Source organism: Prinia subflava, chromosome 1 (assembly GCF_021018805.1).
Source record: "Prinia subflava isolate CZ2003 ecotype Zambia chromosome 1, Cam_Psub_1.2, whole genome shotgun sequence".
Classification (NCBI taxonomy): Eukaryota; Metazoa; Chordata; class Aves; order Passeriformes; family Cisticolidae; genus Prinia; species Prinia subflava.
In genome coordinates, this window is record NC_086247.1 from 38628672 (window position 1) to 38772850 (window position 144179).

Sequence of the window (144179 nt, forward strand, 5' to 3'; positions counted from 1 at the left end):
TGGATATAGAAATTACTCAGCCTACAGCTGTGCACCTCCTGTTACTAGAAAGATCCTGATGAATAATTCAGAATCAGGTCCTGCTGACCTCATATGTAATAGAAATATGGTCAGATTCAAGCAGGAAAGATAATTTTTTGTCACTCATTTAATTTGCCTCAACAGTAATTTTCACTGAAAATTAACTACACTGCTCCTCATGCTAATTTTAAAGTTAGCTGTATTTTACACAGAAGCAGGCTTGAAAAGCATCAGCAGCAATGAGGAACTTCACTTATTCTGTCTCCTCAGTAGTGGTAGGGGCCATATAACAATCTGATTGTGTTATCATCAAAGGTATGTGCAAGTCCTCACTGCATCTCAGGGTTGCTGTTCCCTGAGATTCTCCTTGGGGTTGCTGTTCCCCGAGGTAATAAGGTTTTCGGGCTTCTCTTGCCCTAAAGGTTCCACGCCGGAGCCAGAGACGACAGGCTGAGTCCGCCAGTGCATGTTTCCAAGATTGTTTATTCTTCATTATCTCTCAGTTCTTTCTCAGCTCTGCAAGGTGTCCCCAGCAGAGCAGGACACGTGGCGGACTGGCTGGATCAGAGGGTCCCAGACTTTATGTACCATCCCTTTGACCCAACCACCATCCAAAACGTACTTTTTATTTACAAAATTTTGCCAATACTTACTACCTATGTTAACATGTCATTTCTACTCTAAACCAGTCCTTGAAATCCAACTCAGCAAAAGATGGGAGATGAGAACAAGAACAAGGAGGACAGGACCACTCCCCAATTCCTCCATCTTGTCTCTTCAAACCCATATGCTAAAAATCCTAGCTTCTACATTTACACTCTGTGATAAACTAAATACTACTTATTTTGAATTCTTTCAGCTTGTGATTCTTCATACAATGTGGGCATTCACTCCCATGGCCAGGGATCAGAGGCAGTGTCCTCTTGGGATCTGTGTGAGGCTGGCTGACCCCCTTGTACAGATCCCAAATCCCCCTGTCCGGTCTCCAAACCCTCCAGGGTGGCCAGAGGGATGTCCTGGACTCTGACACTGCACAAACTTCACAGCCTCACTGGCACCAAAACAGTGGCACAAGGTAAGGACATGGAGGGCATGTATGGCAGTGGAGAAGTCCTGGTGTGTCAGCATCAGAAAGTCATAAAGTACAACCCTGCAAGAGAGTCGGGATCCAGTGCAGGACAAAATGTGGGAACTTTCTATTTCACTTATTATTTTACTAGGAACATGGATGGGTCTAAAGCAAAGTGGCAACCTACTCCTTGTTAAGACTAACCCTTACATCAGTTTTGATGAGACTTTCTCAGCTAAGACCACATAATAAAGTCAGTGGTAGTCAATTTACCACCATTACCAAGTAGTTAAGAGAGTTTAAATGTAACTCCCCAGTTTTTAACTTCTTCAGCCACAACCTGCTTATTGGTTGAAACTTTCTACAAGTTTGAGCTTTTTGGGTTCAGATTTTTTTAATAGACTGATTTGAAATATATGTTATAAGCTGCAAATTTTTCTCATTTGTTGAATTAGGCAGGTTTTGTTTAAAAACGTTTGCTTGGATGGAAGGTGGAATTACTCAAACCCATTCTGGCCAATGAATCTATACTTGCTCAATACCCTGTTAGCTGTTTATCATTTTCTATGAAAAATGATGTGTTAGTCCAGCTTGTACTGCATAATAGCAAGTCCCCTTTGACTCTCTTTGAAGCTCATAAACATTCATCCTCTGTCAGGCATCTTAATAGAAGACTAAAAAGGCTGCTGGTTAAAACAATAACAATTTTTAAAATTGCTCCCTTCATTAGCAGACAAATTGGGGTGCCAGGTAGGAATGTCAAGTCTTGGTTTAGAGGCACAGAAAGGAGATGTTACTGCATTCAGCTTGTTGTGAACCAGCTGGATAGCTTGGGGCTATTCTGAGCAGGAAATATTTGAAGCTGTTGGAGGAATCCATGGAGGAGAAAGAGAAGGCTGACCTGGTGGGCTGGAGGCTGGAGCTGAGGGACATAAATGGCTCTGAATGAGAAAAGGGGATGTCACAGGGAAGAGTCAAGAAAAAATGTGGTGATAAGAGTCAGAGGAAAGTGGGCTGAGTGGCTGAAAGTGAAGCCAGAGCTAGGCTTGGATGCTGGAAAAAGTGTGAAAAACAGTAGTGAGGAACAAATAGCTCTCTATCAAGTGCTTTGCACGAGATATTCTCAGTTTTACCCTCTAAAAGGCAGAATGGAAAAAGACGAGATTATAAAGAGGAATTCGATTCATCTTTGCCTCCAAATTCACCTTTGCTCCTTCATTCACCAAATCTTTCCCCAACATATTTCATTTTTCCCACCCTGCCCACTGGTACTTCTCTGTTAAAAAAAAAATAAAAGGAAAAAAAGAGAAAGTTTATCATGAAAAGGCTTATTAAATCCACAGAGACTGTATTATTTTCTCTGCTTATTTTGACTACGGGGTACTGCCAGGGTGCAACACACCTCCCAACACTAACCAGCTCTGTTTAGATCCAACCTCCTTTTGGCTGGGAGAAGAGAGAGGCATCCTGAGGTCTGATATCAACTTCTGTGCCAGGACACAAGGAAAGTGGGAAAACAGGTACTGCCAACCTCTCTGAAGCAAAGGTTGGCTTTGATTATTTCTAGCTCTGCCTTCACTTCTTCTTTGTTTCTTTAAAACCTGAGCCACTGCCACATCATTATTGAAATCAGCAAAAATTCAGTTAAAAAATAGATTGGTAATGGACTCAGCACAAGTCTGCAGTTTTCCAAAGTCATATAAATGTCCTGTGAGAGGAGGGCTGACTAATTTTCAGTGGAAACTCTGCACCCTCACAAATACCACACGAAAACCTTTAAACCTACATTATTTGTTTTCCTCTGCAATGGAGTCCTCATGAGCAGTGTCACGCCCAGATCACACTCTGTAGACTGTGATACTCCTTCTGTCATATGTGATTAACCAAGCCATGTAATAGATGACAACTCAGGTCTGTGAAAGCACATGCCCCTTGTGTACACTTATGAGAATCTTAGGGTTTCTGGCAGACCCTATTTGCAAGGACAAAGGTGTGTGACTGTGTGTATATATTTGTGCATGTGTGAGTGACAGGGATAATTGCATGCTATTGAGTATTCATGTCTGACAATGAATGTGTTTTGTTCTGTACAGAAGAGTGCTTGGAGTCTGCTGAATTGTGAAAAGTGGGCAGGATATGAAATGGCATTACCCTGTCTGATTTTAGTTTATGGACTGGGTAGAAACTTAGAAATAAAATCGTTTCAGTATGCTTGGATTGGTTCTTAGCTAAAAATGAGAGGCCTCAGTTTTGTCTCATTTTGAGTAACTCATACTGAGTTACAGAAAGAGTAGAAGGGCAGAAGTAGATGCTGTAACAACTGCTATGAGCTGAAGGCTGCAGGCTGTGGAAAGGTTTGACAAATCAAGGTCCTGGATTTTTTTTTTTTTTTACTTCCTTAACTGAGCCTCCTTTAATACTTCAAAACATTTTTTGGCTATATCTTTTCTTCTCTGGGTTACTTCTGTATAACATATTGTCTTAATTTATATTTATATTTTTTATGTTTGGTTGCTGCATTCCAGGATTGCTTATAGGCTAAATTTACCAATCTTAATGCTCAAATTAAAATGCTAAAATATAGATCATCAATGAGCATAGCCTGGCTTTGAGAAGTACAGTCAATGCCTCCAGTGGAATCATTTCTTGTCCTTGCTATAGTCTCTGAAGCCATTGCAAACTTAATGATGTTTTATCCTGTATCTGCCATTCTAATCTTATCCCCAGGGATACAGACTTTAAGGTGACTCAGATCAACAAACTATAGAGACACAAACCCAGAGCAAATTATATTAGAAACAGACAAGGTTTTTAAAAGGTTTTCTATACCCCTTTCAGCTACGACAATGTTTTTGCTCTGCTTTCCTGTTTTGTTAAAACCTTAAGCACACTCCATTGGTAAATTCATTGCAATTTTTTTCCATTTTCCTTCTCTGGCTAATATAGTGGAATGCATCCTTCCTCCTGGCTATGCTGATTCAACCAAGCATGTTCTTATTTTTATTCTCGTGTTGAGGAGGATTTGATAACCCAGTTATCAAAAGGTTATGAGAGACTATGTACACAGAGAATACTATATTTTTGTAGAAAACCTGGAGAATCAAGAAAACCAAATTATCCCAGTACCTCTTTCTAAATCTGAACAAAAACCAGCGAAGTTTAATATAATTACTGTTTGGAAACACTTGTTCTGGCTTTAATTATATTTAGCTTAATTAGTTCTGACTTTAATTTAATTATGTTTAGCTTAATTATGTTTAACAATTAGATAAAATGCATGGTAAGTCCTGTTAGCAAATCCTCCCTTGCTCACTGTTAGCAAGGGAGAAGCAGTAAGTTATTCAGTTCTTCAGGAGTTGGCAAATCATTATTGCTTGTAGTACTAGATTGTCATTTCAGAGGAAAGTTACTTTTGATAAGACTCGGTGAAAAGGTTTATATGTTATCAAAGAGGTATCTGCACTGAGACTGAGCTTTTTTCCAGCATTGATATTATTAACCCAGACCTCATTTCCCAGGCCTCCTTCTACTTGATTCATAAACTCTGCAGGTTCCATCTTCACAGCCTAATTGTCTTCTTAGTCCTTATCCATGTCCAGGACTTTTGCCAGTAGATTTTTGGTGCAAAGATGCACTGATTCTTATTGGTTTGCTGTTCTGAGATTTTTTTAAGTTCCAGTCCTGGTCTACTTAGCATATACTGGAGAGGGAACCAGGACATGTAGCAAAAATTCTGGATTCCCCATCCCCGGAAGTATTTAAAGCCAGATTGGATGCAGCTTTGAGACACCTGGTCTAGTTTCTGTGTTGTGTTGGATAAATTTGCTCATAATACCTCATGGCATCTTTAATTAATCTATTTTGTAGAGGAATGTCATCATTTGATTAAATTTGTCTTTTTAACTGATAAGGTGAACATTGTAAAGAAAGCTCCTTTGTTGTCATAAGGTTTTTTTTCTAGGACTTGATTGTTTCACAGCTTTTGAGTGTGCTATGAATGCAGTGAGATGTGAAGAATAAGATCCATTGGGGTTTGAATTTTCACCATACACTAATGCCATTTTTATGTTTATTCTGGCATCTGGATGGTCAAGTATTGGACTATTTTAGATGTGGTTTGGATGATGGTGAAAGTGATCTTACAGATTAAATCAGGCACAGTGTTAAAGATGTCACTTAAGATGACATCTAAACGATGTACCTAGGAACAGCAGGGAATTTTCTGGGCTTTTAGGTATTAATTCCTGCCATCTTTTCTTCTGAATATTCATTTGGTTAGTAGGTGGCAAATCAACAGTAGTCTGGAATAAATCGTATTTATGTAACTTACTCCTGTCCTGATAAAGTCCTTGTCAGAAAGGTAAGCTAATATGTTGTAAATAAATACTACATAGTCTTACAGCATATGGTTGTGGCTAATTTTTAACTTCCAGACTACTTTTAAAATTATATAAGAAAATAGTAAAATATAAACATAATTGTAGTTTTTGCACTGATGATTATATACCAAAAGCAGAGCCTTGCACAAACCTCATCTAATAAATCAGAAGGGGAAAAAAATGTCTCCATTGCTGATTCTCATTAAACAGAGATAAAAATAAAATATAATTCAAATGTGTCCTCTAATAGCATCTACTACACAGCCTGCCTTAACCTACAACATCACTTTTTTCCTCTAACCTATTACTAACTCATCAGCATAAGCAAAAGAATTAGATATCCTCCCAGTATTTGCAATTATAATGAATACCAGTGATTGCATGACTCCTTACTGTAATTGTCCTTGAGATGATTATGTGCATGGGTTTCTAAAGGACCAACAACCCCTCTGCAAATACTTAAAACTCTGGTTTGGACTTTAATCTATAACTAAGATTCCTTTCCTCCCTCTAATGCAATGATATATTTTCTCCATGAAATTTTTCCACTAAAAACTTTTTCACTAGTTTTGGCATTTTTTTAGTCTTCTCTGTAGGTTGTCTTGGTGACAAGCAATAACTTCGTGGGGACTTTTCACTCCACAGTCATCCCTCAACAGCCCACAGAGAAAAAACACCACTGATGCTCATTCAAGGATCAATTCTCATGAGCATGTACCAGAATTATCTGCATTAATCTCAGTGCACTCACAGATCTAAAGGAAATTTCCCTCTAAAACCTCTTTCCTTTTTCTGAGTATCACTTGGAGAAAGAAATTATAATGATAAGGTAGGTAACTATCTTCACCTGGCTATGACTGTGAAGCTCTGGAAATTGAGTTAATTAGGAATAGCAGGCATACATGTTGAAAGACACAATGCAGTCCCTCATGCTTATTCAATCCTAGACAGGTATTCACAACAGCTGTCAGAAAAGGCCTCCAGCCAAACTCCGTTTCTGATCCTTGATGGTTTTCCTTCTAAAGGCTCTGCAGGGCAACATTAATGAGGCTCATAACTCTTCTCTCCAGTTCCTGCCATTCGCTTTCCTCTGACTCCACCACCCATTTTCCAGGTTTTCCCTTCTGTCAACTTGCACTAAATTATCATAATGAAAACACATCCAAACCTGAGAGCTTAGGCCCCCCAAGGGATCCCAGTGCTGCCAAGCAGACATCCCCAGTTGTGGGCTGCAGTGGCAGTGGATATGCTAGAGGAACCAGGAGCATGTCCTAAATGTTCTACAGCAAAACACTCAACATATCTTCAGCTCTTCCTCACTTTTTTGCTTTGGACTTCTAAAAAGGTCATATCAGGACAAGTGCACATGTTTTTCAAGGGCAAGGTAATAGATCTGGGGATGATAGATGTAGTGGAAATTTCAGATCAAACAACAGTCTGTGCTCATTACTTTTACTGCTTTCATTAGAAAGAGCTTTTATTCTGAGAGGGAGATATTTTTCCCCACTGAACTATGCTTTTCAAATAGCTCCTATAATACTCTCCAATCATCACTTGTAATTGGACTATAGAGCTGGGTAGGAGTGTGTCAATCTGCTGGAGTGTAGGGAGGCTCTACAGAGGGATCTGTACAAGCTGGAACATTGGGCTGAGGACAATTATATGAGGCTCAAAAAGGTAGAGTGCTGGGTCCTGTACTTGGGTCACAACAACCCCAGCACTACATGCTTGAAGAGGCAGGGCTGGAAAGCTCTCCAGAGGAAAGGACCTGGGACAGCCAGCTGAACTTGAGCCAGCGTGTGCCCAGGTGCCCAACAGCAGCCTGGCTTGTGGCAGAAATATTGTCTCCAGCAGGGCAGGGCTTGTACCCCTGTACTCAGCACTGCTGAAGCCACAGCTCAAAGCCTGTGTCCAGTTCTGGGCCCCTCACTGCAAGGAAGACATTGAGGTGCTGATATATCCAGGAAAGGGCAACAGAGCTGGTGAAGGGTCTGGAGCACAGGTCTTATGAGGAGTGGTAAGGGTTGGTCTCTTCTCCCAGGTAAAAAGCAATGGGACAGGAGGGAATGGCCATGAGTTGCACCAGGGGAGGTTTAGTTCGGCTACTAGGAAACATTTGTTCCACAATAAGGTTGTCAAGCATTAGAACAGGCTGCCCAGGGAAAATGCTGTAGCTACCACCCCTGCAAAGGTTGTTTTCTTTCTCCAAGGACTGTTTGAATCCCTCCTCATAGTTTCTCAAGCCACTTTCTCAGGCCTGTGTGGGAATTCTATGTGACTTGGTTTCACACAGACACTGCTGCTGCCTGATTGCTCACATTCAGCTTCCACACTCAGTGACATGGTTTAGAGGAGGTTTTGGCAGTGATAGCTTAATGGCTGGACTTGAAAATCTAACATTTTTTTTCCAAGCTAAATAATTTTATAAGTCTATGAGTTATAAGCTTTACACAGCCTCATAAGGAAGAAAATTAAAAAGCCAAAGTATAATATTTTTAGATTCATTTAATTGAATTTGCCAGCAGGATAAGGAGATGGGCAACTAGAGGGAGACTTTAAGGGTTTTATTTTGAGAGAGAAAAAAATCCTTTGGGACTGAAGTAGAAAAAAGATATACAATATGTTTGACTTCCTCTATGCCCTGCCCTCCCCCCCCCCAGAAAAAAAAAAAAAAAAAAAAGACCTTAAAAATAATCCCAATGTTTAATATGCCTTGTTACAGATAACTCAATATCTCACCACCTTCCAGGATGTTTTTCCTTCCTTTGTAATGTAGTTTCCATTTTCACTGTAACATCAGCTAGAAAGCCTTCTTCTGCACATTTGTTTCTTCTGTTCCTCTCAGAAATGTATGCGGGAGACAAGCCTATTAATGCCAGCAAAAAAAATGTACTCAATGTGCAAGTAATTCCACACAGTACAAGCTGCAAGTGCTTGTTCATATGAAGCTATTGCCCCAGCTCGAGTAATTACTGAAAGGCAAAATAAGAAAGATGTTATCCACTTAATAAGCAAGACTACAGCCTTTAGGGTGCATTCTATTTTCTTTACACAACTGTTAATCTTTGCAATGTTACAGCATCTGTGATTAAAGTTATAGGTGCTAATGAAGCGTGGCCTTATTTAATACTTTCCATGTGACAAGCAGAGGCTCCTGATGGATGCTGCTATTGCACTTGGAGTGGGTAAATCTGCCATCAGATATGTAGCACCTAGATTACCTGAGTGCATGGAGTCACTGCAAAAGGATGCTTGACTCATTTTCCTGCTGACAGCACCACTGAGAAGTGTGACAGCTCCCAGAGGAAAAGATCAAGAATGAGGAGAGATGAAGGAATAGGACCATTTGACATTAACACAGTATTAAAGGTTCTAGAAATTCTGACAGCTGGTGCCAGATATAAAAGGCACTAACTAAAAAGAAATTAAAATCTGCAGACATTGTTATGTGTTTCCTGCACTTTCACTTTGGTCTGGGGGCTTGAGAGATATTGGTATTTTGTCCTAGAGCACGGCCACAAAATCCCACTGAAACTTCAGTATGGTGACATAGATTGCAGAAACAGCCAGACTGCGGAGTTACACAATGTTTGCAGGTGTATACATAATTGCACTTCCATTATATCTTATTAGAAGTGATTCCACATCTGTCAATAGGAGTCATATTTTCCCAGCTACAGTCAAAACTGTAGGTCATAAAAACATACCAGAGTGGATAATTAATACCATTGATTTTGGGTAGTGAGTTCATCCAAATGGACTAAATATTCCATATCTGCTTAGGAAGGGAAACATCTGCGAGCATAGACCTTCCTACAAGTACCTAAGGAATTATTTGCCTTTATGTTTATAGGCTCTAATGTGCTTTCTTAGTTGTCCTAAGTATTTTCTCCCTGTAACAGTCAGAAATTGTAAGTCTGATTAAAAAAAAAAGTGTACAGAACCTGCATTCATCAAAAATGGAATAGTCAGAGTTTTAGTGGTTAGTCTCTCTCCTGTATATGTGTTCAGTAAAATCCTGAATGTATGTGACAAAACAAAATGCAGGAGCTTTGGAAAAGTTCCTGTGGAATGTGAGAAAAGCTTATGTGGCATGATTTCAAAGCAAAAATACATAAATATTAATTGCTTTAAATCAGTATAGTCTACAGCCCATCTAGAAACATCACTTGAAAGAATTTATGAAAACCCAGAAACTCTGCTTCTCCTGAGCTCTTCTCTGCAATGTCTGTCATCCTCTTTAAGACTTAGGAGCAATCAGACACAATGAAATATCTTTATTTCCTTAGAGCCCTACACCTGATTGTGGTCACTGTGTTGTATTTGATCAAAGGATTTTCATTACTGATTGTCTTTAAGAAACTTCTGACACTGGATTTCTCTTTCCTATTGTTTTCACAATCTGATCTTCATTGCTGAAAACCAGAAAGTCAATAGCCTTTTGAAATAATTTGCCTTTGATACAGGAAGCTTTATGAATTTTTAAACTTTACTGCCTACCATACATGTGAGGATCTCATTCTATCTAATTACGTGGGTCTGAATTAATACATCAATGTCTTACATGACTGATTCTAACCTGAAAGGCTGATTGCATCTGTGAGAGCACTGTCACATATTACAGGAACTAATTAAAGACTGCACAACTTCATTAGTTCTTTCACAAATCTCTGGTTTGATTAAATATGCTGCAATTATATCAGTGTTAGAGGGTGGATTTGGAAAGAAAGATATAATTTACATAGGTAAAGCATAGGTAGAGATTCTACATTTATTGTAACACTTGAATGAAAACATTGCAGCTAAATTGCTCTCCTAAATAATTTTTTAAAAAATCACAGGCATTAAGAAAAGAAAGCTTTGGTGGATTTGATGTAATTTTTTGCTAAACAACTGATTGATAAAATACACTTCCATTCTTGGATACAAAACTCTCAAGAACTTTTTTCTTCTTTCCCTTTTCTTGTCCTGTTTACAGTTAAATTTTATTTTGAGACAAGCATATGTGTACAAATAAAAGGTAACACACATTAGGTACACGTGTTACAGTGACATCAAAGATTACAGAATTAACTCAGGAGTTGGATTCAATGGTCCTTGTGGGTTCCAACTCAAGATATTCCAAGATTCTATAAACTCTGCTCAAAAACTAAGGAAGCTCCCAGCATGGAAAAATACCTGTAATTCCTAATGTTCCACAAAAATTATTTTTAGCTTTCTATAAGTTCTGATAATTTCTCTGTTATAAGATACTGTCTTCAAAATCCTCAGTTTCCAGAGCACTTCTATAGCCAAGCAGGGTAAGATATTTTAAGGGTCTTTGACTTCTTGAAGCGTTTGGTGGGAAAGTCAGCAACTGGGGCAGGCAAAGTGATTATTAGACCTCTTCATAACCCACAGTGACCTCCAGAAAGCAACCAGCAGAGCTCATGAGCTTGGGTTTGAAAGAGGAAGATTAGCAAAAGATACAGATTATCTCTGCCAACCTGCTGATGTAGAATTGGAGAGCCAGCAAAGCGAAAGGGCAGGGGAGAACCTGTAACTGAGTAACTGTGATGATCCAAAAAAGTCTGGGAGGACATTAAAAATCTATTACACAGATCAACTTGACAAAAGCATGCAATTAAGCCCATTGCATGTATCTGGAAGGTTGTGTAACTGCCCAGGCTGTTCCATGCCTGCCCACACCTACTGACCCAGCAGGCCAAGAGTTTTAGGGGGAGACAGGTATGTTCATTTTCACAGCCTCCGTTTGCTCCTGCAGCTGTTGCTGCTTTTATTCTCTTGGATTTTCAATGTCTCCCCTTAACAGGAGCTATGGTACTTTAAAATTGCTGATTATTCCTCTCCATAGGTCCTCAGCATGCTCCAAAATCTTCCATTATTCTGTACACAGTGGGGTGGCACAGGAGGCTCCCCTCACATTACACTGCCCTTCTCCCTCTATGGCCATATAGATGGAGATCCCTGCTCCTACCTCCCTGTTTGGTAATGTTCAAAGGGGAAAATTACACTCAATTTCTATGTCTAGACAGAAAGATTTGCTTTCAAAACTGCAATTATATTTTTAAAGTTTGAAATGACTAGCTAATGAACTGATCTAGCTATACAAATGAAAATTAAGAAGCAGTTATTCAACAGCATCGGCACACATACCAAAAGCTGCTCCTTTAGAACAGAAAATGTAGGTATCTGCTCTTCTGTCAATTCACTGTTTTGATTTTCCTCAACACTTCTGAATCCAATGGAAACTATGTAAATACTTTTAAATTACTAGGAGGATAACAAGTTTTTGTCTTTATATAGGTTGCCAGAATTTCCACAAGAAGCTTGAACTGGAAAGATTGTTTCAAAAAAGAATATTTTTCAATGTATTATAGAAGGTCACTCAATTGGATTTCACATACAGTGGAATTACTAGAATGGCTATTTCTGAGTTAAGTGAAGATGTAATTCTTAAGCACAATCATCAGTGCAGTATGTAACTTTACTTTGACTTAGGTGTTTTGCCTTTGAAGTTAAACTGCTTACCACAATTATACTTCAAGGGTCTTACAATGATTATTCATGGATCTTTGCTATTATGTCAGTCAATCATCAAAGGAAAAAAGTTTAGATTGATTTCTGTAAAAGATGAGGCTTTGTCAATGACGATTTTCAGAATAAAAGGAAAAGTGCAGTTTTTAGTTTGTAATGAAGCGAAGGTATTAAAAAACACACAGATAATTACATTCTAACATAAGGCTTCTTTTGTGCGTGAAGAACAACTTTTTAAAAGCAATGCATAGGGAACTAAATACATTAATCACATAATTCTTTTTGATAGGATTTTTCCAGATTTCTTCTTGTGTACAGCAATGAAAGTTCACTCTCACAGGACCCAGCTCAAAGGCTTTTTGAGAAAGACAGTACTGCACCAGGTGGAAAATGCAAAATGAAGAAATAGGCTTCAGCTGCATCAAAGAGAACATGAATTTTGCTGTCTTTAATAGATGAAAGGGAAAAGCATTATTGCAGTACAACATCCTGCTCTTCCTAATTATTGTCATTGCATGAGAAGTGCACTATACTGTGCAACCCCTCTTAATGTGGAAAGATCTCTTAGCTATTCTCTACATAATTATACAATAATTAAAATGCAACAAGGACTATCAAATTCTGCAAAAGAGTTTTTCAACAATTTCTGTGAATCCCATTAAAATGAGTTCTGAGTGAGAAGCAGAGAGCATCTGTTTTGTGCTTTCTAATCATATGTTCTTTCTGAAAAATCAAGAATTATCAAATCAACTTATTTGGCTAGGTTGAAACCAGGGTAGAATTGAAACTTCTGATGTTACAAAGTCATTTAGACTCAAACTCTTGTTTGGTACCAAAGCAAGACTTAAAGCTACATTGGGGACTGTATCACTCTGTCCAAAAGATGTGTAGAAATAGGTGTTGGGATTACAATATTGACCCCTTTGTAAATATTGTGAAATCTAAAGAATCTTACACTGCCAAATGTGTCTTAATTAACTGAACCTATCAATTTCCCACTGAATACACAGAAGTATGTGAGTTCCTGTATTTTTACCAGGAAGGACACTGTTACACCAGAAGCAAATTTTCCTTGTCCAGAGAGTTCTCTCTTTTACACCTCTGTGTGCTTTTTTCACTGTTTAAAAGTCACAGAGAAGATTTAAAAGTGCTCCTGATTTAGCTGAGCAATCCTTGAGATATTCCACATGAGATATCCATATTGCATGAAGTGTCAGGGGACCTCCCAGGCACTCAGTCTTGAAGACTTTGGAAAAAAAAAATAGACCAAAAAAACCTAAATAAAACAAAAGGCCCTTTGGAGATAATGTCAGCAGGAACAGTTTGTAGAAGAAGGGCACTGGCCATCGCACTAGAAGTACTTATATAATTTTAATTTGCCAGGTAAAATGTTCTGGGAATATAGAATATTCCATCAGGAAATGGTGAGGGCTTTGTGGGAAGCTTTTTGAAGGCACCACAAGAATGAGGACATTGTCCTGCCATTGACCATGCAAATAAAGATTTTTGGAAGCTGCTTGGAAAGTTAGAACTGTCTGCTGTCATTCAAAGAGAGCAAGATGCACAAACACCTTTGATGTATTTAATCTCAGCCATCAGATCTTAATCCAACTATAAAAAAAAAGAAGAATACGGTAGCAGAAACTGAGAATCCTAGCTAATGAAAGCTGGGGAAAAGCAGATTAAAGGGATAGTAGAAGATTTCAAGGCCCATTTACAGCACAAAGAGTTTCTAAAATCTTCTGTGCAACCAAAAGAGGCATTGTGCTTTCTGATTTCTTCTCCTTCCCATAATGAGAAATTTGGTAGGGGAATCTATGAGCAGGTGTGGCCTTTTTCACTTTGCATAGTTGGTTGTGTAATCTCTGAAGACCAACAAACTTTATTCTTGATTCCCCTTCTGTTGCTGACAGTCATTTGAGATAAATAAGACAAACAGTAAAGGAAATGTCAATGATGTGGTATTTTGTTATCTAAATCACTTATATTTCCATACTCTGACTCATATAAATTTTTCCCGGTATCTTCGGAAAAAAACTTTTTTCATGAGTGTCAGCCTCCCCAAACTAGTGATATTTCCACAAGTGAAAGGCCATGTCACATGTCAAAAAAATAGGTCCTAGTCTACTTAGTATTTAAAGAGCAAAGAAGAGTTATGCTGTCTGCAACTTCCCAGTGACAATTGCTCTATGGTCCAGTCATCATTATATGGCTTACAGGTGTTATTTAAGCTGCTACAAGAGGAACCACTTGATGGACTAAGAAGGTCCAGTTCTCGTTTCTGAGGACAAAAACATTTTTCTGGCTATGACTGCACACAGGTAGCTTACTGGGGAACTTTTCAAATATTTCTTATTCTAACAGGGAAGAGATTGCATTCACCACTTAAACTTGCTTCATTTCCTTAGATCATATCTCAAAACTCATTTTCTCAACTATGGGTCCATTTTCAGAAGGTAAATTTCCATATTTAGGTTACTTCACCTATTTATTCTAGGTTCCCTGATGAAAACTGTTGTGTCTCAATTCACTTATCTTGTAAAGTGCATTGAAGTTCACAATTAATCTGACAGATTCATAATTAATACTTCCTATGAATTAACTTACCTTCAAAGACCAACTTCAATGAGTGTAAGAAATTGATTTCATAATAGCAAAAATAGCAAATAGCAAAAAAAAAAAAATCACCGCAAAAATTCCTAATCATGGGCAGTCACCAATCTGAGAAAGAAACAAGCTAATTCAGACTTTGGTACTTTTTAAAGACTTTTTAATAACTAAAGCGTTATGATCTATGCATTGGCTAAGGAAATTTTATCTGGAAAGCATTACATAGGAGCCTTACATAATGTTATTCATCTAAAATGCTTTCCTAGAACTTCCTGAGTGAATTTTGCAGATTGCATTTGAATACAATACTGCTCTTCATTTCTTTTTCTTAGGTTATTGTCACAAATCCAAAAAAATTGTGAATGTTCATCACAGAACATTGTTTCTGTGTGTCCTTTTCTAGCCTAAACAGTTTGCAATGACTTCTTTTTGAATTCAGTGCCATATTCAAATGAGAAAATAAAGTTTGAGCATAGATTTATTTTATATTCATTTTAATTCCCATCCCATGTGTTTTTCACAGCTGCTCATTTTATTGAGTTGCTTTTCCAAATGAAAACTCCAGCTGCTCCGGCCTCACAAACCATATAATACATGTTGTATAAGCCTGTTCCAGTAGACTGTTCCAGAGACTCAACGGTTGTTGTTTTCCTCATTTTCCACCTCTAGCCAGAAAATCTAGTGTTTAGGTTTAAGTTGCAAATGCAATCTTGGAAAGTTCCAGCAGTTTCTTACTTGTATTCCCTAGAAAATGGGAGAGAATCACAAAATCACAGAAAATTCTCAATTGGAAGGTAGTCACAAGGATCACCAAGTTGAACTCCTGGCCCTGCGCTGCCCCAAGAGTCACACCATGTGAAAGGTTTCTTGAGTTCTGTCAGGCTTGGGTTTGTGACCACTTCCCTGGGAAACCTGTTCCAGTACCAACCTTCCTCTAAGTGAAGAACCTTTTCTTACTATACAACAAACCTCCCCTGACACAACTTCAGGCCACTCCCTTGGGTATTGTAACTGACCACCACAGAGAAGAGATCAATGCCTGCCCTTCCCCTTCCCTCCAAGAGGAAGTTGCAGACTGTGATGAGGTCTCCCTTCAATCTCCTCTTCTCCAGGCTGAGCAGACCAAGTGACCTCAGCTGCTCCTCACACAGTTTCCCCTCAAAGCCCTTCCCATCTTTGGTGCCCTCCTTTGGACTCTCTCTAACAGTTTAATATCATCCTTATGCTGTGGTGCCCCAAACTGCCCCCAGCACTGGAGGTGAGGCTGCCCCAGTGCAGAGCAGAGCAGGACAATCCCCTCCTTACCCAGCTGGTGATGCTGTCCCTGATGCCCCCCAGGGCACACTTGGCCCTCCTGGCTGCCAGGGCACTGCTGACTCATGTTCAACTTGCCCTCAACCAAGACCCCCAGGGCCCTTTCCACGATGCAGTTTCCAGCATCTCAGAGCTTGCTTTCTCAGTGATTTCTAGATTATGGGACAACTTTAAAAAAAATTCTGCATGTTTCTAGCTGAGCCAGTTTCATATGCCTAATGCACATAGGTGTACAGGCTGAGAAGACAAACCCTTCAGCCACACCATTAATTCAACCCTCTTCAGACGTCAAAGAATCCATGTTCATGCACAGCCTTGAGACACAGTCCTTTAGGATGAGTTATTGATCTGATGCTGAAGTACTTTTACATATAAATAACTCTGTAACTCAATGAATTTTCTTTTCAGTTAAATACTTCTGGCCACTGCCAGTCAGTGTGACATGGGCAAATGTGCCTGTGTTTGCAGGAAACCTGACATTTTACATCCCCATGTAAACTACTGCCTAGTTCATAATGCAAGAGGTCTCCATTTACCCTAGTCTCAGCTCCAGAGTCTAGCTACAGTTTTCCATGGAATAGCTTTGGGACACTCAGAAATCAATACTTATTAATAACACAAGTGGGTCAGGCTCTGAATTGAGTTAATTCCTATACCAGAAGTAGCAGATTATCTGCATGAAAACTGACTCCTACTACATTTCTACTTTGTATGCACACTTTTCCTTCTTAGGAAGCTCATCATGGAAGTCAAGTGGGTTTTGTTTGTCTTTTGACAGCAGCATCTCCTGGGATATTGAGGGGAAGTCTGTGTACCTATCTCACATGCAGTGTTCCTGCTCATTACCACAGACCTCACCAACTGTGTGCCAGTATTTTATTTCTCACGGCAGGCCAAACATCTCAAGATACTCGCCAAAGGATGCAGCAAAGTGTGTTTAGTACTGCCAGTTACTTGAATCTTCTCATATTGTCATGACCCAGGACCATACAGCACAGATAAATCTAGTGACACCAACAGAAAAACATCTTTTGGAGCCCATGGGGAAGATTTTGAAACACTCCTGGTATAAAATTCCAGCAATAGAGCAGTAAGACTTTCTCTGCAACATCAGCTTCAAAACAGCACCACTATTCAGCTCCCTGATGGCTGGATGAAGAAAAGAAACTGCAAAAGCAGCTGTCTGGAGTGGTACTATCAAGCAGCTATGCAAATACTCCAAAAAGGGTAAATTTCCAAATCTAATCCTTTAGGGGATGGATCTGCACCTAACTCCTGCTAAAAGAAGTATCTGGATTCATTGCAAATTTTGGTAGTAAGAAGTCAGTTGCAAACTGCAAGTGAGTCCTTTCTATTCTTCTCTTTGCCTCCTAGAACCTCCAAACTCTAAGCAATGATTTGCTGTCTAATCCTTAGTATCCTGCACGAGTTTTCCAGTGGAGTCTGCTCTTTTATTACAGCACAGGCGATGGGATGAAGGAAAAAAAAAAAGCCTCCTCTTTTTTTCCAAAATTTATAATTTATCTTTTTGAATGCTAGGATGGTAGCTAAGGACACAGAAACCAAGAATTAAATTATGTTGTTCCTCATTCTCTTTTTTTTTTTTTTTTTTTATTTTTAGCTTTTTTTTAATGTGTAATTCAACAGATTTTAACTTCGGCTTTCATTTTCACTAAACAAAACCACATATTTCAGATTCAGCTATTTTTACTTACTTTTACATACAAAGAATGTTGTCGTTCAGAAGCAATGTTTTACTGTGAAATTATTCTTCTGTTTAAAAAAGTGTGCAATTAAATCAATTCTGCTATGTTTTCAAATAATAAAAAACTTTAAAATCTTGTTTTCATATGGGAAAAAGTTCCTTCAGGCTCACTGCAAAACATGGACACAATTATTTATCTAATACATTAACACAGCTGCTGAACACAGAATTAATTTATTAGATCAAGTAAATATATAAAATTTTTTCCAGTTTTTGAGGGTTTTTTTTAATGATGAGAAAGACTGTCTCCAAGGGTTTACACTTATTTTTCCACCCCCAGTTCTGTCTCACTGTTATTCACCATGATTTTCTACAAAAGACCCAGTCCAGTAAGATCTTGGAGCTTTCAAATTCTGCTGTTTCAGTAAACATCTGCAATCCTTCAAAAGTGATCAGCTCCTTCTTGAGACAGAACTACAGTATAGACATGTGAATTATTTAATGAGTTATAATGCAGTAATTTTATCTGAAATGTTCTTCAATTCCCTCCAGGCTACCCCCTTTCTATTGCAATATGATAACTAATCCTATATTTATTGCTTGTGAGCTCACACAAGTTCAAAGCTCAGAGGCTGGGCAATTTCTCATAAGAAAAAAATCACGAAAGAAAAAGCAGATGCCTACTAACAGCCACTATCAGAGCTATGAGTGTGAGACTCCCCTCTTCTTTATAACTTTTCATAATAAACTACTTCAATTTGGTTGGGTGTTTATCGTTTTCTATCCATAGTAGATCAATTTTTGCCCTTAGCCTTCCAGATTCTTGTGCAAACTGTTAATATTTACAATTAAAACCTTAACGTAATTCTTTCCAGAAGCGACAGCACACAAAAAAGAAAATAAATTTATTCCAAATGTGATGTCAAGGGTCTGTCTACTAAATTGCAAAGCCCAGAAGGTGCTGCTACAATACAGCTCCAACACCCACCTGCTGAGCTGGGTGAGCATTCTGTTGTGCTCTTTGCTTATGATTTTGTCTATAACCTGTCATCATTGATGTCTTGATGCAACTTTCCAAAGAAAAAGAGAGAAATCATTATGCTATTCATTATGAATAATTACCTGTTTGTAAGAAACATTCATTTGTGACAGACATAGATTTTTTCTCCACATGCTCAAACTTCAATACAATTCTGCTTCCCTCCATTGGTCATCTGCATTGCTGTGGTGGTGATTAAATGTGATTATATACTTGATGTGTCTTTCCTCCTTAAGAAACTAAATTTCAAAATGCAGAGTCTAAGTACTTCTACAACAGATATTTTGTCAATCTATAATACCAACTGTACAGTAAATTAGATAGCGCTCCATGATTCAGTATTATGTATGAGACTCAGGTGGTACTGATGGGCTGGTTTTGTGCTCATTTGAAATAAGCAGGAACTGAAATGTTGAATATTGTACTGTATTATACACAATAAAACCAATCCACACAAGTGGCTGAAAATGCAAAGGGAATTTTTAGTGGAGAAGGTGAAGTAACGTTTTGTCTTCCTGAGGGAAAAGATTTTTTCTGTGAGAGCTATTAAAAAAAAAAACCAAAAAACAAAAAAAAAAAAACCCTACCCAAAAACCAAACAAACGAAAACACACACACACAAAAAAAAAAAAAAAAAAAAAAAAAAAAAAAAAAAAAAAAAAAAAAATCCACCACCACACACCCTTTGATTTTTGCTCTTCTCTCTCATAAAGCTTGGCTCTATATTTCTATACCAGCACTTTCCCAAGGATCACCTTACCAACTTCCAACCAAGACCAAAAGCTGGGACATCCCCAGACCATCCTAGGCACACCCAATTTACCCTCTATGAGTACCTTTAGGAACAACCACAATCCTACAAGATCTAGCCCATTTCAGGACCTGCTTTACTTCTAGTTCCCCTCTCCTGGGTGCCTGGTGACTTTTTCTCTGCAAAGCTGAGAGTTAGGCCACATCCAGTTTCTTTTTGAATCCTTGGATTAAAACTCCCTTGGATTAAATTTATCTATACACCTCTTTACACCAAGTCTGGGACAGATTTTCATTCAAATAAACACAAAAATTAAATGCAGGCTGGTCCTAGAGTGATTCTCACTCAGAGAGATTAATATGACAGATGAAACCAGTATCTGAAAATGAGAGCACCAGTACTTAATAGTAATAATAGTCCCACTAGTTCAGGCCACAGCTCACACAGTCTGCTCAAGTACTTTCTGGAAGTCTGCATCATCACAATCAAAAACCAAAACTCAAAAGCAGAATGTGAGAAAGAGAAAAAGCCCTTGGACCTTGAGAGAAGCTCACAGCTGACCTATTTTCCACCTAGCTCCTTTGTCTCTCGCTGGTGAATGAACCAACTCAACAATGACTTTACAGGTTCCTCTGGGTCCATCCATTTCCCTGAGTCAGTGCTCTTCCTTCCAAAGCTGCTGCATCTTACAGGTTCTGGAGAGCCAGGGAAGCTGCTTTCTGGTGCTCATAGACAGCACAGGAGCATCCGGGACAGTAGCAAACTAATCATGGGGAGGGAAATAACAGCCTGTGGTTTTCTTACCAGATCCTGAGATCACAAAATTTGTTTTGCCCATATTGCTGGAAACTCATGATGTTTCTGGTCTCCTTACTTATTCTCTTGAAGATTCTTCAGTATAGAAAACTATATCTTGTTTCCATTCCTAGCCATGGCACTTCATTCTTCCATCCTTCTTTCAGGACTTGCCCTTCACTACCATCTGAAGTGATCCTGATCCATCTTGGCATGCAGAGCAGGCATGCCTTAACCCTGTGATGCATTTGGCAAATTCACAACAGACCCCAGCCTCCATCTCCATAGTTGGCTTGGATAAGCCAGGTGACTCATCTCCCATTGACTGATGCACTTGGAAGGCAACATTCTGCTTAGTGATTGCAAAAATGGCCTTCCTTCCACTATAAGCAATAAATAGCATGGGGGCCTTCTTCAAGATTCAGGCTGTCCCTCCAACAGGATGGTGTCAACTTTTCACAAATGAACTGTGACACCCCCCTTAGTGCAAAGGCAGAAACAGGCATAGGAGGAGTGTCCTTCCATGGAGTAAATGAAGCATTGCCTCTAGCACTTCAGTGCTGGAGGCAGAAGACCCTGCAGGGCACAGGTACATTGTGGGCAGGGTCAGTGCTGCCCTGGCTCTTCTAGGATGCCCACGAGGCCAGGAGGCTCAGAGGTTGCTGTAGCAGCATTGACACAGCTGGGAAGGTACAGAGAGATTCACGAGTAAAGCATGGTAGAAATGTTCAAAACATCTGTGTCTATATATTCGTATTCCACTTTTGGTGTTTATCTAGCCCAAACACTTTAAAACACGTAGGATGGCAACAAAGTTGTTTTTACATTCAATTCATACCTGAACGAATCTTTGCCAGATGTGATGGTAGTATGTAGTACCAAGAAGCAGGCAAGGGAACAGCTGGAAAATCTCATGTCTACTGTCCTCCAGAATTCTGCCTCTCCACCCTAGATAAAGTCAAAGTGCTGCAAGCATGAAGGCACTTCCTCTTTTTTTTTTTTTTTAATGCACCACTCCAAATCAAATACATTTCACTCTGAAAAGGAAACATATAACAGACTGGAAAGAAAAATGCTGAAGTCTTCCAGGCCTTTTTGGCATAACTAGGCTTACTATAAAATGCAGGAGCCTAGGAGTACTGACTGGAGCGTGGCCAGCTGTTGAACTCATGTGCTTTGAATATCTGTCAGTGACTCTGTCATTACAGTTCAAATACCATGACTCTTTTGAGAAAGGTCCATTCATCCCAACCTCTACTTTTCAGAGACTTGCCTCTGACATATTAAATACCTCAAAACCAGATGTCCATACCTAAAATTTTAATTATGGTTCGGATATCGGAAGTACGGATTCTTCAGCAATTCATGGTTTTTTACTTACTGTGGGGTATAAGTTCACAACTCCTCATCTTCTTTAAAGTGATATAAAGCTATTTTGAAACCCACACACAACACCAGGTTCTAATATGAAATGATATCATGCATCTATCATAAGGGTGCCTTTAACTCAGAATTGCACATAAAATTAATTTTAAAAACCCCATCCAACAAAGTAAGGAGCTTGACATCTCTTGCTTACACTGATTTTTATGTCTTAGAGTAGAACAGGTATTTGTCTGGGATTTTCAGATTCCTGACATCCTGGCCAAAGTAGTCGTTTTATATATATACTCTGTATATATATTTTAGTCCTCAATTTCTAATAGCACAAAATTTCTAGGAGACAAAACAGTGGGCATCTGAAGAAAGGCAAACAATGTAACAGACACAAAGCTTGATGCTCTATTGTTCTGCTTATGCTATGATGTACTTCTCTGACAGTTTGGCTTTTACTTTTCATAAGTCTGGAAGAACTCAGAGTTATATGTGTATATACGTGAAAAAAATAGTACTACATGGTTTAAAAATGGAGTTTGTGCAACTTATTTTCTGGAGAAAATTGAATGCCATGATAGATAAAATACCTGCCATAATTTTGGAAATAACTTTTCATGTGACTTCTCCTAATTTTTCTGTTTACTCTTTCAGAATAGAATCCATGATCCTCACACAATATAAATGCATTTTATGATCAAAATTCCCCTATTCTTTTGCAAATAAAGAAATATTAATGCTTGGAGAATATGGTGAGAGCAACAGTGACACGGTAAGAAATAAATGGTTTGTGGGGGAAGGCTGCATATTTAAATTACGAAGTCCTTTCATTCTACAAGGACATCATGTTCTTCTTGGGCTGGTGTGGTGAAAGAGAAAGAAGCAAGAAAATTTCTTCTTATATTTAGTTAGAGGCTAGTTTCTATGGAGACAAGTTTCTCCAGTCATTTTTATTTGCAGGCATTAATAGCATAAACAATACTGAGCAGCAAGGGTTTAACCCTGAATTGAACCCCATATTGAGCACATTCTGTAGGGAGAAAAATGAATGTCTAAATTGGATACAAGAGCCATTATAGAATCTCGTTAACATTCAATCTTGTTAACTGGACTCTGGCAGTACAAAGCAAAAAACCTGATGAGTCACATATTTTCATACCCTGTATCCTCTTTTCAAACGTGTTTTGTACAGAAACCTGAGAGGGCAGCATCATCTGCCCTCTGGCTGTCCCTGTACAGCTGATGACACACATTGCTGTGCATTAATTACCTACCTCTGCTTCCACTGGCACCCACAGAGAGGCTGGTGGTTCCCAAGCCTGAGGCTGGCTATGCCAGGAGAGGTGAAAGCAATGAAATAAGCCACCTTTTTTAGTGCAATTGAAGTAATTTGGCATGAAAGCTAAAACCCATATCATTTCATGAATTTAAGTGATCAAAGACGGGAAAAAAAACAGCTACTTTCAAGTATCAGGCAATCCAATTTATCTGAGAGAGTTTTTTTAAGACTTTCCTTTCTTCCCTCCCTGCACATACCTTGATTTCCATTATATTATTTCTGATGGGATAAACAATTTACAGTGAACATTTAGGTATCCACATGGGTCTCTTACATATGCAGATCAGAGTATTAACTTTCTTGAGTTTTCAGGGATTGGGGGAGGGAAGAGCTGTTACTGTTCAAACACTGAATTGCTCACTGGCATTATATAACAATACTTCATACCTGAAACCTCAGTTTCATTATTTATCTGTTTAGTTACATGGAAGAATAGACCTTAAAAAGAAGAACGATCTCTACAGATGCTGGAAGAAGAGATGTTAACTAAATACTTTTAAATTCATTCAGAACATATGAAGATTGCCCAATTAATATATGAAGATTAATTAATTAAAATACATTTGCCTGGTTTAGCTTTGACAGATACTGCAGTTATTAAATAAACAGGTATGCACCTTTTTTTTAGTTTTCCAAAAATATGACACAAACATGGTGGCCTTAAGCTGAAGTAGCAAAGAGAGGAATTTGATATTCACACTTAAAAATACTTTCTAATTATATGCAAAACACGTACAATGGCTCTGCCAAGCACACACACCTTTAAAACAGAAGAGACAGGACACAGCTGATGCTTGCCCAACCACACGCTTTCAGAAATTCTATACCTAATAACTAGCTGGATCTGTGGAAGGCAGGCAGGTGAAATCTGGATTCCTTGTGTCCTCTGGTTGGACTGCCAGTTTCGAGAATGAAGACTAATAAAACAGAAATACAAAATTCAGTGCAGAAAAGATGGCAGAAACTGCAGCAATCTTTTGCAAAGACTAGGAGAGGAAACTGCCAGGTGACAGGCTGGTGAGGAAGGGGAGAAGGAAGAAGAGGAAGAGAGAGCTGGCCTGCATCAAGTGTGTGCAGAAGTTCATGAAAAGGCCATATGGTGCAAAACTTAAGTCAGGCCAGCTGTTCCCAGGAACAAGAGGGGTTTTGGAGCACTGGGTTCACACATGAAGGACACCCATCCTGGCCACATGCAACTTGTGGCCAAGTCTCAGTGCAGTGCAAGTTGTCCTGTGCAGGACTGGACAGATCCCATGAAGACAAGGGGAGAAGATGGAAAGAGTAAAACTAAAAAAAGGGAAAATAGCACAGCTGAGCTGTTGGGGATGAGCAGTATAACAGTGAGATGGTGGAGGCAGAACAAAATAACTTGAGGCATGAATGACCTTGGAGAGGTGAAAATTCACTGGAAAATGTGGAAGAGTGGGAGGTTAGAAAATAATGTGTAAAGAAAATGCAATGCATTTGAATATGTTTGTTATAGATTGAGGAATTGCTTCCATTTTCAAGAAAAAGGTGACATCTTCATTATGATATATCTCTTTCCATAGATTTATAAATTCAGTTCCCCACTCAGAAAGACTTGCTGTCATATAATTTGAAATCTTTTTAAAATCTACCATAAAATACAGCACAGCATCTACAGGTGATTAAAGAAGGAGCAATAAGCCTTTTGCACAGGACAAAACTCAGTCACAAAAGGAAGCAGTCATCTGACCTCTCTGTTTGGCACAGCTGTACATCTCCATGTCCCAAGTTAGCAAACTGTTGGCTCCCTGATGTGCCTGGAATTTCTCTTTGAAAATAACATATAACCAGCATATTGCATCTTTCCAAGACCTGTGGCAAAGCAATTAAAAAGAAAATTGGCACATTATCGATTGCAAACTTAGCATGGTCTTAGGCAGTTACTTACAATGATTACACTGCTCTTTTTCTCTCCACTAATTTTCCGCTCGAGTAATCAAGAAATAAGTTTGGATTAAGGACAGGGTGGATTTGACAACTTTGTTACCGAGCTGCTTTGCTCAGGAATTCAAATGCATCTCATATGTCAGGGAAGATTTTTTTTCATGCTCTTTTTCTAGAAAACTTAGGTGGCTTGCTGTCTGTGACTGTCTCAGTGGTGGCTCCACGGAATACACTCTGGTCAAGATGATTTTCACCACAGTAAGCTGTCTTTTTTTCCTTGCTTGGCATAACTCTTTCTTCCCACACTGTTAAGTGTGTAAGAAACATGAGTAAAGGGTTTCCAGTCTGATTTCAGCACTGGATGCTGTAAATGATCATGCAATCTGCAAAGAGTGGAGTAGCTACTACCTTTAGCTGAGCTTTCCTGTTGCTGCTAACCTACTCTACACAAGACACAAACAACACATAAAATTCTACATAAAACATAAGCTGCTCTTATCAAGCAAATGAAAAGATAAGTAGCCTTTCTTCATCTCAATGAGTAGGAAAAGGATGCTAAAACTGATCCAGCTAAAAGTATGCTTCTGGACATGATAAGGACTACTCTAGAGTTCCTCTCAACTGACAGTGCTCATGAAAATGTAGATATATTATTTACAAGTCCTTAGCACTACATTTCCAGAATTCTTAGTATAATGAGGAAACCCTTTATGCACCAGCATGAAAAACCACTATTCTCTGATGACTGACCATCTCTGAAATGAAAAGCAGAGCTGAGCTCATGCTGACAAACTCATTGTTTCAGCATGCCAAAGGGTATATCTACTCTCTGGCTCTAACTCAAAGAAACAGAGGCATTGACTTTTACCCAAACTGTAGAGAGCATCACAAGATTTTTGAGGTAGTCCGTGCTTATTTCTAAACTGCACGGGATTTTTCAACATTTGTTTATATAGCCTACCACCACCAGAAAAAAAATCCATCTAGATAATATATTTTGGATACTAAGAGAGAGGAAATATTTCTTCCAGTTGCTGAAGACCTGTAACCAATTACTCCATCCTCACCAGCAGGAAATTCTTCAGGGGAGGGCATTGGATAATATGTGCTTTGAATTCCTGAGCAAAGTAACTTGGTAACAAAGTTACAAGAGGCAAGTAATACAACATAAAGGTTTTAGAAGATGTCTTGCTTTGGAAAGAAAGGTATCTGTCAGGGAAAACTGGAGTTTCCCTTGGAATGGAGAATGTAAAAACCTCTAAATGATTACAATTTTGCAATTAGGAGTTTTCAGGTAAAAATATGGGAATAGGAATAACAGTTCTTTACTACGAATATTTAAAAAAATACAAATTCAGTAGCAACAAAAAAAAAAAAAAAACCAAAAAAAAAAAAAAAACCCAAAAAAAAAAAACACACCACAATCAAGCAAACAAACAAAAGTCCTACAAAACCCTGACAGAGATACAACCTGACACCCTGTTGTCAGGGTGTTGGAAGCAGTCCAAAAAAGTCCTCCTGGAGTAACAGATGTTGTTCTGTGAAGTAGAGATGATGCTGTAGAAAAAGGGTCAGTGCTGGCGAGATGGGCCCAATCTTCCTCTGAGAAATCAGTAGAAAACTGGATAAATTGGTGTTTGGGATTGCAGGTTTTATCCCTGTGGAAAGGTTTTGGCGCCTCCCACTGGGTGGAGCATCTCACAATGGAATGAGGTGATGTTATCAGTCATGTGAAAGGCCTTAAATGGCCCATTCACAGGTGATGTCCCTCAGAGGAGGATGGGTGGAGGAAGAGATAAGAAGGCACTGCCTTATCTGGTGTTATCAGGTGTCCCATTAACAGAAGGCATCCACCTTCTCTCCCCTCACCACCCCTAGATTTACAAGAGATAAGGAACAATATCTCCCAAGTGATTTCAACAGATGAAAATAGAATACACATTATTGGTTACATTTTTCAACTCAAGTCAGAAGAATAATCTTTGGTCTGCAGACTTTAGCACCAGCTCTTCATTTCTTGTAGCAGACAGCAATCTATACACTGCACCAACAGAGCCTGAGAGGAGTGAGTCAGCTGGACAGAAATGGGCAGTCTCCACTAGCACTTCTTTTTCTGATGAGGAGAGAATCTCCTCATTGACTCCCGAAGTACCTTGGAGCACATGAAACTGTTGTCCTCAGATAAACTCAGCCAGAGCAGCAGTCCACCCAATGCTACAGCCACTCATGGGTGTGGGGACACAGGGCTGCAGAGGAGCTGGTCTGCAGCAAACCTCCCTGTTCTGTTTGATTCAGGTCTCCAGCTGGCAACACCAGCTGCCTCCTGCTGCTCAGGAGATAAATGGAGCCAATTGACCCCAGTCCCTATAGATCTGACAGATGTGCTAGGCCAGGGAAGAAGAGGATGGCCACATGGTCCATTTCTCTTTAGTGGCTACAGCTTCCCAGCCCATAACTGTACTGGACATTAAAAACTGACCCATAAAATGGAGAATGTAGTTAGTTGGGACAGGGATGTGGTGAGTTCACTTGGCTGTTTTATCAGTGTTTTTATTTTCTACTTTTGCCCTGGTTTATTCTACCTTTCAGTCAGCAGAAAATGCAGCATCTGCTACCCCAAGGAGAGAGAGTCTCCTGCCTGGAGAGTCTCTGTCTCTCCCCATAGTGTCAATGGCAGCAGAATCTTTTCCTGGGTCAGGCTATGGAAGTGCTTGGAGAGGAGGCAGGGGAAGGTCAATTCCTACAGACCTGCTTCATGGCTGTCCCACTGCAGAACTCCCCTCAAATTAAACCTTTTTTTCTCTTTCAGTTCTACAAACTGCTGTGACAGCAGAGGGAGGGAGGCTTGTAATATTATTCTCTCACAGCAATGTCCACACAGAGTTTGCTTACTCAAGCATTGTATAAGAAGGGTCTAGTTCTGCCTACAATGCTGCAGCTGTATCAAAAGAAAGGAGATGTGGCTTGCTTGCCTTTTGTGTGGGATAGCACAGCAGTGTTTGAAGAGGCCTGTGTTCCCTTTCAAATAATAGCACTGACAGCTTATTCAAAGTACTTGATAGGGACAGCATCAACAGAGGATGGTGCTAGCTCTGAACATGCTAATTCCATGCTAGGACACAGAATTTTGCTGTATTTCTTAGATTTTTTTCAGTTTCCTAATAGATGTTGTTCCCCATAATGTCGCCAGAAACATTGTCTGAAGAAAAGAAGAAGAAATACCTGCAAAAGTATCACATGAACAAAAAAAAGGCCAACAACTTCCACTTGACAGTAAAAACAGCTCACTAAAGTGGTTGGCAAGAAGAACAGGACTGAAGCAAATAAAACCCATTTCCTCAGAGGTGATTAAACAGAACTGTGCTGCAGGTATAGTTAAGCACAGTTAAGATTTCAAGCACAGCTGTCAAGGCTTGAACACTGGCTGCTCCCCAGTGTCTGTGTCCTTACCTTCTCATACAGTATCTGGACATTGCAGGTTCACTTCAAATTAAGCTGTTTCAAAGTAGCCATGCTCCCTCAAATGTGAAAGTTTATATTTAATGGCTTTTGGTTTTTCTCAGATTGGTTAAATAATGACATATACTATGAAGGATTTTATTTTGATTAAAATTTCTTGGTTTTAATGGTGAGGACTCTAAAAGAAAAATGGAGTAAAACAAGAGATCAACTCTGGTCCTGAAATGACCTGGGTCCTTCTTAACTTTCTCACAGTTAATACTTCGTAATCCCTTGACTGCTAATTAATTTAATTTTTGTGCTAGAAAAATAACCTCTAAATGAATGATTCATTTTTGTGTTGAAAGGACTTTATTTTTTAATATCACTGGTGAAGACAATTACTTGCAGTCTTCTCAATTGGCAGAACTATATAATAGGACTTGAAATATTAATGCAAATTAATGCAGTCAAAATTGCTTGCATTTACTCCTTTTGTCAACAATATGAGTAAGTGATTAAGCTATTTTCTATGATATTTTCTTTTAAGCAGGGGAGCATAATTTTTGAGAATATATTTCTTCAGTCTTCACTGACAGAACAGATATAAATTTTTTGGCAAATCTACCATTGAGCTTTGACCCAGACATGAAAGACAGGTTTTACTGAAATATTTAAGTTACTTTAGATTAAAATAGCAACCCCTCTTAGATGGACAATTTTAAAAATCTATCATAAATCACAGATAATTTTGTTATTTTTAGTTGTTATCCTTTTTCTATCATAGTAACTTGATTGCTTGCACCCGGTTCTCAGTTGTCAATGATCATGAGTAACTCTCTAGACATTCTTTTTAAAAATAGCAGGCTCATCAGAATCGTGTAGTGAAAATTATTTTGAAATGGAGAAAAAAAAATGTATCCATTTTTGTGATGATGTCACAAAAGCATCATTTTCTTGGAATTTCTGAGATTTTTTTAATGAGGAAATTTTTCTTTACATTGGAGAATATTCTCTGTTGTAATTTAGACTTTTTTCCCCTTCTAGAAAAATCCAGTCAATAGCAAGTGTTCTCTATCTTTTTCTCCTTATAAGATCTAAAACCAGTATTTTATAACTCTTCAATTATATCTTTTACTACCCATAAGCCAAAAGGAAGAAAAAAAGTCAAATTTTCACAAAGTTTTAAGTGAAATGATAATTTCAGAAACACAAGAACTTCACTTAAGTTGAACTTAACATTATCTTGGAAATGCAATACATTTTCTACAAGTTGATATAAACATGTCTAAACATAGTTGAAGGGAGGAAAGGACAAGTGATCTCACGTATACACTCCAAATACTCAGATGGCATTGCTCCATTTTGTGGTTCAGTATTGCTGCTGAAATCTCAGTATGTACAATTAAAAGGGATCAGTTTTCAAAATTTTAGATTTAGGTGTGCAAGAATACTGTAGGAAGCTGCTAAGCAGAACAGCAAAGCCAGAGAAGTTAAATGGGCTTTTGACTCCTGAATAGTTTTTATATGGCATTGCAATCAGTTCTGTTAAAAATTAGATCACTTCAGGCAAATTTATAACAAGAAGGGGAAGACTATTTAGTAAGGAGAGAAGACAAAAGAAGAAAGATACCAGATGCAATACAAATCTGAGCAATTTATTTTCTTTCCAGTAAAATTTCATAGAAAATAGTTTGTTTGGCATGATAGATGAAAGATGCTGAAGTTTAAAAATCACACAATTGCAAATATCACAGAAAAATTAGTTTCACTGCTATTATTCTTATAGTTTCTTTGTGGATTATACAAACTTTAGGAGTCAAGTAACATGTTTTTGGTCTCCCATGATTACATGCTGAAGTAGGATTAATTTTCGAAAAATAATTTAAGAAGATTCTTTCCCACAGGAAGAACAGCATGCAAAGAAGTGGTATCTGTGTTGCAGGCAGTTGTAAAAACCATGGAGTATTCAATTCAGTGAGTTCTTCACTACTGCAGTGTGTTGAAGGTGGTAGAGATGATGATTACACAAAAAACTGACACTTACTGCTGTTGAAGACATTTAGAGTCAGGAACACATTAATTTTTAAAGAATATTCATTAAGATGGACTGACTAAGGCTGGTATTGGTACATCAGGGTTTCTGACTTTCCTTTTCTGGGCTGTTCATTACGGGTAGGTGACTCCCAAACAATCTTTTCATATCTGAATCAGAATTCATTATAAGTGTTTTTTACCATCAGACAAGGAAATGTGTATGCGGAAGAAAGCAACAGAGGCTGTTGAGCAGCACCCACATTATTGTGAGGTCTAATATGAATGGGGCAGGGGACAAGGGCTGCAATAGGAGGGTGAGGCTCTCACATTCCTTGAAAACTTCTGCAGATCTAATAGGCACTCCTCTGCTCTTTTTAATTTGCTTTACACCCAGAGGATTTTCTTTTAAGCTCACAATGATAATTTGCTTCTTCTAAACAATTTCCTACTTTGAAAAACATATTCACATATCAACCAAGTTATGATTATTGTTGTTTTGAGGACTGCAGGAACAAAAAGTGACCTAATAGCCCCAGATTTATCTAGGAAATAGTTGAATAGCCAGTGTGAAGAGGCTGGTAAACTTAAGGAGAGCAAGAGCAAGGTGGTGCATTGCAGGGCTGTGATATCTGTGTTTTGTTTCCAGGCACCTCAGCAGTCCACAGAAGTGAAAAGACAGTACTGGCTGGGGAGCCCTAATTCTGAGGAAAATCAAAATAAATTTGGGAGAACTCCTTCATCCCCTCATTTGTGTAAGCATAATTCAGGACTAATAGGCCCACACACTTCAATGGCAATTGTTCTTCACAATACAAATTTAGCTGGACCTTAACACACGTTTTGCCTATGAATATTTAAATATACCTGAGATAGGCTGGGATTTGGTTGGGAGCAGCTAAATCGGTGTTCCCATGCTATCAGCACTTCAGATCTAGAGTGGGAGCAGAATGCATGAAATGAATATTCTTCAGTGTACATACAGACTGGTTGCTGGATGAGATGCATGGGCAGTGGAACAAATTGAGATTAAACTGCAATATATATTGACCAGTTGGAGCAGTAAGCTTTGCAGACAAGAGTGTATGGTTTTCCTTTAGAAAGAAGTTTAAGAGGGTATGGACTTGTACAGTCCAGGTCTGCAGACATCCTGACAAGGCACTGTTGGAATAAAAGAGCAGCAAGCCAAGTAAAGGGGAATTTGCTGTTGAACAGGGCAAGAAGCAAGTGCTGCAAACACAATATGAAGATCCAGTTAGGCATCTTAAAATTTTAAGAGTAAAAGATTAATGCTCTGGTTTGAATGCATATAAATGGATATGCCCAGAAATCCTGTTCTGAAGAAAAAAAATCAGTGCAAAATGTGTAAAACCCGTGTTACATGTCTAGATGGCATTGCTGAAGGAGACAGAGTTACTCCGAAGTTTGTTGCACAATTTACATTTCAGGCATGGGTTTCAGCCTGCAAGACTTATCCAAAAATTATGCAAGTGACTAGAAATCTCCCCCATGATTTAAATGGGTTTGGTGGAAGCCCCAGGTCTCATACACAATAAGCCATGTCTAGGCTCCAGAGCAAGTGCAGGATAACACGGCGTGTGCGTCTGTGTGTGCCGTGGGGAAGCAGCACACATAGGGATCCTGCTGTGAAATCACCAAAGGAAGCAGCTGGTGAACCAGCCCACAGAGCTTTGGACTCTTCAGGGTAATTAATCTTGTATAAAATATGGAGCTACTAAGAAGCAAAAGATAGTATCACAGCAGAGTTATAAGCATCTGCCACTTGAGCCTGACATAGTAACACCACGGCGTTAATTCTGGTTTTAAGTTATCAGTACATGTCAAACAGCAGTCACTGCTCCAGTGAAATGCAAGACAAGAAAAATATGCTCCACCTGAATATAGACTTTAGCTTAATAAAATGTTAGATAATATACAATAGCATCCCTAAACCCTACAATAAGAAGCATATTCAGCCCAAAATTAAACACACAAACTTTATTTTTGCCATTTTTTTAAATCTTTTATTTCTATATTTGCCCTGTGGTTCAAGTTAATAATTTTGTTTTAGCCAGTATTTTGCTAAAAAATATTGAATGGGTCAGAAAGAAGTATAAGCCTTGCATTTGTTCATAAACTTGATGAAAGTAAGGCATAATAGTCCTAGCCATATCCTGAAAACTTATTTATTACCATAGTTTCCCTTTAAGTCTGGACTATTGAAAAATTGCACTCCCAGAGAAGCTACATAGGCCACCTCTAGCTATTGTGTTTACTAAGTAATTTGGTTTTCTGCACTTTGGTAGTCTCATACAGAGAACAGAAGACAGTTACTCTTAGAAGAGTATTCTTTCTTCTCTTTGCAAAAATGGAAGAGTAGCAATGTAATATTCTCCTCACAGACAAACAATTTTGCTTTGTTCATCTTCCAGCAAGCATATTGTGGGTAACTTCCTAATCAAAGGCTCTCTCTTTTCCCCTTAAAATCAGTTTTTTGAAAATATCACACTTCTACAGGCTCTCCAAATCATGCATGAGAAAGCACCCAACATTTTCTGTTGTTAAAAACTCCTGCCTGATCTTATTTAAAAAAAAAAAACAACCAAATGAACATGAACAGCTAAAATTCAAAACAAGAGTTATGACTGCAAAATCCCTTTTCCATGCTCAACAACACCATCCTCTCCTAATACATCAAAGCCCCACTGAGAAGATTGTTCTGAATGTGGGACAACATACAGGATTCTGAAAATTACTGTTTGAAGAATGTGATTATGCATCCCACATAAGAAAACATAAGCTGTGTGGTAAAGAGAGAGGGCAGGTTCCACAAAAAATAGAAGCTTATATTGTGCCTTGTTGATTGTATCTGATGAATGACACTAACACCAAAGTTTTGGCTTCTTGTAAGGTGAAAAAAAAATTCACCTTTATCTATAACACAATTTTGCCTCAGATCTTTGTAGAAATTCGTGATTTTGAACTTCATAGGTAAAGGTTAATTTCATGGCAGGATATATGGAAGAAGCTCAATGGATCAGGTGTCTCAGGAATGTTTCAGCTCTATCTTAATTTGCAAGTTTGCTCCAGGTTTTCCCATGATTTCTGGTTTCATCTCACTGGGGTATGTAAATCTGAATTACTGAGCCCAGTTTTAGCCAGAAAGGATGAGAGTATACCACAACTTGTAGCTACCTTTGCTTCAGAGAGAACAAAGAAGGGGATTGGCAAACTTCGTAGCCCAAGAAACTCCCTTAGTGAAGCCTGGATCAAGAGACACAGAGACACGTGCAGATTCCCATTTTGTGCCACCTCTGCCATTAGAACTCCTGCATTTCCCATGCCTGAAATCTGACAACTTTAATGAACACATTCATAATGATGAGAAAAATGCTGTTGTGTTTTGGAGTTAAGAAAAGCATTTTCAGAAGGAATCCCGTTCAACAAGTCATGAGAAGATTACATTTTTGTAATCTATTTCCTTCCTATTCTTCTTAATTTATGCTGCTACCAGAACATCAAGTTAAATGTCAATTTCAAATAGTATTTTTCAAATGTCTTTTTTATTAGCAGCTACTTGCCATGTTTGACTAGTGGTTGTATAAGGTTTGCTTCAACTATTCATTTTTCAAGTATCAGCTAGGTTCCACACTTGTTATTCCTGTCTAAACAGAATAGTTGCAATTTAAAACTAAGGCCTGGAGAAAAATGAATTTTCATCAAAAATTTTCAAATTAACGAATATGAGAACTGCAATCTGTGAAGTTTCAAAATTCACAAAGAGTTTTCTCAATACAGTGAGATAAATATTAATAGTTCAACTTCTACCCTTTTGCTGCTTTTGTTCATGAAGATCCTCCTGAATCAGGAAGAACTGGGAAGAACCGGGAAGAACCAGGAAGAACCAGGAAGAATCAGAAAGAATGAAAGATAAATATTTGGTCAGGAAACATGTCTGCTAATAAGCCAAAGATGTGAAGCTGTACCACTACTTTGGCAGTCCACAGACAGAACTCATCTAAAGTATATAAAAGTTGTAATTGTTTTTGAAAAATCATACTAGGATGAATCACAAGATTATGCTATTTACCAAAGAACAAAATCCCAGATACAAGAGAATTAATAGTCAATAATCTAATAGCCTCAAAAGGGTTATTGGATGCATACTTCAAGACTAATAGATAGTCTTCCTCATCATTCAGTAAGGCTTGAATTATATGGTCTTTGGGAACAATCCTTCTGTAGACAGGATGATGGACTCATGGTAATACTCATGTTACTTTGTAACAGAACACATAATTTAATTTTTTACTGTCTTCCATGTTCCCAAATTCATACATTTTCAGACAGAAAACAAGAGTTATAACACAATTTCCAAGACCAGATACCAGACATCTCAGTTGGGAAATACTATATTATTAGCTCACTTGTTAAACACTTCTGTTTACATACCAATTACAGTATTCATCACCAAAATTATTAGTGCTTGATTCCACTACATAGAATCTTGAACCCTGAGCTTCTATAAGTAATTTAAGAGCATAAGTATATTAAAACAGCCCCAAATTTTCATTGCTTCAGTGTTTCTACTACTAGTCTAAAGAAAGTGCTTGTCAACATGAATAACTAACAAAGCTAAGCTAAGGTTAAACACAAAAATTATGCACAATCCAACATGAACATAAACTTAAAGTTGTCTTTCCAGACATTTGGAAACTAAAATTAAAATTTAACTAGGCTTTTACATAAAAGGTCTCAATAATAATTGTGTTTGCACTTAGTTCAGATGTTTGAAAAGAAAAGAATAAACACACCATGATACTACTTTTCTTAACAAGGCAAAACATGTTGTTATCACTTGTTTGCTGTTTATTTCGCCACAAATTGCAAATGTCTGTCATTGCCCATGATTGTTCATACAATCAAACAAGGAAGGAAACTTGACACTGAAATTTTCTCTCTAGGAGGTGGTTGAAAAATTTCCCAGCTCTGTCATAGAAATACTTTAATTTTAAATGCTGTCGAGTTCTCAAAAGCAATTTATCCTCTTTTTTAGTTTGAAAACAGTGAATTTACAATGGTATTAACAGCTGCTTTAGGAGATATACAGGTCGATCTACAGAAATTTCTAGAAATTTTAGTGGATTTTTACACAGAAATTTAAAATAAATCCAGCACATTCTTGTCAGCAGGTAAGCCTGTCTCTTCGCAATGAGCACAGGCTGGTCAGTGCCTGGGAGCTGCATGAGATGGCTAATGAGATGCACAAGAGCTACTGGCAAAGCTTCCAAAATTAGAAGCAAGTTTAGTAACTCCAGATTTGCTACTGCTGACTCAGGTTTTTTTCCCAAAATATGAGTAAAAGGCTGTGTTGGCTTTGGCTGGGATAGAGTTTTCTTCCCAGTGGCTGGTATGGATTTGGCATTTTGGATTTGTGCTGAACACAGGGCTGATAATACAGAGGTGTTTTTGTTATTGCTCAGCAGGGCTCACACAGAGCCAAGGCCTTCTCTGCTTTTTGTGCTGCCACGTTGGTGAGGAGGCTGGGGGTGCTGGGAGGGTGGGAGGAGACACAGCCAGGACAGGTGACCCCAACTGACCACAGGGATATTCCAGACCCTATGGCATCATACTCTGTGTATAAAGTGGGGGGAAGAAGAGGAAGGAGGGACATTTGGAGTGATGGTGTTTGTCTTCCCAAGTCACTGTTGTGTGATGGAGCCCTGTTTCCCTAGGGATGGTTGAATACCTGCCTGCCCATGGGCAGCACTGAATTAATTCTTTGTTTTGCTTTGTTTGTGTGTGTGGCTTTTGCTTTCCCTATTGTGCTGTTCTTACCTCAACCCATGAGTTTTCCAGCTTTCACCATTCCAACACTCACCCCAATCTTTCTGCTGAGGGAGTGAGCGAATGGCTGTGTGGGGCTTGATCTATGGCTGGGGTTAAATTTTTATATTAGCTGTTGGAATGTGAGAAACTGTTGGGATGAATAGGCATATTAATTAAAAAAAAAACACCTCATGATTATAAGAGGAACACCAGGCACTAATGCTCTGCAGGTGAGAGTTAATGTCTACAAGAATAAAAGAGAAACTCTACCAGGGGGAGGAGATGGAGCTGACCTCCCCCAGAGGCTGCCCAGTTTAAGCCCATTCATGGACAGGAAAACTGAAGTAAGGGATTAAGTGGAATTTCATACCCTTCCCATAAAATTCTTTTTGCCTTCCTGACTCCATGGAAACATAACAGTCAGTAATACCAAAGGTGAAAAGAGTAGGAACCAAAAGGAACAGAGCTGTGGAGGAATCAGGCCGGTGTTATCAGACAGAAAAGTAATCAAGTGGGGGTTGTTGAGGTGAAAAAGTAGATGTCACCTTGGCAACCTGAGATAAACTCATGAAAAATGTAATGGGTTCCCTATGAGGGAGAAATGACAATCAGATTAATATTGAATCAAGATGCTTTTATTCACTGTAGGTAAATAATTCTCCAAGTGATGTGAATGCATAAAATATTTTTCTATTCTCTTTCTAGAGTGGCCTACACATTCTAGTTATCACTGACATATCAATGTGTTAAACAGGTCAGAGAAACAGGCATGGAAAATGATAATGATTAAATTTTATTCTGATTTCTGGAACACAGTACTACACTGGGGTTGTTGTCTATTTTATTACTTTTTAATTTGGTTTACTAATATGATTTTTTTACCTGATAGAAGAGGGATGAAAACAAAAGGTTTGTGATTAATATTTGATAGAAAAGTTAGGAAGTGTTTTTCCAGTTCAAGATTTGCATTTTCTCTTATTCTTTTAAGTTCTGGCTGTAGGTTCTTTCTTGACTTTTAATTTGCCTCACAGACATTTGGGAGGTTGACGAGAAAGTCTCTTTTCCCTTTTGTGTACTCAATGTAAGACTCACACAACACTGTTTTTTTCAGTCTGAAAACCAGCCCAGAATAAAATATAATTTCAGTGCCTGAATAGTTGAAGCTGAGGCAAAACTTCTTATGCTGTTGAGATGTGGAACATCAGCTTCCTGACAAAGCCTGGTTCCACTCAATATCTTGGTGATAACCACGAAAGGAACTCAGTTGTGTGAAAGCCCACACAAAAGTCGTCATATATAAATTCATAATAAAGTTTTGTCATCAACATGGGAGACACTGAAATGTAAATTACATCAGTTTCTTAAAGTTTAGGCATAGTTTTTTCTTTGTTAATTTTTTTCTGACCTTTACCTGTATTTTAGCATCAACCTCTAGCACTCATTATGCATTCAAATCTGGACACCTTGTGCATGTACTGCTTTTTTTTTTTAATGCATTTGTGAGTTAATCTTTTATTATTTGAAATTCTTGAAAATGTTAAATCCCAGTGTTCCACTATAACTATTCCTATGCTTTTATAGACAGTTTCCTCCTTACTTTAGCTGCAGTAGGTTTTCCTTTAAGCTGAACAAGAAAAAATACTGATGGAATAAAAACAACTGGCTAAACAAGGTACTGGCCTCCAGCAAATAGAACATTAATCATTAATATGTATGTGTCGGTTTGAGGGGGAGGTGAATTTTTCAGGGAGTTGTGGGCAAACCAATGGTCAGGTTTGAATATTGGCACTTTCAGTGACCACTGAGGTGTTGGACACGCCTCCGAGGACACAAGGAGTTAAAAGCAGGGACTCCCAGAGGGTCTGCCTCTTTTAGGTTCCAGTTTCAGCAGGGAAGCATCTCCTCTCCCCTGCCCAGTTACTAGGCTGGGTGGGGGAGGGGAGCCACGTGGCCGGGCTCAGGACAACCACGCGGTGGAACTAAAGTAAGCTGGGCCCCGGGGGGAGAAGAGAGGGGACAGGACTGGAACTGAGCTGCCCCATCCAGGATGGAGGGGTGGAAAACTGTGGAAGTGCCTTCCGTCTGTCTCCCCCCCCCCGCCCCACCGCCCCTCCAGGAGAAGGTGCCCAGCCACGTGGGGGTTGCCGAGCCTGGGAGTGCCTGAGCCTGCAGCCCTGCCAGGAGCCAGAAACTGTTAACCCTTGCTTAGCAGAAAGAAACTTTTTTCTAGACATTGATTCTCATGGCTAGTAGCTTCAGAAGAGAGAGAGAAACAGCTTGGGACCGAGAAGATAAAGTCAGAAGATTAAAAGAATCTTAGATGGGCAAAGAATGAGAAGAGTGGCTTTTGGGCTGAACTTTTCTTGCATAATGTTAGCCATAGACTGAACTTAAGACTCTTTTGAACATAAACTGCATTTTGAGGTGGATGTGGCCAGCTTGACTTGCTGCAGTGGAGCGAACAGAGAAGAGGAGAGTGTGGTGGTGCCCTCTGCCCTCAGAGAAGAAACCCTCGGCCCCAGGGGAAAAATGGAGAGCCTGGCATGCAAGCATCCTTTAAAAAGAGCCCTATAATGCAGCTTTAGCCCATAGACAGTGGTGAGAGCACTAGACACGGAGAAGAGAGTGTCACCATGGCAGCCAGGTAGTAGCCACGAGTGACGCAAACACACGTAAAAGGGTGGACCTGTGTTTTTCTGAAGAGCAGTCTGTGGTGTGAGACTCTTCTCTCCCTTGCTGAATTAAAGATTAGTTTTTTGAGTAGTGATTGTTTGATTTAAAACCCAAGGTTTTAGTCTATAGAGGGTAATGTGTAGGGGGTAAAAATTGGGAGAAGAGAAAAAATGTTCTGGGAAGTTTTCATTTCATTTCTGGGTTTTTGTGTGTGTGTGTATTTAGAGTTTTCCTTTCTATTTCTGTTCCTATGTAATGTAATAAAGTTTTTGTCTTCTGTTTTCAAGTTTTGAGCCTGCTCTGCTCTGTTCCTGATCACATCCCACAGTAGTTGCTAAGAAAAACATATACTCATGGGTGCATTAACATCTGGCCAGTCCAAACCCTTGACATTCTTAGTTCCCTGACCGGGAAATCGAAATTTTGAGCAAGTGATAAAAGTGATAAAATGAAAACTGTGAGATGAGATCAAAGAGGAACAAGAGCAAAGCATGAATTAAGTGATAAGTAAATTTATAGATGTAATGTTAGTGATACTTTTATAAATGTTTGTCCTCAGAGGCAAGGGGTGGAGTGTCTCGGTTTGAGGGGGAGGTGAATTTTTCAGGGAGTTGTGGGCAAACCAATCAATGGTCAGGTTTGAATATTGGCACTTTCAGTGACCACTGAGGTGTTAGACACGCCTCCGAGGACACAAGGAGTTAAAAGCAGGGACTCCCAGAGGGTCTGCCTCTTTTAGGTTCCAGTTTCAGCAGGGAAGCATCTCCTCTCCCCTGCCCAGTTACTAGGCTGGGTGGGGGAGGAGAACCACGCGGCCGAACTGAAGTAAGCTGAGGCCCCAGGGCGGGGAAGAGAATGGACAGAACTAGAGCTGAGCCGGCCCCATCAAGTATTTACATAGTCAGATTTTAGACCCACCAAAGGATCAATTTTGACTGTTGTTATTGAGACCAGTCAAATCTATCCCAAGAACAGAATCAAGCCAGGCTGTTCGTGAGCAATCTTCCACTGATTTCCAGCTAAAGCTGGAAAACTATGAATACTGCAGCACAAGGCCTTAAGTTAAAAACCCCCTCACATCTACCATTTTTCACTGAAACATGTATTTGAAGTTAAAACTTATTTTGTAGACTCCAGTTTAGGAAAGTATCTTCATTCAGAATAGCATTTGACTCTCTGTAAAGACTCACACAGTGATGATTTAACACTTAATCCCTATATGAAAAGTACCTAGCTCATCTTGCTTATCAGACTTGACAAATCATAAATTTTCAATTCACTGGTAGAACTCTACACACAAACAAAAGCATCTGCACATGTCTTTCCTTGGAAATAATATTTGAAGTTGGGTTGTATTTAGTCTAGGCAATAGCTTCCTCTTAGACACAAATTGATTGCCTCTGGCAGGGAAAAGCCACACTTTAAATGAGTAAATATATAATAAAAGCTGTTGATCAAAATATTGATGAATTTTCTACAACATTTATTTTGCAGTCTTTTAAACAGACCACATAGTTTTGGGGGATTTTTCTTAAACTAAGACAGCCCTGGGACTAAAGCCCAGTTGTGCATGCCCGCTCTTGCAGCAGTCCTTCAGGTCCCTACCAGTGAATTTATAGCCAAACTTGCAGTTAGGGTTGCTTCCAGGCACCAAAGCACATCCTCTCTCTCCAGACACCTTTTTTCCCCCCCAAAACACACCAGTGAATAATTTATTGCTGACCTCCCCAGCTCTGTGTTTGGTCCATGACAAGCTCCAGGACTATGGCTGTGTTCAGTGCCAGCTACATGACCTGGGAAAGGACCATCATTTTCCACATCTCCACTCAAGATTAGGGCAGAATCTCTTCTGGCTCCCATTGTACATCTTGTCTGAGCACCAATGAGCAAAACAGGAGAGACAAAAACGCTGTCTTAGACTCAGGGGAGGACTTTATTTCTTTTGCATTGCACAAGCTAAATCCAGCAAGGAAGCTGTGTCATTGGAATACAACATTGGAATAAAATGGTGCCAGGAATGGTATAGTAGGATGTTGGAAATTAGAAAAATGGGAGCTTTTCCAGCATCTGACAGTCCAACTCTCTTAACGCACAGTCAGATTCTTTGAAGTTAGTAACTACAGTTGTATCAGCAGCAGGGGGACAAACATGCTTGACTCTTCATAAATCTGCCCTGTGACTTCACTTACTTGTTTGAAAGCAAATACTGAAGGTCAGACTTAGTATGAGCACACACTAATGCAAATTTTTCATTTTACGTACTAGTGGCAAGAATCTCACCCAGACAACAAATTAATGATGAATCTACCTTGGAAAAGCTGGAGAGAAAGTACATCATGTCTACTTAACATTTTATTCAACTTTTCATCTTTTCATGTCAACAGAAAAAAACAGTCGGTAAAATATTTTGGTGTTTTTTTATATGCCTAACAAGCAGTACTGTTATAAAGAAAAAAGTCTATACCAGTATCTTAAAAGCTGCTATATTGGCACACATTCCTGGAGATTTTTTTTTCCCTTGTTAATGGTAGTTCTTACAAGTGTTGATTTAAAATGTCTGCAAGTCTAATCCTAATAATAGGAGAGATTAAATTGTTTTCATAAGGAATTTCATATGATACTAGGGCCAGAAATTGTATTGAAAAAAACCACACACACACAAAATAAAGAAAACAAGAGCAGTATTTACAGCCTCCTCTTACTGTTTGCAGAAATACTTCTGGTACATCAGAGGCTCATAATCCAAACTTGCTTTCATAAGTCGATACAAATGATATATAGAGACTTCCAACAGAATTTTCTGTTTATCCAGGTGTCGAGCCCGTTTCTACAGGTTAATAGATCTTAAAGGTCCAGTATCACCATGGAGGCCTAGCCAGAAAACAGTCTGGGGACACAGATCTGGGTGCAACAGAGCATGCCGGGCAGAAGACCCGGTTTATTTACAAAAACCTACTTTTATACTTTTTCTATGAGGCCTGTGGATTGGAGGAAGGAATTCCCACCTCCACACTACATTGGTGAAGGGGACTGTCACACAGTCTTGTTTGTCCCAGCAGGGAATGCAAAAACAATGGCTATGTTTATAGAACATAGCTGATGTTTACATTAAAAGAGCGTGAGAATGTACGGACTTCTCTTTTAATATGAACGCTCAGCAAACCAGGAAAAACTCATGGCAACAGTCCAGGAACATTTTAAAGTCTTATACAGAGTTATTACATGAAAGCATATATCTGAAGGTGTGAGAGTCCTAAATGAGTGGTCTTACAATATTACAATCAGTTATGAGTATAAAGTCTTTAGAAAATAGAATATCAGTAAAGAACAGTCTGAGCACAGAATTCAGCACAGCATCACAGCCTCTGGGCAAAGCAAACTCCAACTCCAGACCCCAAACAGGGTTCCGAGCCGCAGGGATCACAATAACAGGAAGGGCTCCCGAGATCACGAATCCCAGACTGGGTTCCTGGCTGCAGGGTCACAATGGCAGTGAGGGGTCCCGGGGTCCCGAACTCTCGCAGAGTCCCCGGCAGCCCTGAACAGAGTTCCCGGGCAAACGCCGCAGGGGGAAAGGGAAGGGGACCCCAGGGCCCTGATCCCAAGCGACAAAGGCTACAATAGATGGCACCTTTAGAATCCCATTCGGGTCCCTGGCAGGGCTCCTTCCCCAGGCTGCAGAAGGTGGAGGTTGCATTGATAGATCGGATTGATCGATCAATGCCTCCACTCTCAACCCAGAGGCTTTTTATCCATAAGTTACAAATGCATATTCATACCTTTATCTACACATTACCCAATCTAGGTGCAATTTTCTAAGTTCGTAAAACTACGAAAAACCATGAAAAGCAGTATCAAAAACCTACACATATAGCATATCTGTTAGTGCAAAAACTCTATCTTGCTATCGTAAAAATTCTATCTTATTGTGAGTAAAAACTCTCTTAGCATACATGAGAAACTTTATCTTATTTGCACAAAATTCATACCAAAAATTATAAACAGTACTCAACTCTATTTTTGTTGTGTCTACATTCTATCACTAGGCCTGAAGCTCTGAACTTCTACACTAACAATTAGGCACTTAGGGATGTGAAGCTTAAATCTCTATTTTACATGTGTGTGGCTTTATATATTCTAATTTTTCTAAAGGTTTTAATTCAATCCCTGCACTTCTCACTCTCTGTGGAGGATCCATGGAAACATGGACTCCAACATCCGGGCAGGTCAGGATGGCCGAGCAGTCTAAGGCGCTGCCTTCAGGTCACAGTCTCCTCTGGAGATTGCTTTTGACAGCCTCTCTGACACTGAGCTGAGTGGTGCAGCTGACACACCTGGAGGGAAGGGTGCCATCCAGAGGGACCCGGAAAAGCTGGAGAAGTGGGGCCATGGGAATCTCGTGAGGTTTAATAAGACCAGGTGCTGGTGCTGCACCTGGGTCAGGGCAACCCCCAGTATCAACATGTGCTGGGGGATGAAGAGATCCAAAACAGCCCTGTGAGAGGGACTTGGGGGTGCTGGTGGGTGGGAGGCTGGACATGACCCAGCAATGTGCACTCACTGTCCAGAAAGACAAACGTGTCCTGGGCTGCACCCAAAGCAGCCTGGCCAGCAGGGTGAGAGAGGGGATCCTGCCCCTCCACTCTGCTCTGCTGTAATTCCACCTGCAGTGCTGCATCCAGCTCTGGAGTCCACCCTAAGAGAGAACATTGACCTGCTGGAGTGAGTCCAGAGGAGGGCAACCAAGTTGAACAGAGGGATAGAGCACCTCTCCAATGAGGAAAGGCTGAGAGAACTGAGGTAATTCAGCCTGGGAATGAGAAGGTTTTGGGGTGATGGAATTGTGTCCTTCCAGTACCTGAAGGGACCTTACAGGAAAGATAGAGCAAGACTGTTTACAAGGACATGTAGTGACAGGAATGGGCTCAAACTGAAAGAGAGTAGGTTTAAGTTAGATATTAGGGGGAAAAAATACTGTGTGTGGTGAAGCAGTGGAACACATTGAACAGGGAAGTTGGGGATGCCCTATCTCTTGAGGTGTTAAAGGCCAGGTTGGATGGGCTCTGTGTAACCTGTTTTTTTGAAGGTGTTCCTGCCCATGGCAGGGGAGCTGGAACAAGATGATTTTAAAGGTCCTCTTCTAACCCAAACCATTCTATGATTCTATGATCCTTGTGTCTGTGAATAAGAAAATATAAGTGGAGAAATATAACAATATAGGAAATCTTGGTACTTTTCTGCATTATTATAATGAGGCATTTTAAGGGCTATAAGACTGTGCAGAGAGATTGTAGAAGCTATATCACTTCCTATTACAATTGCATAGAGATTAATAAACCTGTAGTCATGATTATGCTATACAGATTAAATTATGAACATTTAATTTCTTCCTCAGCCTGACAGAAGAAGAACAGAATAATGAAAAATGTGGATATTTTTCATGCAAAATAACTTTCTGATAAAACTGTAGCAATATAGATGCAGAAAAGTTTGGTTTCACTTGGATCCTGCAGACAGAGAGGAATGTGTTTAGGGCAGGTTTTTGCAGATGAAATTGCCATGCACTATGGTAATGACAACACTACAAGGTGCCCTACGGGTTTCTCTTCAGTCTGGCACAATCACTCCATCTCAATAGGCTTCTGAATGCTATTCCTGGAATAGCTCCCAACCTGGAAGGGTCCATCCTCCCCTGCCTTTTAATTCCACCTCATGTCTCCAGAGTTTCCAGTCACAGCCCAGACTGGGACATCATTCTTCATGGCACCTAACCCACAACTCCTGCATGTGTAGCACACAGTTCACCATAATTTGCCTGATCATGGTATCCCACTGATGCCTTAAGTTTTAGCTTTCATATTTTCAGATTCTGTGCTGCCCAGGGGTGCAGTTCTGAGCCTCATATTAAGTGCTAGTAAGTTCTCTTCACAGAGTAGGTGACAAAACCAATCCTTTTCCTGCTGAGGACCAAGGACACTTTCAGCCCAACAGCAAAAACAATGGTAGGCTAAAGAGAGAAAGCAATGAGACCTCACAACTTGAAGCTGTAGTTGGACAATTAAATGTATGCAAATGGACCAAAACTTATAAAAATTTAAGATTTCATGACTGGTCAGCCATTTTGTGATCATTCTTAGTCCACTCTTGGTGTAGCCCTGGTCAGGCTCCTGTCCTGCCTAAGGTGGATCCTGGAGGCCTTTCAATAAATACCTCCTTTATTCTCGAGCTCTGTCCAGTCTCTGTTTCAGGTCAGCCTTCCCAAGGCATCACCACCACCAAAATAACAGGCACTATCTGATTCATATACAATGCTATTACCCATTAACATCTCAAAACAGAAGAGGATAAAAATCTGGTCTAGAAGGCTGAGACCAGCAGTCTTGCTTATGGTTCTTCCAGTGCATCTTTGCCTCATGCAGGGATAACCTTTGGACCTGAGGCTGAAATGTAAATCAAGCCACATTAGAACAAGCTCTTTGTAACATTTCTACCTCCATCACAGATATTTTTTCCAGTGTGATTTCTAGGGCCTAGAAATGCATGGTAGTTGAGAGATCTGGTCTGCTTAGATGTGCAGAGCTTAGGAGGCAGGAGGAGGCAAGCAGGAGCCTTGGTGTGATGAGAGAGCCTGGGCGCGTAGGCTGGGCTGTATTTTATTGTCAACCACAAGATTTCCATCTTGGGCAATCACAAGGTTTCAGACAATGATGGAATGAGGTCCGTCTGTGATGGGGGGCGATGTAAGCTAAACTCACAACCCAAGTAACAGCATTGTCTGTAGCACATCCCTTCCATGGATGGAGGCATCTTGCATGATGCCTAACTGATTTAGAAGCCTTTGAAGAAGTTTTACACCTGTTTAAATGGCATCGATAAAAAATTCCGGGCTACTTTTCTCCTTTATATTTTTTCATTACCTTGTGGAATTCGTGTTCAAGAAAAGTGATTACTGCACAATTAATTTGACAATTTTCAGGAATCAAAATGAGCTTACTCCCAGCAATTTGGATGTAGCTGAGTGATACTCACCTACTATATCTGCTGGTCCTAGAGATGTTAATGTAACTTACAGTTAAGGTACAATAGAAATGTGGATTCTGCCAAAATCTTCATAAAGAAAGGTTTTTTCTAAAGTTTGGGGATTTCTCTTGGGGTTTTGTTTAGGGTTGTTTTGTTTTGTTTGTTTGGGAGGGTTTTTGTTTGTTTGGCGAGTTTGGGGGGGATTCTTTCCTTGTTTGTTTGTTTGTTTGGAGTTTTTTTTTGGGGGGGAGGTTGGTGGGTTTTAAGTAACATTTCATATATCAAAAATTCAAGAAGCCTGGCTTACTCTATAGTTTAGACTTCAAAGTTTCACTACTTTAGGGAGATTTGAGGCCAGGAAGTAGAAAGCCAAGTCTAATCATATGTTCTTTGGTACTTTCAGTTGATCTGTGATGTGACTTGGAATGCATACATCGATTACCCTCAAAGTCTTGTTTTCTTGAGTAGCCCCATATGAAATTCAAAATAATCAATATTCATATTAAATTATTTCAGAAGAACTGGAGAGGCTGGAAGTTGTTTTATGAAGTGCCAGGTTTTCTTCTTTTTGTCATCACCTGTTATTTCTTTTAGCATTATTTTTTCTGCATTGTTATTTCTCTTAGTACAGGGAAACGTGTTCTTCTGAGATTTTTCTTTCAGCCTCTTTCTCAAAGAGGAATCATGCAATTTGCCTGGCTCTTCCCTCCAGCTACTCCCTGAAATATTCATATTTTTCCTTGTGTACACATTCATTCCTCTCTTTTGCCACATGCATTTCTATAGCTCTATGACCTTCAGCCCAGGCTTTTAACGGGGCTGTTTTGCTCTAGCTGAAATATGTCAAGGGTTAATGCGGGGGTAGAGACCTAAATGAGACTGAGAGTGTTCACAAAAAGTTAACTTCAGATGAGATCAGTGACAGTAACTAATTTCTACTTTGTGCAAAAGGTGATAGAAGAAGATAGATATACACCATACCTCAGTGTTTTTCTGGGTGTGGGAAGCATAGGCAAGCATGGCTTCTGCAGCCCGATTGCAGGATAAAAGCATTGTGGGCTGCTACACTGGGATTGTGTACTCAAACTTTTAAAGACCTCCCTCTTTTACCTTGAAACTCCTAATAATGGCTTAATTACAGAAAAACCTTCTAAAGAGAAACCTGATAACAGAGATTTCTGTTACCTAGTAGAAAAGAACCAGTGGAGAGAAGGTTCAGTACTATGCTTTTATCCTGTTATTAAGAATATGGTAGAATTGTCAATAGTGATCCAGATTAAGCAGAAGTATTTGCTTAATATTTCTAATTGTTATTTGATGCAATATACACAATTCTTCACTTCTGATGATAATAATACTATTATATTATGATAATAAGCTGAAACAGGAAATACTGGGCAATTTAAAATAGTAGACACAAAGAATTAAGCATTTTTAAAACAGGAGATTTAAAAATGCTTAAGAACTATCTAAGCAGTTTATGTTGACTTCAAATGTTCTTTAGAAATTTGTAAGATTACCTTGTTTTGAAATTTAAAACAAGTAAACTGAATAACAGTCTGTTCCAGGCTTGTCAATGTGACACTGATCTAAGTCACATAAAGAGCATGTTAGTCTGATACTATAAAACTGAAAGAGTAGAAAAATAACAAAAACATCCAGAAAACAGGTGTTTTATAAGTTCAGTATAGACAAATAAAACTGATGGAATATACCTTCAACTTAGAAAGGCATTTTAAAAGGTGTAAAAATGATGTTTTGATAAGTAGAACAAGATTGGAGGCATAAAGTCTGGAGGAAGTAACATAACCACACTTGCACAACAGAGAGCATGAGCTGCAGATGTGTCCTGAAATGAGCCTACAGGTGATGATTGATACTCAGCTGGAAAAAAGGATTAATGCAGTCTCCCAGTGTTTAAATAACAAAGTACATGGTTGGAGTTTCTGTACTTATTACTGTGGTAGTTTGCTACTGAAACACTATCAGCTCAAAAAAGACATTGACAATGTAGGAAAGCACTGAAGGAGAATGAAGGAATAAATAAGGATAGAGAAAGAATGTCTTAGGGAAATGTGTATTTGATTCAGTTGACAAGAATGTCTTCAACTTGGTTTTCATATAAAAACCTGATGGCCTATATACTTCACCTTAAGAGAAAAGATGATAATGATTGATAGAGGTGAGGTAGTTGGAAGTTTTGATGAATTTTCTATTTTCAGAGTATTTTTCAAGGCTGGAAGTTCTCAGCAATATTATACAGAGTGATGGCTTGCTGCCTGTAAAAGCTGCAGTCCCCAGCCATATTAAGCTTAGGAGAACAAGTACTTTGAGTGACTTCTGAGAGGTAGGAATGCTCCTTTTCTTACAGTAAATACAACTTGGTTCATAGTGACAGAGGTCACTGGTTTTCGGCAGAGATTGTCTCCATCACAACTCCTCTGTCTCCATTTCTTTCACATAAATTCTACTTTAAAAGAATAAAGCCTTGTGGAGCCTTGCTGGCAGGTATATCCCTAGTACTGCTATACACATCCCTGGATTTCCCTAGATAGTCATTAATCCAAACTTGCATGGAATTGCTTCATCTAAAACCTACTGCTGCCAATGAATGAGTTCATTTCAAACCTCTGTGAAAGTAATGGCCATAATCACAATAAAAATACATAAGAGTGTATTAATGGAATAAATTCCAAGCTCTTTTACACTTCTGTCATATTTAAACTGATACTTTTCAAGGGTACTGAAGGGATGGGTTTATTCAGAAAAATCAGATTAACGTAGTTCAGCATTTGCAGTTTCCTTTGTGAGTCTTAAATATATTGTTCTTGATGCAGATAAGTGAAATAAGTAAATGTAAATTTCTACCTGCATCCTACCAAAACACATTTGAAATCATGACCTTAAATCTCTTGGTAAGATAAAAAAGCACCACAATTTATTAACAGGAGCATATACACCATGTTATGTAAGAAATTTAAAAAGAAAGGAAGGATAAAAGCTTTTTTTTTTGAACTTAAACTCTTACTCTGTTTTGGAGAGGTCGGGGAAAACTTCATCTTGGTAAAAGACAAGCAGCAATGTTACTTTGAGAGCTCTGTGTTTATTCATGTATACAACCTAACCATACCTTTGAATTAATTTGCAGCACTTTCTTATCAGTCCCATCTCCTTTCAAAGGCATAATGGTCATAGCAGCTTTTAAATTCAAAGTGTCAGTATACTGAAGGGTTAGAGTCAGATCTTAATTGGTAATACTAAGAGGATACATATCTGAGTATCTCAAAGAGGCCATGCTTGGACTTGTCACATGAATATTGCAGGCACACATTATTCTGCTCAGGGAAACAGAAAATGCAATTGCTAATTGTTCATAAAAGGTTTATTTAACTGGAATTTACATTTCTTTAAGTGACACTCCCAGACAGAGAATGTCTAAACTCTCATTTAAGCACATTTTATTAACAATTAGTTAGTCCATATTAATTAATTTGTCAAAGACAATTTCTTTCCCTTCATTCCATCCTTTTTGTATAATAGCTTGTCTACATGAACTTGATTTTTGTCTACTGTACTGAAAAGTGGCTCTTTGGAGACAGGCAAAGAATAAGTTTTTTAAAAATCCAGAGTATATTCACTAATGTCAAGCCAACCTTGTTAATACCAGACTGAGTGGAGAAAATCTAGCATGAAAAATTCTATTACCTTGATTTTAGACTCTGTCTGGCCTCAAATTAAAATGCCTAAACCAGGGCAGGGCCATACTTCTCCCTATGCACACACTCCTTCTGCAGTAAGCACTTCCCCAGCAAACATAAATCAGAGAAAATGAGATCCCATACTGGAACATTTTACATCACAACATAACATGCAAAGCCAGGAAGAGGTGAGGAGAATTATTCCAGTAAGAAATACTGCAAATAATTTTCACAGCAAGGTCCAAGATTCCCTGACCACAGGACAATTTCATGTTCTTCGCTCATTCCTGTGAATCAACATCTTTTCAGGATGGCAAAGAACAATGCAGGAATCCTAATATCCATTTTGAATAAACTGTTTTTAAACTAGAGACAGATGGGTTATTAACCCAAGTATTGTTTTTATAACTAAAAAGAAATCAAGTAGAATAGACAATCTAGAAACACTGAACACTGAAGGCCTGAGCCTTCCTAGCTCTGCCAGAAACTCAGGAAGATGTCTATATTATTGAGAGTACACAATATTATAAGCAAACTCCCTTTTTGCCTGTACTTGCCAGGCAAAACTTCACAGAGTGCTAACAGGCAAGAGTTGAAGCCTTTGGCATGTGGGAACAAAAGCAGTGCCCTGGTTGCCCCTCCTGCAGCATGTGCTACATCAGCTCAAGTGGAATAAGCACTGAAAACATACAGGTGGTCTTCTGGTCCTTCCTGCTCCTTCCCTTAGCTGCATAGGCAGCAAGTTCTTCTGGAATGGTGGAGAAGAACCTGGCATGGCAGTGACATGACTGTGCCTCACTTCTGAATGACATCATCTTTAGGGGAACACAGTATCCTTTACTTCTCATGACTAACTTTTTATTTCCCATCTTTCCAGTGGAATCCTGAGAGGAACAGTTCATAGTTTTTTAAGGGACAGGGACAAAGTTGGGCTGAGAACTGTGAGATTTGGTTAGGATAACTGGGAATGAGATAAACACTGTGGAAATTGCTTTTAAATTACCATTTAGTGTGTTGCAAGATAGGCTTTTTCTCCTCCTTTCTCTTTTCCCACTTATTTTTGGACACCTGATAATTACTTAAGTGAGGGAATTCAAAATACCAGTTTATGGTTTTCAATCTGCCAACATAATAAATGTTCAGAGTTTTATTTTTAATCTTTAACAATAGAAAAACAGATGGCATGAGTAATTCCGTAGTACCCTGTGCACTATCAGTATTCTCAAAATGCTGTGGACACTCATGGTATTAACACAGTCTCACAGCGAGGGAAGGGGGAATTTCATGGCAGCTGGGCTGGTATTTTTGTTACAGTGCAGTGGCCATTTGTGCATGCACAGAAACAGACAGAGGAAGACTCATCCATGTGTGTAGGTTGGAAGATACCCCTGAGGGCAGATTCTCCATCCTCCTGCTCCAAAGCAGGGCCTGTTAAAGCTGGTTGACCAGGGCCATATACAACCAAGTCCTGAACTTCTCCAAGGATGGAGATCTCACTGACTCTCCTTGTCACTCTCCCTCAGTACTTGGCCACTTTTGTAGTGAAAAGATTTCTTGGTGACCGATGGGAATTTCTGTTAGGAAAATGGACCCACATCTCCTTTTCAGTATCGGTTCTCACTGATATTTTGGGTCACCTTTGGGGAGCATGTGACATCTAGAGACCCGATACATCATCTAGTCCAGAAGGAAAATGTGAGACACATGGCACAGCTAGGAAAAAAATCACCTTGATTCAAGTCCATTCTCCTTCCTGAGAAGTGTTGAGCCAGTCTTCTGTAACTCACCTCTCCTAGTTTCAGCATTTTCTTGTGGGAGTTTTTTGTGGGTGTTTTGGTTTTTGTTTTTGTTTTTCTGGTTTTCAACTCCTCGTACTTTCTAGACCTAGTTATTCCCATTGCTTATCAATGGTTTGGTATGGTTTGGTTTGGTTTGAAGTTGAAAACCCCTCAAAAGCCTGAGGTTAGTAATTTATTCCTTTTGGACACAGACAAAACAGGGACAATTCTTGACTCTGCATGGCAGAACAGCTTCTGCGCTTACATATAGCTTCTTATTTCATGGAACTTTGTGCTTTGTGCAGAACACAACATTAGTTCAACCAAATAGAAGTTCACCTAATAAGTTTAAAGGTGTTTGCTGTCTCCCTTAGTGCACCTTGAATGCAGAGGCCTGTGGGCTTGAAAATAATGAGAGGAATTATTATAATAGCCAACATGAACTGGAATTGCAGCCTGACCAAGGGATTTTTTTTTCTATACACAATCCATTTCATAATTGTTTTCTAGACAAGTGAGATGTGACCTTTATCAACCATAGGCTGTATCTCTTGCTTCTTCTCTTGGAAAGTGCTGAACATGTTGTTCCAAGTTTGCAAATTTAAGTATAAGTGTATTTTGAGAGGAAATAGGTCTTATACTTTGGGTCTTGATTTCATTTTCTTTCCTGTAACTGAACAACTTTCTTTTGCTTTTGATATAAGTGCTGTCTTATGTATCAGTAATCTTAAATGATCAGACTTGCTGGGGTTTTGTTCAAAACATTTAAGGACAGAAGTAGATACGCAGCATATTTCCTACTCTAGTGATTTCCATTTAAAAAGACACATTGCCTGTAAAGCCACATATATTTTCATTCAAAATCCATTTTAGTAAAGGTATATGCTTTGAATTCTTTTAACTCATGAGTATAAACAATTCATCCTTACATGGCATTTCTGCCACTTGTTTCCTCTGTTTTTATTCCATAATAGCTTTTAGTTTCCCCGTTGATTCCCCTTAGCAATTTATTTTGTTTATCCTTAAGTGCATCCAAATATCTGATCACAAAATTCAAACAGCAGCACTGCCAATTAGAGGGAAACAACTTTGATGTGCTTGATCACAGATGAAACAAAAACAAATGTGGGTACTTACAAGAAAGGGTATCAAGCAGAAAGTCAAACAGCCAAGAAAACAATCTTTTGGTCATGAAATGATGAATTTAGAGGTATGAAGAAATCAGATCCTATGAAGCCAACATAGAATAAAATAAGCAAATATAATGAAATGGAGCAAGATTTATGGGCAAAAGAAAGTAATTTGATTTTAATTCAGGAAAGTTCTTCCTAAAGGACATTTACATGGGGGACTGATGTATAATACTAAATAGTAAAATTGTCAGTGGCAATGAACATCTGGCAATCTATGCTCAGTATATGTCAAAATAAATTAGTTGGAAAGTATGATTTGGAAAGAAAAAATTAGATTGTTGACAAAATTAAGCAACAAATCAATGAATAATGATAAAAATATTTAATTTTTTCCTCTTCTATGTAATTCTTTGACAAGGTTTCAAAAAAAGTAAATTAAAAATACATTTGCTGAATATTTTATAATAGTAAAATAGCCTCACAATAATTTCTTATCACCAATGTGCTATAGGTAGGGCCTCATCCCAAAGCCATTTTAGGCTATGTCTCTATGGATTTTAATGGTGATGGAATTCCTAAGTTCCCTTGAACAGACATTCCCAGTTTGGGGCACATGTCACCAGTAGGAAGCTTGTTCATTTTCCTAATCCTAATCCTTCTACCTGACACAGGTAATATAACAACAATAAAACACAAGAATTGCTGTCCGACGTTCCTTGTTGAGTCTTTGTTCCATTTTCACCAAAATAATTATATATGTTAAATTGCAGGAATCAAACCAAGGTTAAAAATTAAGACATGAAATGATATACCAATGGGTAGGAAAACTGGACACTATTTAATTCAGAGAAGGAAGGGGAAGACAGCAAAAAAGATCCTCTAGAGGATCTTTCCTTTCCATGTTAAGGCAAGAAGGACCCTTCATGACCAAAAATTTTTCACATGTTCCTACCACAACACATCAAAACTTACTGGAAAAGCACATTCTATTTAGTGCATTGACACATCTTGACAGGAGTCAGAAATATTAGTCCTTCTTCATTTGTAACAGTAAATAAATTTTCCACATGTTCATTTAACTCCAGACCAAATTCTTCTGATCTTGAAAACTGCATAGTTCTGGATGCAGTTTTTGGCTGAGACTTCCCAGATGCCATAAGCAGAGGCCATGAATTGTGTCTGAATGCTTGGCAAATGCCAGGCCACAGGAATCAAACAGGTGGAAAGGCTTCTTTTGGCCCAGTCACAGCTGCTGATTTGACAGATGGAAATCCTTTGTGTTGAGAGGGGCCTTGTGACATATTCAGTTTTGACAACTGCCAGAGGCAGAACTGAGTGATCTGACCCAGGCTGTCAACTTCCAGCTTTTTATTGACACCATTGGGTGAAAAATGGGACATGTGAGCAAAGTACAGATGTGCTCAGAGATTCAAGGTAGACCAATTAGTGATATTATCTGAATTTCTCATTTTTCATATGATATTAACTATTTCAAAATCATAGTTTTTATAGAATGCTTTATTTCTTTTTTCTCATTGGACATCTTATATCTTCACTTCCCAAGCTGTCAATTTGTCATGCACTTTGTGATCACAGTGACAATTCACAGCTTTTGGGCAGAGACTAATTTGTTTCCCGTTGATATAAACTGGGAACCATTTCTTTGATGTCAACAGAATGACAGCAATACAACACAAGTAACTGGAACCAGGTCCTCTGTCTGCAATGACTTTGTGACTTGGTGATGGCAACCAAATAAGACATACTCAGATTCCCAAAAGTATTGTTATGAGCAGCTGTCAAATTAGGTAAAAGCAGATTCTAGAAGCTGAGATTAATGAATTGTATCCATCCATGTCTTATTGCATAGGGGATAAATATTTAAATGAAAGCAAAATATCTTTTAAAATGTGGATCCTTTTCTGCAGTTAAAGAAAATTCACATGACCCATCATAATGGAGAACATTACTAATTCAAGTCACTTGAGGTTTATATCCTCTGGTTTTTATGTTATTTCGTGCAAGTGTTTTATATACAATAATTGCTGTAGGTACCTGGACAACTGCTGCAGAAGTGTCTCTGGCTCTCTCTTCCCCCTCCTCCCCCATGCCTGCTCACCCCTCTGCTGGCTCCTGCTCCCTCACTTCACCCAGATTAACTAACTTTCTGATGCTGCTCAAGGGATTTGCTTAAGGCTGCAAGAACTTCTTGGAAGAGCACCCAGGGCTTCTTGGAAAGCAGCTGACTCCATTCTGAAGCTGAAAAGAAGTGATTACCTAGCTTCTCATGCTGGCTGAGATGAGGGTGGAAATTTTTGTCTGTAAAGAAAAGATGGATAATCCTATATTTCATGTACAATTTTCATCTCAGTGATTTGTGAAAAAGCCTTATTTCATCCAGACAGAAAAAAAAAACGAAATGAACATACTTTGTCAAAGTTATCAACACAAATGTTAAGAAATGCAGCTCTCTGTAGTACTTGTCCTGTTTCCTGTTCACCAGACTGCACTTTTTGATGTCTGTTATGAAATTTTACAGAACTAAACTAAGAGTGAACCCTTCATACAAGGCTAAGAGTCCCCTGAATGTAAAAACAGCAAAACGGCAGCAACAGGTCACCTCACCTCCAGGCATGTGGCTTTGGAGATCTGAATCTTCATACTAGTCTGTGAGGAACACATTCACAAGCATTAGGAATGCTCCAGAAATAATTATGCCTTTGTTTTTCAGGCTGTTCTCAAACTTCCAAACTGTTGGGGGGCGGGGGGGGGAGGGGGGGGAGCAGGAGTAACTAAGGCACTTGGAGTTGGTCTGAGAAGATGGGAATCAAGCAGATTGTGCAGAAGTCTCAGAGAAGCAATATGGCACTGTGCTTGGGGCTCTTCTTGGATTTTTAGGGGCATATTATACTAATGCAATTATAATGACCTGAGAGTAAGCAGCTGCCAAACATTTTGTGCAGGGTAGTAAGGGGAAGACATCCATTCTAATATTTTAAAGCTCTCATTAATTATTGCTTATCACTTTTGGTGGTAAATAGGTAAAACTTTTACTGCTGTCCCTGCTCTGGGTTTCATGTTTGTGTGTCTAGGATAGGCTACAGATTGGGAGGGTAGAAAGTAGAGTATCACTCCGAATGCCATGGTTTTCTGAGAGTGTGCATGGTGAAATACAACAGTAAGTAACGTGCTGAGAATCAGGGTGTCACCATAAATCAGGTCTCCAGGTATGCCCCATAATCAGTCACAAGAAGAGGGATCAGAAAACTAGGAAACCTAGTTCAGAAGTTTTAATCTAGGTTGAGAATTTGGGCAGAACCATATGAAACTGACCTCAAGAGCTTATCCTGGAGCAGCAAAAATCCAATACTGTAAGGCTGCCAGCACTGTTCTAGGATGGATCCATGTCCCACTCACTTTCTACCATTGTATTCCATGAGGACTTCATTTGTCATAAGTTTCCACTAAACTCAGCGATCAAAGCCTTGTCTCCACCCATAATCAAATCTGTTGCATAATTCTAGGATTGTGCAGCAGTCCATCAAGTCCCAGAAGCTTCAGATGCCCTGCAAGCATGCCATGGGTCTGGTCCAGGGAAGCATCACTGACCATTACCTGTGGAAGTGCTAGGCTGTACATTCCTAGGAAATGGGACCCCACAGAACCTGTGCAAAGGCAATTCACAGCTGCTCTCCTGAGGCAGAGGTGGGCATGCCTAGGGTTCTAGGCATTTCAGTGAAACCTAAATTACAGAAAACACCCATTAGAAATTAGCCATGTTAATGCCAATGCCGTGGAATAGAATACAGGTAAAGTATGCAAGAGACATAAAAAAAAAATCTTTCAGCAAAAAATTCTCACTAAAACAAGTCAGATTCCTTATATGAGGTCTTCATAACTCTCACACAAACAGCAGCTTCTTTGTTTCCCTTTGTTTTATTGACTTATTGCTGGAAGGTACCAGAGTGTTTTAAAATCACTTTCTATTGTCAATGCATGATAATCTCACACCATCAAGCATAGCTACCTTTCACTACTTACCAGTGGTGGTGAATTTAACATGTTGACCTTCAGAGAGAAAACAGTTTAGAGTTTAAGGTCAGTGATGAAATTGACAGTAATCAATATAAGATTTAAAAGCAAACTAATTGGAGAAATAGATGTAGTTACTGACAAATGCATAGATCACTTAAATTGTTTCAGTCAGTCATTTTATTGGCTTTAAAAGACAAAGGAAAAGAAGTTGAAGGCAAAATGAGGTTGCAGCATTAATAGCAAGCCAAATGCAGCTGGACTTACAAACAAAGCTGCCAAAAGCACTGAAAGCCCCTGTTTTAATTGCATGAATATCCAAACAGTCATTTTTGGCATAAAGCATTCAAGGAGTAGCCTCAAAAGTCCACTTTTGGAGAAGAGGCAGAAATTATAAGTCTGGGCTTTACTCACAACAGATTAGTCACACGGGTGTTGCATAATTTTGCTTCAGACAAAGACTGAGCAAGTGAGGAGAGAAGCTCATGCACTGGCTTTTGGAAGAAGTTTGAATGCATGAAGGGGTAATTTGCTAAGTTATAGAGGAGTCAAAAATGCAAAACTCTAAAAGGATTGGAATAGCTACAGAAATTGACTTTTCTGTCAATTGAGAGTCTACTGAGTCACATTTGACATTTAAGCACCTTTGACAGGGTCAAGCAAATTTTGCCCACAAACTCAAACTAGAATGAGGAAAGGTAAACTTCACCCACTGAAAATCAGGATATTGGTCAGTTTAGCCCCATTAAGAAGGCAAAAGTGCAGTGAAAGTTTTGATTTGGAGAATATAAGAATGCAGCAAGTTTCAAAGGTATGCAGTTCTAACTGTTTACATCTTGAGTTTACACAATAAATATATTTTAAAAATTCTGTTTTGTGAAACTGAGTTTTTGACAAAAAAAAAAAAAAAATTAGAAGTGGCTTCTTGCTGGAAGATATATGTGAAACTGAGGAAAAGCCACTGTGTGGAATAAAGGGGAAAATAGAAAGGGAGGGATGAGGGCTGTTACATTTGTAAGGAAGGAAAATTGGAAAAGAATATCCTGAGGAGTTGGTCAGACCCAAATTTTCCTGTCTATATACATGCAGTGTCATGGAATTCTTTGGGTTGGAAAGCATCCTAAAGATGATCTATCTCCAATCCCCACACCATGGGCAGGGCACCTTCCACTAGACCAGGTGGCTCAAAGCCCCATCCACATTTTTGTTAACATTTCCAGGGATGAGACATCCACAGCTTCTCTGGGCAACCTGTTCCCATGCCTCACCACTCTCACAGTAAAGAATTTCTTCCTAATATCCAGTCTAAACCTACACTCTTCTCACTTTAACTCCTTGACCTATGCCTACATGCCCTTGTGAAAAGTCCCTCTCCAGCTCTCTTGCAGACCCCACTTAGGTACTGAAAAGCTGTTCTAAGCTCTGTCCTAGAGCCTTCCCCTTCCAGGCTGAAAAACCTCACCTTTCTCAGCCTGTCTTCATAGGAGAGCAGAGAAGGAATAGTGGGAATTATAAAATCATAGCAGTTGGAAAGGTATGACAGGTAGTAAAACCCATCTAGTGCAGGCTAAAGCTAACAGTAGCTGGGGTAGCAGATATTGCTTATTTGTAATAGAACATGGTATTTCCATATGATTCAGAGCTCTCAAGATGCTTTGGAATCTATAACATTGCTATAATACTTTCAGGCATCCTCTTGTCCATTTTGTTGAATTGGCTAGATTGAAGCTGCAGTCTTGAAACTCTACAGGCCAGGGACAACATTTGCCAATGAATTTGGCAAAATACAGTCCAGACTGTGGCTTTTGGAGGACTGCTCATACTAAAATAGTCATGCAAGAAGAGTAAACAAATATATTATCCGTCCTGCCTTCCTTCTACAAGTTTTTAGGAATCTATTTCTATTCTTTTTGAGCAATTTCATTGACAAAAATTCCTACTGCAAAGGTAAGCTTTGGAAAATTGAATTATGCCTTCTTGCTTCATGCAGACTTTGGCCATTTTTCTCTCACCAATTCCAATTTGTTTCATTGCTTCATTCATCTGAGGCTTCAGAAGAAAATTCAGGCTGGGTAATTTTGACCCTATTTATCACAGATTGTTAATATTTGGAAATAAAATTATAAAAGTAATTATCAAGTTCTAAATTCCTGGAAATTACTTTCCTTCATCCTCAAATACACTACTCCCCCCTTCAGCTTGTTATGATAGCACTTAATTTTGGTTGGCTTGTTGAGATCTCATGTAATCATAACAACACTTTCTGATTGCTGGTTTAGTGAGTTCTTATGTTAGATGCAACCTTTCTCTGATACAAGAAGATGCACCAGCAAAATGTTGCACTATCCAAAAAGCTTATGAATGCAGAATTCAGTACATGTTCTTCGGTGGGGTGAAAAGGAGAGGGAAAAGTTCATTTCTGATAAAGACTAAAACTAATTGGGTTTTTTGAAAATCCTGCTTCGTTTTCTGCAATGCAACAATGCACTAAATAAAAAGTGAAGCCCCATTTGTTGTACCAACAGCACATCAGCTAACTTTTATGGTAGCTATGGGTGGCCAAAGGTATTAGGGTATCAGAAGCTGATGAAGTGGAGAAGTTTAGTGGAAAATGCTAGAAATTTCTCCTAAATCATATTTTAAAAAGCTAATTAGCATTTCCTTATCACATATATATATAATATTCCAAAGAGATATTATTAACAGCACCTGTGAAGAAAGAAGTGCTAGACATAGTGCATTTTCAGGATTTTTCATCACTGTACATCTAACTAATAGTTCATTCTCTACCTGTGTAATTCTGAATAACAATGCAATTCTGAACAGGAAAATAACCTGCTCTGCCTCTTCTGGGTGGATGAAGAAAGTTCTCATATTAGTTGTAGAGATACAACACTCATGTTACAGACAAGCCCTTGAGGTAAACTAATCCTCCTTAGCTCACATTTAGTGATGATCAATAGCCTCTCATTTTACACTTCAAATGTTAAAATAGTTGAACCATCCCCTTTGGAATATGTAATAACAAACCAGGGAAATGACTGTATTTCAAACATACTTTAACTGGGTTTTAAAGCATCCATGCTCAAATAAGCAGTGCTATTGAGACTTACCTTCTGTCTGTAATTCATGCTTAAGTCCTGGTCTCAGCTGTGCAACTGAGCAATTTTATCATCTGGACAAATAGATTGGGGTTTTTTTGAAGAATCCTTTTAAGACACATAAAATCAGAACTGAACAGAAAGTTTGCAGAAGTGAAAATAATTTTTATTTTTCATTAGATCCATGCTGTAAATCTTTAGAGACTTTTTGCTTGTGCAGGAGTTAGTATTTCTGTGGCAGAAGCAATGCATTTAGAAAGACATCAAACTTAGCCATGGCTGGTGCTAATCTGAATTGTATAAAAAGATTATATGACTCTCTCAGATCTAAATATGAGGTAAATTGAGGTAAATTGCTTTCTGTTTTCATTCCTATAAATTTTATCTATAAAATACCTTCCCATAAGAGATGAAAATTTCTAGATGTAGTGAAAGGAAAACAAGGAGGTTGTATGCTGTGAAATAGATTGCTGTGGCAGAGAAAAGGTACTACTGAAATCATCTACTCCATTTGATCTCACATTTCCTCCCATAAATTAAAAATTGTTTTGAAATAAGTTATGGCTATGTATTAAACAAGGAGTATACTTATAGTGTTAAATAACTTATCCCCACGAAAATGTTAGGACCCCCCTCCCTGATTATCTACACCTCATGGAGTTTTAGCTGCCTTTGAGACAATCCATCCCAGGAGTGTTCCATATTGAAAGTTTGCTCTGCTCTGGGAGGGGTGGATTGAGAGAGAGTGCAGTGCTCTTTCTGTATCTCAATAAGGCCTAACAACCAACAGCTTAATAAGATAACTGCTTCAATGAGACAGGATGAGAAAAGGCTTATGGACAGCAATAAATGTTACATGACCTCAGTCACAGGGCACCCTCAGTTCACGTAGCCTGGCATGGTGGATTTTCTCACAGCTCACTGCCTAGAGCAAATTCTGTCTGTGGATTTCTTCATGAGTTCTTTTGCTCTTTCCAGCTTATGAGCACAGAGAGGTTGCAGGCTGCATTAATAACATATGGGCTTCTCAAGCCCTAAGTTTGAGACCCAGTGGAACAGGTCTTGTCTGCTCAAGATTCTGGTAATTCCTTGAAGACAATGTCTTCCACAAAGCTCCCAATACACAAGTCCAGTCCAGGGTTCCCTCAAGCCCTCAGAGTCCTCCAACACCCTTGCAGCAGCCACTGTTTTGTATCCTCTGCCCACACCCTGAAACACTGCCTTGAGAGAATCCTATGAAAGCACCCACTACTCCATCAAGCAGCCACACCATGTGCCTGAGAGCATTCTCCAAACTTTTCTTGAACTCTCTCAGGCTTGGTGCTGTAACCACTTCCCTGGGGAGCCTGTGTTCTGCAGCACAGTATGCTCAAATTAATCATGGAAGACATGATTAAATTCTCTATGGTTTATATTGCATAAACTATTAACTGTTACAAAATTAACAGTTAGCAATGCCAAAAACAGCCAGAGAGACCCTGGATCTCTGGATAGCTAAGACAGATCCTTAAATCTAGAAAGAAGTGGGTTTTCAGACATGCTCCAGTTTTTAGTGTCTTTCCCTTGCTTGTTTTCTAATATTTTTAAACCATTTTCCTCAGACACCTATCTCTTCTCATTTAGCAGATAGACTGCTAAGCTGGGCTTTAAATTTAGTCCCAGTACTCATAAACACAACTGTCACAAGTAATCTGTAGACCCAAAAGTCTTCTGCTGGAACTTGTTTGAAAACAGCCCAAAGTCAGTCACATCTCTGACATCTGACTGCAGTCAGCGGAATCATCTCTCCTTCTCCAAACTGCATTGTGGATACCTGAATGACATTTTATTTTCCAGTCCTCCTGCAAATTAGCAAAGGATTGTCAGTGTTTTTCAAAGGAGCAAGCTGACACAAGTTCTTGCCTGACCCAACAAGAAATGTGCATAACTTCAACCCTAGATGATGCCTGGCTTTGGTTAGAAATGTCTCCTAAAAGTTAATACTCTTGTCATGTTTTTCTTTCTTGATATACTCCTTCAAGAGATATCAGTGTTGGAATTCTTTTTGCACTGTAAACACTAAATAATAAGAAAGTCTGGTTCTTTTCTTCAAAATATCTATCATATATATGGCTATCAAGCCTAGTAAAACATCTGACTCACATGTGCTTTTCTATGGCAGAGGTATCTATTAGTTAGATGAAACATATCTAAGATTTCTCCCTTGTTTAAAGACCTCAGATCAAGTCAAGAATATGTTGAAGCAATTAAAATGACACCAGCTTGTGAGAAGAGCATTTAAAGTTGAAAAGCCTTAAAATGGGCAAAGTGGAAACCATTTATTAAAGTGTCTTTCATAAGAAGAAAAAAGTAGTTCACTGCCCTCAATTAGACCAGCCAAAAGGCTGAAGGGAAAAGAAAAATATCTTTCCAACTTGCTGTGGATGCAGAAAGGGCCAGCTAAATTAGCAGACGTGCTCATTTGGTGAGGGGCCGGAAGGCAGCACAGCACTTCAAGAGCTCTTTGTTCAAATTCCACTTCAAATTAGAAATGAGATGATTTCCCTGTTAAATTGTCCTTGCCAGAAATTGCTTCTTTTTTTCTAAACTGTACTTCTTTTTTTTTTTTCTTTAAAATGAGTAAGATTGCACCAAATGGCAGGTATTTTTAAGAGTACTGGGAAGAAAACCTTAGGAGATGTTTTTCACCTTTCAGCCTCCATCAAGCCATATGTTGTCAGTTCTGTCACCCACCTTGTTTTAAAGGAAAAGAACAAAACATAAACCCAAACAACTGTACAGTTCTTTCATCCTTGATTACAGCTGAAGGGAAGATACTTTTATTCAAACAGTCCATTTTCACAGTCTTTCTCTTCATCTCCAACCACCTACTGTTACCTGTAGTTCAAAGAGTTTCTGTGGCAGACTCTTGTTAAAGACCTGGCAGCACATTATTGAAACACGACAACACAATGGAAAGAATGGTGAAAAATTCCACAATATATTATTGCATCCAGCCATCACAACAGCTAAGTTAGAGTAAAATAAAATATTAAGGAATTCAAAAGCATTGAAAACAGGCTTGATAAGTCATGTACTCTAATGTAAAGGCTCTCTGTTGTGTTTTAACACTAGGTAGCATGATTTGCCCCTTAGAGGTATCTATTATTTTTCACCCCATTTGTGCAATATTGAATTATTTGTACATCACCCAAAGCATGCCAACTTCTCTTACATTGTTCTGTACATGATGAGTTCTAAGAAACCTTTTTTTCCCTACCAGATGTTTCCAGAATTCTCTGAGCTTAATGGCTCTTTCTTCAGCAACAGCCATCAGAGACCTTTCAAAAACCTTCTCTTATCTCCCTGGCCACAGGCAGCCCTTTCTCTGAGGGTTTTTTCTTCCCATCCTGTCACTTACTTTCCTTTTATTTACTCTCCTTTTTTATACATTTGCCTTTCCATGTGCTTTTCTTGGAATTTAAAGAAGCTTAATCTAATTAGTGGTTACACATTTCCATAGGTTATGACTGGATTTCATTATCAACATCTATTAAGGCAATTGTAACATGAGTTTATATATATCACAGTGATACTCTTTCCAAAGCTATGTTGAGTAAACAGCTTTACATAACAGGTCTTCCATCTATTCAGCTAATGTCACTAGAACAAAGCAAGCGATCAAGCAGTAAAAACAAGAACCAAGTAGGATTGCATCTCCTATATCTTGCACCCCCTAACCAAAGACAATAAGACACTTCAAGTACATACCTGTGGAAAACAGCAAAACATCACAAATTGAAGGAGGTGCAGATAGAAGGGAACATAATTCCTGAAATCATTGTAGGAGGCTCATATATTACATAAACAGCCATATATATTCTGGAATTATATGTTTAGGTCTTGATTCTGAAGCTGATGGCTGTTAACTCATAAGTTATATTAAACAGTGCACAATGAGATTTTAAAATAAAAAACAAGTGTTTTGAAATATTTTACCAGGTTTTGCTACCCTTCAACTTTCTACCAACTGTCAAGGTTGCAGTGTCACGACACCTGGGAGATGTTTGGGCGAGAGCACTGCAGGACTGTTGGTTGCTCTGTATTTCACAAGAGCCAAGAGCAGTGGCAGGTCAAGGGTATTTTTCCTCAGGGATGACAAACTGCCCTGGAACTAGCACATAATTCAAGTTTAGTGACCAGAGCATACAAAAGAATCCATGCCGGTGATGAGCTTGCTAATATTGATCACCATAATGAACTGGGTTTTCTAAACCACATTCACTAAATCAGAGTTATGAACTAGTTACTGAACAGCTAGTTCTGCTGAGGAGTAAATAATGCAGTCATTTCCACTCAATGTTTTTAAGACTCTCAACTGGAAAAATGAATCCAAACAATTGTTAAATGACCCTGAATCTTCTATGTGACACACTCCCTTCTGAGACCAGGCTTTTGAAGAACAGATTTAAAAGCTCCTTTGCGTATTTGTCTGAATATTTCAATGACATCTTTGTGTTACAATTCAAAATAGAATTTGTTTCCATGAAAATTAGCAAAAAATAACAAAAAAAAGGTGCCAGTACTCTAATGAATCTGAAAGAAAAAAGATCATAGCTCCATAATTGATATTTGAGCACCCAGGCATTTCAAGGGCAGATACTCGAAATAAATTTATCTCAGTTTCATTTTTAACATTAATAAGTAGAATTTGAATTTTTAACAAAATAAACTATTTAGATAGGATCCCTTTCTACTTTCAGAAATTTGTGAGATTGTGAATCCATTGCAGTCCTCATTGAACATTTTTTATTTATGAGCAAGTTTATGGAGCTGGAAGTCTTGACTCAGCTTGAGATTAAGCTCTCACAGTACACATGTACTTAGTCCTTCACTGGTTTAAAACCTAATTTTAAAAATTGATAATATAAACTGTGCAGTTACCATAAGAACAACTACTCAACATTTATCACAATACAAAGCCTCTACCAAAGACTTTATGCTTACACCATCACTGTTTCAAAAACAACACGAAGAGTAAAAGTTCAGTCTTTTGAAATGTCAATCAGCTTCCATGTGGCTCAATAAAGCAAAGCCATGCGACAGTGACTGCTCAAAAATTCATCCATCCTTTCTCTTAGTAACCATGCTCTGCTAATGAACTTTGAATAGCAAAGCACACTTTTATTACTACATTATTTAAGTAGCAAATTTCCAAAATTTATTTCACTTGCTGAGTCACAGCATTTGGTGTATTTCAAATCATGAGAAAAAACTAGTTCTTGAGTCACTTAATTTCAAAACACAGTGGTCTTCATCCTGGCCATTTGTTTGGAGGATGAGAGGTTCCATTTCAGGAAATCCCTGAAGACCTACATCTAGGTGGAAACTAATGTTTAAATCCAGGGCTGCTCTGAATCAGAGCTGTAGTAATTAGTGAAAACATTTCCAAAGTGGGAAGAGACCACAGAAATAGCTTCAGCCATCAGATTCTCAGAATATGTTACGGACACTCCAGTCCCACCATAAGAACACCCAGACAGCAGGGAGGCTGCCAAAATGTGGACCAAGTCATGAACAGATAAATGGAGAATTAATTGAAGAAAAACCATGCTGTATTTAGTTCTTCACTAGAGGAAAGCAGTAACAGAAGGAGCAGAGCTCTTATTTATGACGGAAGCAGAACCATTGTAACAGAGAAGCAGAAAAGTGGCAACAAGAAATGTGTCCTGTACTGAGAAGAGGAAATCACTAGAACATGATTTTCTTTTCTGCCTTGTGGTTGATTCCATCACCTATGCATTGAACTCCCACAGCTAAGCCTTTCAAAATGATGCATAATTGATGTAAGTGGTGACGACACTGGTTAAGCCGGTGGGATTGGAGCACACAAACAAAAATGTAAAGACATAAATGTAAAGACATAAAAGGATGGAATTTTTGTTTTTAAAACTTGCATTTTCCAGTACCATTCTCAAATAGTGGGGATCATTAGAAAAGAAGAGTTAGCCTTCTTATACTGCTGACTACAAGGACATTTTTATCACCCTCTTTTCTAGTTATTACTTCTCTGTTCTCTCATCCATTTAATGGCATATACACGAGCTTGTAAGGTCTGATTGTCTGTCACATACACATTAGTATGCATAGGCATTACTACCAAATACTAAGAAAAGGATTCTTTGTTTCTGTGGGCTTCATTCTGTATTTGAAAACATTTCCCTTTACATGATGCACTAAGTGTTTAAATTTGGCATGACTGAGCCTTTAGAATATATTCATCCCAATTTTAAAAAATAAATCAAAATCAAGAATGACCACTGCTGAGATATTTTCCTGATTTGAGGTAAAACAATTTTAATTCTCCAAGGAATTAAACACTGTGGATTGTCAAACTGGCATCTGGGGTGAGAACTGAAGGGCTGATCTAACTTTGCCAACAGAAATATTAACAAGGATCTGGGAAATGGAAAAAATCCCCAGGCAGCTACATGAGCTGAGTGATCATTTCCTCTTGAACTTACTCACAGTGACAATTTAAGCAGCTGAGTCTCACTGACTCCAAAGTTAATGAAAGTCTTCAGTAACTACTCTCATACAAAATTCAGTTTCAGTGATATTTGCAGCTGCCAGGATTGTTAGTCACAGCAGAGGAAGTACTAAGGAATATGTGTAAAAGAGCAATTATTCAATGCTAAATCTATAATTTGTATTATTGTGATCACCTTTCTATCTCTTTGCATCTTTTCCCATCCTTCTGTTTATATCTTCTAAGGCATAGTCCTCTCGTAAGTGTTTGTTCATACTGCACTTGGTATCAGGGAAACCACTCTTTTTTTCTCATGTGGTCATTCTGCTGGAAGTGTAAACTCGTCTAAAATATAAAAAGTCAACCTATGTAGAAAAGCATAATATCAAGTATTTGTACTAAACAAAAGCTTCTTCCATTTAGTATATGTGGAAAGGGAGAATGTGCAAGCAAATTACTGACTCAACATGAGTATAACTGTGTACTGAGACTGGAAAAATAGGCTTAATTAACTAATTATATTTTTCCTTAAACTATTGATTAACTATTAAGTCTAACAGAAGTCTCTTTAGGCTTGTGTATGTTCCTGTTCCAAAAGCACTGTGATTTCCCTTTTCCAACTGAACACGCTTCATCAAAAAATAAAAGCTCCAACAGGAGTTAGAGGTGTGTTCTTTAAGAAAAAGCTGATGTAGAATATGCTAAACATTATTCAGATCAAGCTAAATTTGCATGTCATCCATTTACAAACAGGGTATATATCCTCACATTTCACTCAGATCTGGTGCACAATGAGGTGTGGAAGTAAACACACAAAAATAGTTCTCTGGAAGTCCCACATTAATATAGAAATGGTAAAAGTAGGGGTTGAAAAGCCATTTCTCTTCTGATTTTTTTAGTCAGTCCTTTTCCCTGCTTTTCTGCTTATCAATTTCTCCTGTAAAATTATTTCAAATCAAATTTAGTAGTCACTTTTTCAGACATTCTTTCAAGCTACTGTCTCTCTCCATTGTCTTCTTATCTCAGCAGACTTGACCATGAGGTTGCTTCTGTAAGAACCAGGGATTTCAACTCTTTACAGTGGCAGCACAAAACATTCCAAGCAGAAGAAGCAAAGGAAAATCCAGTGCTGTAAATTTAGCTCCTACTGTCAAATATTCCAACCCCTTTCTAAGCCATGTTTTCCTTAGCCTTCACCCCTTATTCACCCTGTACCCACCAAGCATTTCCCTTCAGCTGACCCTTGACAGAGGTGTTTCCTGTTGCTAATGCCACTGATATACAGTTGCTACTACTCAAGCAAGGAAGGATGAATAGCAGGGTAAACTGACTTGCCATGAAGATTGGTTATTAATGTACAGAAAGGAAAACATTGAAGCAGTCTGCAGCAAACACCTCCTTTCTTCAGGAAAGAAAGTTAGTGCAGAAGAATTTGTATGTAAAAGTCATCTTTGAGAATGAAGCTTGTGTGTAAAATCATAAAATTTTACATAATATATTTATACAATCAATCAGTTGCAAATACTCCTCTGGATATTTCAAAAAGGCCTTAATTTTTTTAGTCATTAGAACACTTAGGATTTTTCACAGCTGTTAAAATGATCTTCCATACGTATTTCACAATAAGTTTAGCTACATAGTATTATTCATTAAGACATTCCCGTGCATAAGATTATTAAAATGTGTAGTCAACTTTTTATAGTGAACTGTTTAACCCGCATATGTAATGTCTCAGCATTATTATCCTGCTGACCTTAAAAGAACTACTTTAGCCTGAAAATACTTTTGACTTCTTTTCTTCAGAATTAACAAGCTGTGCACATTTTGGTTGGTGCTTGGGGCTTAACTACATGAAAATACACAGGGAGGGTATTATAGAGTCATTAAACAGTGCTAAATCCCTCTAGGAATATCCTTATTCTGAATTTCAACTGTTTTTTTTTTCCAGCTAATTTATCTCATTTCCAGAATAAACTGAAATAAGATAAATTAAGACAACTGAAAATAATACAAAACTAAGGTCTCTTTACTGCTGTAAGCACAGGGAGATTTACAATTACATTATTCAGATTACTGACAGAAATTTTAATTTCAATACATTTCTTTGAGTGTCCACCTGAAGACAAGCCCAGAGAGGTACCCAGGCTATTTACTCATCCTTGTACTAACCAGAATTTCTATTAATTATTTAATTAATTCAATTAGTATTTGTTAATTAATGGTAATGAATTAGCTTTGGCAAAAGACTTGCTTTCTGAGCAGCTTCTCTATTAGTAAACAAGGAAAACAACCATATAAGAATATATTTTTACCTCATGCTTCGCAAACAAAGCCTGCTCCTGGACTTCTGCAAATACCTATTTAGTTAAGAAAGACTTTGGGAAGCAACAATTTACAAGCATTTTAGATAAACTGGATGTATCCAGATCAATGGGACTGCATAGAATTTTACTACAGGACTGAAAAAAATGACCATTGTAATTAAAGTGCTGCTATTTATAATTTTATTCTTTTAAGTGACAGATAGGTCAATGAGAGCTGGCAGAAGGCCAACTAAACACGCAGCTTTGAAAAACATGGAAAAAGAACCTGGGGAACTTTTGGCTGCTCAGCCTCCCCTCAGTCACTAGGAAGACAGTGGAGCACAACCTATTCAATCAATTTCTGAGTCAACAAAGGACAAAAAGGCAATTTCAAACAGTGAATGAAAAGCTCTTTACCAAGGGCACTTGGCACTGACCAAGGTGACTGAAGAGCCACAGAACAGCAAGGGCTGGAGGGCACCTCTGGAGACCACATCCAACACCCTTCTATGAAGCAAGTTGCCTGGGACCACATGCAGACAGGTTTGCAGGTTCTCCAGGGATGGTCACAGCCTCTCTGACAACCTCTTCCAGTGTCTGATCATTCTTAAAGTAAAAGTCTTTACTCATGTTTAAGTGGAAGTACCTATAGTTTAAATAGTGCCCTTTGCCCCTTGTTCTGTCACTGAATAGCACTAAGAGCTTAGCTTTGGTTCTTTGCTCCCCTCCATCAGTAACAAAAAGATCATATTAAAAAAAAAAATACATATATGAGGTTTAGAAAGTGATTAATAATCTTGTTTACTATTTACAAATATTATAACACTAATGTAAACATAATGATTCATAGCAGAAGGTCACTTGGATCATATAAAACAGGTTTAGATTTTAGTGTAAAATTAGAGTCCTCCTAATAAAAATTAGAGAAACAGAAAAGAAAAATGTTATTTTTACAAAAAATTTTTTTAAAAAAACTGAATCATCCCTTTAGTTTTATTTTTCATACGTAATATATTTCATGTGCTATCATTAGAAATCTCAAAGTTTCCAACTTGTTTCAAGGTGTTAATATTTACCTGACTTTTTTAACTGCAACTAACTACAGTACAACTCAAAATGGCAGTTTACTGACAGATGGACAAATGTAACTGCAGGTCCCAAGGGCTGTAATTCAAATTAGATTTAACATTATAGCAGATGACAAGGAATTAATCTTATCAGCACACGTGCCTGTGCCGTGTTTGCTGCTACATATGCCTCTTTTCATCTGGCTGGCTCTTAAATGTATGAAGGTGCAAGAATATTTGCAGTACAGCTGGGTGACACAACAAAACAAAGTAGGATATAACGGAGAAAAAATGAACTTTTATCTTCCACATGGAGAGATCGTTCCAGGAGCCAGAGACAAAAAATCATCTGTGGGTGAAGCAGACAAAAAGGAGTCCTTAGAAAGTACCCACTTCCCTGCAGAAAGCTGGAAACACACTGTGTTTGGCAGTACCCTTTGGTGGCTCCTGGAAGACAGGCACAAGCCTGAGTGCACCAGTTCAGTGATGAAACAGAAGGTCATATCTGGGGACATGTGCAGGGGAGGAGACATTGGAGATGTGCAAATTGTTCAGAAGGAACAGGGGAAAAGGACCCAGTGGGGAGAGGGCACTGAGCTCCTGAGCCTTCCTGAGGAGAAGGTCCAACAGAGACATATTTCCTGGACTGTCACTTCTTTGTGGGCTTAGGAATCCCTTCTGGTTTGTTATTTTAAACTGAAACCCTTGACACCGACAGACTGGGTATGCAGGTGGGGAAAGGCAGGGATAAGGAGGTCAGACACAAACATGGTGTACACGGCTCATGAAAGACCTCACATGAATCAATGAAGTCATTAAAATACTGGGAAGAGAAGATGGAAAAATGGTTCATGAGTAACAACCTGAGGTTTGCAAAAAGTTGTAGCAATCCTATGAGACGTAAATATATCACATTAATGGGCTGAAAAACATACATAAAACAGTGCAAATGGATATTAAATACCCTGCAATTGTCCCACATGTTGAGAAACTGCCACTCTGTTAAAACCAGAAAATATCATTAAACTAATTCAAAAGCTTTCAAAAGGCTTTCTTACATGTATACACACATTTGTGCATCATCAAATCACTCCATGTAAACATAATTTTGAAATTTAAACCCAGCTGGCGCCCTTATCTCTGAGGAGGGCTTTTTGAGGTGGGGTTTTGTTGGGGGCTTATTTTTTGTGGCATCTGTCACTGCTTTTACAATATTCTTTCAAACTGGACTTGTAATATGAGACAAATTAATCTAGAATTGCCAGACTAAAATATGTAAAGGAACTGTAATTGTAGATAGTGTTGAGTGAGCAGGTGTCTCTGAAACACAGCCCAGCTGAGTTATACCAAGCAAAGATCTGTGAAAGTTACCATCTATCCAAAGCTCTTGTTCAAGGTGTTTCATGTTTCAAAGTAAGATCTTGTGGCTGGTCTGCAAACAAGGGAAGAAAACCAAAAACCCAGATATCAATGTTGGCAAGACACAGATGTTTTTCTTGCTAAGACTGGTCCATAGCTGATATCAATCCAACACTAGCTGCATGCATTGTCTTTGAGTGGCTTTCCCTGCTCTAAACCATGAATTTCTCATAGATCCCTCAGGCCTATTTCCTATGTCTCTCACACTTCATTTTACATGGCATTGTTCTAGAGGAACAAGTTCCAACCCTTAAACAGTTTTGATGCCTTTGTCTGGCTGTAGCATGAAATACTGAGAAGGAAATGAGATTGATGAAGAATTTTGACTGAAGAAGGCTTGTAAATACTTCATGGAGGCAGTTTACACAACTGTACCTTAGAGCATTACATGCACTCTCTTAAATGCCCTGAGAATTTTGAAAGGGCTGAATTGAATTTAGATGTCAAAAAGCTTTGAACAATAGACCTTAAAGCTTCTTTAGTATAAATAATGCTACATCCTGGCCATACTCACTTTAAATACAAGAAGTGGTGTTTTTCTAAACTGAGGTACTCTGGGAATCATGCAATATTGACTAAATCCCTCCACCTTATCAAATGTCAGTTGTTTGGTTTTTTCCCCAAAAGCTTCCTCTCTTGCAAATCTCCCATACATTGCTCTTTAAGGAAAAGTAAAAATAACATTCAGAGCAAGGCACTTCAGCATTGCTCTGTTCACCTCTGAAACATTTTTTTCTTTTGAACAGAACATAGTGCTCCTCTTCTCAAAAACCTAGTAAGGCCATTTCATATGTCTGAAACAGCTCTAACACCTTGCTGCGTGAGGCATTTCTACTCCCATTAGACTGACACTGAGTCAAGACTGTCACCTGTGCCATACAGGTGCAGAAGAAACTCAGCTGTAGCTAAGAGTGTCATCCTCAGTAAGACCCCAAGTAATTCTGTAACATCCTATACAGATTGATTCTACCTTGCTTTCAGTAGACTTCTGCATTCAAAACACATTTCTTCTAAACTCTGTAGTATGTTACAATATTTAGGAGCAAATCTTATATGAAAACATCTACCTGAGATCTTTATAATGCAATCTCTACAGCTCTGCTCTCTCGCACTCATTTCTGTTAAAGTTCCTGCAAGGCTCCATGACTGTTTTGGGTTTGTATGGCCAGGTTTTGGGGGCAGGGGGCTACAGGGGTGGCTTCTGTGAGAAGCTGCCAGAAGGTTCCCTGTGTCCAGCAGAGCCAGTGCCAGCCAGCTCCAGAATGACCACCCTACTGTCCAAGGAAGAGCCCGTCAGAAACAGTGGCAGAGCCTCAAGGGTAACGTCTTTAAGAAGGGGGAAAAAATCCCCAGCGCAACAGAACCATTCCCTGTGCCCCTGTGCCTCTGAAAGGAGCATGTAGAGAAAATCAGGATTCAGGCGTAGTCCAGGAAGAAGGGAAGGATGGTGGAATATGGTTTTAACATTTGGGTTTTATTTTTCATTCTCTACCCTGATTTAATTGGTAGCAAATTAAGCTAACTTCCTCAAGTCAAGTCTGTTTTGTCCATGGCAGTAATCGATGAGTGATCTCTCCTGGCCTTATCTCAACCCATGTACCTTTCATCATATTTTGCCTCTCCTGTCCAGCTGAGGAAGGGAGCTGTGGAGCAGCCCTGGTGGGCACCTGACCCCCAGCCAGGGTCAGTCCACCACCGTGGCTAATGATATGAGACCCATTCTCATTGCTGAAGTGTGGGGGTTTGGCACAACCTGGTGAAGTGCCTGTCACCTCTGCTGTTTGAGAGAACAAGCCTACAGGTCTTTCCAGATAGTTTCATTGTTATTTTATGGTTTGCAATTACTCTTCAGCTCCTGTAACAAATTATCCTGATCCAGACTATTCCTCAGTAAAGATGTAGGAATAAAAATACATTCAAATGTTGAAAATTATATAACCTTTCTTAATTTTTTTACTCCAAAATGGATTAGACATGACAGTATGCAATGTGAAATATTGTAGGCATGAGAAGCAAGACATCCATATGTAGACAAAAGTACTCAGACTTCACCTGGAGTTAGCAACCATTTAGCACAGACTCAACCCAGCATACATCCTTCCTTGTTTGTTTTTTGTCAGTTTTCTCTTGATGTTCAGGAGAAGTGGAGCCAAATCTGGGGGTAATCTACTCATGATTTATAACACAAAGACTGTTCAGTGAGCAAAGATTTGACGAAAAGAAGAACTAACAGACTTTTTTGCAATGGCTGAGCTCTGAACATGTCTTTGTAGCTGCCTGGAGTTGTGCTGGTTGGAGGAATGGAGAGTCACAGGCTGTCTCTCAATTCTTGAACAAGAGAGGAAGGCTTAGCAAGAGAAACTGTGCCAACACATTGTTTAATTTTTGTTCCTTCATCAACAGGGACCCAGACTTCAGTCAGAAATCAGGGAGGGGTTCTCATGTTGTTGTAATAAAACAAATGTTACCATTTTCCAGTGCTGCTGCTACAAAGCCAATGTAGATGAGAGCTTCCCTGATTCCTGAAAGAAAAGCCAAGAGCTTGTATGGACATATCCATAAGAGGAATGGGGAAAAAAAGTAAAAACCCAGTCCAGGTGACACAGGCTGTGGGCTCATTTATCAAGGGATAAGAAATTCAGTTTTTCATCTCTCTGTGAAAAACAGTATTTTATGCTGTGAATTCTGCTAAAAGAAAAGGATCCTTGACAAAGTAAATATTTTTCCCCTCATGGCAGTCCTTCCTTGTAGAAAATTTAAAATGTGCAGTGAGACAAGACTGAGGGGAACAAAAACTGCCATGGAAGAAAGAGGCAAGCTGGAGTCAAGAAACAGAAATGAAGCCAGAAAGGCACATTAAATATATCCAATATGGAGAGAAAGAAAGGCAACGAAATATAACATTGGAATGAAAGAACAAACCTTAGACCAGACTGAAAATTGTCGGCCAAATTAATTTCAAAAGAATATGTTCAAAATAAGGAAGAAGGATAGAGATGATGAAAAGAGAGAAAACTATGGATAATTTTTTAATGGCTTATTATAAATTGTGTAATATTTCTTCGCAACATATTTGCAGTCATCACCTGTCCAGGTGTCTTCATATCAGGGGTGTCCGCAGAGAATATACTGTGACCCTCCTCTGCAGCTGCCTGAAGGTTAGTGCTTCAGCTGCACTGGTGCAGGAGTGAAAATAGTGTGACTGTGTTGGCCCTCCACCCCCAGGAAAAGAGAATGCAAGTGAAGATCAGCAGCAGAAAAAAAAAAAAAAGACGTATTTTAATCTCTGACATGCTTTTCTGACCCCTCTAATGAATTAACTTTCAAAACAAGCAGTGGGACCAAACCTCCCCCACAGCTATTGCCACAACAGTTCTTTTCAATAAAGAAATCTCTTTCCTGGCCCTGACCCCAAAGTGCTTCTGTCTCACACAAAGGTTTGTCAAGCGTGGAGTTTTCTTTAGAACAATTCCTTACAGCTATTACCAGTTAATGCATTATTACTAAAGCTTTTCATTTTCAGTACTATTTCCTTTGGTTTTCTCTCTATTTAATTAAAAAAAAAATATAAAGCACGTTCAACCATGGCTCTGGCAGCAGACCAAAGCAATTTGGAGTCTTTATTACTAAAATTTAACGTTGATTGCCGATTGGTAGGATCTTGTTAACACTTTGGTACTTGATGCTCCACATATTTTACCAAACTCTATGCAACAGACTATGTTGGCAAAAAATCTCGTGCCTTTTCCTATCTTGCAAAAGCTCTTACATGCATTTACCCCAGCAAAATAATGTTCTGCAGATGTGCTGGGGTGCTTTGTATGGGGCCGTGCCTCCTGATGCCAGCAACAAGCCCCTGCTTACCCTGGGCAGCCCCAGCTGCCAGCTCCCCTGCACAGACGGCATCCAGAGTACAATCCAGCTCTCTGCTCCAGACTATATAAAAGCACATTTCTTTCCTCCAGGGTGTTTTGTTCTAAGTAAACGCTACCCCCAGAGTGTTGTAACAGTAGCAACAAATCTCCAAATGCTGGAATTTGCAAGGGGCATTTGCAGATGTGAGGTTTAAGCATTCAAATCCCAGCACATTCAGTTGGCTCACACAACAGTGTAGCAAATTGCCAGTCCATTATTTTTTGAAAAAACTTTGAAGACCCGAACAGGAACTTAGAGACCCCAAAAGCAGCAAAGAATTTTGCTATGGAAGATGTAGAGATGTTTTAAAGATGCATTGATTTCCATAAACATAGAAGATAAATAAGCTCAGATATTTGCCTCTGGTCTGATGAAAACAGTTCCCTGGGTGTGCTGATTAAATCTTGCCTCCTGTACCACAGAGCTATTACAAAAAGAACTAAAACACATCATTTCAATTAAATATTTTCCTTGTATATGAAGAGAGATTTCTCTAAGAGGAACTATCAGAAGAACATCAAGCCTTTGATGTGGGCTTTAAAGTGATCAGTGAAGCAATACGGTGAAGTTTTTTTACTCAACAACATTGACCCAGTCAAGAAAGAAAAGAAAAAAGAGTGAATTGTAATTTGGATTTATAACAACGCATGCAAGAGGAGAGCATTTAGCTCTTCTTTTCATTGCCCCCTTCTCTGCCTCCTGACATGCTGTGCCTTACTCATGCAAGGAAGATGAGGTGGTTGAACCTGAAGAAGGTCACAAGTTCTATTGATTTGGGATTTTGGCAAGTGAGTTTGCACAGCTCCATAACACTTACTGGGTATCTTGGGAAAACTGAGATACACTCCTTCGGTGAATCTAGGCTGAAATCCTTGGAATTGGCTTAGTTTAGAAAAAGTTGTTGGATCATAAGCATCAAAAACAATTTCTGGGAAAAAAAAAAAAAAAGCACTACAAATTTCTTACAGAGGGAATGAAATTCAAAAGTTATATCCTGTCTTACTAGGCAATACACTTGCAAGACTGTGGTCATGAAGCTTCTGCCAACTTACTTGCAATCTGATTATTCACATTACAAAGCTGATCCTGTCTGTAAGTTTCAGAATCTGATTTTTGTAGTCACTTTTCAAGCACAGGCTGTCCAATCCACAGTGTATTAAGGAAGAAAACTAATGTTCATAAACATTTCTAATTAACTGAACAGTTCCTACTGGTAGGATCACCAGTATATTTCTGGAAGACCAATAATAAAGATCAAAGAAATTAAGAAAAGAAAAAAAGAAAAAAAAAGAAAAGAAAAAAAAGAAAGAAAAATAGGCTTCAATAATCGAGAAATTTTTGGGTTTTTTCCTAAAAGTATGAAAACCTAAGTAAATGCTCTTATTTCAAATAGCTCAAGACATCTGGTTTGGGGGCTAAATCATAGAGAGAAGAATTAACTACAAGGTGTTATTTCGCTTATAAATATTGTCGTGTTTGGGGGGGAGGTCAATTTTTCCAGGGGGATGTGGGCAGTCTAATCAGTGATCAGCTTTTCTGCTGGCACCTGGATTGGTCACTCAGAGGTTTGGACACGCCTCTGAGGACATAAAGAGTTAAAAGCAGGACTCCAGGGCGGTTTGGTCTCTTTTGGGTCCTGGTTTCAGCAGTGAAAACATCTCCTCTCTCCTGCTCAGCTCTGGGCTGAGTGGGGGAGGGGAGCCACGTGGCCGGGCTCAGGAAAACCACGCGGTGGAACTAAAGTAAGCTGGGGCCCAGAGGGAGAAGAGAGTGGACAGGACTGGAACTGAGCTGGCCCCATCCAGGATGGAGGGGTGGAAAACTGTGGAAGTGCCTTCCGTGTGTGCTCACCCCCCCTCCCGGGAGAAGGTGCCCAGCCACGTGGGAGTTGCTGAGCCTGGGAGTGCCTGAGCCTGCAGCCCTGCCAGGAGCTAGAAACTGTTAACCCTTGCTTGGCAGAAAGAAACTTTTCTTAGACATTGATTCTCATGACTGGTGGTTTCAAAAGAGAGAGAAAAACAGCCTGAGACCGAGATGATAAAGCACGATTAGAAAGACCCCGATGGGCAGGGAATTGAAGAAGAGTGGCTTCTGAGCTGGACTTTTCTTGCACAATGTTAGCCATAGACTGAACTCAAGCCTCCTTTGAACATAAACTGTATTTTGGGTAGATACAGCTGCCCCTGCTTTTGCTACAGTGACTGGCACTTGAAGAGTGGAGCGAGCAGAGAAGAGAGGGGGAGGGTGAGGTGGCGCCCTCTGCCCTCAGGGGAGACCTGCTCTTGGAACCTGGGCCCCTGGAGAAAAAGGGGGAGAGCTCAGCATGCAAGCATCCTTAAAAGAGCCCTGTATGCAGCTTCAGACTATGGACAGCGGTGAGAGCGCTGGACATAGGAAAAAGAGAGAGTCACCCTGGCAGACTTCTCCGGACGGTGCCACGGGTGACATGAAAACACATAAGGGGTGGACCCGTGTTTTCTGAGGAACAGTCTGTGGTGCAAGAAAGACTCCTCTCTCCCTTGCTGAATTGAAGATTGGAGTTTTTTGAGTGGTGATTGTTTAATTTAAAACCCAAAGGTTTGGTCTATAGAGAGTAATGTGTGGGAGGTGAAAACTAGGGGAAGAGAAGAAATGTTCTGAGAAGTTTTTATTTCTGTCTCTGTGTGTGTTTAAGAGTTTTCTGTCTCTGTTCTTATGTAATGTAATAAAGTTTTGGTTTTTTCTGTTTTCAAGATTTAAGCCTGCTCTGCTCTATTCCTGATCACATCCCACAGTAGTTGTTAGAGAAAAAACATATATTCACAGGTGCATTAACATCTGGCCAGTGCTAACCCATGACAAATATATAAATATATGCAGCTAAAAACATATCCGGTTTCTGGCAATACCATCTCCACTACAAGATATTTTAATTACCTTGTGGGTTTTTTGTACTAAAATAACCCATCTTTTCTTGGAGTTAACAGAAAAATACAGGTGTGTTCATGTCTTCCGGTGTTTACTCTGGAGTACTACAAAGATAAATAAATTAGAACTTGATTTATAGTAATTATAGATTCTCCTAAAACATTTATTTTTAATAATAGTTTTTTTCTATAAATTATTAACCTGGAACACAGAAAACTATAAATAATAATAAATGTTTATACTTGCCACAGAATGTAACCTACTATTTGTTAGAAAATAATGGATATTCAACATCATATCTAAAACTGGACTTTTCACTGCCCTCGGCTTAGTAGCGGTATATTGATCTTCTTCCACATTCCAAACCAAAACATAAAATTGAAGTCTCTAAAAGCTATTACATATTAAGGTAAAAACCTAGAGCATTAGCCTAAGTTTAAAAATAAATAGTCCTCTGAACATCAAAAAAAATCATTTAAAAAGCTTAAAGGCTTCTTTACAATTTTTAACACTTTTCAATACCAATGATCTTGTAAACATTTTGATAAAATTTATATCTGTTAAAATATTCTGGTTTTGTGCAATAACACTTCCAACTAAAAAGACAACTGAAAAAATAAAATTTGATCAGCTTTTGCACCAGTTCTGAAGCAGAGTCTTCATCTCATGGTTTTAATACTTCAGAGGTATTATTTACTGTCTTTAAAGCTCTTATTTTTCCTGGGTATTTCCCTTGCCATGGACTTTTGCATGCATGAAGTTTTGCATGGTGTTCAGCATGTTACATGTATGTTTATGCAGTATTAGCAGGTGCCTCTGTCTAGCAAGTGATTTGGCTACACATTTCACTGCACCAACTCCTTCATTTCAATACATCACAAGTTTGGAAAGAAAAATTATATTTTTCTATGAGAAACATTATTTTAGTCCTGAAGGAGGTAAGCAAATTACTACCTGACTGCTTTAATGGCATGTTATTGGCTCAGAGGTTATTTGGTATAGTAATATTTTTCATCGATCAAAGTCACTTCTATGAATATCACAGGAGGAACAGCTTTATTCAAATGATCTTTGCAATGGGTCACTTTTCTCAAATTTGCTACAGTCACCTGTATGAGATAATGCTGTATCTTTTCTACCCAACTTTATCTTGTTTGATGTGGCAGACAGGAAATAAAGCTCCTCATGGCTGACTTTTTTAGACAGCTTCAAAAGAGACAGTTAAAGAGATATACCACTTGTCCTACTGCATCATTGTCACTGAAATTTAATCTTTTGAATCATTTTTTCCCAGTAATTGGGGCAAATTCAAATCTAATATTAGCTAATGTTGGTCTGTCATGATTACTTTCAGTACAACTGTGTCTGATTACAGCCCAGATTGTATCTGAGTTTTGATGTCTCTTCTGTGAAACTTCTAGCTAGAGTAAAACCGACAACATATTGTACAAATTTTGTTAGGTCTAAAATATTAATTTATCCTTTTCCCTCTTTGTTTTTTAAATTACCCACTAAAAATATGTTTCGTGCAAGTTTTGGTGCATCCGTTATGTACAAGAAGTTTATGTTATGTCACATTGTATAATAAATCACTTGAGATTAGACTAAAATCTGATTATACTAAAAGAAGTATTGAATGATTGAAAAGAAAGAAAATAGTGATGATAGAGTTGGACCACGAGAGGGGGAAAAAAGTTATTAAAAAGATGTTAATGTGGATTTATAGGTGTGGAATTAGGTCAGAACAAGAAGCCATCAGTTTCCAGGACTGCACCCTTGTATAAAGCAGGTCTTTTGGAAAGTCATGTTTGAGACTTTAAGGAAGAAGGTAGAAATTTAATGCGAGGGGAAATTGTACTTCAGAAGAATTCCTGCCACTGGAAGACCTTACCTGGAGAAGCAGATTCCTGCTTATGTACCAAACACAATATTAGATGCTAAATATACTTGGGTGACTGAACACCAGCAGTGTGTTTACCCTACCATTTAATTTGTATGTTATACTGTCATTACCTTTTGTCCCTGGCTTGAAAACTCATTGGAAAGACAGGGAGGCAGTTGTGTCATACCATGGCTGCTATCATCTGTGGCCTATCCTTTATGTTGTGCTGTAGGTATTTGTGGTCCTGGAAGCACCTGGGAAATTCAGGACTTGGCTCTTGTGCTATGGAAAGGGTCTGTAGCCACATATCCTGTTCAGCCAATTAAGTCACCTTATGGCACTCCCTGCTCTTCACAAATATAAAGCAGCACAAAATAATGAGGAAAACCTGTCCTGAAGTGTTTTTTCTAACAACCTTTATCCATCACATAATCTGATTTTAAATTTCTTTTCTGTTGTGTTCATTTAATAACATGGCTAGTGTTTTGAAGTTTGAAGCAGTGCTTCAGTTATTGTATCATATTTATGGGAGACAAAACTGCATTTTTCTATGGAAGTAATGTAGTGTCTTCTCCTGGACCTCATATTAGTCTTCCTCACAAGAATGTCCCTTTGTGCTATATAAGCTTGAGCTGATCAGTCTGCAGGCATGTTTTGAATAAGCCTTTCAGGAGTATCTGTCACTCATGATGCCTGATGACTTTAATAGGATTCTCAGTACTATGGTTTGACCTGCAGATTAGTCCATTTGATTAAAGATAATTAGGACTTGAACATTTTCTGTTTAAAATTCCAAACAGCTTGGATTCTTGCATGCCAGCCATGACTGCAGCAGCCTGTGTACTTCACTTTTTTGTCTCATGGATACACAGCACAAAGAGTCCAGCTTGTCTGGAGATTTCTGCCTGGATAGTTTCTCTTACTGGAGAATTATCTTTCTGTAGAGTAGCTGAAAGCTCTTCCCTTCTCTAGCTCAGCAAAAATGGTATAGGAATAAAATGTAAGAGATGACAGTCAGCTTGGTCTTACAGAAAACAGATTTTGTCAAGCACATTTGATTTAGTGCCTTCAGGAGACTACAAGTTGGGTCAATAAATGTAACAGTGTAAATGTGATAGACATGGTAAGCTATTTGCCTCGGTGCCACATACATTCTGATAACAGTGAATTAGAGTGGGGTCAGCAAAGTGTATTTCATGTATATTGAAATCCCCCTACTAGACAGATCTTTAAAGTAATCATCAATCATTTAATGGGCTTCATTACTGCAGGGTTCTCCTGGGAGTATGATTAAACCTGAGGCTTCCCAAAACTATTTTTTGTGATCCGGGTAGAAATACAGTTATAATTTAAATATTATCAGATTTTAGGGGAGCCTAAAGATATCTAAATGAAGATTAGAAAACTGCATGAAGCAATCTAGATTTCCTTGTATAATTATATCAGTTCAAAGTGTAATTTTGAAGTATTTAAGGCAAAATGATGCCTAGAAGCAATAGATGTATGGCAGTATTATAGAGTGGGAATTGTAGTTAGGAAATGAGGTTAGTGGCAGATAAGCAATTTAGTATAAGCTCCCTGAATGATGCTAAAAAGCTCATCAGGAACCCTGATATGACTTAAACACATTCCATATCTTTTTTTCTTTTCTCATATCTCAGTTTTCTCTAAGTTTTGACTTTTACACTTCAGCTGAATAAAGAAGCAACTGGAAAAAAATGTCAGGGATTAATGATCTTTTCACTTCTAGTACACTGTTAACAGTTTGGAGTTAGGCTATTTGCTCATCCTAAACCATGTGGGACACGTGGTAACTTACTTAAAAGAGATCAGTGACTTATAAAAGATCCACATTACACTGAAATTATAGACCCCTCTCCATAAATGCTACAACAGCATTGAAACGAGCACTGAGAGCCAATCTTTTTTAATTGCTAAAGCCACAAGCCATAATCACATAATTCTTTCTGATTACCAAAGCATACTAGACTATTAAAATCTATGCATTGCAATCTGAATAGATTAGCCTTTAGGACATATTAACATCAATTTTCATATGATGTTAGCTAATAAATTAGTCAAGCAGAAGAGTTCAAATTCTAATTACCAGACAGTCATGAGATATGTCCAGTTACTAATATCAGACAGTACTGGAGGGAGGGAGGAAAGGAGGGAGTGTTGTGATTAACTTGTCAGGGAAATGCAGCCGTGAAAGTCATTACCCGGTGTAATGCTGTTGGAAGTGCAGTGCTATTGGAAGAACCATTTCATCAGCTGCTGTCAGTATCATAGAAATAATGCATTTAATTGTAACAGCTAGGCAGACTGGAAGAGGAATTTCTCAAAAGTGGGCTTCCTCTCCCTGTGGTAGTGTATGACTGTGTGAGTGTGTATATGGGTACATACAACTATCTATGTGCAATCTATGACTGTGAAGATGTGTGTTGGAAAGGATTCCTCTGTGCAATGACTTTTGCTGTAAATGGAAGAACACAAGAGCATGCCACACCATCATACCTGGCCCTCCAGCCCCCAAAACCACGGGTCACTGACACACCTGTGAGTATCAGCAAACATAGCAAATCACCCACTGGTGATAAATGTTTCCTCACAGTATACAGGAATGGCACTTCTGTTGCACTTCAATGGTGCTTCTGTTCTGCCTCAAAGAGTCAAAGCATGCCTCCAAGCAAGCCTGAGTCACCTCAAAGAGGTAGAAAGAGTTTAAAATAAGGTCCACTCAACCTTCATAACTAATGCAAAAAAGGTTTCTTTCTTCTGCATACCAGACACAGGCGAAGCGGTGGCAGGACAACGGCATCTGTAGCAACATATTCATATTAATTCATTTATAATGCTGAAGAACCCTTGAATGAAAACCTCTGAACACCTTTTCTCCAACAGTCCTCTAAGGTTAAGAATGTCTGTTCTTCACTTGAAAAGCCACATACATTTTAAAAATACATTAATGCAATTTTGCTTAGACACCAAGCAAAGAGGCAACTAAGCCATAAGAAAGTGCTCCTTTGGTATCTTCATGCTGTTTTCATTTGTTCTTTGTGTCATTGGGAGTGCTATCAGAGCAATTTTATTTAGATTGGTCTCTTTCTGTTATTCAGCTAATCAATGTCCCTGAGAGTCCTCCCTCATTTCTTCTTATCCAAGAATACTAGGAAAATGCTGTTTAATTCACTTCTCAGTATTTCATAAAAGATTCAGCTTTACTCATCCTGATTATAAGCAATCAACATTTAACAATGATAGCTGGCTGAAGTGCAATTTAACCATTCCTGGGTTTTGCATATTGTATCATTTTAGGTTTCAAGACAGCAGCAAATCTAGTAGGTTGTTCCTGCACCTCACATCTTCATAGTACTCCCTCTGTCTCAGAAAGAAGAAAAAGACAGTCTTTTTCATTGCTGTCAATATACCTAAGATATTATATGGTGTGATTTGGTAATTTCTTCCTCTAGCACCCAAAATAAGAAGACAAAGATGATGCTTTTGTTGCAAAGCATTTATATTTTCACTACTAACAGATATTCTTGAGCTCAGGATCTATATAGCACATTGCTCTTGCCTTGGAGCCCTTCAGAAAACACTTGATTGCATCCTGAAAATTCTTGAGACATTCTGTTCCTCATCTTAGTGTCTGTATTTCTCCCATTTCTACAGCTGAATAAATAAACTTGTTTGTTGATACATACTACTAAATCTGAGTTGCAGTACATAAGGAAGCAGAGTCCATCAGGCAGAAGCAGGGTTTAACCTGTGGATGTTGTTTCCTTATGGTGCCCTGCCAGAACAATGGCTGGTGGGTTCAGTTTAATGGAGGAGTGAGACATGCCTCCAGTTATCTCTTCCAGCAAGCACTGATAATTCTAATGGAAACAGCCATGAGGAAGGTATTGTAGGCCTTCATTCTGCCTCCCCTGTTAAATTACAGATCACAGCAGAAGTTTGGAAATTTTTGAAATCTGTAGCAACTCAAGGTATCAAGTTATCAATGATCCCAAACCAGAATTTTCTTTAATAAAACCCCTAAGGCATGGGCAGAAGCTTTTTTTAAACACTGGATTCCAAACACCAGGCTATGGAATTGTCCTCAGGAGTCAAAGCTGGGCAAAATACAGCTGGAGACTGACAAATGGATATCTATAAGTTCAAATGGACAGCTATAAGTTCTATACTATAATGCTCCTCTGTACTTCATCCTAAATTTAATGTTGTGGTGTTAGCATGTAGACAACAGCAAGCAAATTCTTTATTTTAATTCCTTTCTGTCTTGAATTAAAGGTTACTTCATCAGGACTGGCAAAACATCAAAGTGTTCAATTTTTATGTTCCTTAAAACAGAACTGAAATAGCAATGGCCAACATGGAACAAGAGTAATCAAGATTATCTAGAAAATAAACAGTGTTCAGCTGCTGACTGGAAAATGAAAATAAGGTGCTAGTATGGTAAAATTGTCTTCCAGCAATTGGTTTTAGTCAGAAAATCCTAGAAATCTGGCCAGCCAGGGGAAAATACCATGCAATCTTTGCTAATACAATCTTTGCTAATACAATCTTTGCTAATATGTGTATAAGAAGCAAGGTAGAAAGTGCTTGAAGTCAAAATCTCTCTGAAAAAAAAGTGAAAAATAAGACATAAAGCATTGAAAAGGCAATAGAGGCAAAAATGTTCTAATCATTTGTCTTAATCCTTCAATTTGAAAAGACATTTTTCTCATTTGACATAATCCTCTGACTAACAATAAGCCTGCTTTTTCTGACAAATCATCATCATGTTTGAGTAAAACATAAAAGAATTTTCTCACTATTCTAATCTTTTTCCTTTTTTTTTCAGTCTGAAAACTCTTTAATATTCAGTGTGGAAGACAGCTACCAAAAACAGACAGTAATGATGATGATTTTATTGATTTTGACTTACAAAGAAGTCTCAAATGGGACTAACAAGTAATTTCTTCCTCTTCAGCAAAACCTTATACCAAATCAGATGTCAAAAAAAAAAAGAAATAAAGTATCTGTGGTGTCACACCTCATACATTTTGTATGAACTATGTTGTTATAAACGACATTAGAACCACATACATGTCTTTACTGGTTGATTACGTGGGCCTTTACTCATTACTATGTGGACATTCTAACCAACTTCAATCAATTCAGTTTCTACAATTGTCACAAGAATAGAAAAATATATAGATTTTGTTTTCCTCTAAATTGAACTTATGGTCTATGACTTGAAATTTATTCTGCACTTTTTCACATAGCTCAGTTTTGCAAAACAGAAATCTTTCTCATAGTGCTGCAGCGATGAGAATTATTTGCATTGAATGAGGTTTGTTGCTCCGACAAATACACATGCAAACATTTGGAGGAGACAATTTTTTAATGCAAAATAGCACACAACATAAATATGTCTGTTATATATTCATGGGAGACATTCTCCAGTGGGACTTACAGTAGTGTCAATATTTCACCAGACTTCTTCCAGACTGGCATGCTGTATTACTCATTCACTGGAACAACACTAAGCTGAATATTCACCAGCAGCATAAATGTTATGTGGTATGAGATGACTCTAGTGCATGGACCATGATTATTTTCACGGTGCTTAGGAAAGAAGAAGCAGTGTGTCCCTCTAAAACTCCCCGAAATCAACCTCCAACAGCATGACAAAGTATATTTTCTGGTTATGTTTCCCACTTCTTGTCTTCACTTCAGTGTCTGTTTGGAATAGAATACCTAAAATATATGCAACTTTTTAAACTAGTCTCCCTTTTTTCTGAAGTTGCTGTCTCAGACTTCATATAATACATATCCATATAGCTTCCATCACATTCTAAATCAAATTCCACTACAAGTTGTTCTTTTAAAATTTTTATTCCTACTTCTATGCTAATAATGGCCATGGGGAAACAAAACAGAAAACCTGCAATAGACATGTTTGGCTGAATTCTCAGAATAGCTAAAGAAGCTCAACCCATCAATTCTTCCTAAGGTTTTGATCTCAGCTGAGTTGGAACATTGGTTCTTTCTCAAGAAATATGTATCGTATACAAACAATTTTGTGTGCTTACATGAGCAACAAAAGTGCATTTTGGCTTCTCACTATTTGTATAAATACACTCAGCCAGCACACTTAAGTGATTTTGCTTTATCAGTATTCCAGGAAGAGAAATCATACAACAGTCTCCAAATAAATTTTGTTGCATAAATCTGAAAGCAGTAATTACAACTCGACCTTAATATGCATTTTTAATACATCTGCTTTAGAGAGATTTTTGTTTGTTTGTTTTCGTAATGAATTAATTCTTCCCTAAGAGCAACTGTATCAGCAGTTCTGTTATGGGATTATGAAAGATTAGCAAGTAAAAGATAATACATTTTCTCTCTTATTTTGAAGGAAAATATATATACACATGTACACATTCTTCATTCAGAGCTTTATTTATTTTATTTCAGCCTCCTGGAACACTTAATGGACCATTTCAATATGTTTTTCACTCCTTTTTCTGCTTCCCAGGAGCCATTTCTAGCCCAGCAGCCAAACAACCTCTTTCTTTCAAAGTGATGTAGTAGTGAAGAAAACAATTCTCAGAAAGAGCAAACAGGCATTTGAGGTCAAGAAATAGTTCCATATTGTAACTTTTTTCTTTTAATCTTTCCTTGCAAACACTCTCCTGTTCTAGTTCTGTTACCTAGCAATTTCCCCCTTCCTTTTCTCTGTTTCTTTAAGAAATGAGTTTTCTAAGGTGTCATCACACTGCAGTTTACTGTCCTAAAGGACCATCAGATGCATGGTCCATCTGATGCAGTCTGCCCATCAAATGCCTGGTTGCACAGTGACTTTTCTTCAGACAATTTCAACCCCTTACATACAACCCAAAGAGAAAAAAAAAAAATAAAAGAAGACATTTAAATCTAGAAATTACACATTTTATGTGACAGGGACAACACTGTGCTTACCGACAGATCTCTGAGTAAAACTGCTGCGGCCAGGAAAAGCTTTGCCTTCCTTAGGAGCAGCTGAAGAACATCTCTGTTCACAGATCCTCTTTCTTATCTTCAGATAGAACACCTTGCTGCACACCTCTTCACTATGCTGACTGCCAAAGCCCCACAGGCAGGTACAGCTCCCCATGCCTCAGAGAACAGGGCAATTAATCTCATTTATATGATCAGAGGAATTACTTTCCTGCCAAAATGAGTGCAGACTAATGGTAGCTCCTAAATTAGTTACATTTGGAAAAGTATTAATAGTTCTAACCAGCAGGCAATATTAATCAAGAAAAGGACTTTGAAAAAAAATTGTTCTTATTCTACAACCCACAAAGGTGTGAATTTTTTGTCTCTAAAACAATACAAAAAATAAATATCCCATAGCCAGGTGATTAATTAATTGGGAATAGATTTTTTTTCCCTGGAAATCTTATTTTTTAGTTTAATAGGCATCATAACTTATCAGAAATGACAAATGTCAAATAAAAAGAAAATATTTGGGAAAGTAAATAATCTTCTGATATGTATCTTGAATGGCAAAATCATAACTTCTATGTATTATTTTACATTATTGCAAAATCAAATATCATCTATTTTATTTCAGGGTTTATTCTAGCAAATGTGTTAATTATATTTATACCTGAATACAGAAAGTTAGGGATCCCATGTGCCTGCATGGAAAGTTGTAATCATGCAGACACCTCCACTCATGCTTTCTGTGCTATCTTCTGATGCCATGACTTTAAAACTGCTATGAATTCTTCTTTTCATTTCATCACATTGATTGCCTGAAATAGAAATGTGTTTTCCATTTAGTTTCTCAATTACTGTGCAATTATAAGCCTCTAGCAACACTAGCCTTTAAATTGCATCTTTTCTAAAGAAGATCCAAGAGTAACATAAAGGCTGAAAATCCTAATAAATCACATGACACATCAGCTACAAGCACACGCAGTGTTAGAAAGTAAGTCATCAATAACAAAGGATTTTTTTGACTTTCAGTATTCTATTTTTATATTTGTTTTGTTCTTTCAGTAACAAAGGAAAATAAATCATGAATCCTCAGTCTCAGTCTGTCTAAGATACTCTAAAAATTAAACAAAATCCAGTGCAACAGCTGAATCCCTATTGCTGCCTTTTTCCTTGAAGGCCCTGATGTTAAAGCAAGGTCCACCTGGGCATAATAAACCTTTCCCATCAGAAACTGAAAGAATAATTAGGGAGAATCTTGGAGGAATTATTCCTTCCTTTTGAATGATTTCCTCAGTTCTTCCCTATCTCTTCAGGGAAGTATTCCTGCCTCACTGTTCCTCTGTGTTTTCCTTGTGTCTCCTCCCTAGCAGGCCTTGCAGGGGAAGGACCTTTCAGATGGGTCTCCACTTTCAGGCAAAAATTCACCAAGTATATTTACTGAAAGAAGAGAGAGGTACCCTAAATCTCAGGATGGCAAAACTCAGGTGAGGCCCTGTTTAGGGTCCATTCCCAGGATTTGGATGTCTTCAGCTTTTGGCATTATGGGATGCTTTCTAAACTGAAGCTCCCGGCAAGGACACCAGGAAAGGTGTGCTCTTTAGAAAATATGTCTTAGTGGAGCTGCACTTCTGAATAATGAACTTTCTTCCCCAGGATCCTGAGAAATTGAGAAATTAAAAAATTGTACTAACAAAAAATGCACATTCCATCTGGCAGGAACATTCTTGAAGCCTAAACCCTGCCAGAGCAGGAGCTTTCCCAACTGTGCTCTTTTTGAAATACCATTGGTGATTTTTCCTCTAGCTTGAGAGAGTTGAATTCGTTCACTTAAAAGGAAACAAATTAAGAAACTAGGTTAGTTTTTAAAACAATTCTCTTTGGGACCAATATCAGGCTAAGCCAAGTGTAGCAGAATGAAAATTAAGAGCATTTACTTAAATATTTTCTTACTCATGACTGAGTGAACTTTGCAAATGTGACAGTTTCTTAGGATCACCATCTTTATAGATATCCAAAAGCTAGAAGAGCTGCAAATGCAATATGTGATATTGCACGTCATCTCACAGAAGTTGCTCTAGGTAGGAAAGTTATAGTTTAGCTAAGGGAAATCAGGTTCCCCAGTGTTTAATGGGACAAGAATTGCTTTTGAATAACGAAAGACATTAATGGCTTTTTCATCAAGCTCAAAAAAGCTATTATTAGCTCCATAAGACCACTTTTTCATTTCACAGGATGTCTCAGACAGTTCATCTTCAGAACTGCCCTTCTATGAAGGACGAATTTTTTATGAGAAGCTGTGATATATTAGAGTTGCACTTTCTACCAATACGTGGGAGTTAGATCCTAAGTAGCACAGAATAACTGCTGGCTAAAAGATAAATTAAACCTGGTAAACTGGAGGGGACTTATTCTATATCCTGTATAATATGGTCAACAGCAATTTCTAGCTGTACATCATGGTTTATAGCATTATCTTGGAGAAAACCAACAATTGAGTTTCACAGATGTATGGCAGTACTTATTCATTTCCTGGCAACTTTATTTTAAACTTGATTATCTCACTGTATGTTCCATGACTGTGAGGCCCATGCTTACTTTCAGGTACTTAGTTTTGAAATTGTTCTCACCCCACCATTACTTGTCCAATGTTCCAAGCCTTTTTGTCTGCAGTATTTGTATTAAAATGTGTCTGAGCTCCACCAGCAGAGTGGCTGCTGGCTGTGCTGAGACAGACATCTCTTGAGCTGATTTTGGTTGTATGATCTAGCAAGAGTCTGCTTGAATATTTTTTGTGGCCTCAAACCTTTACTTCATATGGGATGCAAAATTTTGCAGCCTTGCAGCACATGAAATGCAGAGTTCATGGCAAAAGACAGAAAGTGCATTTCCACAATATTCCTCATTCTTCAGATCATTTAGCCAAGCCATGGTTTTTCACTAGGTCTCTCAGTGAGAAGATGGAAAATACCAGGGCAGTGTAGTACATCAGAACACCACTTCAGTCTGTGATTGTCTCTCCAGATCACTGGGGGCAGGCAGTGAGGGCTGACTGGGGCTTGCCCTTTTGCTCACAGACAGCTTGGTCCAGCTTGGGGTTTTTTTCAAAAGAAATGCTCTCCAACTCATGACTCAGACATCATGACTATTTTATCTGCATGCAGAACCCCTCCAGATTTCATCTTTGTTGTTTGCTGAGCAAAGGGATGGATGGGATTATGAAAGAGATGACTAGAGGACACAAGGCACTGAGCTTGTCACTTCCAGGCAGAAGCTCAAGCTCCTGGTGCAAAGCTGGCATGATGCAGGGATCAATCTCCTTTAGCTCTAGTTATTACAGAAGCCATAAAATAGGGTAAGACAGGAGTTTTCCTGGTGCCAAATATCTTCCTTTGATTTGAGTTTTTACAGCTGTCCCTGTTCGAGGAAAAATTCTCCCAACCGGTCTCAGTGCTTCAGTGTAACTTACAGCTCCTTCCCTCTGTTCCAGTTTCCTCTTGCTTATTTTGCCATTTCAGCCAGTGACTGGAATATGTAGTGTGTTGTCTGGTGTCACAAAACAGTCATCTTTTGTTTTTTCTTTTCTGTAAATTGGAGTGCATCATCAATAAATTGCTGTTATGATGGTTTTTTTGTCCAGTCATTCCAGTAACCACTTCCACCCATTCAATCAGATTGTTTGACCAGGTAGAGATGAAAACTTTCCTGTTGGATGCTTATAGAAACTTACAGCATCTTGTTTTGTATAGGCTAGGGAGGTTTGTGAAGAAAGCCCAAACTTCTGGTGAAATCAAACAAAACAAGTTTTAGCTATTCCTTAGTCTTTTGTGTCTCTTATTTCTGTTTTGATCTCCTCTAAACACAGCAGAATTTCCAGTAGCTTATTTTAAAATACTATTTACCTTGGATCCAGCAAAATGAACTCCACTCCTCTTTCCTGCTCTGTGGACCCAAATGCAATGCATTTCATACATACAAAATAAAGTGTTCATCTCTTAGACATAGCTTCAACTCACTTTAAATGCATCATTTTGTATTTATCTTGCTTGCTAAGCAAAGACCTGCCTTGCCTTGGTTTCTGAACTTCAGCTTTGAAAAGCTTCTTCAGTTCATGAATGTGGTCATTTAAGATCCAAGCTTCAGAATAACTCTCAGCCAGAGGGTTTAGAACGGCTTAAAATTAATGAGATTCATAATAAATACAACTACAGAGATAGGCTGCAAGTTCTTAATGTACATGAAGTTTTGTGGGTTTATCTCCAAATACCAAGAGCTGAAGAGAAACTTCCCTCTTAGCACAATGGCAAGGCACAGCCACAGCACAGCAATTTGGTTTTATGACAACTTGGGATATTTTGGAATTCATTTTTGTCCTTCACTGGAGCAAAAACAAAACCTCTCCAATATATTCACAAAGAAGATTTGTACTAATCCCAAAACCTCTTTTCTCTTCAGAAGGGACCAGAAAAGATGCCCTGAACCTTAAAAAAGAGAAAACATTGCCCATGCCTTTAACCCCTCAACTATGTGGTGCTCACACACAGATATTTGCAAAGACAAAAACCTTTGTGTCAGCAAAAAGAAGAAAGAGCAGCCCTCCCCAGGCTGAGTCCGTTTCCATGCAGTTGTGAAGCACCTTGCCCCTTACAGCAAGGCAGCAGACCCTATCTCTTTTCTGGGTATGGGTCAGGGAACCACAGAATCATCAAACGTCCTGAGATGGGACAAACCTTCAAGGATCATCCAGTCTAACTCCCTGCCCTGCACAGGACACCCAAGAGTCACACCATGTACCTGAGTGTGTTGTCCAAATGCTTCTTGACCTCTGTCAGGCTTGGTGCTGTGAGCACTTCCCTGGGGAGCCTGTTCCAATGCCCAACCACCCTCTGGATAAAGAACCTTTTCCTGAGATCCACCCTAAACCTCTTCTGACACAAACTTCAGGTCAGTCCCTCAGGTCCTGTCACTGGGCACCAGAGAGAAGAGTGGGACCACAGGGAGCAAATTCTTGGTCTCTAAGCATCAGAAGAGCAGTAAGAAAACTCCTAATTCTGGGGATATTTGTTTCTCTCATACACTCACGTGCCCATGGATGGATGCAGCCTCAAAGGAGCATGCAGAGGACAAAGAAGCAGCCACACAGGTTCCTCCAGCTGACACTTGGACTCAGGACAGTGAGCACTCAGTGCTCCAGCCGGACACTCTGCTGAGCAGCAGCATGAACTTCAGGACATCAGAGTTCAGATAGGTCCTGACACGTGAAACAGGGCAACTGAAATTCTTCACTAGAAATTTTAAGAGTATCTCATTTGTTTTTTCTCTTTGGGGTTTTGTTTCCTTGTTTATTTGTTTGCCTTTGACTTTGTTAGGATTTTTATCCCCCCCCACCCCCGGCCCCAGCATTTACCATGACCATTTATTTGGCTCCATGACTGACAGCAGCAACATTAAAAAGAAGATGAGGCCAGCTCTGGAAAGGATTAAACAGCATGAAGCCCACAGCAACTGCTTTTCAATGAGCCATTCTCTGCCCAAGTGCTCCCTGCTGCTGCTGACACCAGCACAGGGAACAAATGGGTCTGACATGGGGGAGAAAATCTGGGAATGGTGAACAGCAAGAGAGGATATTTGTGCATCCACAGCCTTTGTGAGAGAGAGAGAGCCCATACACAGCACAGATCTGGAGGGGCAGGGGAGCCAGCAAAGTCATGTGAAGACTTCTTTTCACTTGTCCAGTTCTGCAGCTGTTTGAGTCATAAAATTGGCCTGCACAACAGCCACACAGATCACCTTTCCATTCCCATGACCACTGGACTCCTGAAATAAAAATTATTTCCAGAAGTTGAATACCTGCCACTTAAAAAATAGATTTCTATTTTGAGTGAGCAATATTCAGCTTCTCTGAAAACCAGGACTACAGGATCTTTCCTCTTATTGTGTAATGGCTTCATTGTTCATATTTTTATATTGCTATTTTGAGGTAGATTTAAAAAGCAGTATTTCATACAAAATGGTGGAGGCCACTGCTAAATTCAGGGAACAGCTGATTGTTAAAGCTAATTGTTAAATTAGCTTTTATACAGCTATTATTGTGCCATTTTTCCACCCAGCTCCTCTCAGAAACAGTGAATGAAATTGTATAAAGACCTTAACATAATGGTCATTTTAATTTGGAATACGAAACTATTTCTAGAAACTGAATAAAATTTCATTAAAACTTTCAGCCAATCAAATGAAATCATAGTATTTTGCTTCAGGTTGGTTTGAGCATTTAATGTAAAAATGTTCTAAGTATTTAACATCTATTTCATCTTCTTTTACCTTTTCATTTTGAGCAGTTCTTTTCATTTTGAACATTCTAAGGTTTTAAAATGGGAAACCTTTCTATGTTTGGATTTTGATGATTTGGGGGATCTCTGCAGTGAACTGATGAAACCTTGGAATTAATTTTGCTCTACCCGTCAGTAAAATCCAGGGATCAAACACAGTCTTAATCCGTGCAGTACATCACTGCATAGCCTCTACAAGATACCCATATGCTTTAATGGAAACACAAGCTTCAATACTAAAGCCTGTGATACTCTAAACTCATGCAATAATTAAGACTAGGTATTCTACAGCTAAAAAGATGCAGTTAAATTGTTATATGATAAAAACTGCTCTGCACAAAGAAGCAGAGAGTGTCATGGTGGGGGAAGTTCAGACAACCTGCCAGACTTTTCCAGTGTCCATTACAGAACCATTAAAGCATCAAAGATTGTCCATCTCCATGAGCACAGAGGAGCATAGGGGCAAGTGAAAACCCAGATTAAGGACTCAGGAAGGGAGATCCTGTCCAGACCAGTCCTAGGCTTGTCCCAGGAGACCCTCAGCCCCAACATCCAGCCATGAAAACCACCACAATGAGTCAATGCTGAAGCATCTCTCAGACCGCTGGAGTTTGCTACCTGAGGGTGTGAGACACAGCACGGGACACAGAGGAAGAGGTTGCACAGGGCTTACTATGGGATGTTTTCCTCCCAAAATTTGCCCTAAACCAGGAAGTATGTTTAGGAATTAAAAGAGCTAGTTGCTCACTAAAGTGAGCAAAATCAAGTGCCAGCCTCTGGCTGTGTTGGAATCAGAGCTGAGAGTCCTGTGTATCCATGGTGCTACTAAAACGGAGAGTCTGGGATCCAGGGGTATCTAAATATATGCATATCTTTCCACTGTCATCACTCCATCCTTATACAGAGAGGAGTTCAGGATGAGCCCCTGACACTGAGTGTTTGTGTGAGTCCTCAGTATTCCTGTCAGTGTCAGTCTGTATGGCTGGCTATGTCCATGTGTATTTTTGACTCTTCATGGTGCACATGCCTCCCAGAAACACATGCTAGCTGTGAAACCTGCTGGTGGTTGCACTTGGGGGAAAAGAGCTGTGCCAGCCTAATATCCATTGGGCTGTCAAGTCTGTCCCAGCTCCCTTAACAGGGATGATTTATCAAAAAGCTTTAATGAATGGTACAAAACCTGGAACCTCTGCTGATAATTTTCCCATATTTTCATAATTCATATTAAATAAAAATATTTCTATTTGACATCCACCTGTGTTGCATTCCAAAGAGACAACTTCCAGAATTCTGAAAATAATAATCATTCAGCAGTTATTTGCATTGTGAGTCTATTCCCCCAACTGTTATTGTTCTGTATTATATTGATAAATAGAAGTGGAAAACTTCAGAAAACTGGTCAGCCTAAAAGTCATTTAATTTTATTTTGTCTCCTCCCCTTAGATTTTATTCCATGTTGTATTTAAATATTTTCTCTCAATTTGGACCAGTTACCAACCCAGTTTTGTAAAAGCAAAGTAGCACTTAGCACTGCTGCAAAAGGTAATGTTCTAGCCACATATGTCTTAGGAGAGCTGGTGATATCCAGCTTTATAACATGACCTTTTTCCCCCAGGAAAGCCAATTACTCTATTATGTCTTCAGAAATAGTAGCTGAGCTCACCCTGTCTTTGTGAAATGTGCTTGGTACTCGATCAGTTTAATCCCCAGTGGGCTACACTCTATAAGCAATAGAGCTACTTTATTGCTGGGGGAAAAAAAACAGGGCTGCAGGTGAAGCCTGATCCAGAAATTCTTAGAAGCAACATGAACCTGTGAAGTGTTTGAGCTCTGCCCAGGCGACTGATGAACTGGAGGTTTCTGGCTGCTGTGCTGATGTTCACCAGGTTTTCATTGGCAAAATTCAAAAAGAAGGAGGAAGCAAAAGAGATTTTCATCTTCTGCTAGTGAAGTTCTCTGTTCTGGGCCTGCTACAGTGTTCTCAAATGCTTAGGACAGAAGCAAAAAAACGTTTTCAATTGACATGACAGGCTCTTGTTCTTAGTTATGTCTTTCCCATATTCTCTAAGATTCATCCATTTTCTTTAGGGAGATATCCACAGGCTTCCCCACACTTTCCTCCAGTGTTCCAAAAAGGGAGACAAACAGTGAATTGATAGCTGCAACATAAAGCTCTGCAATTCATCTGTTCCGAACAAAAGCAAAATCATTTTCATCTCTCTGAATATTTTCATTCTAATTTTTAATCCATCAAGTTGATGGGCTTACCTCATCTTTCACTTTTCAGATACAAATATCCCTCCCAAGTATGATTTAGCCATTTATTCAGAAATCAAAATAGAACATGACTACAGTAAACTGAAGTTACTGGTGTGGGCTGGTTTAACTGAAAACTGTACATACTAGTTACATCCACAGTGAAGAGGAACATAACTTAGAATTTCACTCACAACATGCAAAGGGAAAGTGCTGGAAGTCTTGAACCCGATGAGACAAACTGGGGTCTCTTGGTGGTTGTCTGAGGCCCAAACCTCTCAGGCACACGATTTATGCTAATGATAGATCAGGAGCAAAGTTTCAAGGTCAGAGCCTGCAGCCCACTTCTGCTATGGTGTATCCCAAAAGCCAGCTATGAGGCTAGAAATCTTTTTCCATTAAAATGTCAGCATTATCCATTATTACAGTGGGATGGTGTCTGAGATTTTGTGTATATCATTGCTGCTGGGACTGCAGGGTATGTAATGGGTAAATAGGTCTGCACAGATGATGGTTTCATTGTCCCAGAGGAGTTTTTGAAGTTTTGATGTTTCTTTTGAGCCCATTTCAGAAAGAAAACCAAGTTCAATGATTTTTATCCACAGCCAGCAAAAAGAACAAAGTGTTTCTCAACTCACTAAGATTTTTTTTTTTGTTTTACTTCTCAGATTTTTTACCTTTCAAGGGATAACTAACATTTTGGAATAAAGAGGTCTTTAAAAAAGATGTGATCTGACCATCTGACTTTTCAGATCTTCTTTACAGTCAACACAAAGCTCTTCTTACCATTTGTGTTTGCTAATTGGGCTAAAAATTGCAAATGCCACTGATGAGTTTGAAACTGTAGACCCTTCAGGATAAAGGCAGTAGGGTATAATGTGCCCACAGCCCTGCAGGCACTTCTAGAATGACTTATTGAAAACCCAGAAAATAATACTCTCTTTAAGATTTTCATTTTTGCAACGACCTCAAATTCTCTGCCTTTAAAGATATCTTGCTTTTATGCCATCTTCCTCTCTCATTTTTCATAGACCACAATACTTTTTTTCTTATATGCAACATTTTTATGTGCAACAGCCACTTGCGCCTGCTTCTTGTAGGCTTTAACTAATCATCTATTGAATCAATGAGGAAAATCAATGCAGAATTGACTTCCTCCATCTCTGAAAGAGAGTAATCTTATATATACAGGCTAATATGTAATATTTCTTCTTCCTGTTCCACTTACTCTCAGAGACTTACATGAAAACCTGTTAAAAGATGCATGTTTGCTTTCCCTGAGGGAGTCACACTAGAGCTACCCATTTAGCAGATCTGAAATGCAAAACCTTAACTTATGTACATGCCAACCCAAATATCCATGAGATTAGAAACATGACCTTGTCACAAAAATGGATTTAAGCTGTATTTTTTTCCTGTATTTATATTTCAGAGCAGATTAATCTGATTTCAACTTTTTATATAATCTCTGAGTACCAAAGCCTGAATAAAATAAGCACAGCAATATATTGCAATAAGTCATTATTGTAAGAACAATTTTGCTTGGAATAGGGATGAAAGCAGGGTCTTTATCCTTTACAGAAACAATCTTATCTTGAAATGAACACAACCAAAAGGTCCTGCAGCTATCAGTTCTTATGGCAAAAATAAGCTGAGAAAGAGAAATTATACTCAATCTACTTGATTCATCATAGCTTGAAAAAACATACAGTCATGTTTTTCTCCTTTATTCCTTAGTATTGATAAGTGATGGACAAACACAGTGGGACTGGAGTGTTTACACAGGAAAGTCCCCAGATTGTGCCTTTAGAGCAACCAGCACAGCAGGTACTCTTACTGTGGATTGCTCAGGTCCCACACCTGCTGTTGCTCTTCACCCCAAAGAGTTCTGAGCTCAACCCCCAGTGTTGTAATACCACAGTGTCCTGGGTTGAAAAATGTAACCAAAAATGTGTATTCTATTTTCATCTGTTGAAGTCAGTTGGGAGATATTGTTCTTTATCTCTTGTAACTCTAGGGGTGGAAAGAGGGTGGATGCCTTCTGTTAATAGGACACCTGATAACACCAGATAAGGCAGTGCCTCCTTATCTCTTCCTCCACTCATCCTCCTCCGAGGGACATCCCCTGTGAATGGGCCATTTAAGGCCTCTCACATGACTGATAACATCACCTCATTCCATTGGGAGATGCTCCACCCAGTGGGAGGAGCCAGAGCCTTTCCACCGGGATAAAACCAGCAATCCCAAACACCAAGGAGCCTGTTTCCACTGGATTCCCAGAGGACAACTGGACCCTTTCTTGAGGATCATCTTTACAATGGAGCCACATCTGTCACTCTGGGAGGACTTACTTTGGGCTGCTTCCAACACCCTGACCAACAGGGTGTCAGGTTTGCATTCTGACTCTGTCAGTGGTCCTTTGTACTATTGTATTTGTCTTATTTTATTTTTATTTTTGTTGTTGTTTGTTCTCTCTCTATTAAACTGTATTTCTGACTTGGAGTCTCACTGTTTTTTTCTTTCAAACCAGCACACACAGACAGGGATTCCCCTGTACAAACGCCAAAGATGTCCATCTCAGTTGCTTCTGTCATCACCAAGTGGGCCTCAATTTAGCTTTTTATCAGTATCAGCAGGGGATATCTTGTTTCAGCACGAGACAAAGAGTTTACTGAAGTCCAAGCCTTCCACCAACATCTGTTTCATCTTCTGTCTTAAAACAAAGGGCATCACTATCAAATTTGTCACTGCTCAGCAGCTTGGCATGGTCTTCAGAGAGCCATTCCCTGACACCCACTGATCCATCAGCTATATGCCCATTAATTTCGTATTTTTTCACTTCTGCTAAGCAAAAAGATAAGTTAATTTTCCACCTCTCAGTATCCAGTTTCTCCACTGTTTTTAATTTTCCTGTCTTTTCTCTCCTTATGTAGGTGTTTGAGTATTTACAGGGTTGGCTTGGGGACGTGCAGGAGCCATCTGTCATCCCCGTGGTGTGCCACAGCTCATGCTATACAGCACTACTCTGTTAGCACTCAGCTGTCAAAGGAACCAGACCTGTGTCAGCTCCTCAGCTCCAAGTGAGTGCTGGAAAATGCACAGCATGGGGGTAAAATGCACACTGAGAAATTAAAACAGTTGGATCACAAAGCACTTGAACGACCAAACACAGCTGGAGCTTTCAGAAAACTTGAAGGAAGCACAGAGGTTTGATGATAATGTTGAGGCCACCATCACCACACTTTTCTGAATGAACAAAGAAGTCCCTTTAGCTGGACCCCAGTAAAATCCCTGTAATGGTGAGCAGTGCAAGGAAAATGATGTTTACTTTTGCTGACTGAACCAAGAACTTGAGGCCCATACCTGTAAAAATTGGGTTACAAAGCTTAACACAGAACTTAGGAAATGGAAGAGGACTGTTGCTATGAATTTAGATACCACTCTTCCAAGACACACTGACAGCAAAAGAGAAGTAAATTGCCTCTAGGTATCTTCAGGATGGTTGTTTGCACAGCTGCTGGATGAGGGTGTACTCAGGAATGGAAAACAAGGGTTTGTGCTGTGGTCTCACTAAAGAAAACTGAGCACCTTCTCTTGAGAAGGGCGAGGAGGGTTTGACACAGGGAAAGGTCTGACACTGATGTATTTTGAAGTGCAAGGCTGACCATGGAATTCCCTTCCCACAGATGCAGAGTATGCTTGCATTTACCCCAGGCTGTAGGTAACCCAAACAATAAGGAATACTGAAGAAATGTCTCATCAAACCTTGATCAGTTTTTCAGTGTTATGAGTGCTTGTCAGCTATTCAACTCCATACAAGGAAAAAACAGAGTCATTTCCAATCAAGTCTACTACACACGGGGCATGGCATAAAATTTAACAGTATTCCAGATTGTGTCAACTCTCTTTAAGTCAGTAATAATGAGGGAGGATGCTCTTTTTTTTTCTTCTTGTTTCAGTACCAAACTCAACAGGAGACTTTCAACATTTTGAAGGAACAATAGAAAATCAAAGACCTGTAGGAGAGCTATAGGCAAAGCTCATCCTTTGCAAATGTGTCACAGGGATACAGTCTAAGCACATTGTTCTCAAAAGCAAGAAATCATTTATTTTAAGAGAATCTGTGTATCTTTAAAGGAATAAGGTAACTTCTACTGTAACTGTTATACATTCTGTGATGATTTTAATGCAATGTTTTCATAACCAAGTTCTCAAGCACATTTAAACTTAGTATTATGCACAATTGAAGAGTTTGGTTTGCATTTACAGTCACAACTAAAGTGTCTGCCAAGAGAAGAATCCTGACCCTGCAAACATTCAGAAGGAATACAGTATTCTGCCGATGTGTGTGGCACAATAGAACAAAAGATGACTCTCTATTTTTTCATTTCCTTCTTTGAATATAGAACTGAAAGCCCCAATCTCAGTCCTTATCATTTAATTAGAGATTTTTAAACGTAATTCTATTTTATTCTTCCTATATTTTTCTATCAAGGTTACATATAATGCCTAATACAGCTGATAAATTACCTGCAACACTGATGAAAGATGAAACAGATCCAGAGTTCATAGAAATATTTATAGAAATACGTTATAAATGGAGGAAGAGTGATGTATTCAATGAAATAAAGCTTTTTAGCAGCACTGATTTGATCTGTCTATATCTGAGCCCACTTGGAGCAAATTTTCTTGAAAATTTAAAGTTAATTTTACATCAAAGAAAGCAATGTTATCGAAAATTATATAAAATTGTAACTTAGGTTAAAATAATTGTCCTAAACAGGCACAAATAAAAGATTAATGAAGATAATTATGCTTATTTTTCAAAGAACTTTATTTTACTTGTAGAAATTTGAAAGGCAAACTAAAAAGAACAGAAGATAACATCATTCATTCTGTTTTAGATGCGTTCATTTTAAAAATGTACTTGGAACAAGATTTTTTTTTCAAGCTGTGCAATTGTTACATGATTTGTTTGTTTGGGGATTTTTTTGTGAGCTGCATCCTTTTATTGTTGTTTCAGATGAGATCAGAAATTCCTCAGCTCAGTCTGAGAGCTGTTACAGCACTCAGCAATGGCACAGTCAGTTGTCAGCGTTGGTCTGAGGTCTATAGGCAATGTTATAGGACTACAAATGGTGTAAAATAGGCATTATGCAATAGGTCTGGCAAAACCATGAACAAGAGATATGGGTACAATTCTGATGCAGTAAGTCTCAGGGACGTGAGACAAGCTATGTCTGAAGGAAGCTGTATTCAATAAAAGGATAAAAGTACACAGGTTACTGTAATAATTACTTGGAGGCTTTGGTGGAGGAAAAGCAATTTTTACTCAGATAAAACCTCACACCACTTACATACTACCTCTAGTATGGTAGAAACCTCTACCATCATCTGTGACTGCTGCTTGTGTTAGATATTAGAAAAAAGGAATGGATTAAAGGGCTAGCTAATGACCCTCCTGCTTCAATCAGCAGTTCAACTTTGGTATCCTGCCTTTCACTCATTGTATGAAAGAAATTGATACTGCACTATGACAGGAATAAGTCATCAAGGTTCATCGGGACACAATTTGTAGGTGATAAAAACATCATTCATCCTAGGCCCTTTTTCATTCCCTTCAGGACTGGTACTCTATAAATCCTTCCAAAGGGAAAGTGCATCTCAATGCCCATAAATGCCAGTGTTTCTGTTCTTTTCCATCAGCTTGAATGAAGATCACATACGCAAGCAGCCAATCTTAAGGACTGAATCCTTATTCCAATATAGTAAGCCACTTTGGGATACCATTTTCTCATTCCTAGACAGACTCGGCACCTGTTTTAATTAGATATTCTGCGTGTGTTCTGATTTATATTCAGTTACACATTCATTCCAAGAGGAAAAGGCACCTGCCTTTTTGCACATATATAAAGAATCATCTTTATTTGAACATGTAGAAAATGGGAAGAGCTGCACTTTCATATTGAAGTAATTGTATTAATACTTAATAATCTGAATAAGCAATTGAAAGGGAAGTAACCATAATGCACTGAAGGCATATTTTCTATTGACAGTTATAAAACTGTCTACTGCAATTCCAGCACTTTTACTCCAGTGCCATTCTCTTACTTTGCTGCATTCTAACCACATGGCTAAGTACTGACGACCTCTTATCTTATGTTTATCTGTGTTCTGAAATGGCAATAGAGAAAACTAGCAGGGAATTCAGCAATTTGGGTATTTTCATCACCTTAGGGAGCATGAAAATGACAATGCAAGCAGTAGAAGCCAAACTCCAGTGTGCTGGCAAAGGAGTGGAAAAGAGGAACATCTCCCTTCCTCATTCAGTCCTGCAGCCAGAGGAGACCCAGGATGCTTTCTATCCCTGGGCATCCTGAGCCATTCCTGGGACTGCACAGCAATCTTTGCCTCCCTAAGTGCTATGGCAAGCTGCTGATGAGATGAAATCAGAAAGTAATGCTGAAGGCTGAATCTCTGCCTGGAGTTAATCTTTACAATAATGCCTGTGATGACATTTCGATTCTTTGAACTATATGGAAATGATACAGAGATAATCTTTGATGAAGGGACATAGTGACTTCAGTGAAACATAATTCATGCAGCAGTTAGTGGAGAAAAATCTGATGGTCATGAAATCACTACTTGGAAGCACTGATTTAAGCCACTTTCAGTCTCCAGGGGGAAAATGGTATCAACTCCAGGCAGTTTTACCTCTCTGAACTGGCTGGATGACAAAATGACAGCAGCATTTTTTACAGTTGGTCACAGTTGATTTAGCCAGAAACAGAGAATCGAATAAGCAAATCAATAAATTTTAGCAACTGGATGAAAAATACCTCTTTGGATCACTATAGATGCACTACCTGTAGATGAAGTCAAACCATAAATGACCTTAAACTGATGGAAAAAAATAAAATTATATTTTAGACCATTTGTTAAGGTTTTCCTCTGCAACTGATCAATGTACTTTCTGCAAGAAGGTACGTGACTGGGCTTACAGCTTTGGTATCAATCTTCTTATTCCCATCTATCAGTCCTTACTAGTGATGGCAAAATTCTACAGAATTTAGCAAATTGTCCATGGTAAATATGCCAGGTGGCTGAGTGGTAGATCCCAGAGAGTTGAGATCAGTGGCACAGGGGCTCATCAAAGGCCTGTCACCAGTGGTAGACCCTAGAGCTCTGTACTGAGCCCAGTAGTGTTTAACTTATTCATCAATACCTTGGATGAAGGGCCACACACCTCCTCAGCGAGATGATGGGTTGAAGGATGGAGAAGAAGCATGTCAGTCCAGAGAAAACATTAGGAATAAGCTGGAGAGGTCGTCGGGTTTTGGCCAGAACAAAGATTTAATTGGCAGGATATGGCAGAATAATATACATGACTAATAAATCCCTATAAATGGATACAAATTAATGCAAATGGCCTGTTCTGGAAAAACAGGCAGAACAATAGAGAGGAAATGTTGGATAAATTAAAGAGAGAGTACCCAGGCTGCTTTGGTAGGTGTTGGTTGCAAACCAGAACACCAGGCAGGGCAGAATCCTCCAGAGCACAAACTGTGGTCTCCCCAGAGGATTTTAGCTGATAAAATACCAGATGCAGGAGGGACACAGTAGGACGCAGTCTGTCAGGGTCATGACATGCATCATATGCACACTTTCTGTATGGAACCCAGCTGAAAAGCCAACCAGGTCTGAACGTAGGTGGTTTGCAGAAGATTCAGCAGTAAAAGAAATGTGACCACCTGTTCATGTCATGACTGAAAAATGAATATTTTAACTGATTTTATTTTTTTCATAGAAATATCAGATAATTCTTTAGACTTTCATCCTGACATCCAGTATTTTCCATGAAGATCTATAATTTTGTAAAATGAGTATGTGTGAGTGTGAAAAGCCAATGAGAACAAAAAGTGGAGTTTTGCTTAACAGAACGCAAACCTGATAATTATTGCTAATATTCATTTGTGATGCGTATCACACTGAGCTGCCAAAGAAAATTCTTGCTGCCCTGCAATGCTGAAATGCTTTCCACCAAGATCTGAGTAATTTTGCCTGTCAAGAAAACAATCAGTGTGCTTTATTCCATAGCCTGGTTCCATCACCATCTCTCATTCTTCTTCAAGGGGTAGAATCCACTCTCTGCTTAACTTTCCCATAAATACCTGCTTAACATTTCTTTTAAATACCACACATTTTCACTGTGTGCAATTAGCGATCTCTGGCTAAGTGAAGAACTTTATGCATGTTTCAGGCTGGCTGACAGGTGACAGATTTACTTCCCACATCCACACGTTGTTATGAAGCACAGCTCCCCCACTGAAGACTGACAGCTGCCTGCATTTACAAAGCCAAAGCCCCGCTCAGACTGATTTGTACCAACACACCGGGCAAGATTGGGAAAATGTTCTTATTGCTTCATACACCCACACTGCAGGTGATAAAGCTGGTCAGGTGATCAGGTTTTTCACACTGCCACAAGCAATTTTCTGATTTAATATCCAGAGTTCCTAGACCAGTTCACTGTTAATTCTGTAGCCTCCTTTGGGCTTTTTCCCTGCAAAAGCTTAACAAGATACTGTTTACTACACATTTCATGGCTTCTTACTCCTTCCTACCATTTGTGACATAGAAAGGTTTATCTCCATTTGCAGCATTAAAAATAGGCTTCTGTGGCTCAATGGCTATTTCAGCAGAGGTCAGTTCATGTCAAAGACTTTCTGGTGAACTGTGTACTTGCCCTGGTATAGAAAGAGTCCCCACATGACTGAGCTAACTGAGCCACAAGACTAGCTGGAGTGACACGTAGAAGAAGCAATTTCATTCAACATTGCCAGAGGACTCCACAATATAAAGGACTGCCAGAAAAAGACCTTTATCAAGGATTTTCAATTACTTCCTTGGTTATGATTACGTGACTTCTTGCACCATATTGGATAAGATCATTAGGGACTCCAAAGCACGAGAGGTGCTTACCTGGGGGAAAAGGAGGATGAAATCAATGATCCAAAGTTGATAGTTAAAGAAATCTTTTGGACCTAAATTAAGGTGATATTTAAAACATTGAACGTATCTTCTTGTCAAGGATATAGTTCTTTTCCTTATTTTTCTTGGCCACTAATCACATTGAGTTAACTGTCACCTTGCAAGTAGGCCCCTGGAGACAAGTGCAAATATCCAGCAAGGTCAGTTTAGTCACTGAAAGAAAGATCACTAGATGTTAGTGAAGATACTACTGACTTATGAAAAACTTCTCTTTTTTTGTTGTCAACAAGAAAATTGACAATACTTTTTCCAGGGTGAATGGACAGTCAGTCATCCCAAAGGGAGCAGAATGTAGCCTCATATGGGGTTTGATCTGTCCTGCCGGAGAAAAGGGAGAGAGGTAGAGCTGCTGAAATTGCTTCTCCTGCCAGTGGAAGGAGGGATGTACCTTGAGACTTGCCAATGGGAGTCGAGTCATTGAACATGGGCTTGTCTCAATCCACAGACCGTGTAGATAACTTCAGCAACTCTACATGCAATCCACTCCACGTGTGCTGTGTTTTAACAAGGGAAGAGAATAACTTTACCCAGTCTTTGTGAAGATTGTTGTGCACTGACGGAGGAAGATCCAAGGAGCACTGGCAATTTAAAGGACCTCTAATGAACAGACTGTGACTATGTTACTCAATATACAAAAATGATTGAGCAAAATGGGGAAAGACTAAGACAAAGAAATATATTTCTCTGGATAGTGAGGTGCATACAAAAAAGGGTATGGGGCTAGTTGCTACTTGAATGCCAATCAAACAGCTTCAGATCAAGAAATGAATCCATGAAGTGTCACACAATCTGCCTGTCTGTGCTCATATACATGGCAGGAACATTTCTGAGGGAAAATCCCAAGAATTACCCACGGGATTTGAAATTTCTTGAGATAAAAGGAGAACTGTTTAGGAAACAGGCCTACTCAGATCAGCTAATCTGTGCCCAGAATCCATTAAGCTACATCATTTCTTGTTTTGACAGAATTTGATTTCATTTGAATCATTAAATGAATGCAAAGCCCTATGTTCCATTATCACTGAACAAATCCACAGCAAATATTTTTAATTAAATAATACAGAGATTAAAATACCTTTGAGATTATATAATTATGCCTCAGCATTTGGCATATGCACATGGGGATTTAAAAAAGTGCTGAAAAAAGCAGGCAGAAAACCTTTCCTCTCTTTGATGAATAAGAATATGTACTGCAAAGTGGATGAAGTTCTCAAAACTATTAGACAACTCAGACTGTGAAAATTAAAATTCATAGGGATTCTGCAACAGCACTGAAAATAGGCAATCTGAACAAAGTGCTTCCTTTCTAGCAGTTTCCATTTTTATCATTTGTATTATGTCATTACATCAAGGTTCTCCTGATTCTGAGGAAACCTTTCAAAACACCTAAGCACAAGTTTCTGATTTTCCATTTATGCAAATCTATACTGACAATATATAGTCCTGTCATATAAAATACTTTTGTCAAATGGGTCTAGCCCAGCTCCTGGTAGTGTGGAATGTGGGCCCAATGAAAGCTGATCTGGTTGTTTAAGATGGACTTTGGTGTACTGCACAAGCAGCTGTAGGAACTGTAGCAAACGTTTGCATGCCCAGACAGCCAGAAATTCTAAACTTTACATTTTCTATTGACTCAAAAGGGAGGACCAAGGACAGACCCTAGGTAGAGTCTGTCTTTATCTGAGTTTTATTTAAGAGCTTTCTCTTTGGGAAAAACTTGTTGCTGTGATGTCTGAGCCTGCTGCCCAAGGGAAGCACAGGTCCTGTTCCTGGCTCCTGGGGTTCCTTCCAGAAGACCCTGTGGATCAGCACCAGCCCTGCCCTGTCAGGTGCTGGTTGCAAGGCTGAGGTCAGTGAGGAGGGTACAGATCTCATCCATCAACTGACTCTGAGTTTGTGTTGGAGAATAATGTTTATGTTGCTTCCACAAGCCAACAGAAACCCAGGAAACTGATCCATTTTTGCCAGTCCTAAAGCAGAGGTTGTGCTCTTACCAGCTAGTGGGTCTGTCAGTGCTGGGGGCATGAACCAGAGGGACAACAAAGGCCACCATAACATACTTCAGCTCTGAAGCCTTCATGGCAAGGGCACCCTGAGCCGTCACTGAGCTGCTGGGAGCTGGTGGGGAAAAGCAGTGCTGTCCAGCACAGGCTGGGAAAGCTGCCTCTGGTGTGTCATGCACAGCTGATAACACACAGGATCTTCCTTCACTTGACCCCAGTGTCCTCCACTCATCTGCTGGCAGATGGTGAGAAAAAAACAATGAATTCTTTTAAAACAGGGTATTGCAGTAGAGTCTGGGCTGAGCAAACAGCGGGCTGTAGAGGCAAGGGTTACCTGGAGGTGTCTCACAGGGAGACAAGTGGAGGCTGGCAGCCTGCACTGCAATCTTCGAGGTTCTTTGGTTTTCTAATATAGAATCACCAGCCAGGAATTAATGCCCTGGGACTGACCCTGAAGACCATGAGATGCAAAGCCGGTGCAATTTGTGTGCTGTAAGACATAAGGAGAGTGCAGCTCAGAACTACCAAAAATTATGATTGCGTTTCAGGGTTCACCCAAGTGTATGATCACAGGAAAAATGAGAAAGAAATGCACTCTAGATTTTAAGATTATAAATGTCCTATTAGGCAGTAAGAAATTACTTCAGCAGGATAATATCACTGGCTAACTGCTAAGACATTCTTATATTATGTAACTAAATCACTATCCATAACCAGCAGGAGTCTTTAGGGTCTCTGCATGCAGCCCGCTGGCATGACTGCTTTGGTCTCACTAATATCATATTTCAAATGTTCATTTCACTGGTGTTTCTTCTGAAGGTAGAGAAAAATATAATACTCATCAAAGGTTCCTTTATCATTGCCAAGGCACAAAGGCATCTTCAACTCTGTTCTTGTTAAGCTGAAATTTAACATAGAATTATCATCTGCAACGATACTCAGTGATTAATTGTACATCCCTAGCCAGAACCCCTGTGGTCAAACTTCTTATGAAATGAGTGCCAATAGCTATTAGTACTGCTTTGAAATTATAATCAGTGACTGATGGCTCAAAAGATAACATAAACTTTCCCTGTAGAACTTCAGAATATATTTTTGTAGAAGAGAAAATTATCATTTTCAGCTGACATTGAAACATGAAAACTACTAAGAAAATGTGCCACATTCATTCTCTTCACTCTGGGAACTTATTTCAGTGTCCTCTTTCCATATAAAACAGGACAAAAAATATATAAACCTACAATTTGAATCTGTTCATGAAGAGCAACACCAGATGACCGTTATTCTTTCTGGGAAAAATCAGAACACATACTTCATCCAAGCAAAGATACCTATATACTTGCTGATATGAAAGTTTATTGCAAATATCTCCAGGACTTGCAAATGAAGGGATCTCAGCTGAGATGCTCTGGGAAACAACCTCGAATAAGCAGTGGTCCACGTGGCCAGGGTTGCTTTTAGTCAACAGAAAACACCAGAGCTGTAACAGTAGCTGTAGGTCAGTTGAGGAAAGAAGATAAAACAATTCACCATGGACACAGGTGTGCCCTTTATTAGCATTTGCATCACCTCTGTGTCTCCACTAAAAAAAAATTAATAAATAAGAGAAAAGATACTGCATTTTTCTGGTTGGGTAGCTACAAACAGCTTGACCAGTAGGGCCCAACCAGGAGAGCTTACACTTTGTTCCTGATGAGTCCAGCCCACAGACTTCTGAAAGCAATATAAATTTTCTGCCATCTTTGGTGGATTTGATTTCAGACTTCCTCAGGGCTTTGCAATGTGCCAGTTACTGAACACAGCCAAAAAAGAGAAAATTAAAGTGCATTACCAGAAAACTTGAATCAAAGTATCAGTCAATTCTTTGATTACTGATCAACAATGGATTTCCTCATAGAGTTGCCCAGTATTGCTAGCCACTAATTTTTTTATTGAAGTTTATTAAATGGGGATGAGTTTCACAATAGTTTACAGCTTCATCAAGAATGATGAATCAAATTTTGAAGTTTCTGGCATAAATAGATTAAAAATACAAAGTTTTTTTTGCATCACAGGTAAAGAAATTAAATATCAAAGAATTATTTTCATCTTTAGTTAAACATGAAGTTACAGGGTATATAAAAACAATATATATATAAAGTATTTTAAAATGCTATAAAAAATATCTTCCCAATTTGAAAAAATTATAAATTTTAATTAATTTTAAAATGTTTTATTTTGAATGTGTCCTTTAAGGATGTATCTTAGCATTGACTGAACCATAAAGTCAAAAATGCAATTTCAGCAAAATGCAAAATGTAAAAAACTTTTAATTTTTAAAACACCTGAGGAGAATAATCTGGTTATTTTGAAAAAACTCACAAGCGTGAGATACCTAAAAACTACTGTTTCCTTGAGAATTGTTATGAATGAAATTATATTTTACACTACATGAAACACTGCTTCAGAAAAATCAGGACTTTCCAGGGCAGATGGCAGGGCATAGTGTGAGGAGAGGAATTCAGAGGGCAAGAAAATTCCCAGTTCCCGAAAGTTTTATTCTGAATCTGTGTTAAAGTTTCCTTAGGGCTATTCTACTGTGAATTTACCATACTTCTTGATCCATGTCCATCATGAAATTGGCTCTATGTTCCCACTTACTCAGATAAGAGGTGGACTCTCTATTCTATTTAGCTCTGAACCACAGGTCTGTCTTCACAGGTAAGGCAAAAATTGGTGCCCAGGCTTCCTCAGTGCTGAAGTTAAAGATATCTGCGAGTGGTCAGATGACAATGACAAATGTCCAGGTCAGTTTCAAGTGCTTCCAGAGCTTGCTCACTCTGAGGTGGAGGCAATCCCATCCTCCCACAGAGAGGCTGAATGGGAGAAATCGGCCCAGAAATCAGCCCAGCTCAGATGCAGCTCGAGTGATGGCACTGGGACACCCAGGTAGCTGGGAGGGCAAGTGGCAGCAAGCTCACAGGCCCAAAATCCCCTCTGCTCTCACTGAAAGATCAAGTCTCACCTCAGTGTAAGTGCATGCAGAGCACAAGCTCCCCTATCCTTTGCACCCTCCATGGAGCCTCCACTGAGCCCAGGGAGGTGAAAGGGGGCTCCAGGAAGACCTCTGCCCATAAAAGGGGTGCCAGAACCAACAAAAAATGCTGATTAATGTCAATGACAAAGGTTGCTCTTAGGCTTACAACTGGACCTGGGCACTCTGTGGGCTGAGCCCTAACACAGAGGCAAGCCCACGCAGAGATCCCTATTCACACATCTCTCATTGCCCAGTTCAGAGAAAAAGACACAAGGCCTTGCCTGTGTGTGGTAAGAGCCCACACAAGCAAATGTAAACTCCAGATTTCCTAGCCATTAAAGCTAAGAAGGAAATGAACAACCCTTTCCAAATGCAGTAAGAGCCGGTCCAACACAACTTACACTGGTCTAACAAGAAAACTGTAGAAAACATTCCTTCAGCTTTTCTTTCCCTGTTAATTTGATATTTTGCCTTTTTATTTCAACATATGCAAAACCATTATCCCATGAACAGGACTAAGATCACAGCCATTCCACTGATTGTTACATTCTGCAGTCAAACACAGCTTTTATTTGCACCCTGTCTGAGAAGAAGCATGATAATCCACATTAAAGATGGATTTGTGACACTAGCAGAAAGATTTGATAACTGTTTACAATTCCAGCTGGGCAATTAAACAGTATTAATTTTTGGAATCCCACTTCACTCAATAATATAATAGGCAGTTTTCTGATTAATAAGAAATTAGACTACGCATAAACTCTCTGCTGGATATTAAAAGCTTTGTTGTGACAAAAGTCTTTCACTGTGTGATAATTAAGGCATGCATCTAGCTTCTTAGTTTCCAAATTTTTCCATGAACCAATATGCTCCTTTGTGGTCATAGCATCCACAGAAAATGTGTAATATCTTGTCACAGACTCCTGCTCAGTTCAACTCAAAAAACACCTATGTGAAAAGAGATGTTCCTCAAACACTGTTTCTAGAACATGAAAGACTTGAAAACCAATTCAACCACAATAAAAGGGAGAATTTATTTGGCTGAATAAAAGCCATCCATAAGTATAAGACCAAGATGTGCGACAGGATGCTCTACACCAGTGTCTAGGCTGCAGCAGTGACAGACAAACCCTCAGTCTAATATTAATTTGTCTTTGTTTTAACTGGTTTGGATTTCATGAATTAGATGATCTTACTCCTTATGTAACTATCTCCTGTATGCAGCCAGTGCTGAACATGGACAGAAAAAGCATTAGGCAATGACAATATGCCACCATTCTCCATGCCTAGAAATGGCTGAACTGACTTTTGCCCTAAATTTAGTGGATGAACTAAAAGGTAGAGCTGATTTTTCATAAAATAGTTATGTAGGCCCACATGTTAGGAAAATTCAAATTGCTCTAGTTCTTAATTTGGAAAACAGTCCTTTTTTTAGCTTTGAGTCTCTTTCTTAGAACAATGAAATCTAAGCAGTTATTTCCCTTTTCTTATATCTCAAGAAGAGTGAGAGAAAAAGATATAAGGAAAAACTGCAGGTATTTCAAAACTGTTAGGGAATCAATGTTCAGAGAAAATCATTTCCCAAGTTAACAAGTTTCCCAAGTTAATTTTTTTTTTCTTTTTTAGTATCCCCTTTAAAAAATGTTGACTGTACCATTTCTTCTCAAGTTCCCAGAAGAACTGAATTTTAAAATTGCCCCAAGAAAGAAGACAGCATAATATTCAATTCTCACCATTACTAGTTTTCTGTTTCCTTCTGGCCAAATTAAAATTCTCCTAAATTGGTCAGCAAAAATTTTGCTACAAGGCCATGGACTCACATCACAGGCAAAGTTTCAAGCACTCCTAATATAAAGAGCTTGAGATGAAATCCAGCTCTTGAAACAAGAATCCTGTAAAATGTTTTTCACATCTTAGATACTTTGTTAATGAAAAAGGTGCGATATGCCCTTTTTATTATAATTTTTAGTGTTTTCAATTAAACTTGAAAATTCTAAAAATCTTGGGATAAGTATATAAAAAAAGGAACACAACAGCCACATGATCAGGTGGTCAGGTGGGTCAGGTATTGTCTGTCAGGTCATTATTGATCTGTCATTTTATCTTATCAGTATTGATCCATCTATTTTATCTTGAGATCCCACCAAATAAACCAGTATTTTTTGTATCTGTACCAGTTTACAACTCCTGTGCATGGTCCTGTCCCTGTTCCTATTGATCTCTCCCATCTTGGTATAAGAACCACTGAGGCAAGAGATGTAATCATATTAACATGATTTAGGTAAATCCCAGAATATGTGAGATAAAATTTGCTAATACTTCATAAAAGTATTATCATTTGACAGACAAAAATAACATTTCAATACACTAAGTACTAGGTTTCCATTTTTTTTTTAATTGGGGAAAAAGCAAACATTATTGATTGATGTTTTCCTCATTATCTGCATTACAGGCATCCAAGTTTTTCATACACTGTTGCTGCCAAGTTAAAAAGGAAAGTGTGTGTATATATATACACACTATATATATTATATATACTAGATTTTATGTATAAAATTACAATTAAACTGAGGCAAGTATACATAGAGAAGTTTTAATATAATGTTTGTGAGTAAATTGGCATGAGGAAACAGTGACATGCTATAATACAAGATTCCAACCTTAGTTCTTATCCAGGATCCTCCTTTTTCAGGGACTGTGTATGTCTGAACACAAGGACTCATACAGGGCATGGACTTGAAATTCCTTATAACTCTGTCAGACAGAGGGGGAAGATTGGTCTTTAAAAATGTTTGTCTATTTGTTTTGAGACAGCAAAGGAAAATATTTATTTTTCTATAATAGTAAGGTCAAAGAATTTGTTTTCTTCCCAGCTAGAGACAAAAACAATAATGGGAAGCTCTTCAAACTAATGTTCAAAAGAGGAAAAGAGAGCCAACAGATGATTAACTTCTCAGCAGGGAAGATGTTATTACAGTCAAAAGAGTTTAAAATCCCTTTTCTTATGTGATTCATTAACAGAGTTCCAGACCTCTTTGCCCTCAGAAGAGGAGTATATATTTTTCTCCGGTGGTGTGTCTTTTGGGAAGTTGAGATTATCAGTGCAAAGCCTGTTGTCCAATGATTTGTCTCAAATATGGCACTTCTGGAAATGTCAGTGCTAGATGGGTATTAAAGTCATTCATCTGTGTATTCCTCTGAGTTTTATTAAACAATAAAAGAAAATTATATCACTGCACTCTGGAGAAACAAAAAAAGAATTTTAACATCTTTGCTATTACCCACCACATTAACCAAATATCTCATGCAAATTCTACGTATTAATGAAACTTCTAACACAATTAATGACAAATTTGAAAATGGGGGGAAATCCATCTCCTTTCTACCACAACAAAAAAACCTGTCTGGAAAAAATATACGGTAGTTCCCATTGTGGAGCATTATTTTGTGGGGGAAAGGGATGGATGCATTTAATTTACAGGTAAAAATACATTTCAAAAACCAAACTTAGATTTTAAACTATTCATAAGATTATCTGAATTTGTTTATCAGGCAATAATGAGCCTATTGGTGTCACTTAATAAAGATATCCCATTCTTATAATAAATAACTGTGTTATACTTTTCTTGAGTATTCTAAAAGAAAGTTGACTATTCATTTTCTGAGACAACAAATACCTTCCCAATATTTACAAAAAGCTCACAACTATGAAGTATCTTTACCAGAACTTTATTATAAGTTACACTGATCCAAAAGGGAAAAAAAAAGAAGCGTGTAAAATATGCTATAAATATAATCCAGATATAAATTTCATGTATGAATACACATAAGGCACAGGCATGAAGAAACTATAATTAATATTCAAAGAAATCATGATTGAATAAAATCACACAGAAGTACTGATTACATTCACGGAAGTTGATATAGACATTCACTGTATTTGTGATTTGCTTAAAAATAGCAAACTGGTTACCTCAAACACAAGAATGATAAAAATATGTCCTCTAGAGCTGACTCACTCTTTAAGCCATCAATGGCGTAGTTGTTTGTCTGACACTGTATAAACTGACTAACAAGACATTTAAAATACATGGATGTTTTACCAAAAAAAAAAACGGGAATTAAAATAGAAAACAAGTGAATTTTGAGTGAGTGTACAGTACAAACAAATCATTCGTCCTACTCTCCAGCATAGCATGTAATGGTAACACATTCTGTAGAGGTCAGATATGTCCCCTCTATTTGTTTTCTACAAATAGATAATTCCTCCCAGAGACCAAGTCTAGTGTATAATTTATGGTTATCTCAAATTAAAAAAAAAATAAATGTATAAACTGAAATCATAGACAAATACCTTTATCCACTAAAAAAGTATAATTCCACATTAACATTTAAGACTCCATCTTAAAAGTCTAAATTTAACTTTACTAATATTGCAGAACAAGAACTTTCCCAGTCGCACAAACGTTTTAAGAATGGAACCACATACAGTATTTTAGTATAACTACGTGGCAGACCATAATAATTGTGAACATAACAGCCATATATTGCCAGCACTTTGTTCCCAAACGTGGGATGAGTACTAAGTGACTGACATTGGCTGCTGGCTGCATGGGCCCCTTACCCATGGAGGAGTCACAGGGACATAAGATGGTTTCATGAGACAGTCTTCTGCCTGTCTGCCCATCCCTTTCCTCTTACCATATGATGCCTGTTATGACTACATAGAAATCCAGAAGCCAAATGGACAATTATTTCTATTTGTTTTGCATTTCACTTGAATAAAAAATAAAATTAAATCACCTCAATTTTTAGAAATTTGCAGTATAAAGCATTTTCCTAAAACTGCTAATCAATTAGTAACAGAGTGTTTGGGAAATCATGAATAGAGAAGACAACACCTCCTAAAGAAAAATAAAATTAAAATGCACCTTAGCAACAGCCTTCCACAGCCCCCACGATGCCACTCACTGCATGCTCTCTCTTGACAAACAGGCTGCAAGGCTGGTCACCAAAGTGGGCATTGATGGGGAAAAAAGCAAGTTAGAACTTTAAAACTCTACAAACTCCATGCTGGTTAGACCTTTCCATTCTCCATTGCTCATCTCTGGCTCTTCTTTGTTGCAGAGAGACAAGAGGCTCAGGAATGGCAGGTGGCATTCGGAGCTGCAGAGTGAGCAGGGAGAGGGAAGCCTCCCCTCCTGCATTGCACAGAGTTCAGAGACCTCTTTACATGCAATTGCAAGAGCACTGTAATCCAAAATCTGTCAAATAATTGATCCAAAATGTCTCATAATTAGTCTCAAACTATAGTAGCCCTGTGTAGAGTAGATTCCCTCAGAGATGGGAGCCAAGAGGGCTCATGCTGGCATCTGTCTTGGAGGTAAATGTGCTCTCTTTATGGGATAAGTCTGTGGCTGGGTGGCTGCAGTTCTCTGCCCTGCCATCAGCACATAATATCACTAAACAGATGCAAAAGAGTGTTAGAAAATAGAGGGTTTAATTCCAGGAGACAATAATACAGGTTCAGCACCTTTAAAAGTTTCATCTTACTGTAGTTTATAAGCTTTAACAATAGATCATACTTAAGTCGTAATTCCTAGTCCCATTATTGTATTCATACAAAAAATACATGAAAAATTTCTAGTATAATCTTGAGTTTTCCCATGTCTCTGCTAACAGGACATTGCACAGGGCTGTTTCAAACTAAGACACGTTCAGAGTTGAGAGAGAAGCAAACAGTCACTTGGAGGAAAGAGTACCAGGGACAAAAAACAGCATCCAGCGGAGCACTGAAAGGAGTGAAAGGTATTTGAGGATGGAAAAAAAAACAGCTATAAAAAATAGACTGTTATAAGAAAAAATTATCTAAATCAATATCTAAAGCAACTTTGTTTCTTTTGATCTCATGGTTTCTCTTCTCCTGCAATGACAAAACAGCAGTAAGAATTCCCACCTCTGATACATGTGCTGATGTGCTGTCAAATAAATCAAAAGGTCCTAAATGTCCAAGTAGGTGAGCATGCTGTCCTCGACCCTTGATAGCAGCTGCCTCTTGCTGCTGCTAACTCCAGCCAGGCTGAATGTGGAGGGAAGAAGAGAGCTGTGGTATGGCTGTCAGGCTGCTAGGCTATGGCAGAGCAGAATAGTTTCCTCCAGCTCCCTCTTCGATCCCTTCCACACCTGAGGGTGTCAGCAGTTTCTCTGTATTTGCTCCACAAAAGCTATTCTGAGCAGCAGTGGCAGGCACATGTCACTTTGCTGCCATTGCTACCCTGCTGCAGGAGGCTGAAGCAGACACACTGCAACACACTTAGATTACGATGCAGCAAATTAATTTTGCAAAATTCAGGGGACCTGGCACTGTGGCTCTTGTAAAATTACAAATGAAAACGTGATGGTTTACAGGCACCAATGTGATGAAGTACAGGCATTATGCAAGTGAAGGTACATCAACATTATGTACATTAAGATTAGCCAAAGAGCACTTACCACTGGATACACAGACTGTGTCTTCAGTTGTTCACAGAAGCTTACAGGAGGATATAAAAATTCTACCAACTACTGATTAACATAAAAATAGACAATAATTTCTAGAAATTCTCAAGGCAAACTGAAGAGTGTGTGAGCCCTCCTTAACTAAGACACTTAGAGAGTAGTCACAACAAAAATGCAAACTTGTGGGCCCATTTAATGTTTGAACTCAGGCTAAGTGTAAATGAGCAAATACATTTACATATACAAGGTATAAAATGTGCATAAAATTGAAAGCGAGGGCAGAGAAAGTATGCCAGAAAAAGACGAAGAAGAATTATTGGGGCATTACATTTTATCCTTCTGTTGCTATCAAAATTGTGCAATAAAGGACAGCTTGAAAAGTACAGCGTAGAAGCAATCAATGTGATTGTATATGCACGAGAGTGTTTATAGTTTATCAAGGTATAAAAGAGAAAATAGCCTCCTGTCAGCTTTGAAATATTCCCTTTCACTTTCAATATCAATATTCATTATTAAAATCCCTGCTCCCCAAATCCAGCCATTGAAACTGTTCTGATATCCTTATATTTGTTTGCTCTGTCAACCATCTCTGCATTAATCCATTTTTATGGGCTGAAAGAGCATTGAAATGAGTAAGAAAGTTGTTTTGGGGAGTTTCAGTGTCAAAATTGACATGAACTGTGAAGGATGTTGCAACATATGGTCACACAATGCCTGGGGGCTTGAGGCTGTAGCTGATTATTCCTCTCCCTGAAAAGGTGAGAGATAAACAGGCTACAAAAGATTTTTAACCCGAAGTTCATCAAGTAGCGGTTTTGTACTTGTGGGTCCATCAGCTCCTCTGCTCCCTCCACAAGGGTTTCCAAAATCATGCCTCTCTGAGTCAGGATGCTGCAAAAACAGTGCTCCACAAGCAGCATCTATATGTAAGTGATGCTCCTTTCTTGCTCTGGCTGGTTGCTCTTTGTCTTCTAAACATCACCACAAAAATTGTCTCTATCCACATATTCTCCAGCACTTCACCTCCACAGCAGTGCTCATGCTGGCTGGCCAGTTCCCCAGGGAAGACTGCCAGCTGGCTGATAAAAACCAGGGCTTTCACAGCTGCCCCTGCTTCCCTGCTTCTCTCTCTCTCTCTTCTTTTTTTTTTTTTTTTTTTTTTTTTTTTTTTTTTTTTTTTGCATAATCTCATTCCCTGTTCAATATGCATTCACCAGTTTGCACAGAAATAGTGAACACATGGTTTGCAAACTTACTGAAAACAAATAATCATTTCTTCTTCCTTTATTTAGGAACCCAAGCTAACACTGCTAGAAGTGATTTTTTTTTCTTCCTTTTTTTTTTTTTTTTCTGTCATCCAGCACAATTATTCTGACATTTCTTTTTCAGGTCCTCCTCTTTGTCATTAAGACAGCCCAAGCAATACACTCTTTTCTGGTATAGGTGAGTTGGAAAACTCACCTTTACATGTCTGCCACAAGCCAGTGTTAGCAGACAGCACTGTGAGTTTGCTTCATTTTGGGTTTTTTTTCATTGTGTTTCAATGGCATAGGCTGGCAACACCCCTGTGCTGTCCTCAGCTCATGTCCTGAGAAGTACTTTTGTGGAGAATTACTATTTTAGTGCTGCTGGGGACTGTGAAGAGTGTAAAACACCAGTGTGTGATGCACGGAATGAGCTAGAGGGAAATTGAATATGCATTTATGTAAGCAGTTGTAAAAGTAACTATTTTATGCAAATAAATGCAAGCTATGCAGCAGGGGCAGAATCTGACAGAAATTGAGAAGGAGAGAAGGAGTGTAGAGATCTCAGACTAGAAAGGCTTGAGAACTGTGCAACAGAGCCCAGAGCTGGCAGCCTTCAGTGTGCATGGCTCAGCCTGGGAGCGCAGCTGGTGCTCTGACACAGCAGCTGCCCTTGCAAAGGACCAGCTGCCTGCAGGTGAAAGAAGAAAAGCAAACAGCTTTAGGAACATTGGTGCTTCCACTGACACTCATGTGACAGATAACACAGGGAACGTGTGAAAGGCAGTGGGCTCACAATGCAAGCACTTGAGTGTGGTCAACAGGAACACACACCGCAGTACCTGAAAATACAACCGTACATTCATCTTTTCCTCTTGGTAGGGCACATCTGCCTTCATACTCAGTGAACAACCTGGGAAAATGTATGCAGGGGTGATTCAAATTATTTTACTAGCATCTTCTGAAAAAATTCTGTAGTCCCCCAGCTCAGTCCTTGCTCTCCAGCAGACTGGTAATTCAAGTTTTAGGAGACAGTCAGAGAACCATGGAACGGTGTGGGTTGGAAGGGATCAAGATCATCTAGTTCCAACCTCCTTCCCATGAGAGGGACACCTTCCACTAGACCAGGTTGCTCAAAGCCCCATCCAACCTGGCCTTGAACATTCCAGGGTTGGAACATCACAACTTCTCTGGGCAACATATGCCAGTGTCTCACCATTCTCATAGTAAAGAATTTCTTCCTAATATCTACTCTAAATCTGCCTTCCTTCAGCTCATCCTATCATTGCATGCCCCTGCACAAAGGGCATCATCATCAGGAAAAAAACCCCAATTATTTGGCATCGTCAAAAGCAAAAATTGTTCATCAGAGTTGAGATCACCTGTACAACCTGAAACCACCTATAAGTCACTTCAAGAGACAAACTGTGCCTCAAATCTGTCCTTCTGGCTACAGCCTAATTCATCTATAGGCTAATAGGTCTATAGAAAGCAATCTTTAGAACAGAAATGCTTCAATAAATAGGTAGAAATGGCTTGTCCTACAGGCAGCAGGGCTAGACTCAGATGGTACTTCACACTTACTCTTTTTAATTCCTTGGCTCACAGATACTGGAATGATCGATTGTGCTGGTAGGAGATAGCCAACATTTGTGCTCCCTTACATATCTGTCTTTTTTGGGAGGTTGGGTTTATTTTTTTGTTTGTTTGCATTTATTCAACATTTCTTTAAGAACTAAGACAAAGAAATAGGAGCACAGTTGAATGTTTTCAAGTTCACCTGGACAGAAACACTGCTGCGACTGCTGCTGTGATCTTGTTTTGCTGGTGTGTATGCAGGAACACTTTCTTTGTGCAAATCATCTCTCAGTTCTCTTCTTTCACTTTGCATATTTGGATTGTGTTTTTTGAAAGAGATTCCTAGCAGTTCATGCAAATAGTGAAAACCTGGGAGATAAAAACTAAACCATGCCATTACTGTAAGCAGAGTCTCCCATCTCTGTATACCTTCAAACAGTACTATAACCAAAAGTGTCATTTCATTCAAGATATGCCTCATAAGGAGGATTAAAACTCTGTTACAGAAACACATATCACAGAACAGAGAGGCTCTAGGGAAACCCTCCATCACTGAATCCTTCCTACAGGCAGTTAAGAGTCTGAGTGTTCATTAAAAGTGTTTTGGCTTTTGTTAGATAATTATTACTAGAAAGATCCAGAGGCAGTTCTACTTATATAAAAGAGGAGATAAGAATAATTGCATAGATATTGTTTCCCTTTTCCACAATGGAATTAACCCTTCTCACAATGCAAAAGAGGTCCCAGAGTGCCTAATATGATGGGAGAAGAAGGGGCTATGCTGAACTCAGCGGTAAGAGGACGGAGCAGCCAGTTAGCATAAGAGTACACGATGTATCAGCCAGAGTTTGTGTGGGAAAGTTAAACATTCTCTACCTTTCCAGTCAGTCTTGGACCTGGAAGACAGTGCAGCAGCCTCTTATTTCAAAGATTTTGCTATTTTAAAGCAAAATATGAGAACTCATGCTTCCTCTTCAGTACACCTAGAGAGAGACAGCAAAACTACGAAGAGCAAGTCCTGCATTTATGTGCTATCAGCTTTACAGTCTACACCAATTGCCTTCTAAAGGTTCATCTGCAAAAGCAGATACATCACCTTGGACAAGAGCCAAACTGTGCATGAAGTCCAACTTTGGGGGGAATCTGCAGGCTGGACTAGATCAGGACCCCAAATAGTGCCTGGTCACAACAGGCACTGATTTTAATCAGGTGTACAGGAGTGCCACTTGATGAGGACTTTCAGACCAGGACATGCCCACACTCACAGCTGAAGTTAGCACCAGCTGGCATCAGAGGAGCATGGGAACAAAGAAATTCACTCACGAGGAAACTCAGGGTAGGCACATGCGTGTGACAATGAGGCAAAGGGGCATGCAATGTCCTGAGGACAAGCAGAAAGCAAAGGAGAGCTCACCATCATAGTGACAAAATGTTGGATCAGCAGATATCCACAACTTTTCCCATCTATTATCTCCTTCTAAAGTGACCTGAGCAATGGATTGAGTGGAAAGGAGGAGATCCAAAGAGGCACAGCAGCTGTTCCCAGTAAGGTAATTCCAAACGGCCCTTTCCAAAGGGCTTGGAAATGCAAATCCAACATTGGAAAGTCACTCCAAGGCCTGATTGCCTCTCTTGTGTGAATTATAAAATGAATGAAGAAGGGTTTGAAACAAACTGAAATAGAGATTTTTGCTATGTTTATCTATTTGCTTAATCCATTCAAGCATCCTGCATAAGATAGGTTATATCATTCTTCAGCTGAAAACATGTGAGCTACTGCATTTGGTCAACAGGAGAGAAAAAGGGATTTATATTGAGCTTTCCTGGGCCTCAGATTGCTGAGGTACTGAAAAATCTGAATGTACCTTGAGAAAAGATAGCATATCTCTTGATCAATTAATAATTAATAAAATATTTCACTGAAGATTTAATACAGACCAAAAGTGTTTAATGCAGATCAAAAGGATTTAATATAGATCCTGGAGGTGTTCAAGGCCAGGCTGGATGTGGCCCTGAGCAATCTGATCTAGTGAGTGCTATCCCTGCCCATGGCAGAGAGGTTGAAATTAGGTAGTTCTGAAGATCCCTTTCAGCCTAAACCATTCTATGATTCTGTGATTCTAAAACAAAAAAATCACAATGTAGAAATGGGGAAATTCAATGTAAGTATGCAATACAAACTGTGTATGACCTTTCCAGAGTTATTTAAAAGGGAAACTGATAAACCTGACTACAATGGCAGAAATCGTATTGAATTTCAAGCAAATACCAGGTCACAGTGTGTGTGGATGTTGAGTTTTATTGGCCATTCAGTTTTACAGGCCATTCACTCTGAAGATTTCTCCACATTGTAGTGTACAGTCAAGTGATAGATAATGTCATGTAACCACAAAGCCTCAGGAACCACTAATTATGATTGCCAGTGTCCACATCCCCAAAATCAGGATCTTTTCAATTACACAGCTTTGTATTAAACATGCAATTGTCTTCTCACTGCACTCAAAGGAGAATTTGCCCACAGTCTATGGGGAGCTGGCTGACCTTCTTTTTCTCCAGCTGCCAAACTGCATTAATGGATTAAAAAATATACAAGAGACATTCCTAAAAATACTTGTCAGTAAACAACAGCAGCCCTGCCACAAAGACATTATGCAACTGAGAGTGCAACCCACGATGCAGTTTCTGTATTAACAGGAGGCCAATAGACTTAAGTGCCCCAAAAGCACCAAACAAAATGGAAAGCTTAGTTAGCTGGCCTAAGTTATCTGCACTTGCTGTCCATTCTTCCCTTTGTTCACACCCTAGTCAAATTGCCATGTTTCCTCTCTGCCCACACTAGCACAGACAAATCTTCTTTGTAGCAACTCAAATATCTGAAATTTTTGGTAATGGTCAACCTGGACTCACACCCTCTGCCCTCACAGGTCAGCTAGTTCTTTCTACAGACAATTTATGTCCAGACAAAGATTTATTTTGCACAGTGGTTTTTCCCTATTTATTTCAGCTTTCACAGGGGTTTAGTCACAATATTTCCTCCCCTCCGCAGATCCCGTCCCTGTGTTCATGAAATCCTTGGGGTAAGGTTTGCCATCAACATCATTTCATCCCTAATGTTTTCAGGTTAAACTGAATGACGCACAAATGTACCTCAAATCCTCTTTCCCTGCAGTTACCCAGGACACATGACTGACTGGAGAACCATCCCACCTCCCTTCAAAAGAGAGTACTGCTCTAGACTCCATTACCGTCCTTCATCATTAACTGCTGTGCTCGCTCCTCTTCTGGGAATGCAGGTCAAGAGATTGACAAGGATTTGAGGCTACTCAAAACTACTGCAGAGTCCCATTTGTGCATTCTCGTGCAAAATGCTCCAATGTCATCCCATGCATATTTAGCTACCAAAGCTGAAATTACTGGAAATGACGCTAAAAGAAAGCTCCTTCAGGGTTCTGAGTCACAGAAACCCGCTGGGAATTATTACTAATTTGTGACTGTGGCCAGTCCATCCAGGTTACTTACCCTAGCTGCAATGTCTAAGCAACAACAATACCTTAAGAAACACATGATTTTAGCTCTAGAGATTGCTCAAGCTCCTCCACAATATCCCAGTGCAAAATCACCCACCTTAGCATGGAGACCAGCAAAGAAGAGAACAGGGAATGAATATGAGCATTTAACCAAAAAATCCTTCATGACAAGACTGAGTACAACTGGAGTAGATGGCCCAGAAAGGTCGTGGCAATTCCATTCTGGGGAGTTTAAAACTTTGACTCAACAAGGTCCTGGAGTACCTTATCCTGCTCTGAGCAGAAGTCTGAATCAGACAACACCCAGAGATCCCTTCCAGCCCTCATTTTGCTGTGATTCTTTATTCTCATGTGCACTATTGTGCCTGGAATGGAGGCTACCTGCACAGGAGCAGATGTGCCACAGCAAGATCCAACAGGACTCTCGCTCTTGTCAGCCACTTAAAACCACTTCCAGTTGTATACAAGGAGAGGATAACATGAACAGCACGAGAAGATACTTGGATTCCCAAAAGGCTTCTGATTCCAGTCCCAAATACAATGTAGCACTGAAGCTGCTGAGTATAACAACTTCTGCAATTTATTGTATATCTGAGAGAAGAGCTTTGAAATAGAAATATTTCCAACTTCTCTCACAACAGAGGCAGTAATGACCAACTTGTTTTCTGCGATGTTCTGGAGGGATGCAGAAAGTGTTAATGGTCTGTTAGACTCAAGTGACACACATCTACTTCATATCTAGTTTTGTTTTTTACATTTAATCATAAGAGAGTGTTAAGTTTACAGCCATGACATGACAGCATGTCAGGTGTGATGCTCTCTTCTTGCAAGCACTGACATCTTTTAACTAAACAAGTATTTTAAGTACCTCTGGTGTTTCATTTCATTAGGTTAATGTCTGTTCTTCTGGAGGCTTCCTTTCCTCCCTCTTTTATATAACCGCCCCATAAACTATGACACAATATTGAATAATAATATGCAATGCTGAATTTACACAAATCAGCAGAGGAATGTATAAAGTGCTAAAACACATTATATAATTATATATATTATATAATTATGTATCATTTATATATGTATAATTTATGTGGGTCATTATAATTTAGTAATTGTCAGGACCCATTTTTTTGTGCTGAAAGTAAGCATTGCAACATCTTTCAGGATTAAAAATCTTTGAAGTTATGAACTGAAAAACTTTCTAAAGATTATCAATTTGATAAAGAGCAGAACTAATGAAACTTAAATTTGGGGTTTCTCTGTCTTTCCTCTGTGGATTCTGATGCCTGATAAAGGACAAGCCTCTCAGCACTTCTATCTATAAGGGGGCCTGTTCTCCTAAATCTTGTAGGAAATTAAGAGCTGAGAGGTTTCCAAAGTTTTGTTAAAGGGGGTTGAAATTGAGCAAGTTCAAAATATGTACACAAAATAGGACTACACAGATCTTATTTCCTTCAGAAATTTAGGTATAGGAAAACAGGATATGAAAGTAAAACATATGTTTAGCAGAAAGGTGGAAAATTATGAGGAGAAACTCATCTTGATTCTGGGAAAAGAAAATATTACTTAAAAAGGGAAAAAAGCAAAATGAAACAAAAATAAAAATGAAACAGAAGCAACCATTCTTATCCCTAGAGTAACTTCAATTGCACCATGGTAAAAAGTGTGGTAAAAGAGAGGTATCTACATACATTGAAAGCTGATGTGTTTTAAACTACTCTTTGTCTAAGAGCCTGATAAGCAAACTGCGAAGAAGGGAATGGGGAATTTACAGCACCCCTTGGGGTTTCACTTACCTGGAATGACTTTGTTGCATCCCATTTATTTTTGCTTTGTTTTGAAACTATGAAAGCTCTTGAAGGCCTACTAAGAAATGAAGTCATCTGAGTATTTATTGTATGCTATGAGTGCTATTGAGTGTGTTTCAAGATAACAAAAATAGTTAAATATATAGTCGAGACAACAAAAATGGCAAAAAGTATCTCTCACCATGACAGGCATTCATAAAGTGCAGAAATAAATAAGACAGTACACTATCAGCAATTGCACATACACGAACGTGCCGTGTCTCACTATGATACAAAGGGTCAGGGATCAATGGAAGTATAAAAATTTTCATTGATTTTGTCAATTTAGTGGTAGGTGGTAAAGCAAAAAAACTAATTTGGGGTGGGGAAATAGATACATTTATATAATTGTATATTTAGCATGTCACATCATTTTACTCTCTACAATAAATTAGAATTTTTACTTTCTGAAGAAAAGTTGTGGGTTTTGCAGAAATAAAATTGTGAGTGGTACACACACACAAAAAAAATGTTTATTTGATGAAATACAGTTTTAAGGAACATGAATCAGGGTAATAGCTCACTTTTCTTGCTATTACTTTCACACATTAGTCACTGCCACAAGGTTTTCATCCCCACGAATTACATTCCCCCGATCAGTACACTGAATCACAGATCTTTCTGATTTTGTTAAGCTGCCCCATAATCATTTGATTTTCTCCATTCAAGTAAAAAACCAGATCTGTGATCCATCTGTTAAGTTATAGACCATAAGTTCCCATCTGTCATCCGTGGACCAGTGGTAGTCCCCGGAGCACTCTGTGTCTGTCTGCAGAGAGTTGGCTGCTCTTCTGGTGCTGCCTTCTCCTCATCTCCAGCTGTTAAATCACATTAAAAATGGGTTAAAAAATGCAGAAGCAAAAAAAGTGAATAACATTACTTTTCCCTGTAAACAATTGCTTTAGCTGCCAAAGGGATGTTATTCAATAGTGAATGCACAGGGAAGAACCTCAGAGACATCTGTCTTTCTCAGGGACAGCTTCGTGCACCCAGATCCCTGCCAGAATCTGCAGCAAAGGCTGTGAGATGCTCCTCCAGAAACTCAGGGCCCACGTTCAAGGGTCACACCACTAACTGGTTCACTGCTGATTGCTTCAACAGAAATATCTACCACTTTAGGGAAGACAGAGCCAGTTTCCCTTGAATAGGCTGGGTTCATTCTTCCCCCTCAGCTGTTCAACTGGTCCTGCACCCGAAGCACCAGCCCGGACCACAGCTGAGCAGTCTTGTGACAACTCTCCCCTTCCCACAGTTTACAGCCTGGGGCACAAAACATCATTTTTGTTTACTTCAATCTGTTAAACTGACGTAGGTCAGTAATTGCTACAGATTACGCTCCTGGAGATGAGGAACTAGGGGTGCATTTCAGTCATTCCAGTTCATTCTGACCCCACGCACAAGGTGACTTTGCCAAGTGCCCCCTCCCCATTATGTCTGACAGGCCATGGTGTGGCTACAGCAGCAGTGGTTTGTCCCCTTACCCCCTAACCCTACCTGCCCAAGGCTCCCAATCCCACCCACACTGCAGCTGAACGTGCTCTCCAACTCCCCACTCACAGCACGTGAGTCACTGTGCCATCATTTCTGGTTTGTTTTAAAATAGCTCAGGCCTTTGCATGTCCAATCCCCAAGAGATGACCTGCTGGGGTAACTTCTTCAGCTATCACACCAACATCTGACTGAGATCTTGAAAGCAAAAATACAATCCCATTCTCTCTCACAGATACTTGAACCCATCCTGTCCTTCAGCCAGCACCCTCCAGGCTCTGCACACAACATTGCCATTACAGATCAGACTGGAAACTGAGGATGCAAGAACATCTTAACCAACCAATATTTAATTTCACCTAGAAGTACCTGAAGAGAAGATGGGTGTGGCAGTGGATCTGTTATCAGATTTTACTCATATTTAACTCAGTGACATTTCCCATTTCAATGTGTGCCAAAATACCTTAAAGAGTTCCTCTACACTGTGCCAAAGAAATACAGGCAAGAGCCACTGGCAAAGGCAAGATTTAGGTGTTTGTGGAGTTGGTACATGATGTTTCCTCTGCACAAGAGACACTGACACACATGGATAACACCTGCAGCCTGCTGCCCACCTGAATGTATTTGGGACAGCAAAACTATTTTTGTGGCCAACAGCACATCACAGTGTAGTGTTGCTGACATCCCTCATGACTCCCAACAGCCCAGCACCAATTTACTGCTGGGTCTGGTGGGAGCATCCTTACACAAACACCTGGGACAGGGCTTCAGTTCATACCTGTGGATTAACACAGGGCTCTGCTGCCAATCCTCACAGCAGCCTCGTGTCTAAAAACAGGCTGATGTGGGAATACTCTGACACAAAGTAAAACATCCCTCACTTAACTACTCCCAAAAGTGCTATTTCAAACCTGACCTTCTCATTCTTGGAGCACACATGCATCCACTTACTCCCTAGTAAAACCAGACCTACTGACTATATTTGAATTACAACATGCATGCAGATGAATATGTTTGTAGGCATACACAGCGATATCTTCTTGGAGTCCACTGTGCCAGGCTCAAGGTTCTTTGGCCACTTCAAACTCAGCATGTGTTTTAGCACTTTATACAGCCTCATTCTGGATTTATAGGAGCCCAGAATATTCCACACACTAAATATGTTGAGCAATTGACAGCCGGTTCCCTCAGTGTCTCTCAGTTATTCATTTGGAACAAAAGGCTGTGCTCTTCCTGGGCTTTATGCTTTGCTAGTCTGGAAATAGCTTTTTGCCAGCCCCTAAAGCCCAAATCTGATCTCATCCAAACCTTGGGAAAGATGGATCTGGCTCCAAGCCCTTTATTTCAAGGCCATCTTTAATCTAGAGCTAGCAAAGGCTTGGGGGTTTTTAGGCCAATTCCCTGCTTTCTCATCAGCTAATGGAACAAAAAAAAGGAAAAGCTATCTGGGTCCTAGGAATATCATCTTCACTTTCTTTTGGAAATAGATGATGAACCAATCAGTATGTGAATGACAAACAACTGGTTTAAATATATAAGAAAATAGGCAAAGAGAAAATAAGGTTATTAAGGGATAATGCTGGGAAACTGAGTGACAGATGATTATCTGAACTTCATTTAATTTCAAATTCAGCATTTCTTTTATGCTCACTCCTATAATTTTTCTTTACCCTTTTGCTCACATTCACTTTCTGAATGTGACCAAAAGAAAGACAAAAAAAAAGTATATTCAAAATACAGAGTTTATCATCACCAAAAGCAAAAATTAAAATACTCACAAAAAAAATTAGTACCTTGCCACAGGTCTCCAGGATTACATGTAGGGGCTGTCATGGAGGAGCCAGCAGTGGCTGATACAGGAACAGCTCAGTGCAGCTGGTAAGTGCTGCCCTGTCTGCCTATTTTGAGACTTGCTCTGGCTCTGTTCTCTGCTGACTGGGGACATGGGCACAGCTAACATGTGGCTTTCTATCTCAATAATGCAGGCATCACTTCAGAAACTTTTGCTTGAAAACACAAATGTAAAGATAAAAATTCTCACTCTTCATTTTCCCCAGAATAAACTGGAAATTTGATTAACTGAGATTGTCTTAGCTTCATAGGCCTGGTTAGTGAGATCCTCTTTTATCCTCATACATGGGAAGGGCTAAATGCTCTTCTGCATAGTCTTGCTAGTTTCTGGACACAGGAGGAGAAGGAGGGGAGGATTGATCGTGTAACAAAATCCATGGAAGGAGCAGCAATGCACCTCTCACGTGGAAGGCGTCTATTTTAACTGCTGACCTGCAGCTCCATAACTCTGTTATACACTGCTCCTAAAAGAGCTGACACCACACCTTCACTCAGTTCTCTCTCCTCTACATTTGGGGACCCCAAAATGATCAGGTAGCTTCCATTCAAAAGTACAGAGCACCCTTGCTCTAAATTTTATCATCTTGAGCAAAAAGAAATCCTCATTCTCTCATCCTCCCTACTACCCTCACCTTACTCCATAGTGTTTGTCTGTTCAGGGATGAATAGCTTACAATCTCTTTCAATAAAGTATTCAGCAGTTTTCCTATGCATGGTTTCATTCACTTGGCAGTTTTACAGCTGCTAATGCTACTGTGGATACCATCCTTTTAAATAATGCTTGAAACTATTGTCATTTTACCCTCAGAAAGTAGCAAGGTTATGTAGTTCTACTGGTTTGTACATGAAGACGCCATTCTTTAACCAAAAAGGGTCATTATATTGTTTTAAAGAGTTTTTAATCCCAGCAACAAGGAAAGTATTTAAAAATCCTGCTTTTATACTAAATTAGGGCAAAAGACTCCTGCAATAGTACCTATGATTTTATGTGCACAGGGCATACAAAGTGATAAAATAAGCATCACTTTAGTGCTGATACTTTTCATCAAAAGAATAAGTCAATATGGAATGACATCAGCATTCTAGCTAAGATTTCTTCATTGTTTTTTGGCAAAACATTAAAGAAATGCTGTGAACTGATTTTTCATTCTATTTAGTTGAGGTACCCAAGAAACGTCTTACGACTTTTCAGGTAAAACTCTAGCTATTAGAAAATGTAGGACAGACATAGATAAACTTAACAATCATTGACCAGCACCATGCAAAACAACTTTTACTTTGTGGAAATTTGGACTACTAATAATTCTTAAAAGGATTCAGACAATCAGGTTGTAAAGAACATCAGAAGGTTTTATTGAAATCAACCTAAAAACTCTGTAGTTTTTAGTTTTTTGAGGGACCTGCTGTTTTTTATTCATTCAGAGGAGATATTTTGCTAAACATTATTTGATTTTTTTTTAACTGCTTGACTGTTCTCAAGTTAAGCTTAATTCTACATGACTGTAGACAAGTGGTCCCTGCTGTAATGCAGAAGAACCTGGATAAAAGCAGTAGAGGAGGCCTTTGGGGAACACTGATGCAAATCAGGGTAAATACATGTAGCTTGCCATGAGTTAAAACTCTGTGAATTTATGTACTAAACTAATTCCGACACAACCACAACTCTGCAGATAAGAATATAATATAGACTCTTTCTACTTAAAAATTGCTTCGTCCCACCTCTTGGGAGTATCACTCGTAAGAAAGTCCCCTAGCATTATTTCACTGGTGCAGATTTACTGAGTTAGCTCATGGAAATACAAAGCAGACTAAATATAACTTCATTTACCTTCTAGAAATTGTAGTAGTTGTGTTCTTTGGAGGACCTTTTACATTTACAGCAAATTCTTTGGAAGAAAGAGAAAGAGAAAGAGAAAGAGAAAGAGAAAGAGAAAGAGAAAGAGAAAGAGAAAGAGAAAGAGAAAGAGAAAGAGAAAGAGAAAGAGAAAGAGAAAGAGAAAGAGAAAGAGAAAGAGAAAGAGAAAGAGAAAGAGAAAGAGAAAGAGAAAGAGAAAGAGAAAGAGAAAGAGAAAGAGAAAGAGAAAGAGAAAGAGAAAGAGAAAGAGAAAGAGAAAGAGAAAGAGAAAGAAAGAGAAAGAGAAAGAGAAAGAAAGAGAAAGAGAAAGAGAGAGATCCCACGTCCTATAGAGGGGAACTATAGCGTAGAATCAAACCTGGATTTGAGCTTACATCTTTCCACAGTGAAAAAAATAAATGGACCACCACCATGTCTTTCAGAACCCATTAAGTGGAATGGAGCACCAATGTAAAGCAGAACAGCTGTTGCTGACAAACAGCAGCAAAGAAATTCCATTGTGAGGATAAAGTACATTAAAAAAAAAAAAAAAAAAAAAAAAAGGCAAGCAAGCTGATGTGAACAGCCTGCTGTTCATTATCCTCTTGAGAAATATGTTCAGAGCATCATAGTGCCAGAGATATTGAAGAATCAGTAATGCTTTGACATATCTCTACATTATCCTGCTTACAAAACAAGTACTGTTCTTACTACCAGTGAAGCTTGGAATTACATTTCCAATTATTCACTATGCCTATCAGAGAACAATAAGGTAAAAGCTTATTTCTGTACAGCTTGTGCAGAACTAGTATCTAGTGTAAAACTAAATCATGTAACTACACTGTTATTTGTGCTATGGTGCAACGTTGTCCATCAAGTACAGATAGAGTAGTGCAAAGAAAACCAAACCATCTACTCTCTATGGTAAATTAATATAGCAAAAAATCTAATCTGCACATTTTGGTATGCATTTTACTTTTACCCTAGAATGTCTTTGTAAAACAGGAGTACATCTGAGCTGATACAAAAAGCAAGTTTGCATTAATTTGTGTTGGATAGATGTGCTCCAAAGAACCAAGCCAATGGATGGGGAAGGAGCACTGCTCATACACATCTCAGCATTGCTGGAAGCAACAGGGGTGATGGTGACAGCAGCATAGAGCAGAGGGAAAGTTACTGAGCCTGAGGGATGCTTTCCTGTACACAAAATATGTGCCCAGCAGTCTTTAAAATATCTCAGCCTAGAAGAAGGAAAAGATGTCTTCAGCTTCCAAGCATATAAGCAAGTACTTCAGAAAGTGGATAAACAGTTGCATGAGTACATGCTGTTAGATACATGCACAACACTCCCCCTGGCCTCCTGAAACAGCTATAACGTATCCTTCCAGCATTCACACACATGATTTCTTTAGGCAAGTAGGAAAGCCAAAACTAATGAAAACATCCCTATAAATATTATAGGAGAAAAGCTACACTAAATAAATCCATGGTCCATCCATACCATGAAGACAGCACAGTTCTGATGTCCTCATCTTTAAGAACTATACAGAACTGGAAAACTTTCAGAGCAGGACAGGAAGGGGAATCAGGTTCAAGACGAGTTTCTGTGTGAGGAGCTGCTTTGTAAACCACTGTGTTTCCATTTGGGAAAGGAAATACTGATGGAGATGCAAAAGAAAGCTGCAGAATCATCAGTGATCTGGAGAGAGTGGATAGGATTCAACTGTTCACTGCCTCTTCTCATATCAGAACTACAAATGAGGCTACTAGGAATCATCTTAATAAAGGATTTGGATTAGGGGAAGCTGGTGGTCCCTCACATATGGAGTAGCAGACCTGCAGAGCTCCTGAGAGAGGACCCTGTGAACACTAAAAACTGATGAAGTTGCCAGGGAACCTGCTCATGTGAGAGGAATCATTTGCAATAGGACACACAGGAACCAATCCAGCTCAGGAGGTACCCACGCTAAAATAACAAAATGCTAAGAAAATATAAGAGGGAAGTATTACAAATGCTTGGCCTGCTCTTGCACTTTCCTAGACAGTGATGTAGCTGAGTACTTATGGGCTCAGTGGGATACTAGATTTTGAACTAAATGGCTTGTTGGTCTAAGCCAGGATGGCTCATTTTATTTGGATGAGAGAAGGAAAATGGATTTTTTTCAACAGGAAAAAAATAAAAAAATTAGCTTGATTTATGATCATGAATTCTTGTGCTTCACTTTAATGAAGAGAAAATGCATTCAGTATCTGTCCAGACTCCTGCTCTTTTTTAAGTTTTTTTTTTCCATCAAAATGTCAACAGTATTCAGGTTAAACACACTTCTAGTTCAGAAAACCAACGTTTCACAACCACACCTTATCTTCAGCTCCTATTGATTTCAAGGGCTCAGCAGTCTTGAAATTCTGACTACAGGATTGCAGAGCTAGGGAGGCAATCAAGTTGTTTTCTACAAATGTACTAGGAAAAGAATAATTTTAAAGATTATCACAAAATAGGAGTTATTTCATCATTAATCTCTACAATCTTCAAGTGTTTTCTGGCTACCCTCCGAAGAGTATGTTGTGATCTTGCATTTTGAGAGCCATTCCCAAAACCATTCTCCAGGATTGTTTCCTTTCTGTCAAAAGGGTGGCTAGGGAGCACACAAGACTCTGCATATCCCAGGCTGTAAGACAGATACAGTGCTCAGATCAGTGAAGTTCATTTCCTGAGAGAGTTTTGTTCAATACAAAGAAGCATTGTTAAGATTTCTGCATCTTTCAGCTCTCTATAAATGCTCTAAAGATTATTTTTTGTAGTGTTTAAATAGCAAAAAAACTGTGCTTAGGATCTTTCAATCTGACAATAGTGTAAAATGATTGTGTAGAATGTTAACAACTTGGAACTAAATCATTAATTGTCTTGTTAACAAGATAGCCATCAGCTACCTGGACATTGTGCCAGTGGATTGGCATAAAAGAGAGCTTTCAATGGGCTGGGGAAAAAGAAACAAGAGAAACAGTCAGGCTCTGTTCTAATTGCTTCAGCATTAAAATAACTGCAAAGGGAGATGAGCATGAGTCATTTTCTTTGGGGCCAAATTTTTCTAATTTTGAGTCACATTGAGCAATACCGTGATGCATGTGTGGCTCTGCAGAAATCAATGCAATTCTCATCAAATATTATTCAGTGTTAATCAGAATACCTACAACTAGCTTGTAGAGTTTGAGAGTGAATTTTGAAATGAGCTTGGGATGAAGAAATAGATCATGGCATGGATAAAAGCCTTTTCTCCTTTCAGTGGAAACTTCTGGCATCAGAGGGTTCATATCTAATTCCTGTCTTTGTGCTTGCTTTCTAAACTTGCAGATTATCTCCCAAGTTTTCACACTATTCAGATAATCTTTCACAAAGAGCAACCCCTCCTCCTGCCCTAAGAAAGAGGCTTTGACACGCTTGATTTTAAGACATGTTGGGAGAGGTGAAGTGTTGAAGGGGGAAGTTAACCACCTTTTTAAGGGCAGCTTGCATCTGTAAACTGTCAAGCATTTGCAATTCCCAAGGATGTGGGAGGGGGAAAAAAAGTAACATTGGTTATTTAATTTATCATAAATATTGTTTGATGTTCCTATTTGTGCTAGAGACAAAGAGACTATTTCTTCAGCTCAGGTATGAGCTGAAATAATGGCAGATTCAATAGAAAACTAAGTAGCATTTGCCAATAAAAAAGTAGCTAACATTTGTCAATGTGACAAAAGAGTTATGTCAAAAAGGTCTGATTTTCTTCTTTAAGATAACAACATTGATAAAGATCAGTGCTGGAATGATGTGTCCACTTCTGGGATCGATGTTCTCTAAAGGTATTAGGAAAACAGAGAGACTACAAGAACTATTTGAGAGTTGGACAAAATCCTTTACTGTGACAGACCAGACAAGACAGACCGTAATAACTCATTTGAAAAAGTACATTTAGAAAAGATCTGATTATAGTGCATAAATACTACCCTGGAAAGAAAACATCAGACAGGAAAGGCTGCGTAATATGCAGAAGGAAGATTACAAGGATCAAGAGCTGAATCCTAAGCAAAATTAATCTAAATTAAAAATTAGGCATCACTGCTTAATTATGGGGAAAGAGGTTAATTACCAGAAAAAAAATCTTTGAAAATAATCTAAGCACTCTACTCCATTGGATACCATTACAACAACATGCTTCTTCTAAAGCCAAGGTGTTGCCTTGTAAGCAGGGTAACTGGATGGAGTTGACTGACTTATGATGACAAGGTAGGGTCAGCCTTAGTAGTCAGTTTTGTTCTTAAAATCAGCAGTAAATGACAAGGATAAAAATTTAGAAAGCTGAAAAATGTGCTTAATAATTGCTCTGCAGACTTCATGGAATCCCCACTCACCTGTACAAGTACTGCTACTGAAATACCACAGTGCTTAGGTGCAAAGCCATAGCCCAAAGGGAAATCTGCTGTAGTAATGCATGGCAGAAAAAAAAAAGTTTCAGTTGTCTTTATCCTTGAAGAATATGTAAACAAGTTACCAGATATTTTGCAGTGCTCACCTTCAGAATAAAAGAATAACAAATTAAAAAATTAAGTAACTTGCATCTTGAAGTTCTTTCAATGAATTGATGGTGCTTGATGGGTGTACACAGGAATGGAAAGTACTTCAAATAGAATCTGAGTGTTTCTAAAACTCAGGGAATTGAAAGAGGAAATTTAAATAGACAGCTTTGACTCTGCGTGACAAGATGCAAAAGGAAATGGCATGGAAAGTCATTCCACAAATCCCAGATTTAACATTTGAGGTTTTTAATGAAGTTGTGTCCAATTTCATTTGAACAAGACAACTAAGATGAACTATTTTCATGGAATTTACTGGAGGGAAGTGATTCAAGAAGATACTTACTAGACCTTACATTGATTTATATGATAATTTTCTGAAAATAATAATTTCTACGCTTGTGATAGTTTTAAATGTCATAAATGGGACCTTTTATTATTGTCAAAATTAATCCTTCCTGATATCTATGATAAGAGGACATTGGGTGTTTTTATTCTTTTATAGCTATCATACCTCATTTTAAAAATTATCACTCTTCATCATCTGGCAACAAAAAATAGGATGTCTTTGCTTTTCAGGGCAGAAGAATGAGGTTTGGACTTAAAAGAGACGCTAACATTTGTATTTTGTATTTCATGATGAAAAGGACATATTGAGCAAGGCTTTAGCCCCATTTATTTAGCAGCTGCAAAGGCTTTGTCTCTTTAAAAGCCAGCTAGTATGAACTCATTCTTGGGTACATGGGATTCAAATAAAAATGTAAGGACTCAGTCCTTGGTTTAATACCTCTTTCATTAAAAAGTAATGTTAAATATCTTTATGTATATTGAATAAAGATAATGATGGCAAAAAGCATTAGCAGAACCCAGGGACGTGTGCACTGCTTCTTCAGGGAGCAGCACACAAGAGACAGACAGATTGCTCACACACAAGAGCACCACTTCACCCATGGACTGCATTTCAGAGGGAGGAAGTAATTGCAATGTCTGCAACACTACACAGCACAGAACTTGATTGGAATTTCTGGCATATTTGTCATAAACTACTAAAATCTATGAAAACTGGATATAGGTTGGATGAAACCTAAATCCTTCATGAATTAGAGATGATGAAGGTGTTCCTCAGCACAGAACTCTTCAAAAGCATAATGACCATTCAAAATGCTTTAATCTCTGAGTGTTTCTGCACTTTCTTTGTGCCTGCAAGCTGCTGTGCATAGATCAACATTGTTTGGCTAGCATCTCCTTCTGAGCTTCCTACTAAGTCTTGGAGAGAATGCTCTGCCATTTCAGCACTCCAACTTACAAGAAGGTTCTCTGGTCTAGGCTCAATAGTGGCTTGTTCCACTACACAGCCTGACAAGTTGTGACTTTTGTAACTTTGTCAGTGGCTCATTTATTCCAGCACTGTTCCATGCCAGTAAGACTGAAGAGCTGCTTCCTTTCCTACATCTGTAGATGAGACAGGCAATGCTATGTTGCAGACTTCCAGGATTGCATTTTATTTAAAGTCCCACACATGATGAATAAACATATGTTTTCCCTTGAAAGCCAACTTTAAAAATAAAATATTCAAAATACTTCTGTGACCGAGATTTCTATTGTTAGGCAAGACTTAGCAAGATAATGTGCTGCCTAGATCTGGGTTACTTCCCAAAGTTGGTTTCCATATTGACCAATTTACAATACAAAATTTGCTTTTCAGTTTAAGGATTACATACAACAGGCTGGGATATGCAGTCTGAAATGGAGGAAAGCTATCCTTTGTGCAAGTAATCCTACCTTATCAAATCTGTCTTGCAATAAACCAAGATGCGGAGAGTGATGGATGAAAAATAATTTACTGCCGAGATAACCTTAGCCTTACTGAGCCTTGCAAACTGCAACTCCAAATTATTTATCAGACTTTACAGAGTTTGTCTTGGATTTGACAAATGTAGACATGTTAGGTAAAGGTCTAAATGCTATAACTGAAATCTGTAATCACATATATTTATTTTTTGCTTCATCTGTTTTGCAAACTGCTGCCCCTCTGCTGCTTCTCCTAAAATGGAAAAGTTTAAAAATTGTGTTATGAGAAGTTTATATTTTCTGTCTTCTGTCCCTGAATAGTAAAATGCATCATTGTCTAATCAAAATTTCATATCCATGATGCTACCAACCTTTTCTTAAACATAGCTCTCTTTTATTCATAAACAATTCCAGTGACAGTTAACATTTTCTGATCATTATCTGCCATTACCTACATTTTTCAAACTTGTTTACAGAATTGCTTTTGAAACTTCAAGAAATGAAATCAGACTTTTCCCTATCAACACAAAGCATGAGGAGTCATCTGTAAGAGAAGCAGTAAAGTTGGAGTGTGACAGAGTAAAACTCAAGCAACTGAGGGCTATAGATAGCTTTAAAATAAATTCAACCTACTTGAATATGAAGAATTGCTTTGCTTCTTTACATATTTATAATAAATATGCAACAGCAATTTAGCTGAATTAAAATTCAGCAGAATCTGTGGTTTTGTGCACAAGACAATAAAAGTATCTATGCACATCAACACTTAGAAACGTGGCCACATAAACTGTGTTCTGTCAACAAAGGGATTTGTTGTCTATTCTATTATGCTGTCTGAGATGCAGCAATGTGAATGTTAAATGGGAAATGTCATTCAAGAGGACACAGAAATAGGAATCACAAAGTTCTGATCTTCTCACTACTCATGAAGGCACAAACCTGAGATTACAAAGAAATGTCAAATTTTTGCAAATGTCACCCTTGAAAGGTTTAGTAGTCTCTCTTCAGGTAAAGGCTTCAACTCCCCCATATTTTTAAGGACATTAGAGAAAATTGAGAAAGGAACATCAGAAAAGTTCAGGGCATATAGGAACACGCAGAAGAAATTAATGCTACATGAAGAAAATTCTAAATTGTTGATTTGTAGGAAGCAATTCAGGTAACTTAACATCAATAGGAGTTACATTCATCCCCAAACCACACAGAGAGTAATGCCACTGCAAGAATGAGACTGACTAAATCAAAGGCTTTGAGATTCTTAGATGGGAGTAGTATAGACTTTAAAAATTATCAAAATTGTTCTGAATTTTAAAAGAAATCTTATTTTTTGGTTCTGTTAAGTTTGCCTTTGCCAACAGTAACAGAATTAACAAGTTTTTCAAGGCCTCTCTTCAATGTATGGATATTTATGGGTTTATAGGTACATGGGTTTATAGGTACATTCTTATTGAAATAAACTGTTCACCAAAACATCAAAATAAGAATTAGAATGACTTTTCCTAAACATCCATACTGCACTGATATAGTGTATCCCACTGCACAGTTAAATCAACTGGATGAAACTAAATCAAGCTATAGGGGTGCCATCACTTACCTCATATGCAGTTTAATTTTGAGGAATGATCATTATCCTAAGAGATTTTCCTGAAAAGTACATCAGATGTTAGCTCGGTTTAATGTCAGTGCTCACCATCCCCTATCTCTCTTCTTTTTTCTGGTGTTTTTTTCTTTATAATAAAGCAGTTATAAATCATTTTCTGCAATGGAATTAAATCAAATGATGCATAACAAGTAAAAAGATCAGTGCCATAAAAACTGGCAGACTGGAAAAATATTAACGTGAGTACATGACACAGACAAGAAAAAGTAGTTTTGAACTTCATCAAGAATACAAAATATGGCATCATTGTAGCTACATGGATTTGGACCAGCCAAGATATTGGCAGTAATTTCTAAAAGGTGACACTTTGTACTCCTCAGCCATGAAAGATTCCTCATGGGACCAAGACAATGGATCTTAATTGCTAGGCAGAGATTAAGTAAGATTAGCCAAGAGATTGCTCTGAACACACAGGGAAAAGTGGACTACTGAAAATCTCTCATTGTTTCATGAATTATTTTATTAAAGAGGGAGTTAAATGCTGAAATTTGGGGTCCACTCAAGATAGACAGTAGGTTACCTGTAACCCTTTCCTTACACTCAAAAAACAAAAAACAAAAAACAAAAAAAACAAAACAAAACAAAACAAAACAAAAAAAAAAAAAAAAAAAAAAAAAAAAAAAAAAAAAAAAGGAGCAACCTGGAGAGTAAATATTAGCAGGAGTACTATTGTCATGAATTTCATTTCTGTACTGTAATTTCTATCTGTTTTCATATGATGTTTAAAAAGCAATGATCCATAAAAGCAGCAATTATAATTATTTAATACTTAGATCACTGCACTTCAGATACTATTCCCCCACAACTTCCATATGTTCTGATTTGTAGCTCAGGTAACTGCACAAAAGACATTAATCACAACTCAAACAAAGCGAAGAGTTTCTTTTCACGAGATCAAGGAAGGAGTACATGATTAAAAACAAACCTCTGTTTTTATTTGGCATCCTGGAACTAAATATCATACAGTCACAGAAAAAATAGCCACAAACCTCTGCAAAAGTTAAATGAAGAGTTTACACAATGATAGTAATTCTGCCTCTACAAAATGCATTGGAAAATACCAGATTCAGTTTGATTGCAGTTTTCTTTCAGATGAAAAGGTTTACAGGAATGTTCTCATCCTGTAAAAATATATGTGTTACTCACTTCTATGCGTGCATAGTGGACATTACTGAATTCTGCACATTCGTAAGAGTAACCTTGTAAGAAAACTCCGAGTTATAATTTAATTAAACTCTTTACTGAAAATATTACTGAGAGGTAAAGACACCCCCTTTATTTGAACTTCATATCACTCCATATTACTTACATTTAATTTAGCATTTTATTGCCATAAACAAAAACTAATTAATCCATATCTGATTAATTTAAAATGTACTTACCCTTTAAAGAATTAAAATTTACATCTATCTTTATTATTCTCAACCCATTTTGTAGAGTATTTGGAATGCCTCAGATTGCAGTTTCCTTCTTTGAAGATATGTAATAAAATTATTGTATCGTACTGTGAAATATTCTCATAAATCACATCTAAGACACAGATGTCAAATAAATTAACTCCGAATTTCCCTGTCTTTTGCTTTCATTTTTTTTCCTTATTAGCTTACCAACCATAATAACCTATAAAGGTCCCTAAATCATAAGTTTTCAATTAGAATTCTGTTGCCTAAGTTTTTGATGAAAAACTTTGCAGGTGTAAAATAGGAAGTGCATGCTCCTGTGAATCCTAGCAGAACAGGCAGGTAGCTTGTAGGAGAAAGGAAGGCGTGATTTCAACCCAAAACACTGAGATTCAGAAACAAGTGTAATTCACCATGGTTAAACAGTCAAACTAGGCTCAAAGCAACAACCTTGGATTTCAAACTTTGGTTATCTCCACACAGAGCATGTTTTTATTTTCTTGGACTCAAGTGCACACAGACCATGGAATCACTTCTCTCCTCCGAAGTACCTTTCAACAGCCCATGAAAAGGATAACACAAATATGGATATCAGACTAAACCTCATAATGGGTGGAAGATTTTCACCATAAGATTAAATAATAGGCAAGATAAAAAAATATGATTGAGCCTTACATTTTCTCCCATCTCTGTTTTCTGTTGCTATGGCTACTTTTTTAATGAGAAGTTTTCAAAGGAGATTTTCAATCAGGAGACAGGGAGATCCACCTGGGACACAGAGAACCTGGAGGTCATCAAATATCCAGAAGACTAAAGGAAACTGCAGACAATATAAAGCAGAAATCACTGGAACTGTATGTGTCAGCAGACCTCCACAAAAACTACATTTTGAAAGACTTGGAAATTACATAAATGAGGCATTTTCTCTGATATTTTTCTTCGTGAGCTCTAACTTTCTTACATTTCACTGATTCATAGTTATGGTTTGCTGATTTGTAGTTAGTTTGCTTCACAAATCCTTTCACTAGGCTTACAAGCCAGTCACGTTGGGTATCCCATCTGTAACTCTGTTCTGAGTTCATTTATGGTCTTAACAGAAGAACTAGAAGCTCAGCTGAATGCTGTCAGAGGCTCCATCATTCTCCTAACAAATGCAGAAATGTAGCATGGAGAAAAAAAATTGACATCTCACACATATTTAGAAGGCAATTGGCCTACATATTCTGTCAATGATAAAATATGCTTCCCTGCCAGAAACCCCTCTGTATGTTTCTGTGCTGCCTAAATGAGTAAAATCAATGGGCTAAGGCTCAAAACAACAGTCAGCTCTTCCATCTACAATATACATCCCATCTCCAAAGGGAAGCAAAGCACCTGTGAGATAATACACAGCTCCATCCCCAAGGGCTGAAGCCACAAGCTGCACAACCAGACTGGTGACAGTGGTCAGCCTTGCCTAGAAGCTCCCTGACCTCTTTGAAACTTCCCACCTCCTCCAGCTGGTTTCCAGTGGTATTTTTGATCAGCTGACCAGCAGTACACTGCTGCATTTTTAGAGAGCAGTTCTCATTTCAGTAATTGCTTTGTGTCTAATTACAGTGTGCCATGATAAAACTCCACCTCATCCTGAAGATATGGGTGAGGTGGAAAGGCACTTCCCAGGATGCTCTCAGAACCAGGTGCAGTGTCTGCCTCAGGCACTGATCAGCACTGCTGCCTGCAAAGAAGTGGCAAATGCACAGCAGGAAGCAGCAGAAAAGACAGAGAAATATAATCAGTTTGAGAAATGCTTAATGACAAACTAGCCTAATCCCATAAAAACTTCACAACTGTGACTTGCAGTAGTCATTATCTATACTTAAGGTGCTGATGCACTTGAGCAAGCTGAAGTACAACTTATTACTGCTTAAAATACGTTAGTATTTCAAAACTATGAAAGTTGTATTATTTCATATTCTATGTCTTTTTTTTTTTTTTTCTGAGATCTTAGCACACACCAGTCTCTTTATCTTACATGTTTCTGAGCACATCATCTGATTAAATCCTAGGGTACCACTGTAGACAAGGAATACTCCATAGGAAGTTCAAATCCCTAAGCTAAAAGGCTGAAATATCTGGTTTTTTAGTCCAGTCTTGGAGGTATAAATACTATACCTCATATTTGAATTAGCACAATCAAAGACTATGAAATGGCATCAATTGCTTTGTCTAGCAAAATGCTGCCAAGCTAGTCATTATCAGGTCCTAATTGGTAGAAGTTACTTTACATTAGAGGGAAGAGGTGAATTCAGTGAATTCACCATTTTGAGGTGGCACAGAAAGCTTTTGCCAGGATAGACAGTGCTGGTTAGCTGTGTGGAAATGTTATTGTGAGCATTTTTATATTAAAAACATCCTTGTATTGTACCTCCACTTTAGCAGTGGCTGCCACCCTAATTTTTCAAGCTTTCAAACTGACAAAGGAAAAACTAGATATCATAATAACAAGGACATATAACAATCAAAATGCAAGATATCTCTTTGCAAGTTGGGAGAGGAGTCAACCACAATGCATGCAATCTTCTCCAATACATTTATGTCATCTTAAAATAATAAAAACATCACATCTGTTGTTTTCCTTTCTTGTGTCACTGTACCTACATTTTCACTCAATGTGGTAATTCTTCACCTTCCAAAGCTATTCAGGATCTTCCCAACTTCTCCTTAATTCAATCTTTAATCTTCAGATTAAACCTAGAGTCTAATCAAATTCAATGCTTCAACCTCCATGAAATATTTTCACCAGTTTGCTACAGCAAAAGCAAGAAGGACTCAGCTGGCTGAAGTTTCTTTTCAGTTTTTGAAGTGTTCAATTATGCAGCAGGAGAAATTAAATTACTTTCAAGTATAAAGCAAGCAGCTTGGAAGTAAAGGAAAATAATCTGAGAAGAAAAGGTCAGAGTTCCATTTCCAGGTTTTTTAATAGAGATGCAAAGCACAAAGAGGTACAAACAATACCCAGCATAACAGGTTAAATATGTATAAAATGAGGGAATGTGATGATAATTACATTATTTCACTTTTAAATGCTCTTACAATTCTTTTTATGTCAGCATCTTCTTCCCCTTCCTTGGTAAATAACTCTATAAATTGAACCTTTCCGTCCCTATGGAAAACAGTTTCTGGAACATAACTGGGGGCCCAGTTTGAGTAAAACAGCTGAAAATCATTGATCTTAAAAGAAAAATTATGGACCTTTCATATGGTGCTTGTGAGACCCCCTTTTTGTACCTTTCCCACTCAATTTTTTACATAAACATCATCTGCTTATTACTTACTATTCCACGGGGATGGCAACTGTGACAGTAGCTAATCTGAAATGGACTCCACCTTCGATAAGCAAAAAGTTGCTTTTGCAGCTGAGGAATTTAGCCCACTGTTAGACCAAACTATGTGGTAAGAGCACAAGAGGCTCAATGCTGCTTGCACAGCAGCAGCAGCACGGCAGGCTGTGAGGCAGACAGACCCCCAGCATGAACAAGAGAAATTTCCAGCAGAGGTGTAACAAAATGAAGCATGTCCCTTATTGCTAGCCCAGTCACTTCTGGGGAATGTCTCCAGCAGGAGAGAAACAGCACACACAGCCCACAGTGGCCAAGAGACAGCAGGAGAGAGTTGGTGCTCAGACCCTGGTGGGAGTGGAAAGAGCTCTGTGATCACCTGAAAAACCCTCCGTGTTGTGTGGCTGGAAATCACAGCAACCACCAACACTGTTTTAAGCTACATTTCTGAAGCACCCAAACTCTGGGAGTTTCAAGTGACCTCTGCCTGCTCTGCAGCACCATGCTGTGCCCCTCAAAGAGGAACCCAGCCAGCCTTTACCCTGCCTGCATGTAATGCATCAGGCTCTGCTCACAGCTCCAGTCTGCAAAAACAACTTGTTTTGGATACTGTGCTAAAGTGTGAACACAGCACTCCCCAACTGGGCAATAAAATACTAGCAATGAAAATGTAAGGCTGGAACTGGAGAAAAAGCTCCAAAATTCTGCTGCCTCAATGTGAATAATGAGAAAGTAATTGAAACTCACACTCCAAATACATTATTTAGATTCTGTTTGTTTGCTTTTCATAATATGACTGAAATGATCAAAATCTCTCATTTACAATTTTCAGCTAATCCTTCCACATATGCATTAGACACTGCAATCCTTTTCATAGATGGAGTCTAATACTTCCTTTGTAATTCATGAACGAGTTTTCTTAATTGAAAAAATCAGGATAAATCGCTCCACTTACGTGGAGTAGTTATTGTCTTAAATAATAATCACTGTGTCTGGATTCCATCACAATTTATTCTGCTACCAAGCACCCTGTTTTCTTCTTATTTTATTGGAAATACCTCTCCAATGGCCTCTGTGGAAATGAGAGAAACAATGCTTTTATAACAAATACGTTAGGGGGGGTTTTTTTACAGTTTGTTCAATTCACTCTGCAGTGCATTCTATTTACTACACTTTGGGCCTGATCTCAGGAATCTTGGAGTGCACATATTCATCTGTCTCTGAGAAACAGGGAAGCATGCAATAAAGTGAATCTCCACATATTGCCATAGAACAGCATAAAATTCTTTGTTTCATTGTTACTTTGTCTGATACAATTCCAGGTAAATAAATGCACTAACAATTGCATTTGCTGCATGCTTATACTGAACACATGTCAAACCCTTTATTTCAGTCAGATAATGAAGGCTCCTGCCCCCTTACAAAGTTACATGGCATCAACTACTAGGCAGGGACAGTAGCTGTCAGTGCTCTTTCCATTAAAATATCATCTTGTTGCCACCAGATCTGCTCATGGTTTTTTCTTCTAAAAGAGGTGTAAATTGTTCAAAGGCAAAAATATTGATAATAAGAGCCAGCTTCATCTGAGACCCAAAGTTTGGCATTCCAGTTCTTCATATGAGATAGCCTTCAGAAGCTCTGATCAGTAATATCTGCATCATTGAGATCTTTCTTACTTTTTTTCATATCTTAAATGATACACCCAGACATTTATTAAGGAATATACAGATATCTGGGAAGCGCTGGAACGTCTGTGTCCTGTAAAGGTACATTTTAGGCAACGCATACCAACTGTAATTGACTACCTCTCTGCTTTATTACAGCTCCTCTCTGCTTACATTAGACATAATTTAATAAAGTTATTTAAAAAGTAATAATGCATGTCTTGTATATACAGATTAACTCATGTCTTTTAGTGACTTTGATTATATTTGGTATAAGAGAGTTGATCTGCAATGTCTTTCTTGGCCTGATACCAGTTATGTATTTTCCCATTAAAAATTAAGCCTGCTAAGGCTGAGCTAGATGGAACCCAACTGTTTGATCTTAAGAAATACTGTGACCTTTTACACTGAGCTGAATAAAATAATCAATATGCTGCTCTACTTTTCCTTCTCTTCAATTCTATCAAAAAGGTTTTGTGTTGTGAGGAGGATTGCTTGAGGTGCTAAAAGCATGTTTATTTCATATTTGTATTAATTCATCTTCATTTAATGGCTTTGTAGCAGCTTGATTAGCATGATGAGTATAGTTTGGAAAGGAAAGCTGGTCCTGCAGAAAAGATACCACTATGAATTCTAAGAGACATTTCATTTCTAACTCAGCTGCTCATTTTTAGCTACACTTCAGAAATTCATTCAGATTGTGTTCTCGATCAGT